Genomic DNA, 144,179 nt, shown 5'->3' on the forward strand with positions numbered 1-144,179 from the left:
AATATTTACATGCTTTTTTAATGTTTAAACCATAATTTTAATTTCTTTTTCATCCACTAGGGGTCACTGGAGTACTCTTGGGATATGGATGGGGTGTTAGTAGGGACAGGCACATTTAAATATTTAAATTAGTGACCCTCCACCCCTTCCATACTCCCAGAGGACCAGTGTGCTTTTTGTGCCTCACAGAGAATGGCACACGTGGAGGATTCTCCACAAGTTTCTTCTATTTTTGAAAGATTTTTTCTTCTTTACACTCAATCCCTTCTCAGCCTATTAAGAAGCTTGTGTCCGCACTTGTTGGTGCTGCCTGCAGCAATTGGCTTGTTGGCGCTGAGGAGAGGAGCACCACCATAGAACAAACTCAGCTAAGTTGATTGCAGCCTGGGGCTGCCAAAGGAGCTGGACAGAGCTTGTGAAGAGAAGCCCAATCATGGGTGGTCATTCCGAGTTGTTCGCTCGTTATTTTTTCTCGCAACGGAGTGATAAGTCGCTAATGCACATGCGCAATGTCCGCACTGCGACTGCGCCAAGTAAATTTGCTAAGAAGTTATGTATTTTACTCACGGCATTACGAGGTATTTTCTTCGTTCTGGTGATCGGAGTGTGATTGACAGGAAGTGGGTGTTTCTGGGGGAAACAGGCCATTTTATGGGTGTGTGCGGAAAAACACTACCGTTTCTGGGAAAAACACGGGAGTGGCTGAAGAAACGGAGGAGTGTCTGGACGAACGCTGGGTGTGTTTGTGATGTCAAACCAGGAACGACAAGCACTAAACTGATCGCAGATACCGAGTGTGGAGCTACTCAGAAACTGCTAAGAAGTGTGTATTCACAATTTTGAGAATCTTTTGTTCGCAATTTTACTATGCTAAGATACACTCCCAGTAGGCGGCGGCTTAGCGTGTGCAAAGCTGCTAAAAGCAGCTTGCGAGCTAACAACTTGGAATGAGGGCCATAGTCTCCACTAATCTCAGGTAATGAGCGGGCAGGCAGCTCACGCTGCTGCCACTCCCTTGCTTTGTCTTACTGAGGGTGAGAGGCGGTCAGCTCACTCTGCTGCCCACCATGTAGGGACTATGGCCCTCATTCCGAGTTGATCGCTCGCAAGGCGAATGTAGCAGAGTTACACACGCTAAGCCTACGCCTACTGGGAGTGTATCTTAGCATCTTAAATGTGCGACCGATGTATACGCAATATTGCGATCACAAACCTCGTAGCAGTTTTTGAGTAGCTTCAGACTTACTCTGCCTGTGCGATCAGTTCAGTGCTTGTCGTTCCTGGTTTGATGTCACAAACACACCCAGCGTTCGCCCAGGCACTCCCACCGTTTCCCCGGCCACTCCTGCGTTTTTTCCGGAAACGGTAGCGTTTTCAGCCACATGCCCATAAAACGCTGTGTTTCCGCCCAGTAACACCCATTTCCTGTCAATCACAATGCGATCGCCGGAGCGATGAAAAAGCCGTGAGTAAAAATACTTTCTTTATAGTAAAGTTACTTGGCGCAGTCGCAGTGCGAACATTGCGCATGCGCACTAAGCGGAATTTCACTGCGATGCGATGAAAAACTCAGAGCGAACAACTCGGAATGAGGGCCTATGTTTTATTTTATGTGTGTCCCCTTGCTGCCCCGCCCAGCCACGGCCTGCCCAGCAGCTGCCACTGGGCACAAAGCCGCTGCTGTTCCCCTGCCTTTGGTTCCCTGCCCACTGCCGCTCCGCCTCCCTCCCACGGTTTGCTTCTGCTAACCGCTACCCTCCAGATCTCCAGAGCCACAAACAGTGGGTGCTGCGGCTCTGTCTTTACACAGGGGAGAGAGGGGAGGCTGACCGTGGATAGCTCTCACTGCTGCTGCGTTCCACCAGTGAAGGGGGAGATCACGGGTGAGAGGGAGGCCCCATAACTAAGCTGCATTTTAATGCAGAAAGCAGCTCTCAGGCTATTAAGCCTGTGTTGATTATGGGGGTGCTTAGTACTATGGGGGTAGTTCCGCAACAGGCTAAGGTTACAGACAATAACCACTAATGGATAATGGTCTGAGTCAGTAAGGTACATGAACGGAAAAAACAGAGGAGAAAGACTCTATGCTGGGGCACTCTTTCGTAAAAAATGACTAGACAGTAACATTTCACTGGTCCAGTGAACAAGCCTACCTATAGGTGAGACGGTCCGTTTGGATAGTGGGATTTGTGGGACTGCGCAGCCCACACCACCAAAGGGAACACCGGTCTAGTAAGCGCCCACTTGGACCACATCTTGGAAATAATTTCCTTAATTTATATGCTTATCTCCATAATCAATTGTTTTTTGTGTGGTATTCCAAAGTATATGATGCTAGAGATATTTAAGCATTAATTGAGATTCTGCAGCATTTTTCAACACTTAGGAATACGTGCTAATCATATTTATGTATATCTAACAATCTTTTATACTCCGTTTTTCCTGTTTTTTCTCTAAACTTTGTTGGTTTACTGTAATGATTTACCACCAAAATATCTATTACTCTGTAACATCATGAGCAGTAAGATACTTGGTTGCCACTGACATATTTATAAGCTATGTATGATATAGGTGCTAATTTTAATTTTCAACTGTGAAATCAGCAGTATCTGGTTTGTCAAACGTTGATATAATTAAGGCACTACCATATATCCTCAGATGTATTCCACATCTTAATTCTATTTTTCCACACTTTAAATGAATACTCTCTTAATCTATTATATGCTCTCTCATCCACTAACCTGGACAGCAGAAGCATTTCTCTCTAATAGGGGTCATACTCTCTCATTCAGCAGATTACGGCCATACTCCACAGGATATACCCAATCTCATCCGAAATTGGAAGCTAATCTTTGGAAGGCCTGGCCAGTAACTGTCTCGGTGACCAGAAGTGAACACCAGGTGCAGTAAACAATCCAGCTGAACAGCAGAAGTAAGATACCCAGTGTTTATCTCAATCTTCTTCATGTGTTTAAACTCAAAATGTTCTTTTTCCTGCATTTGAGGGTTGCTAAAAAATAATATATCCCTTCTATAAAATATCTTTTCCATTAATCAAGCAGTTTCACACCTTCAGGCTCTTGCTAGGTGCAAGAGGCTAAAAACCATTGAATCAAATGCCTTTTGGTGACACCACCGCCTGAATATAGAGCAGAAGGTGCTGAAAACCTACATAGGCTACATTTCTTTTCAGTCTCAGATCATACTACTCTTGGATCATTTATTATCAGTATGGAGAGGACACACTGAGTGATTACCCCCCTGGGATTAAATACAACCTGTTTAAATTATAATATTGTTACACAGGCGTACCCAGATCATATATTATTGAATTAAAAATATCTTTCACCTAGGCAGTTTATTAATACCCATCATAATTACAAGTTACTGGTATCAACAATGGAGCATATGGGACATATACACAAATATTAAGTCACATTATTTTAGGATACTAAATAAAAGTTAAGTTTTACTGTCTAGTCATTTTTTACGAAAGAGTGCCCCAGCATAGAGTCTTTTCCTCTGTTTTTCCCATTGAATTTTGGGGGTGTCAGTTATTTTAATGTCTGCTGGGCAAATACACTATCAGGCTCTTAAGCCTGTGTTGCAGATGGAGGTGTATCTCTCTCTCTCTCTCTCTCTCTCTCTATATATATATATAGATACATAGATAGATAGATATATCAGCTAATACTGTAATAAGTCTCATCTTGCATGCTTTATTATACATGTGTATAGGCAAGCACATGTCAGGACGCCATTGTAACCTCACTTCCTGGTTCTTCTTGCAGGAAATTTGGTGCCAGTACTACAACACTCAGCCACAGGAGGAGCAGGGGAGTCAGTAGGAATTTTCAGAACAGCACATGTTTAACTGATTTAGTGTGTCCTCCGTGCACAGCACTTTTGGTTATACACACTTCAGTTACATTTTTATTGTATACCTATCCGTCTGTGTACATAATGAGTAAAGCTCATGCAAAAGCAAAAAAGCAGCTTGGCTGCAAGGTCTGTCAGAGTGTGTTGCCTGAGGGAACTACCACTTGCACAGTGTGTCTTGCAAATACGGCTACAAATACAAACCCTTACCCTGATCCTCCTTGGGCGATGATGACAGGTGTGATGACTGGCTTACAATCAGAGTTGGCTGCTGCACGTAAGGAGCATGAGATGGCAAGAGCTGAGGCTAGATTGCTACCATCTCAGCTGCTGGAGTGGGCTCAGGAGATGCCAAGAACTTTGCAGGGTTTACAACAGTCCAGGTCTAGTTCAAATCCGACAAATAGTCATCAGTGGTCTCATAACCTACCAGTGTCAGCTGTGTTGCATTCTGATGGTTCCATGTCAGACCTGTTATCTAACGAGGAAGGTGAATTGGGCCAGGAGTCAGATAATGAGGTTACTGATAGTCCGGCCATTAATAATCTCATCAGGATAGTACGTCAGGTTTTAAATTTTACTGAGACTGAAGAACCTCTTTCAAATGAGGTTTTATTTGCAAAGAAACAGAGATCACCTGTGTGTTTTCCTTATTCAGATTCTATTAACAAGAAGTTAACGGAAGCATGGAAGAATCTGGATAAACAGTTCTCTATGTTAAGACGTTTTCTGTCTAACCACCCATTCCCAGAGTCTATGACTACGAAATGGGAAACTCCACCGACAGTGGACTCCTCGGTGTCCAAACTTTCCAAGAAGTTAGCCATACCAGTACAGGCTGCTACAACGCTTCAGGACCCGTCAGAGCGTAAGCTCGAAGTCAATGTATACAGCAGTAGGAGTGTTGCTTAGACCTGCTTTAGTTGGTTTGGGTTAACAAGGCTGTAGTTGCATGGGCAACACAGCTCAAGTTGGGCCTACAACAGGATCTCCCCTTAGACCAGCTTATACTTCTTGCTGATCACATTTGTGAATCTGCTGAGTATTTAGGTACGTCAGCCAAGTTCTCACCTTTCTGAGTCTCTAGTTGCGGCCTGCCGGGCCCTTTGGCTACATTCTTTGCAGGCAGAGTCAAAACGAGGAATAGAAGCATTGCCTTACACTGGCAATATATTGTTTTGTCCTGAAGTAGACAAATGGATATCTCAGGCCACTGGGGAAAGTCTGTTTTCCTGTCATTGCCCACACCAGTTCAAAACGGAAATACGCTGGACCAGCGTTCAAATCCTTTAGAACTCAGTCCTTTCAAGGCCATGCTAGAGGAACAACCATACAGAGTAGAGGTGGTAGAGGATGTAGTTTTCGACAAACCGCTAACTGTCATCAGGACACAAAGGTCGCTGACAAGCCAGTGGCATGATGTGCTTCCAGCCAATCTCTGATCTTCTGTTGTGGGAGCACGCCTTCAGACGTTTCACTTGGTGTAGTTTCAGACATCCACAGATTGGTGATTCGCAATTTAGTGTTCAAAGGTTACAAAAGAGAGTTTGATTGTCTACCACCAATGCAGTTTTTCAAGACAGGCCTGTCTGTGTCAGCAGATAAGAAGGTGGTTCTGCAAACCGCGATTCAGTCTCTCGTAGCTGCAGCAGTTTTGATTCAGGTTCCAGTTCAACAGGGTCAGGGTTATTACTCCAATCTTTATGTAGTACCAAAGCCAGACAGCTTGGTCAGACCGATATTGAACCTGAAGGGGCTCAATCAGTACGTCACTTACTACAGATTCAAGATGGAATATCTGCGGTCAGTGATTGCAGGTCTAGAACCACAGGAATTAATGATTTCGCTGGATATCAAGGATGCGTACTTACACATTCCGATTTGGCCACTGCATCAGGTGTACTTAAGGTTTGCAGTACAACAAAACCATTATCAATTTCAGGCACGACCATTTGGCCTCTCGTCAGCACCTCTGGTGTTCACGAAGGTGATGTCTGTGATGGTAGCTCATCTCAGATCCCTGGGAGTGATAATAGTTCCGTACTTAGATGATCTTCTCATCAAGGCTCCGTCTCAACAAGTACTCCTTCAACATGCCTTACTAACGTACAATGTACTGGTTCGGCACTGTTGGATTGTCAAGAAATCAAGCCTGGTCCCATCTCAAAGACTTCAGTTCCTAGGAATGATTCTGGATATGGTGGATCAACGAATTTACTTGCCAGAACAGAAAGTACAAAGTATTCATCATCTGGTGAAGCTGGTGCTCAAACTACGGACAGTCTCGGTGCATCTGTGCATTCGACTGTTAGGAAACATGGTGACATCTTTCGAAGCACTCCAGTTCGGAAGGTTTCACTCATGTCCTTTTCAACTGCATCTTCTCGTACAGTGGTCAGGCTCACATCTACAAATCCATCAGTTGGTGCGGTTGTCTCAAAGGGCCAGATGTAGCCCTACTCTGGTGGCTCCACATACACAATCTTACTGCACAAATGTTTGGAGTCTGGAATTGGATAATTCTGACAATAGACGCAAGTCTCAGAGCTTGGGGAACAGTGGTCCTCAATTGTCAGCTTCAGGGTCTGTGGTCAAACGAGAAAGATTACTGTCGATAAATTTCCTGGAACTCAGGGAAATGTACAAAGCACTGCACCAGGCAGTGCACATGCCCCAGTCTCACCCTGTCCAGGTTCAGTCACACAACATGACGGCAGTCACATACATCAACAAACATTGAGGAACTCAATTCTACTTGGTATGTTGGACCTTCTTGGGCGGCCCGTCGTGGCACTTACACTGAACAATTGTGCAAGGTGGCTACGTGGTCCTCTGTGAACATGTTCATCAGATTCTATGCCTTTGATACTTCTGCCTCCCAGGATGCTTACTTTGGATGCCGGGTTCTTGTGCCCGCTACAGTACATCCCCTCCCATGAGGAACTGCTTTAGAACATCCTTGATGTTATTCCCTGTGGACTACCAGTGTACCCAGCTGCAGAAAAGGAGATTTATGGTAGACTTACCATAGTTAAATCTCTTTCTGTGAGGTACACTGGGTTCCACAGGGCGTCCACCCTGATGCACTTAGCTTCTTTGGGTTTATAGGACATTAGACACTGGTCCCTTCTCCTGTCATCAGAATGTGGTTCTATGTGACTAACATCTACAATCTCTTACCTGCTACTGGTTAACAAAACTGAGCTCCAGTGCCTGGAGGTGGGGGTATAGAGTAGGTGATGCGGTGCATCCTGGGAACAGTCAAAGCTTTAGCCTGTTGGTGCCTCGGATCAAGATCCAACTCTACACCCCAATGTTATTCCCTGAGGAATACAGTGTACCTTGCAGAAAGAGATTTAAATATGGCACATCTAACATAAATCTCCTTTTTATATTTAATGCGTTAGAATACCGGTAACCAATGGAGGGACTGACAGAGCTGATCTGCAGATGATGGCCATCTAGCGAGGTAGATTAGCCTTGCAGCTGCATTCAAAATGGATTGTAGTGGTGAGAGCCTGTGTTTGGGAAGACTGGTCGGGAGACTATTACAATAATCAATGCGGGAAATAATGAGAGCATGGATTAGAGTTTTTGCTGTGTCTTGTGTAAGATATGGTTGTAGGTAATATTGTGTAATGGGCATTACGGTGTGTGGTATAATGTGTAATGGGCATAAGTGTGTAATAATGTGTAATGGGCATTACGGTGTGTAATAATGTGTAATGGGCATTACGGTGTGTAATAATGTGTAATGGGCATTACGGTGTGTAATAATGTGCAATGTGCATTACGGTGTGTAATAATGTGTAATGGGCATTACAGTGTGTAATAATGTGTAATGGGCATTACGGTGTGTAATAATGTGTAATGGGCATTACGGTGTGTAATAATGTGTAATGGGCATTATGGATGTGTAATAATGTGTAATGGGTATTATGGTGTGTAATAATGTGTAATGGGCATTACAGTGTGTAATAATGTGTATTGGGTATTACGGTGTGTAATAATGTGTAATGGGCATTACGAATGTGTAATAATGTGTAATGGGTATAATGGTGTGTAATAATGTGTAATGACATTACGGTGTGTAATAATGTGTAATGGGCATTACGGTGTGTAATAATGTGTAATGAGCATTACGTATATGTAATAATGTGTAATGGGCATTATGGATATGTAATAATGTGTAATGGGCATTATGGATGTGTAATAATGTGTAATGGGCATTACGGTGTGTAATAATGTGTAATGAGCATTACGTATATGTAATAATGTGTAATGGGCATTATGGATATGTAATAATGTGTAATGGGCATTACGGTGTGTAATAATGTGTAATGAGCATTACGTATATGTAATAATGTGTAATGGGCATTATGGATATGTAATAATGTGTAATGGGCATTATGGATGTGTAATAATGCTGTTCTTGGCTCTACTGTATCTGATCAGCTGGTCTTATGCCCGATTCCTCTTTGTGCTGTTGGCATAGTCCGCGCTATTAACATGCCACAGGCACTTTTTCTCGTGATACAATTCAATGAAGCCAGACCAGAATTTGTGATTTTCCTCTGCTGACATATCTGTGGGAAAATATTATACACAATTTATCTACAAAGTATAAGTGTAATGTACACACCTGTGTCATACAACCTGTATAGTAACGCACAAACAGCAACTTAATTTATGCACCAAGCTGAAAATTAAAACAAATCTGCATTGCCATTACACATTATTACACACCGTTATGCCCATTACAAATTATTACACACTGTAATGCCAATTACACATTGTTCATTACACATTATTATACACCGTTATGCCTATTACACATTATGCTGCATACCGTAATACCCATTACACATTATTACACACATAATACCCATTACACATTATGCTGTACACAGTAATGCCCATTACACATTATTACACATCCATAATACCTATTACACATTTTTACAAACTGTAATGTCTATTATACATTATGCTGCACACCGTAATGCCCATTATACATTATTACACACCGTAATGCCCATTATACATTATTACACACTGTAGTGCCCATTATACATTATTACACACTGTAGTGCCCATTACTCATTATTACACACCGTAATGCCCATTACACATGTTGCACACCGTAATGCCCATTACACATTATTACACACCGTAATGCCCATTACACACTGTCATGTCCATTACACATTATTACAGACTGTAATGTTCATTACACATTATTATTAGATATGAGCGGGTTGGGTTCCCTGAGAACTGAACCCCCCAACCTTCACGCTCTGAGCCCAGATCCGAGTCCGACTCGGGACTTCCAGCCAGACTCGGAAACCAGAACAAGGCAAAACGTCATCATCCCGCGGGATTTGGATTCCATATAAACATCCACATGTCTCTGCCATTTTCACTCCAGACTTGGAGAGTGAGGGAGACAGACCTCTGTCTCTCTCTGTGGGTGGTGGCATTGGGTGGGGTTAGTGTGTGCTCTGTAGGGGTGCTGCTGCAGTCACTGTGGTGTACCTGTGCGGTGTTAGGGGTGCTGTCCTGTCACTGGTGTTTCATGTGCTGCAGCTGTACATGGGTGTTGCTGTCCTGGCTGTCACTGTGTTGTACAGGGTGCAGGGGCACTGTCCTCCTGTATGCTGGACAATATAGGGGTGCTGCTGTTCAAATAACATTACACTGGTCCTGTATGCTATAAAAATTCAGGGGTGCAGTTAAAAATTAAAAGCACACTGCTCCCACATGCTGTAAAATATAGGGGTGCTGCTGGCTATGTATGTTATAAAAATTCAGGGTTGCAGTCATTAAAAATTAAAAGCACACTGCTGTATGCTGTAAAATATTGGGGTGCTGCTGGCCCTGTATGTTGTAAAAATTCAGAGGTGCAGTTGTTAAAAATTAAAAGCACACTACTACTGTATGCTATAAAATATAGGGGTGTTCCTGTTCAAATAACATTACACTGGCCCTGTATGTTGTAAATTCAGGGGTGCAGTTGTTACAAATAAAAGCACACTGCTGTATGCTGTAAAATATAGGGGTGCTACTGTTTAAATAATATTACACTGGCCCTGTATGCTTAAAAATTCCCACCGACCGCTATTTCACAGCTCTTAGAGCCTCCACAAACCACCCCCTCCTGCAGCAGAACCCCCATTGAGCAAGAGGAACCGCATGGAGAAGTTTCTCTGTGCCTCCATGCCCCGCAATAAGAATAAAAAGAATGGGAGAGGGGAATCCAAGATGGTGCCCGCAGAGACACTGGGTGCAGCGGAGACTCCCACTCCCAGGGAAAAAGCTGGAAGTGCCTGTGCCTCCCCTCTGGGCTCAGAGAGGTCGCTGTAGATGTCAGGGAGTATGCTGCACCTTCACTCACTATGCATACCCTGCACATGGACACTACTCTCCCATCACCCACCACGCCAGTGACATATGGAGATATGGTAGCTGCAATACGGGCTGCTATAGCCCCCCTTTTGGCTGCACAGACAGCTGATATAGCCACGTGGATTGATTCTCTTACAAAGCGGATTCATAAGTCTGAATGCCAAGTTGGTGCTTTATTTGGTGATGTTTCTGATTTGCAAGTCTCTTATGCTAATCAAGCTAAAGCACAGCAGCAGATTTGGATGAAGATCGACGATCTTGAGAATCGATCACTTCGTAATAATCAGAGTCTGAGGCTGGTAGGCATACCAAAATCTCTTAAAGGCACAGAGTATATAAATTTCTTAAAAGTTACCTTACCTTCACTTCTGAATATTGCTGAATCCTGTACTGATATGGTGATAAAACGCACGCACAGGATTGGTCCAGAGCGAAAACCTGATTCTAGACCCCGAGTGGTCATATTTAAGACACTTAACTATCCACATAAAGATGCCATTTGGTCAGCCTCTCGACCTCATCGTGGCCTTATGTGGCAAGGCCAAAAGATAATGCTTTTCCAGGAATATTGCTGACTAGGGCTAGAAAGGAATTCTCATCGTTGTGTTCCCAATTAGTGGCAAAAGGACGGAAGTTTGCGTTGCTTTATCCTACGCGTCTACACTTGTATGACGGAAATTCACATGTTGACTTTACCACTGCACAGGATTCAGATGTATACTTTCAGCAAGCTGATAAAGAATTACGTCATGACAACGTACCCTCTGATGCGGGGGAAGACTGAGTTTTAATACATATTTGGGGTTGGGTTTGGCCTGATGTTCTTTCTAATGTTTTGGCATGTGTGGCCGGATGAGAGGCCTTTCGCACTGAGTATTGCTAGCTATGTTGCTGGTGATCCTGGGAATTCTGTATTGCGCTGTTTCAGGGGTTCCATTGGACCTTAATGGGCCCTCTGTTGCCCCTGCCAGGAGACATGCAGGTTCTATGTTTGTTATTTGTTTTTCTTTTCATGTTATTTTTTCTGACCTTTTTCTTTCCTTTTCCTACCCTCTCTCAATGATCCCTGGTGATCCGGTGGTGATTATTTTATGGATACGATATGCGTACATTTATTGTCAAGGTTTTTATATGTACTACTGCCTTATTACACTCTTACTCTGTTGCAATGACAGTTCTTACAATTGGTTCATGGAACATAGGGGGAGCGAATACTCCACAAAAACGTAGAAAAATATTATTATATCTCAACAAACAAAAAATTGATTTAATGTTTCTTCAGGAAACGCACTTACTTGAGCACGATGTTATTCGATTTAATATGCTGGGCTGGACGATACTCGGCTCAGCTTCATACACATCAAAGAAGAGAGGAGTGGCAACATTAATTAAGAGAAAGATCTCATATGAAGTGTTTACAACTAAAGCTGATCCTGAAGGTCCATATTGTGTCTGTGATGCAAAAGTAGCTGGTACTAGATATCTACTATGTGCTGTGTACGTTCCTAATGCATATTCTGTAAACTTCTTCCAATTACTTACAGCAGAACTACAATTGTTTGGCAATCAGCCTGATTTCGTCTGTGGTGATTTCAATCTGATTTCTTCATCCTCATTAGATAGACAGATTATGCCGAGTAGATGCCGACGCCTCCCGAGGTTAGGTATTTCTGCCTTCATGAGACGGATGCAGCTATTGGATGCATGGCGCTCCTTCCATCCGACTGAAAAGGTATTTTCCTGTCTTTCCGCAGCATATCATACCTTCTCCAGGATAGATTATATTGTGGCATCTACTTCTTTATTTCCCAAACTGAAACAGGTGGAGATGGAACCGATATGTCTATCAGATCATGCTTTATTAAGGGCTATATTGCCGTCGGGGATTGACAATGGTCCATATAGACAATGGAGATATCCCACTGGTTTATCATTTATGTCAGAGTTTCAGGATAATGCGGTGGGGGCATGGGAATATTATAAAATGCACAACTCTGACATGCTAGAGGACAACCCAGCAATTTATTGGCAGGCATCAAAAGCAGTTCTTAGGGGGTCTATAATATCTTATGCAGCAGCTAAGAGGAAGGCTCTGTCCCAGGAGTATATTGAGGCGCAGCAGAAATTAACGTCTACTTACCGTACCCATCATACCCATCAGACAGCTGCCACGAAACAAACGTATCTCATGGCAAAGACACATTTTGAAGCAATAGTTACTAAGTTGGAGGGGGTTTATTCTTTCAAAAAAGATGCCAGCCACTTTAAATTTGGTAATAAAACGGATAAGCTATTTTCAGAGGCCAAAATCCCCCCAGGGTGGTTCATCTTTTAAGATTGCCTGATGGTAAAAAGACTACCTCTAGTGCACAGATTGCGGAGGTCATGCAAGACTTTTATGGGAAACTTTATGCATGCACAGACAGCAGACCCTCTGTTGCAACTGTGCAGGAATTTTGGGAGGGATTGGATGTTCCCCAGTTACCAGATTTGGCGGTGATATCCCTAATCTCTCCGATTACGGAAGCGGAGGTCCATCAGGCAATTAGACTCTTAAAATTGGGAAAAGCCCCTTGCCCGGATGGCCTCACGGCTGAATATTACAAACTCCTTGATGAACGTATTACACCAGTACTCATGACATTGTTTAATGTTATATTGAGCTCCGGTCAGATGCCTTTACACTTTAACTCTGCCATAATCAAAGTGTTGCCAAGACCAGGTCAGGACCTCAGTAATCCGGGGTCGTATAGGCCCATTTCCCTACTTAATACCGACTATAAATTACTCACAAAAATTTTAGCCACTCGCCTGAAGCAGATTCTCCCGGGAATTATACACAGTGACCAAACTGGGTTCATAATGGGTAGAACTTCTATAACAAATATTAGACGAGTATTATCGGCAATTTACGACTTCTCCCAACCTGATGTTAAGGATGATAGAGCGATAGTGTTCTTGGATGCTGTGAAGGCTTTCGAAATGGTGCTGTGGGATCATCTCTATGACACCATATTGAAATTTGGATTCCCTGCTGAGTTTATAGGATATATATCCACATTATATACTGACCCTCGTACGCAGATATCATGCAATGGTTATCTATCACAACCGTTCAACTTTAAATGGGGTACTAGACAGGGTTACCCACTGTCCCCACTGCTTTTTGTGCTGGCGTTGGAACCTCTGACCCTTTCTTTGCGTCAATCCCCTATATTTCAAGGTATAGTGATAGGAGATATAGAGCTGCGTGTAGCTTTATCTGCTGACGATATGTTGCTTTTTCCCTTTGACCCCTCTCACTCGCTGCCAATTGTTTTTGACATAATTGATAGGTTTGGAATATTATCTGGCTATTGCAGCGGTCACTTTGTGTTATCCTGTAGCTGTGGTCAGTATATGTTATACCAGTGGTTTCTAAACTTTTTTGTATCACGGCGCCCTAGAATATCAGAATTTTTTTCACGGCACCCCTAGGCCAAAAATTTCTTATTGAGAAATTTAGAAAGAAATATTACATTAGGTAGATGGCGTCTTTATGTCATCCTTAGGGTCAGGTGTGTGGTGATGGACAAGATTTGCTTCTGTTTGGCCACATATTTTATGACTGGCAGCCACAAGCACTGGTTTTACCTATTATATTGACCATAAATAATTTGAATTGGTCCTGGACCACCAACCCAGGGCACCCCTGCAAGTGTCCATGAGGCACCCCAGGGAGCCACGGCACACAGTTTGGGAACCTCTGGGCTATAGGATAAATAAAGATAAGTCTGAGATAATGCCACTATCTGGGAATCTTTCCTTCCTATCCAGTATAAATGATCTTGGACCTATTAAGATAGTGCAGACTCATTTGAAATATTTTGGGATGCATATACCGATGACCTTGTCTTCTTTGTATAAAGTCAATTTCTCCCCGCTTATTGTGGCTGTTTCTAAATTACTTGAGGCCTGGCACTTGTTGCCCCGCTCACTATTTGGCAGGGTTGCAGTGATTAAGTCTGTCATATTTCCTAAGATCTCCTATTCTATGCAGCTGTTGCCGATTATGCTATGTAATGCAGATGTACGGCGGCTTGAATCTATGATTGGTAGATTTTTATGGAGGGCAGGGAAACCTAGAGTGGCGAGAACCAAAATGTGTGACAAACGGAAACAAGGGGGACTGGGTCTCCCAGATTTGAAGTTGTATTCCCAAGCCTTTTTCTTCCGCTATATTGTAGACTGGTTATATGAGCGGAGTCATTTTGTCCTGTATGAATTGGACTGCGCATTATTAGCGCCATACTCTCCAAATGCTTTGCTTCACACCCCTAGAACTCACCTACCTCCTCAATGCTTGATGAATCCGTTATTTTCTGACACAGAGTATGTTAGGTGATCAACAAAAAATTTGGCAGACACTCAGGTTATTCTAAAAATATTGCATTATGGGGAAACCCGATGTTTCTGCCTGGTATGACAGAGACTACACTTCTCAGACTTAGACACAGAGGCATACGCTCTACAGCGGATGTCTTTGATCCGAGGGGTAGGATGTATGACCACCTAGAATTGAAAGAGAAATATGGACTTGCAGCCAACATTTCTTTTGCATATTTCCAAATTAGGCATTATGTTCACTCATTGTCCCCGCCTTCTGTCACCAAATCTGTCCCAGATTCGTTATCGATAATTATTGATCTTCTTAAGTCTGTCCCATACAAAACAAAATACCTATATGAAGATCTCCTTAAAAAATCATCTCCTAAAATATGGAGTAGCTTGGAAAAATCATGGCAACAGGATCTTTCCATTAATGACTTTCATCACAGGTTTTATTCTTCTATGACATGACCATGAAACACTTAAAAAACATTTTTACCACACAAGAGCAGCTGCAATGGGGAGCCCCCAGGGTAGTCATGGTGCAACATCAGCGAGTGCAAAGCCAGGGCATCGAGGTCGGTAACCCACTCCCAGACATGCGCCAGCTGCGCCGCATAATAATAAAAGCGGAAGTTGGGGAGAGCTAAACCCCCCATGTCCCGTGACCTGGTCAAAATATCCAGTCGCAAACGTGCCCGCTTGCTAGCCCACACCAGGGAGGAAAGCAACCCATTTATTTGTTTAAAAATCTTCAGCGGGATATAAACGGGAGATTGTTGGAGAACATACAGAAGTTTGGGCTGGAAGACCATTTTTACCATATTTACCCTCCCTGTGACTGTTAAGGGTAATTTCCCCCATACCTTTACCCGACTACGGAGATACGTTATTTGTGGAGTGATATTTAGGGAGGAGAACTTTTGAGGATCATTAGACACCCAGATGCCCAAGTATTTGAATGAGTCCACCCATCGCAACGGAAGAGCCACCAGTGGGGAAGCAGGAACCTCCCCCCGGAGTGGGATAATAAAGGATTTCTCCCAATTAATCAGGAGCCCAGAGTATCGCCCGAACTCAACAATAATCCCCAAGATCCTAGGCATAGACTCAGCATAGCGATCCACGAATAGCAAAACATCATCGGCATACAGTGCCACCCTGTCCTCGCGGGCACCCACCCTGAAGCCAGCGATCCCCGCGTCCGCCCTCAAGAGGCACGCAAGGGGCTCAGAGCAGGGGACAGTGGGCAGCCCTGCCGCGTACCCCTAGATAAAGGAAAGGAATGAGATACGAAACCATTAACTGTCACTCTCGCCGAGGGAGTGGAATACATCAATTGAACATATTTAATGAAGTTTGGGCCTATACCGAATCTACGCACAACTTCCCACAAATAAGCCCATTCTACGGAATCAAAAGCCTTAGCGGCGTCCAACGAAATGACTATGGAGGAGGTGGGGTCCCTGCAGGGGAGTTGTAGATGAGTAAACAAACGTCGTAGGTTAATGGATGTCGACTTATTGGGCATAAATCCCGTCTGGTCCGGATGTATAATGTGAGATATGACTGTAATTAATCTACCAGCCAGACCCTTAGCTAATATTTTAATATCAGTGGGTAAGAGGGATATAGGGCGATAGGACTCAACTCTCCTAATATCCTTATCTGGCTTAGGGAGAACCACAATCAATGCTTCTGCCATAGATGGAGGGAGAGACTCCTGTGTAAAAATTTGGGCGTACAACTCTAGAAGGCGAGGGACAAAAAAATCCAGATGATGCCCATAGATCTCTGAAGGTATGCCATCCATGCCGGATGCTTTACCACTGTTATGATTCCTGTACTCCAGACCGGAGAAGATCTTATGACAGGGATCTGAGTACAGGAACAATATACTGGTTGTGGGAGCTGGAGAGCCTAGTAACCCCTGGCGCCCTAACTCCGTTGTCTCGCCCGTGTTATCAGAAATCCCCTGCGAGACTATGGTTGCTTGAGCCCATGGCAGCCGCGTTCGAAGGGCGGATTATGTCTGCCCAACCCCGATGCCCCCGCATGTCTTAATGGGAGACAAGGGGAAGTCCGAGACAGGGTGATAACAAGGGGCCCTCTGACTAAACAACCAGGCCAGGGGTTACAAGCTAACTAACAAATTCAAAAGGTATGTGCGGACAAGCCGCCAGGGAAAAGGACAACCAAAGATCCACTGATCCGACACTCCTATCCAGCACCGCCGGACACCAGAGTGGATCTTGTGGAAGCGGAATCCTCCGCAAAAGCTCCAGAACACAATAAAGCAAAATAATAAACAGTAGCGGACAAGCCGCAACACACGGCTGCGCCGCGACTCACGAACGCCACCAGATGTTAAGGTGCTCGGTCAGACTCCAGGAACAGATGGTAACTTCCGAGTACAGGATCACTGAGAACAGGAACAATCGAATAGACCGGGACTGGGAACTCTCTCTGCAGCAGACACAGGCAAACAGGAAGCTATCACCGGCGTCTGTGAGAAGTCCTGGGAGTGCTTATATTTGAGAGCCCTCCAATCCTGATCCAGACAGGGTAATTACATAATAATGCCGTGCAGCTGCATGCTGCACGGCCAGAACACACAAGCACTGATTTAATTAAGACCCAGCAACAGGGAACGCGGTCTGACCGTGGCGTCCCTGTTGCTAGGGTCTGAGCGGCTCCGTGCGCCCGGCGTCTAGGCGTTGCCAGGGAGCCGGCGGCTGAACGCGCCCGGCGTCCCTGGTTGCTAGGCGCCGGGCCGCACGGCCGAGCGGACCCCGGCGCCTAACAACAGTACCCCCCCCTTGAGGAGGGGTCAAGGAACCCCTAAATCAGGGTTTCTGAGGAAATTCTTGGAAAAATGCCCTTTTGGGCCTTGGGGCATGAAGGTCCTCATCTAGGACCCACGACCTTTCCTCAGGACCATAACCTCTCCAATGCACCAAAAAATAAAGCCGACCCCGGGACAACTTGGAATCGAGAACCTTCTCAACCAAGAACTCCTGCTGACCCTGTACATTAACTGGTGATCTCCCCTGAGATTTTTTACGAGGAAATCTGCTAGAAGAAACATATGGTTTGAGCAAAGAGCAATGGAAGGTATTTCCGATCCGTAAAGTTTTTGGTAACTGTAACCGGAAAGCAACTGGATTGACTTTTTTGATAATGAGAAATGGTCCAATAAATCTAGGACCCAATCTGGCTGAGGTTTGTTGAAGTTTGATATTGCGAGTCGACAACCACACCCTGTCTCCTACTTTAAAAGTGCACGGCCGCCGGAGCCTGTCAGAAATTTTTTTTTCCCTGAAAGCTGCTTTTCTGAGAGCCAGGTGCACTTTTTTCCAAATAAGTTTAAGATGAGAGGTCAGGGCCAGAGAGGAGACAGAGGAATGTTGAAAAAATGAATTAGCTCTGGGGTGGAAACCAAAAACTGCAAAAAATGGGGACACATTGGTGGAGGAATGACAGGCATTATTATAAGCAAACTCCGCCAATGGAAGAAACTCAGACCAGTCATTTTGGAGTTTGGCCGAGTACAAACGCAAATATTGTTTTAGGGATTGGTTCACTCGCTCAGTCTGTCCATTGGATTGTGGATGATAACCGGAGGTTAATGATAATTTCATCTTTAACGAAGCACAAAAAGACTTCCAAAATTGTGCAATGAATTGTGGACCCCTGTCAGAAACAATATCAGTGGGTAACCCATGGAGTCTGAAAACATGACGGAGGAACAAGACTGCCAATCCCTGGGCAGATGGCAATCGGGGAAGAGCAATAAAATGGGCCATCTTACTAAAACGGTCCACTACCACCCATATGACTCGGCATCCAGCTGACAGAGGGAGATCCACCACAAAATCCATGGAGATATGCGACCATGGCCTAAGAGGAACATTCAAGGGCATAAGTTGACCAATAGGCAAAGAACGGGGAACTTTATGCTGTGCACAGACCTGACACGAAAAAACAAACTCTTTAATGTCTTTAGAAAGACCAGGCCACCACACTGAGCGGGATACCAATTCCAAAGTTTTAGCGACTCCCAGATGCCCTGCAACTTTGCTATCATGAAATTCCTCCAAAACAGTTGCTCTCAAAAACTCAGGAACAAAAAGACGACCAGCAGGAGTATTTCCCGGAGCTTGATGTTGAAGCAGCTTCAATTGGGAAAAAACATCCTGTGTGAGACCTGCCTGAATGACTGAAGGCGGAAGTATGGGAGTAACAGGACTGTTGTCTTGAACGGGAAGAAAACTGCGTGAGAGGGCATCTGCCTTGGTATTCTTGGAACCAGGTCTGAAGGTGATAATGAATTTGAAACGAGTAAAAAATAAAGCCCAACGAGCCTGTCGGGCATTCAGTCGCTTAGCTGATTCAATGTATTGAAGATTTTTGTGATCAGTCAAAACTGAAATGGTATGGGTCGCTCCTTCAAGCCAATGTCTCCACTCCTCAAAAGCCCATTTAATAGCCAGCAACTCCCGGTTACCAACATCGTAGTTGGATTCTGCAGATGAGAATTTCCTGGACATAAAGGCACAAGGATGTAACTCAAGGGAATCTGGATCCTTCTGAGAAAGGATAGCCCCTACTCCAACCTCCGAGGCATCAACCTCAACAATGAAAGGCAATTCTGGGTTGGGATGTCTAAGGACAGGGGCTGAGACAAAGGCTTGTTTCAAGGCCTGAAAAGATACTTTAGCTTCACATGACCAATTGGTAGGATCTGCTCCCTTCTTAGTAAGTGCCACAATGGGAGCAACTAGGTCAGAGAAAGAGTGAATAAACCTTCTATAGTAGTTTGCAAACCCTAAAAAGCGCTGAATTGCTTTTAAGTTGGTGGGTTGCGCCCAACTAAGGATGGCTTGGAGCTTCTTTGGTTCCATTCGGAATCCCCGAGGGGAAATAATGTACCCTAAAAAGGATACCTCCGTGACATGAAATTCACACTTCTCCAGCTTGGCATATAAGTGATTTTCACGTAATTTCTTTAGCACCTGATGCACCTGGGTAACATGTTGTTCTACAGAGTCAGAATATATCAAAATGTCGTCTAAATAGACCACGACGAATCTTCCCAGAAACTCACGGAGCACATCATTAATGAGATCCTGAAAAACTGCCGGAGCGTTAGATAGGCCGAATGGCATGACCAGATACTCATAGTGGCCTGACTGAGTACTGAATGCCGTTTTCCACTCATCCCCTGACCTGATTCTAATGAGGTTATATGCTCCTCTCAGGTCAATCTTAGAAAAAATAACAGCCGAACGTAGCTGATCAAAGAGGACAGAGATCAGCGGCAGGGGGTAAGTATTCTTTACTGAGATCTTACTCAACGCTCTAAAGTCAATGCAGGGTCTGAGGGAACCATCCTTCTTCTCTACGAAGAAAAAACCTGCACTTAAAGGGGATTTAGATGGTCTGATAAACCCTTTCTCAAGACTTTCTTTCACATACTCATTCATGGCCACAGTTTCAGGACCAGACAATGCATATAACCTTCCTTTAGGCAACGTGGCACCAGGAATTAACTCAATGGTACAATCATAAGGCCTATGGGGAGGCAAAATATCCGCATTGCCCTTGGAAAACACATCCAAAAAATCCTGGTATTCTCCAGGAATATGTGCGGACCCGGCAGCAGCTACTCGGATAGGAAGCGTAATACATTCTTTATCACAGATGGTACCCCATTGTAGGATCTCCCCAGACTGCCAATCTATGATGGGATTATGAAAGGCCAGCCAAGGGTGACCTAGAACCACAGGAACTGCTGGACAATGGGTAAGAAAGAACTCAATCTTTTCAGAATGCAGAGCTCCCACCGAGAGCAAAACAGGAGGTGTACATAGAGAAATAACCCCATTGGATAAGGGACTCCCATCTAAACCATGCATGGTGATACACCTACCTAAGGTTAGCTGAGGAATACCTAAGGCCTTGGCCCATGTTAAGTCCATAAAGTTTCCTGCAGCTCCACTGTCCACAAAAGCAGAGACCGAGGAACAGAGGCTGTCATAAGAAACTTTAGCAGGAACCAACAGTGAATTATTTGAGGAGATGAGCTGTAGACCAAAGTGAACCCCCTCACTATTCACTTGGTCAGGAAGTTTCCCGACTTGTTTGGACAACTACGGGCAAAATGTCCCTTACCTCCGCAGTATAAACACAGACCAGAATTTTGCCTCCTGGTTCTTTCTTCCGGAGACAATTTGGAGAGACCAATCTGCATAGGCTCCTCCATGTCTACAGGAACGGAAAGAACACAGGGAAAAGAAACTACAGATGCCCCTTTTTCAGCCCTCCGCTCTCTGAGCCGACGATCTATTTTAATAGAGAGCTCCATGAGTTTATCAAGGGTCTCAGGAGCGGGATACTGAAGGAGACTGTCTTTTATAGATTCATATAAGCCGAGGCGAAACTGACTGCGCAGGGCAGGGTCATTCCAGCCACAGTCGTTCGACCAACGGCGAAACTCCGTACAATAATTCTCTGCAGGATTCCTACCCTGTCTAAGAGCACGCAACTGACTTTCTGCGGACGCCTCTCTATCAGGGTCGTCATACAATAGCCCTAAAGATTTTAAAAAGGCGTCTACAGACGATAAGGCCGGATCGTCTGTCTTTAAACCAAAAGCCCAGGTCTGAGGATCCCCCTGAAGCAGAGAAATTATAATTCCAACCCGCTGAGCCTCCGTACCTGAGGAGACTGGTCTTAACCGAAAATAAAGTTTACAAGACTCTTTAAAATTGAAAAACTGTTTTCTATCCCCAGAAAAACGGTCAGGCAGATGCATTTTTGGTTCAGGGATGACCCTCGGGGAAGTCCGTAACAGATCTTCCTGTGAGCTCACCCGGAGGGACAGATCCTGAACCATCTGAGTAAGTTCTTGAATCTGACTAACTAGAAACTGGCCAGGATTTGGCCCAACACCGGTGGGATTCATGAGGCCGACAAAATTCTCCCAACTGAATAAGTGAAAAAATTAACTCTTGTTAAAAAAATTTCATTTGTCTGGCCGGTGATAATGTTATGATTCCTGTACTCCAGACCGGAGAAGATCTTATGACAGGGATCTGAGTACAGGAACAATATACTGGTTGTGGGAGCTGGAGAGCCTAGTAACCCCTGGCGCCCTAACTCCGTTGTCTCGCCCGTGTTATCAGAAATCCCCTGCGAGACTATGGTTGCTTGAGCCCATGGCAGCCGCGTTCGAAGGGCGGATTATGTCTGCCCAACCCCGATGCCCCCGCAGGTCTTAATGGGAGACAAGGGGAAGTCCGAGACAGGGTGATAACAAGGGGCCCTCTGACTAAACAACCAGGCCAGGGGTTACAAGCTAACTAACAAATTCAAAAGGTATGTGCGGACAAGCCGCCAGGGAAAAGGACAACCAAAGATCCACTGATCCGACACTCCTATCCAGCACCGCCGGACACCAGAGTGGATCTTGTGGAAGCGGAATCCTCCGCAAAAGCTCCAGAACACTATAAAGCAAAATAATAAACAGTAGCGGACAAGCCGCAACACACGGCTGCGCCGCGACTCACGAACGCCACCAGATGTTAAGGTGCTCGGTCAGACTCCAGGAACAGATGGTAACTTCCGAGTACAGGATCACTGAGAACAGGAACAATCGAATAGACCGGGACTGGGAACTCTCTCTGCAGCAGACACAGGCAAACAGGAAGCTATCACCGGCGTCTGTGAGAAGTCCTGGGAGTGCTTATATTTGAGAGCCCTCCAATCCTGATCCAGACAGGGTAATTACATAATGATGCCGTGCAGCTGCATGCTGCACGGCCAGAACACACAAGCACTGATTTAATTAAGACCCAGCAACAGGGAACGCGGTCTGACCGTGGCGTCCCTGTTGCTAGGGTCTGAGCGGCTCCGTGCGCCCGGCGTCTAGGCGTTGCCAGGGAGCCGGCGGCTGAACGCGCCCGGCGTCCCTGGTTGCTAGGCGCCGGGCCGCACGGCCGAGCGGACCCCGGCGCCTAACAACCACTAGGGGAGGCCTTAATAGCAGCCATAATCTCATCAGATGAAATAGGCGCTTCCAGCAGATCACAGGCCTCGCTGGATAGTGTGGGGAGGGAAACAGCATCCAAATAATCAGTGAGATGCAACTGTGTGCACTCCAGTTTAGATTCATACAAACGACTATAGTAGGACACAAATTCAACCGCCATTTGTGGGGTCTGAGCTAGGGAAATTCCATCAGAATTTAAAATCTCAACCACTACACTATTAGGTCTATCACCCCGGGCCAGGGAGGCCAAATACGCCCCCGGTTTATCACCCGTAGCATAAAATGTATGAGAGGAGAAAAGGAGTCTATGCTGAGTCTTCTCCATTAGATAATCCTTCCATTCTTTCTGAGCCGATAACCAGGCTAACTTAGAACTATTTAAGGAATCCTGCAAGTATTGCAGTTCCGCGGAGATGCTCCGGGCCTCCAATACCAACTCCCGCTGCTTATAAAAGGACTTCAGGTTAGCTACCCGTTTAATCAAGCTCCCTCACAAAAAGGCCTTAAACGTGTCCCATAGAATAGAGATAGCAGTTCCGGCACTATTTAACTCAAAGAATTCCCGCCATGCGGCCACCAAGTCAGAGCCGTCCCCCATATGGACGAGCCAGAATGGGTTAAATTTTCATACAGCCTGGCACTTAGAACAATTAAAATCTAAAGTAAGGATCAAAGGGGAGTGATCTGATATTCCCCTAGTTTCATATCTAATATCGCTCACCCGGGGGACCATGTCGCTCGAGAGGAGGGCCAGGTCAATCCTGGAGAACGAAGAATAGGAGTGAGAGAAACAGGAGTATTGTCTAAGAGACGGGTGTCTCAATCTCCAAGGATCGACCAGGCCCAACCCCGACACCACATTAGCAAAAGAGGTATTCCCAGGGCTTGCAGTCGACGGGGACCTAGACAGCCTGTCCATTGCCGCATCAAGCACATTATTAAAATCCCCGAGGCAAATAACCGATATCCTGGGGGAAGAGGCCATGAACCCGGCAGCCCTCTTAAGAACATCAGGGGAATAGGGAGGGGGCACATAGACTGCCAAAAGGAGGACTGGGACATAAAATAATCTACATTTCAGAAACACATATCTCCCCCACGGATCTGTCTGCACAGATTCCAGCATGAAGGGGACGGTCCGCTTAATAAGGACTGAAACTCCACGAGAGGCAGAAGTATACGTGGAATGGTACGCCCATCCCACCCATGGCCTTTTTAGCGAAAGAATCTTATTCCCCACCAAGTGTGTTTCCATAAGGCAGACCACATCAGCGGCACAGGTTTTAATCTGTCGGAGTACCAGAGACCTCTTAACTTTGTCACTGAGATAGTACAACAATGAACCATATCCACTCGCACCATACATCTCCACACACAGTAAAACCATAACCCAGAACCCTCCCCCGCCCCCACCCTGTATACCACCCCCAACTTGCAGCATACTTGGATCCCAAAACTAAACGCAAGTACCCAAATTCAAATATACAACCTTCGTTGCACCATTAAGTGGTGCAAGTATACCCTGATCGGGGCCAAGAATATAATGACTCTTGGGAGAACAAAGATAGCCTCCAGCCACCAACCACCAACCCCCCCCCCCCCCGAACAGTATAGGAGGGGAAATCATAGACATCCACCCCCTGGGTCCGTGCATACCCGAAACAAAACAAGCATACACCTATAGTAAAAAGCTAAACATATCGAACCGCAACCCCCCCCCCCCCCCATCCCCCAGAGGCATCAGGGGATAACATAAACTCTGGGGCCTACCCGAAGCATCAAAGTAGGCAGACAAGCAGTCATTTGACCTGCTGTACCTGCGAGAGCAGAGTAGGGTAACTAGGATACTGGGATATAAAGGACAATAACCCCATTCCAACACTCCCGCAGCCTATTGCCGCACATTAATTAACACGCATGTACAGCGTACATAGATAATAACAAGAGGAGAGCACAAGGAGAGAAAAAAAGCCATGACTAAAGCAAACAGGGTAGAGTTAGCAACAGGGTTAGGCTGGAGACTCAGGGATCCGCCAGGGCACGCCTCACCGGGAATCGTCTATCCAGCCACGCCGTGGCCTCACGGGGAGTCGTGAAAAACGTTGTTTCTCCATCAGCCACCACTCGCAACTTAGATGGGAAGAGCATGGCATACGGCAGGTCAAGTTCACGGAGCCTCCTCTTAACAGACAGGAATTGAGCCCTATCCTTTTGTACATCCACGGCAAAGTCAGGGAAAACCGATATGGGCGATCCATTCCACTTCAAAGGGCCCTTAGGGCGAGCCAGCCGTAGGACTGTGTCGCGGTCTCGGAAATGGAGGAACTTAGCAATAAAGGTGCGGGGTGGAGCCCCCGGAGGCAGCGGGCGCATCGGAACTCTATGGGCCCGTTCTACGGTAAAGTAAGGTGAGAATTCCTCAGTTCCAAAAGCATCACGAAGCCATTTTACAAGAAATTCTTCAGGAGATGAACCCTCCTCCTTTTCCGGCAGGCCGACAAAACGGACGTTATTACGCCGCAAGCGCCCCTCCATATCCGTCAGTGTTTTGCGCACCTCGGTCATTTGAGATTCCAAAGCATCAGTGCGGCGACCCAGCGGGCCGACAGAGTCTTCAACATTGGATATACGGGTCTCAGCCTCGCCCACTCGTTCTCTCACTCGTTGAAGGTCCTGATGGATAATGGAGAGATCAGACTGCACTTGCCCAATCTTGTCCGCCAGACGCGCCTCGCTGGCAGTCACCGCATCTAATACTCTCTGTAGAGTAGCATCCGGATGGTCTGAGGAAGCGGAACTATACGCAGGAGATGGTGGTGCAGATTCAGATCCAGCATTCTCACCCCCCCCCGCCGCTGATTGGCAGGATTCCGGACAAACTTATCCATTGCGCCCGCCGCCGCATTACTTTGGCGGCTGCACACCATTTTAGACAACACGGTGTCGATCTGCCTAACCGAGCAGATATATCAAAGCAAATATAAGCAAGCAAGAGGGGGGCGCCCGCGCCGACACCCTATAGCAAGGGCAGCGGGCTCAGGGCAGGATATAAATATGTATAGCCAAACAGCAGGGCTAAGGCCTCCGGAAGTAATGTATGTCTGCCTGATGGAGCAGGGAGTCAGGTAATCCCCCCTATTCACAGCCGTGTATTTAAAGCTGAACAGTCCCCCGTACTGACCTCTAGGCAGGGTGAGATCAGGATCGGCCAGCCAGATACGTGCAGCGGAGAGAGAGGGGGGAAGGGCACACTCGACCCAGTAAATTTGCAGCCAGCTCAGATAGGTCCCCGCATATTATAGTGTCCCTGAAGGCTGCAGTGGGCAGAGAGAAGTCGCGGGAGCCGCACTTCCGGTCCCGCGGGCCCGCGGCGGCGGAGGATGACAGCCCGGGTGGCTTTAACTATAAGCTGCGTCCCCCAGCAGGCTCATATGGCGGCAGTCGAGCTCTCCTCACCTCCCTCCACAGGAGTGCGGGCGGCGGTAAAAAGCCGGGGCCGAACTTCCGGTCCCCCGGGCGGCACGGATCCTCGGCGGTGCAGGGTGTTTCAAGCGCCGCAGATCCCCCTCAGGTTTTCAGCAGTCACTCCGGGTGGCAGATGGGTGTCTCTCACTTCTCCCCACAGAGACACGGGCAGCGGCGGAGAGCCGAACTTCCGGTCTGAGGTGAGCGCGAGGCAGCAGCTCCAGCGCCGAGCAGGGCCCGCCGGACAGACAGACAGGGCTGCAGGAGCTACGGGAACACTGACATCCAGCCCAAATTCACTCCACAGGGGCAGGGGGCATTCATGCAGCGCTGTCCTCAATTTCAGACCCAGGGAGGGAGTCCAGGATATTGATTCAGGATATTTAGGCTGGAGAGCTGCACTGTGCAAGTGCTACTCCATGCTCGTCCAGGCCACGCCTAAAAAACATTTTAAGATGGTGCACAGAGCCTATGCCTCTCAAGCTATTTACTATAATTTCCACCCTCTGATGTTCATTGTCTGAAATGTAAGGGATCCACTACTGATTATACACATCAGATTTGGGGATATGGCGTCATAAAGACATTTTGGAATAAAGTCTTAAGTTTTATAAATAGTACTTTTGGACTTCATTTATCTTTATTGCCATTGCATTTACTTTTTGCTAATTATACTGAATGGGTTGCTGAGGGCATGTCAAAGACAATGGGGCCTGTAATGGTCAATATAGTTACTATTGAGAAGAAAATAATTCTGTCATATTGGATCACAAAGGCTTCTCCTTTTGTAGCAGAACTTAAGACGTTGCTCTTGAAAACTAGATATATGGATAGACAAACAGCTTAACCTGACCTAGAAAAAGGGGCTATTTCATTTTACAGAAAATGGGGTCCATATATTGACACCCTAGATGAAGCTACCCAAACACGGATGTTTAAACTATTTGACAAAACAAATTAGTGGACGTATCGGTGTATAGAGGGTCTGATACTTAATGTCTCTGGACACTGAATGGGTCGGATATGTGAGGATTCTTCTTTATATAGTTAACCTGAGTTGTTCTACTTATGGTGCTAAGTATTATTTCACCTCTACTAGGTAGACTATATTGTTTATTCACCACCGGATCAGATGATTATTGTATGCACTTAATCACCTCCCTCTTTTCTTCCTTCTCTTCATATTCTTGTTAATTACTTTTGTATTTGTATGGTTACTGTTCTTGTATGTTTCTATTAGAAAATAACCAGTGATATGAGACAAATATGGATTTTATTAGATAATGTACTTTTGTTACACGGGGATCAATATACCTACTGGGATACACGAATATAATGTATGAGAAGCAGCGCTTTATGGTATGCTACGTTGATGTATTCATAATTCCACTTTTGCCTCTTTCACGAGATGCTGTATTGTTTCCCTATGTACATTTTGTGATAACTGTCTCAGTGTCTTCTCTGGAGAAAAAAATATATATATTTGAAAAAAAAAAACTATCAAAAAAAAAAAAGCTATGAATAATTGTATAGTGGTATGGTATAAATAATGTAAAGTCAGTGTTCTAAAGACACAGGCTCATTGATGAATTCTGTCTTGGTCCACGCTCCTCTGCACAGAATATTGGGAGTGGTTCCCTCTTTGATAATAAATTCTATATGCTGAATATCATCAAAACGGAGAACTCTCAATTATTATTATTATCATTCAGTTTTAACACCAGACTTCTTGTATTGGGACTGTTTCCATCTCCTTTTCCTTTTGTTTTCCCTTGAGACGGAAAGGGCTGAAAAGCTGAAACTTTAGGCTTGAATTTGTATGTGGAAGGAAACTGCACTTTTTTGGAGTCTGCTTCTGACTCCAAGATACTGATTAATTCTTTACCAAAAAGAATATCTCCAGTAAAAGGTAAAGACTCCAAAACCCTTTTGGATTCTGAATCAGGTTTCCCTGTACGTAGCCAAACTGCTCTGTGAGTGGCTACTGCTGAAGCTGATGCCTGAGAGGCAATATTACCCATATTCAAGGCTGCTTCTTCCAAGAACATTGCAGCCTGTTTGATATGTGCTTGTTATGCACACCAGTGCCTGCAGGAAAGTACTGGTGTCAGAACTGTTATGCACTCCAGTGTCTGCAGGAATGTACTGGTGTTTGAACTGTTATGCAAAACAGATGGACTCACAGACAAACTGGGGGATATGACATAACGTACACAGAAGGTGATAGGGTAACAAAATACACACAAAGTGAACAGAGAAGCCCAGAGGCTAAGGAACTGGGTATCTCCCTTGTATTAGAACTGCTCAGATGGAAAAGCAAGATGTTGTGTTTTAATACGTAGAGAACCCGAAATGCTGTTGCTAAGGGCAACAGCAAAACCCTAAAGGGTTACCAACGGGTGTGGCAGTAAACTCCTTGGTCAGAGATGGAATGATAGACACAAGGAGAATCTCCACAATCCTATTTCTCACTTGCAGTGCACAGGTTTTAGCTTACTGCCACTAAACTGACCCCTGACACCTAGCACAGTGAGACAGGATTAGACAGGCAAGTCTTAGAATACAGCCGCAAACTTGCTAAGTTCACAGAGTAGTAACAGAACCCCAGCAAGCTAAACGACTGACTCCAGTCTTACTGCTAGGTCTGGATTGGCAGAGTGTAATACCAAATCCCCAGGCCTATTTGCAGTAAGCAACAAACAAATACAAAGCTACACAGTACTGGCTAACTTTCCTAAACTGACTAACCAACAAAGATTCAGCAGCATCTGCTTACCCTGAAAAGAGGCCTTATAAAGCAGGTGCTGTCCACGCCCCACTCAGACCTCACAGACTGTGAGCACAAAAACCAGCACCGGATCCCCTGCCGTGCACAGAGCCTATAACCACTGCACAGCAAAAGACCCGAACCGGAGTATCAGCTGCGCTCAGGTTACACCACTAGCACTTGTCTCCCGGTTACCATGACGACGTGGCAGCACAGGGCAGGAGACCCTAACAGTGCTACATGAGAGTTTTGCTCTCTAGTTACAATTGAAAGATCCCCTTCCAATGCATCAGCACAGGCAGCCACTGCTTTTGCCAGCCAGGCTGAAGCCATAACTGGTCTTACGATTGCCCCAGACTGGGAAAAAAATGTTTTGTTTTAAAACCATCAACTCTCCTATCCATGACATTTAATGATGTTGAAGGCAGAGGCAATGTCGATATTCCCACTAATCGAATGACATGCATATCTACTTTGGGACCATCTCCCTGTTTAAACTGTCCTCAGCCAGAAGAGGATAATTGGAATTCCATTTCCTTGGAATTCTAAATTTCTTAATGGGAGTAGCCTAAGCCTCTTCCATAATTTCCTTCAGCTGTTCTGACCCAGGAAACTCAGTCCTGACTGTTTTGGGACATTTAAACACAGGTGACTTGTATTTTAACACAGGCACTGCTGATTATTCTAAGGATATAATGGCTTTCATCGCATTAATTAACTCAGATATGTCCACTGAGCTGAGACCTCCTTCCTCATCTTCATATGCAGAACCAGAGTGTAATGAGTCTTCATTCTCCAATGAATCCTCATCTGAAGCATGTGTAGACTGTGAAGATGTTGTTTCATATCTATGTGATTTACTTACCACTGTCCTTTCGGTCTGTTTTTGTTGAGAGGCTGCTGCTTCCTGGGGTTTATGTGATAAACTCCAGGGGGAATGCTGCATGTAAGGGTTAATAGTGTAACCTATCCCTGGTAAAGAAGTTGGAATTATCCAGTCAGCTATACTGGATAATGTCTGTACAAAGGTAGCCCATAGGGGTTCAACTTGCACCTGTGTCCTCCTTGGATTTTTCAAGAGACTTTGGTGAGAGCTAAAACAATTTTTCTGAACCAGATCCTGAGAGGTTAACCCAGCTTTGACAAACATGATGAGTATTGGTGCTGCTGTGAGTGTATTTTCCTCACCCTTGCTGCTCTTAGACATGATAAATAATCAGACACTTGCACAGTGTACTACACAATTTGAGACGGTAATCACTTTAAATTTTGTTAAAGTGACATAAAATCCGAACCTACCCTGCTTTGTACCAGCATTGAAGATCGGAATAGACAGAAAAAACTGACAGAATTATAGTAAATTCAGCAGTCACAGGTTATACATTAGTACAGTAAGCAATATGAGCACATAATCAACTACAGATACATTTCAAGTATGTAGGAGAACCCTATTACTGAGATAAAGCATCGAGTGACTGGAACCGGAAGTGACATTGGGTGCGCACACACGAGGGCGCACACAAGGACGGAGCAGCAAGGTGCTAGAGCCACAAGCCGGGGGAGCCAGAAGCCGGCAACAAGGGGGAAGCCAGCAGCCAGGAAGAGCCAGCAGCCAGGAGGAAGCAGTGGCCGGAGGGAGCCAGCAGCCGGTGGGGAAGGGAGCCTGCAGCCGGGGAGAACAACTTCTGTGCAGATCAGTGGAGCAGATAAGTATTAACTTTCCCTATTAACTTTTCCCACTGTGTTGTATAACCGATTGTCTTCCTTTGTCCATTACTGCATTTTATTGTTGAGTGCCCATCTTTGTACTAAATTTATCCTTATCCTATACATTTATTTATATTTTTATTTATTGTCCCTTATTCCTTTATTTTAGTTATTGTTCCTAATATATTCCTTATATATTGATTGTCCTCCTCTTTTTGATTTTCTGAAGGTAACAGGGAGTTAGCACTAATTAAAAAATGGGGGTGGCCAAGATTAGTAATCTCACTCAATGCATGTCGTGCATGACGTATGAGCACCTGACACAACAGTCCGAGTGCGGGTACATCTGTGCGAGATGTGAGCGTACGGCCGCCCTGGAAGCCCAGGTAACTGATCTAGACCTTTCCACAACTAAGGAGCATTCACAATCTTGAGCAAAGTTTAGGTAGAACCGTGGGGGAGTTGCAGGGGGGATCACTGGTAGATGAGGAAGATCAGGTAGACAGCTGGGTCACAGTTAGAAGGAAGAAGAAGAGGGGGAGGGGAAGACAGGACATCTCCAATCTGCCAAACCCCAATAAATTCGCCTGATTGGACAGAGATTCTGAGGATAGCAGTGAGGATATGACGGAACCGGAGGAGACCGTTCCCTCTAGCAACCAGAGGAGCATTCCCACCGATGCAGATGGTGAGGTACCTAGTCAGATTGTGGTTATAGGGGATTCTATTATCAGGAAGACAGGGCAATCTACTACCGGGACCGTGATCGCCGTACAGTCTGTTGTCTTCCAGGTGCTCAGGTACGGCACATCGCGGAGAGGGTGTCAGGAATCGACTCACCGCTGTTATGTCGGTCCGCCGGAGCGGACTCCGTCTGGGGTCACTGCACGTTGCTGTCACCTGTCGCCCTGCTCGTGGATGCACCCTCAGGCCTGGAAGCGCCCCTGGAGTCAACGGGCGTGTGAGCGCGCCGCGTTCCTGCCGGGCCGCGGCATGGGCGCCGCCATGACAGTATTCCCCAGTGTAAGTGCGGCGGCCAATCCGGAGCTTGGCCGCACCCCCTTGTCTCACTCCAGCCAATGCCTGCCGGTCAGGGGGTATATCAGGAGCTGCTGGGTGAGTCAGAGGTGGTCCTGAACTTTGTGTCACTCCTACGACTCGTGTGTTTGGACCTGTTATCCTGTTCCTCCGTGTTCCTGGATATTCTCCTGATCCTCCGTCTTCCTGGACATTCTCCTGTTCCTCCGTGTTCCGGGATATTCTCCTGTACCTGTTACCCCATGGAACTACAAGCACCAGCATCACAGCAATACCTTCTGGCTTCACACCTTCCACACCTGCAGTGTGCTCCAGCCATCAGCAGTGGAGACTCCCTATCCAGGTGCATTCTAACACTCTCACCTGTGATTCAGCCTGCAAGCTGATTGTGCTTTCCAACAGCACAGTGAACATTACCATCCAGTCTCCTGCATTTCTACCAGGTTTGCTACCATCATTCCACCTCTGCTGGCTAACGTTTTAATTACTCTGGTTCCATTCCTGCATTACAAACTCTGCCATAGACTTTCAGTTTCAAACCATACTATTCCATTGCCATTACCATTGCCGTTACCATTGTCATTTCCATTGTATTCGTTTGTTTACTTTCTGCTGCATTATTATCTGGACTTTTCTGTTATTAATAAATCTACATTGTGCTCATGCGCAGAAACCCAGTACTGCCTCCTCACTTCATTCCACCTACCTCCACTGACCCACTAGCGCCCCCTCCGGGGACACAAACAAAACCGTCTCTGACAGTAAGTTCAGGACCGATGGACTCGGACGGTGGTCAGAGTGTGGGGTCAGGGGCCTTAAAAAATCTGGTCTCCCGTTTGGATGGACAAGAGGTTGTGCAGCAGCAGATATTCCAGTTTCTGCAAGGGATGTCCTCCCGGATTGATACGTTACAACAATCTCTGCTAAGTGCGCCTGCACCTCCAGTTCCTGTTACCCCTGCACATGCCAGTGTTGGGGGTTCTTCTTCTTCTCCGGCTGCATCTGCTCCTGTATCTCGTTTGCACTTGCCTGTGCCTAGCAGGTATGATGGCAGTCCGAAGTTATGCCGTGGGTTCCTCAACCAGTGTGAAGTCCAGTTTGAACTTTTACCTCACAATTTTCCCACGCAAAGATCCAAGGTTGCTTATATCATTTCACTGCTCTCTGGATCAGCCCTGAGCTGGGTGTCTCCTCTGTGGGAACGTGCCGACCCGTTGATGAACAACTATGCCGAGTTTGTTTCCATCTTCAGACGCATCTTCGATGAACCGGGTCGTGCAACATCAGCCTCTGCAGATCTTCTCCAGCTCCGTCAAGGGACTCGCAGTATGGGCCAATACGTCATCCAGTTCCAGACGCTAGCCGCAGAGATCCAGTGGAATAACCAAGCCTTGGTAGCAGCCTTCTGGCATGGACTCTCGGATCGGATAAAAGATGAATTGGCGACCCGTGATATTCCTGAGCAATTACCCGAGCTAATATCCCTATGTATCAAGTTGGACTCTCGCATCCGCGAACGCAACAATGAGCGTGCTCGTGCTGAGTGTCGCAAACCAAGAATGGTACCTCCTGTACAGTTGCAGCCTCCACCTTCTGATGAGCCTATGCAAATTAATAGGTCCCGCTTAACTGCTGAGGAGCGGTCAAGGAGACTCCGTGAGAGACTGTGTCTTTACTGTGCGGCAGCAGGTCACCAAATAAGTTCTTGTCCAGTGCGTTCGGGAAACGCCAGATCCTGACTTGTAAGGGAGGAGTCAAGTTGGGATCTTTCAAGCAAGCTCCTTCAACCCAAGATCTCATTCTTCCTGTGACCTTAGAGACGGCGGCTGGACTCCAATCTGCAACTGCGTTGGTAGACTGTGGTGCAGCGGGGAATTTCATCACTCAAGCTGCGGTAGACAAGTTTCATCTGCCGGTCTGTGAACTTTTATGTCCCGTCTACATTACAGCAGTAGATGGTAGCCGTATCTCTAAGGGGTATATCACTCAACAAACCAGGCCAGTGATACTGGGGGTTGGGTTCCTACATTCTGAGTTAATAAAGTTTTTAGTTATTCCACAGGCAACTCAGGAGATTGTGTTAGGTATGCCCTGGCTCCAGCTACATAACCCACAGATTGACTGGTCTACATTACAGCTAACTGCTTAGGGGTCACATTGCCGTCAGTCTTGTTTAGCCCAAGTTGTTCCTGTCAAGACTTCTGAAATCAAGACCCCGTCTACTCTTCCTACGGCCTACCAAGACTTCGCTGACGTCTTCAGCGAAAAGGCTGCTGATGTCCTACCGCCCCATAGAGAGTGGGATTGCCCCATCGACCTCATTCCTGGCAAAAAAACACCTAGTTTGCACCACGCTTCATCGGTCCTTTCTCCATCGAAAGAGTTCTAAATCCTGTGGCTTACAAGCTCAAGTTACCCTCTTCATTGCGTATTCCTAATGCTTTCCATGTCTCTCTCCTCAGACCATTAGTCCTGAATCGCTTCCAAAGAGCTCTTCCAGCTGGCCCCAGCATTCCAACTCAGCGGGGCATAGAGTTCGAGATAGAGAAGATCCTGGACTCCCGTCACCGGTATGGTCGTCTGCAATATCTCATCGACTGGGCCGGTTATGGTCCTGAGGAGAGGAGTTGGGTGAACTCTGCTGATGTCCACGCTCCCAGGTTGGTCTGTGTTTTCCACAGGTCTCATCCTTCCAAGCCACGTGGGTGTTCGGTGCCCACCCATAAAGGAGGGGGTACTGTCAGGAATCGACTCACTGCTGTTATGTCGGTCCGCCGGAGCGGACTCCGTCTGGGGTCACTGCACGTTGCTGTCACCTGTCGCCCTGCTCGTGGATGCACCCTCAGGCCTGGAAGCGCCCCTGGAGTCAACGGGCGTGTGAGCGCGCCGCGTTCCTGCCGGGCCGCGGCATGGGCGCCGCCATGACAGTATTCCCCAGTGTAAGTGCGGCGGCCAATCCGGAGCTTGGCCGCACCCCCTTGTCTCACTCCAGCCAATGCCTGCCGGTCAGGGGGTATATCAGGAGCTGCTGGGTGAGTCAGAGGTGGTTCTGAACTTTGTGTCACTCCTACGACTCGTGTGTTTGGACCTGTTATCCTGTTCCTCCGTGTTCCTGGATATTCTCCTGATCCTCCGTGTTCCTGGACATTCTCCTGTTCCTCCGTGTTCCGGGATATTCTCCTGTACCTGTTACCCCATGGAACTACAAGCACCAGCATCACAGCAATACCTTCTGGCTTCACACCTTCCACACCTGCAGTGTGCTCCAGCCATCAGCAGTGGAGACTCCCTATCCAGGTGCATTCTAACACTCTCACCTGTGATTCAGCCTGCAAGCTGATTGTGCTTTCCAACAGCACAGTGAACATTACCATCCAGTCTCCTGCATTTCTACCAGGTTTGCTACCATCATTCCACCTCTGCTGGCTAACGTTTTAATTACTCTGGTTCCATTCCTGCATTACAAACTCTGCCATAGACTTTCAGTTTCAAACCATACTATTCCATTGCCATTACCATTGCCGTTACCATTGTCATTTCCATTGTATTCGTTTGTTTACTTTCTGCTGCATTATTATCTGGACTTTTCTGTTATTAATAAATCTACATTGTGCTCATGCGCAGAAACCCAGTACTGCCTCCTCACTTCATTCCACCTACCTCCACTGACCCACTAGCGCCCCCTCCGGGGACACAAACAAAACCGTCTCTGACAGTAAGTTCAGGACCGATGGACTCGGACGGTGGTCAGAGTGTGGGGTCAGGGGCCTTAAAAAATCTGGTCTCCCGTTTGGATGGACAAGAGGTTGTGCAGCAGCAGATATTCCAGTTTCTGCAAGGGATGTCCTCCCGGATTGATACGTTACAGCAATCTCTGCTAAGTGCGCCTGCACCTCCAGTTCCTGTTACCCCTGCACATGCCAGTGTTGGGGGTTCTTCTTCTTCTCCGGCTGCCTCTGCTCCTGTATCTCGTTTGCACTTGCCTGTGCCTAGCAGGTATGATGGCAGTCCGAAGTTATGCCGTGGGTTCCTCAACCAGTGTGAAGTCCAGTTTGAACTTTTACCTCACAATTTTCCCACGCCAAGATCCAAGGTTGCTTATATCATTTCACTGCTCTCTGGATCAGCCCTGAGCTGGGTGTCTCCTCTGTGGGAACGTGCCGACCCGTTGATGAACAACTATGCCGAGTTTGTTTCCATCTTCAGACGCATCTTCGATGAACCGGGTCGTGCAACATCAGCCTCTGCAGATCTTCTCCAGCTCCGTCAAGGGACTCGCAGTATGGGCCAATACGTCATCCAGTTCCAGACGCTAGCCGCAGAGATCCAGTGGAATAACCAAGCCTTGGTAGCAGCCTTCTGGCATGGACTCTCGGATCGGATAAAAGATGAATTGGCGACCCGTGATATTCCTGAGCAATTACCCAAGCTAATATCCCTATGTATCAAGTTGGACTCTCGCATCCGCGAACGCAACAATGAGCGTGCTCGTGCTGAGTGTCGCAAACCAAGAATGGTACCTCCTGTACAGTTGCAGCCTCCACCTTCTGATGAGCCTATGCAAATTAATAGGTCCCGCTTAACTGCTGAGGAGCGGTCAAGGAGACTCCGTGAGAGACTGTGTCTTTACTGTGCGGCAGCAGGTCACCAAATAAGTTCTTGTCCAGTGCGTTCGGGAAACGCCAGATCCTGACTTGTAAGGGAGGAGTCAAGTTGGGATCTTTCAAGCAAGCTCCTTCAACCCAAGATCTCATTCTTCCTGTGACCTTAGAGACGGCGGCTGGACTCCAATCTGCAACTGCGTTGGTAGACTGTGGTGCAGCGGGGAATTTCATCACTCAAGCTGCGGTAGACAAGTTTCATCTGCCGGTCTGTGAACTTTTATGTCCCGTCTACATTACAGCAGTAGATGGTAGCCGTATCTCTAAGGGGTATATCACTCAACAAACCAGGCCAGTGATACTGGGGGTTGGGTTCCTACATTCTGAGTTAATAAAGTTTTTAGTTATTCCACAGGCAACTCAGGAGATTGTGTTAGGTATGCCCTGGCTCCAGCTACATAACCCACAGATTGACTGGTCTACATTACAGCTAACTGCTTGGGGGTCACATTGCCGTCAGTCTTGTTTAGCCCAAGTTGTTCCTGTCAAGACTTCTGAAATCAAGACCCCGTCTACTCTTCCTACGGCCTACCAAGACTTCGCTGACGTCTTCAGCGAAAAGGCCGCTGATGTCCTACCGCCCCATAGAGAGTGGGATTGCCCCATCGACCTCATTCCTGGCAAAAAAACACCTAGGGGGCGCACCTACCCGTTATCTGTTCCTGAGACTGAAGCGATGAGTAATTACATCAAAGAAAACCTTCAGAAAGGATTCATCCGTCCTTCATCATCACCTGCTGGGGCAGGCTTCTTTTTTGTTAAAAAGAAAGATGGAGGACTACGTCCATGTATTGACTACCGGGGACTTAATGACATTACCATTAAGAACAGCTATCCATTGCCTCTTATTACCGAGTTATTTGATAGGGTCAAAGGAGCCCACATCTTTACCAAGTTAGATCTCCGCGGTGCATATAATCTCATCAGAATCCGCAGCGGTGATGAATGGAAGACGGCTTTCAATACTCGGGATGGCCATTACGAGTACCTGGTAATGCCATTCGGGTTGAGCAATGCTCCAGCAGTGTTCCAGCACTTTGTTAATGAAATCTTCCGTGACGTTCTGTACAAATATCTCGTAGTTTACCTGGACGATATCCTCATCTTCTCTCAAGACCTCTCTTCTCATCGTCTCCAAGTCCGTGAAGTTCTCTGACGTCTTCGTGAGAACCGTCTCTACGGCAAGTTGTCCAAGTGCACCTTCGAAGTTGCCTCTATACCCTTCCTGGGGTATATAATTTCTGGATCGGATCTCCAGATGGACCCGGCAAAACTGGAAGCCATTGCCAATTGGTCCATTCCGAACACTCTCAAGTCCATTCAACGATTCCTGGGCTTTGCCAATTATTATAGGAAATTCATCCGAGGCTTTTCAACTCTCATTGCTCCTATTACTAGCTTGATGTTGATAAGCCATTCGAGTTGGAGGTGGATGCTTCCACAGTTGGAGTGGGAGCTGTTCTCTCTCAGATAGGAGCTGACGGGAAGATCCATCCCTGTGGATTCTTTTCCCGCAAATTTCTTCCTGCAGAAGTTAACTATTCCATCGGAGATCAAGAGCTTCTGGCGATTAAACTGGCCCTTGAGGAATGGAGGTATCTCCTGGAAGGGGCGAAGTTTCCATTTAACATCTATACTGATCATAAAAACCTGCTCTATCTGAAGGCAGCTCAGTGCCTTAATCCTCGCCAGTCCCGATGGGCTATGTTCTTCTCCCGTTTTAATTTTAAGCTCCATTTCCGCCCAGGTTCTCAGAATACCAAAGCAGATGCCCTATCTTGATCCATGGAATCCGAGGACGAGATGTCCGATTCAGCACCACGCTCCATCCTGGATCCTGTGGCATTTGCCTCATCACAAGTTTCTCCAGCTCCGCCTCCTGGTAAGATTTTTTTTGCTCCTGAACTCCGTTCTAAGTTGCTGTCCTGGGCCCATCAGTCTAAGTTTACTGGGCATCCTGGTGTCCTAAAGACTTTTAAATTTCTCTCCGGGACATACTGGTGGCCAAAAATGAAAGTTGACATCAAAGACTTTGTAGCGTCTTGTCCTAAATGTGTGCAGCACAAGACTCCTCGTCAGTCTCCAGCAGGTCAACTACAGCCATTATCCATCCCCAGCCGTCCTTGGTCACATCTGTCGATGGATTTCGTCTCTGACCTTCCCTCCTCCCAAGGATACAACACCATCTGGGTAGTGGTCGACAGATTCACCAAAATGGCTCATTTTGTTCCACTCCAAGGACTTCCTTCAGCTCCAAAACTGGCTCAAATCTTCCTGCGGGAGATTTTCCGTTTACATGGACTACCCACTGAAATAATATCTGACCGTGGAGTCCAGTTTGTGGCAAGGTTTTGGAGAGCTCTCTGTTCTGCCATGCAGGTCCATCTCAAGTTCTCGTCAGCATATCCTCAGACGAATGGGCAGACAGAGAGGGTAAACCAGGAGTTGGAAACTTTCCTGAGACTGTACGTATCATCTTCCCAAGATGACTGGGTGGATTTGCTCCCGTGGGCCGAATTCGCTCACAATTTCCGCTACCACACAGCTACTGAAACCACTCCGTTCTTCGCTGTTTATGGGCAACATCCACGAGTTCCTGATTTTCAAGACCTTCCTAGCATCGATGTTCCTGCTGCCACTACTGTCCTCAGTCAGTTCTCAACCATCTGGAGGAAGATTCATACTTCACTCAAAAAGGCTTCTGCTCGGTACAAATTCTTTGCCGACCGCAAGAGACGTGCAGTTCCCAGCTTGAAACCTGGGCATAAAGTCTGGCTGTCAACCCGGAATCTTCGTCTCAAAGTGCCTTCGATGAAGTTTGCACCACGCTTCATCGGTCCTTTCTCCATCGAAAGAGTTCTAAATCCTGTGGCTTACAAGCTCAAGTTACCCTCTTCATTGCGTATTCCTAATGCTTTCCATGTCTCTCTCCTCAGACCATTAGTCCTGAATCGCTTCCAAAGAGCTCTTCCAGCTGGCCCCAGCATTCCAACTCAGCGGGGCATAGAGTTCGAGATAGAGAAGATCCTGGACTCCCGTCACCGGTATGGTCGTCTGCAATATCTCATCGACTGGGCCGGTTATGGTCCTGAGGAGAGGAGTTGGGTGAACTCTGCTGATGTCCACGCTCCCAGGTTGGTCCGTGTTTTCCACAGGTCTCATCCTTCCAAGCCACGTGGGTGTTCGGTGCCCACCCATAAAGGAGGGGGTACTGTCAGGAATCGACTCACCGCTGTTATGTCGGTCCGCCGGAGCGGACTCCGTCTGGGGTCACTGCACGTTGCTGTCACCTGTCGCCCTGCTCGTGGATGCACCCTCAGGCCTGGAAGCGCCCCTGGAGTCAACGGGCGTGTGAGCGCGCCGCGTTCCTGCCGGGCCGCGGCATGGGCGCCGCCATGACAGTATTCCCCAGTGTAAGTGCGGCGGCCAATCCGGAGCTTGGCCGCACCCCCTTGTCTCACTCCAGCCAATGCCTGCCGGTCAGGGGGTATATCAGGAGCTGCTGGGTGAGTCAGAGGTGGTCCTGAACTTTGTGTCACTCCTACGACTCGTGTGTTTGGACCTGTTATCCTGTTCCTCCGTGTTCCTGGATATTCTCCTGATCCTCCGTGTTCCTGGACATTCTCCTGTTCCTCCGTGTTCCGGGATATTCTCCTGTACCTGTTACCCCATGGAACTACAAGCACCAGCATCACAGCAATACCTTCTGGCTTCACACCTTCCACACCTGCAGTGTGCTCCAGCCATCAGCAGTTGAGACTCCCTATCCAGGTGCATTCTAACACTCTCACCTGTGATTCAGCCTGCAAGCTGATTGTGCTTTCCAACAGCACAGTGAACATTACCATCCAGTCTCCTGCATTTCTACCAGGTTTGCTACCATCATTCCACCTCTGCTGGCTAACGTTTTAATTACTCTGGTTCCATTCCTGCATTACAAACTCTGCCATAGACTTTCAGTTTCAAACCATACTATTCCATTGCCATTACCATTGCCGTTACCATTGTCATTTCCATTGTATTCGTTTGTTTACTTTCTGCTGCATTATTATCTGGACTTTTCTGTTATTAATAAATCTACATTGTGCTCATGCGCAGAAACCCAGTACTGCCTCCTCACTTCATTCCACCTACCTCCACTGACCCACTAGCGCCCCCTCCGGGGACACAAACAAAACCGTCTCTGACAGAGGGTAGATTGTTGGGAGGGGTTGGTAAAGACCTGGCGGTCTTGGTGCAAGTTGGCACCAATGACAAAGTTAGTGGTAGGTGGGATGTCCTTAAGAAAGACCATGGGGACTTAGGCAAGACACTTAAGGCAAGGACATCTAGGGTAATATTCTCCTAAATATTACCAGTGCCATGCGCTAGTCCAGGGAGGCAGAGGGAGATTAGGGAGATAATTGTGTGGCTTAGAGACTGGTGTAGGAAGGAAGGGTTTGTGTTCCTGGAACACTAGGCGGACTTGTCAGACAGGCGTCATCTTTGTCGCGATGGATTGCAACTGAATGAGGAGGGGTCTGCGGTGCTGGATGGTTAGAAGGTTGGAGGAGCTTTTAAACTAGGAGCCTGGGGGGAGGGTTTAGTTAGAAGCGGTGGGTTAATCAGGGAGAGCAGTAAGGATGGGGGTAGTGAACAATTTGGGGGTGGAGAAGAGGGGAGCGTAAGATCAGATGGCAAGGGTATTTGCATTGGTATTGACATCGGAAATACTGACACAGGTATTGCCAAGATATTCCCAATTTATTACCTAATAATGAATATGGCTCAGCAATACGGTATATAGAAAATAATGTGCATATCATAAGGGAGGATACTAACATCAGGGGGGGGTTTGAAAGTCTTAATAGGTCAGATAGAGATAGTAGTGAGGAAGGCTGTATTAAGCACGATGGGGGTGGAAAGGGAGGAAGTAGAATAACAGTCAGTAAGGGTAAGTCTAGAAAGGCTCTTGTAAATATAGATAAGATACCACTAAAACAAACGGGTAATGGAGAGGCTAAGCTAAGATGTATGCTTGTGAACGCAAGAAGCCTATCGGGTAAAATGGGGGAATTGGAATGGCTTGTATCAAAGTCTCAGTATGATATTATAGATATTACGGAAACATGGTGGGATGACTCTCACGACTGGGTTGTGAATTTGGAGGGATATATTCTCTTTTCAGGAGGGACAGGGCTACCAAAAGGGGAGGAGGGGTATGTCTCTTTGTTACACCATCTCTAAAACCAAACTTAATAGAGGGTATTTTCAGGGAGGCTGGAGATAACGTGGAGTCGCTATGGGGTGAGATCACAAGTGGGGGCACAGAGGCAAAGAAACTAGTCATTGGCACGTGCTACAAGTAACCAGATATTAGTGTACATGACGAGGAACAACTCTTACACCAAATTGAAAAAGCTGCGAGAATGGGGGACATCCTAGTGTTAGGGGATTTTATCCTGATATAAATTGTAGTAACGATTCATGTGTAAAAACTAGGAGCAGCAGGTTCTTAAATACATTAAAGGATCAATACTTGACTCAATTAGTCAAGGACCCAACTAGAGGTAAAACTATTCTGGACCTAGTTATTACCAATAATGTGGACATTATATCAAACACTAAAGTTGGGGAGACCTTGGGGAACAGTGACCACTATATGATCACATTCGACATCAGTTTCAAGAAACAGCTATTAGGGAACAACTAAAACATATAACCTTAGAAAAGCTAATTTCAATATGCTGAGACAGGCACTAAACGAGATTGATTGGGAAGTTTTTTTTCATGGTAAAGACACAACGGAAATGTGGGATGCTTTAAAAGGGTTGCTTGACAGCATATTCACAAATTCATTCCCATGAGCATATTCACAAATTCATTCCCATGAGCATATTCACAAATTCATTCCCATGAGCAGTAAACGCAGGAGTACTAAATACAAACCAATGTGGCTTAATAAGGATGTCAAAGAAGCAATGGTTAAAAGAGGCGTGCTTTAAAAACATTTAAATCTAATGGAGGGGAGGAGTCATTCCAGCATTACAAGGAATGCAACAAAAAATGCAAAAAATAATCGCAGCAAAAATTGTAAATGAAAAGCAAATCGCTATAGAGTAAAAGCAATCCCAAAAAAGTATTATAAAAACATAAACACTAAAATGTTAAAGGAGAACGTAGGCCCTTTAAAAGATGAATTGGGAGCTTTGATAAACGATGATAAAATAAAGTGGAAATACTGAACAATTTTTTTCCTCGGTATTCACCAGGGAGGATCAGTCGGAGAAAGTAGTGCATAAAGATAGTGAAGATAATGACTCTTGGCTGAATACTTGTTGTCCTGGAAAGACTAAGCAAAATAAAGATTAATAAATCACCAGGCCCAGATGGTTTTCATCCAAGGGTTATTACAGAGCTTAGGTCATAGCTAGCAAAACCCCTATACTTGATTTTCCCCAGTTCAATTAGATCAGGCAAGGTACCTAAGGATTGGCGCATAGTGGAGGTTAATAAGATTAATAGCAAAAGTCAGCAAATGTTTGCAAGGGACAGATCATGTCAAACTAACTTAATTAGCTTCTACGAGGAAGTGAGCGGGAATCTTGATCAGGGAAAAGCAGTAGATGTGGTGTATTTAGATTTTGCCTCACAGGAGACTGATCATCAAATTAAGGGAACTTGGTCTAGGATATACTATTTGTACATGGATAGGTAATTGGCTGGATAACAGAGTACAACGAGTAATGGTGAAAGGGATGTTCTCCAGCTGGGCACCAGTAGTAAGTGGAATACCACAAGGGTCCGTACTTGGCCCGCTACTATTCAATATATTTATCAACGATCTAGGAATATGCTTGGAAAGCACAGTGTCAATCTTTGTGGATGATACTAAGATGTGTAAGGTAATTCAGATAGCGATGTGGAGTCTCTACAAAATGACTTATTTATACTTGAAGCCTGGGTGTCTAAATGGGGAATGAGGTTCAATATAAAAAAATGCAAAGTTATGCATTTTGGGACAAAAACACACAAACATCGTACACTCTAAATGGGGAAATAATAGGGGTAACTGGTGGAAAAAGATTTGGGGGTGCTCATGGATAATAGGCTTACAGTACACAATGTCAAAATACTGCTAAAAAGGCAAGGTATTAGCGTGCATAACACAGGGCATTGAGATAAGGGACGAGGATGTAATCCTGCCACTGTACAAATCATTGGTGTGTCCGCACCTGGAATATTGTGTTCAGTTCTGGGCACCGTATTATAAAACAGATATAGGAGAACTAGAAAGGGTTCAAAGGCGGGCTACTAAACTGATTAACGGGTTAGAGACACTGGAGTACGAGGAAAGGCTTGCTAAGTTATATATGTATACACTAGAAAAGCGGCGACTAAGAGGAGACATTATTAATATCATCAAATATGTAAAGGGTCAGCACAAGGAGCTAGCAGCGGATTTGTGTATTAAAAGAACTCTGCATAGGACACGTGGCCTCTCACTGAGGCTAGAGGAGAGAAAATTCCATATACAACGTAGGAAAGGGTTATTCACGGTAAGGGCAATAAAGATTTGGAACCCCTGCCGGAGAAGATAGTAATGGCAGACTCTGTAAATGCATTTAAAAACCAATTAAACAAATTTCTAACTGGAAAGGGTATCCAGGGTTATAGCATTTATCACAGTGACATTAAACTGGGAGTGGTCAGAATCATTGTTGTCAATTGGTACTAAGCCATTACATCAGTAGGTACATTATAATATGATCAGCTGATCACAGAATACAGGTTGAACCCGATGGACATTTTGCCTCTTTTCAACCTCACTAATTATGTTATATATAGGAGTTTAACCGTATTCAGACGCATAGCAAAAGAAACAACAGTAATAATTATTAGACTCACATGCATCCGGCACTTATCCAACTATTCATACTCAAAAGGTAGATAGAGACTTAGTGCTGAATTAACCGGCTCAGTAGAGTGGGATACAGGGAGACTCACCTCGCTTCCAGGACCAAACAATACATTAGCAAACGCTAAGTGGATCCAGACACTAATAGTGTACACACTCACCCTGTGAACCTACAATAAACTCAGACGCCCAAGTGAGCACCGACGCACCAGTCACACAGCCGCCTATGCTGCGACTGGGTCCTTTTAGATACACAGCGTCTCAGACGGAAGTGGGAAAACGGTTCATGGCGGGAGACTCGGAGGAAACTGGTCATGAACCGGGGGGGAGGGGTGACCAGGGGAGCATCTGACTCCCCACTGCTGACATCAATCCCAGGGATTGTGGCCTCATACTACATCTAAACCCTATGATCCAAAAGGCCTAGCGCTGGTGCACCCTAGGTGGAAGTCGCATCAGTGACTGGTAGTCTCCTCCAAAACAGTGCAGCTGTGTCCGTGTTCCCACTCTAAGAAGAACCGATACCTTACCTTCTTCCCATGCTCCAGCCACAGCCGGGTAACTTCTGCTGGACCTGCTAGTATAAGAAGTTTGTTGATTCCGCACAAGTCTCATAAATTTTTATATAGACATAATAATGTAACCAAAATAAACATCCACAGGGTAAATCCCTTTGTGATTTCGTAATTTGGTGGTGCGCCCGGACCCAGTAAGTATTCTGTGAGCACAGGAGAAGGAAGAAAGAAGCTCTTGTTTGGGCGCACTCTTAAGCAAAATAAATGATTTATAGTCGTAAACAAATAAAATTCAAATTTATTATTTAATGTTAAAAAAAAATTATTTTTAAGTGTGTCACCCACCGAAGGAATAATTAACAGAATGTTCTGGTCTTTTGCACCATGCAAATTAGGATTGGATACAGATGTGATCACTCACAGTGCCACATCCGATCCCCTTAGACCAGTATAGTAAATCTGTATTAATCAGACCTGTTAGTTTGGTCAGAGAAAGTAATGACTAATAAGTGAGACTAAAATAAATCAATTTGACACTTAGGATACCGGAGCACAATTTATGTGGGGGAATCCCGTGTGCGGGTACCTGACAATGTAAACCTTTCTGTTGATAATATATCCGTTAATGGTAATATACCCTGTTACAGTAGTCTGAGATCATTATTTTTGTACTAAGAAATGAAGGAAAAAAAGATGGTGATGCTGCTGTCAGCGTTGCAACAGGTTAATGCCTTCGGGTTCATACACAAAAGTCTACATCACTGAGTCTTCCCATGAGGTTGCCCTTCACAGTACTGACTCAGCCCACTACAGCACTGAGTCTTCCTATGAGGTTGCCCTTCACAGTACTGACTCAGCCCACTACAGCACTGAGTCTTCCTATGAGGTTACCTTTTACAGTACTGACTCAGCCCACTACAGCACTGAGTCTTCCTATGAGGTTGCCCTTCACAGTACTGAATCAGCCCACTACAGCATTGAATCTTCCTATGAGGTTGCCATTCACAGTACTGACTCAGCCCACTACAGCACTGAGTCTTCCTATGAGGTTATCCTTCACAGTACTGAATCAGCCCACTACAGCACTGAGTCTTCCTATGAGGTTGCCATTCACAGTACTGACTCAGCCCACTACAGCACTGAGTCTTCCTATGAGGTTGCCATTCACAGTACTGACTCAGCCCACTACAGCACTGAGTGTTCCTATGAGGTTGCCCTTCACAGTACTGACTCAGCCCACTACAGCACTGAGTCTTTCTATTAGGTTGCCATTCACAGTACTGACTCAGCCCACTACAGCACTGAGTCTTCCTATGAGGTTACCCTTTACAGTACTGACTCAGCCCACTACAGCACTGAGTCTTCCTATGAGGTTGCCATTCACAGTACTGACTCAGCCCACTACAGCACTGAGTCTTCCTATGAGGCTGCCCTTCACATTACTGACTCAGCCCACTACAGCACTGAGTGTTCCTATGAGGTTGCCCTTCACAGTACTGACTCAACCCACTACAGCACTGAGTCTTCCTATGAGGCTGCCTTTCACAGTACGGACTCAGCCCACTACAGCACTGAGTCTTCATTTGAGGTTGCCCTTCACAGTACTGACTCAGCCCACTACAGCACTGAGTCTTCCTATGAGGTTGCCATTCACAGTACTGACTCAGCCCACTACAGCACTGAGTCTTCCTATGAGGTTGCCATTCACAGTACTGACTCAGCCCACTACAGCACTGAGTCTTGCTATGAGGTTGCCCTTCACAGTACTGACTCAGCCCACTACAGCACTGAGTCTTCCTATGAGGTTGCCAGTCACAGTACTGACTCATTCCACTACAGCACTGAGTCTTCCTATGAGGTTACCCTTTACAGTACTGACTCAGCCCACTACAGCACTGAGTCTTCCTATGAGGTTGCCATTCACAGTACTGACTCAGCCCACTACAGCACTGAGTCTTCCTATGAGGTTGCCATTCACAGTACTGACTCAGCCCACTACAGCACTGAGTCTTCCTATGAGGCTGCCCTTCACATTACTGACTCAGCCCACTACAGCACTGAGTGTTCCTATGAGGTTGCCCTTCACAGTACTGACTCAACCCACTACAGCACTGAGTCTTCCTATGAGGCTGCCTTTCACAGTACGGACTCAGCCCACTACAGCACTGAGTCTTCATTTGAGGTTGCCCTTCACAGTACTGACTCAGCCCATTACAGCACTGAGTCTTCCTATGAGGTTGCCATTCACAGTACTGACTCAGCCCACTACAGCACTGAGTCTTCCTATGAGGTTGCCATTCACAGTACTGACTCAGCCCACTACAGCACTGAGTCTTCCTATGAGGTTGCCATCCACAGTACTGACTCAGCCCACTACAGCACTGAGTCTTGCTATGAGGCTGCCCTTCACATTACTGACTCAGCCCACTACAGCACTTAGTCTTCCTATGAGGTTATCCTTCACAGTACTGACTCAGCCCACTACAGCACTGAGTCTTCCTATGAGGTTGCCATTCACAGTACTGACTCAGCCCACTACAGCACTGAGTCTTCCTATGAGGTTGCCCTTCACAGTACTGACTCAGCCCACTACAGCACTGAGTGTTCCTATGAGGTTGCCCTTCACAGTACTGACTCAGCCCACTACAGCACTGAGTCTTCCTATGAGGCTGCCCTTGACAGTACTGACTCAGCCCACTACAGCACTGAGTGTTCCTATGAGGCTGCCCTTTACATTACTGACTCAGCCCACTACAGCACTGAGTGTTCCTATGAGGTTGCCCTTCACAGTACAGACTCAGCCCACTACAGCACTGAGTCTTCCTATGAGGTTACCCTTCACAGTACTGACTCAGCCCACTACAGCACTGAGTCATCCTATAAGGTTACCCTTCTCAGTACTGACTCAGCCCACTACAGCACTGAGTCTTCCTATGAGGTTACCCTTCACAGTACTGACTCAATTCTCACTTTCCTGTGTCACTTAACAAATTATAGTTTATTTTTGATTCAAGCACTCTTATTATTATTCCATCACTTTTATTTATCCTAGCTTCATGTAATCACAGATCCCTTCATCACCTTATTTGATCTTTAATTAATAAATAAGCACTTATTCTTTGTGACAGCTTTATTGCTCATAACTGCATTTTTTATTTTAAGCATCGCATTGCAATATAAGTTTCTATTCTAATCACCTGTAAATTGATGCTATTTCCCTTGTCAACATCGTTGCCGGGTAATGTCTTGGGGATTTTACATGTATCCACCCCTATATGACTATACAGTCTTTGAATAGTTCGGTGGGCGTGCACTCGGGATCATCCCTGCGAGATTATTGGTCAGTATGCACGCTGTGATAGACGGATGTGAAGTGGCCGAGTGATTTCCGCCCTTACTGGATGTCTGTTTAATGACCACTTCCGCCCATACACTTAACAATTGGACACAGGGATGTTTCATCATTGACGTCCCCAAGTCTCCACCTGTGATACCTCCACTTTGATTAAGTACCTTTATTATCTAATACTTATGCTGGTATTGGCCCCATGAAGCGGCCCTTTCCACTTCTGCCCTCACTAGCTGCCATAATAATGATTACTTCCACCTCCACAGTGAACGGACGGACACTGTGATATATGATTTCTTCCACCCATAAGTTCCCACTTCCGGGAACCCCCTCCGACCCCTCAGTAACACTGAGTCGTTCATGCTCATCACACAGGGTATTTTAACCCTGCAGAGGGAAATTAGTTAGGACACCTTCAGGAAGTGAACAAGCCTGAGTACGGGTGAAACGCATTTTCTAAACAAGGATCCAGACACCTGTGGATTTATTGCTGTGGCAGGTACCTCTGTATCAACACTGAGTGGTTCATGCTCATCACACCGGGTATTTTAACCCTGCAGAGGGAAACTAGTTAGGACACCTTCAGGAAGTGAACAAGCCTGAGTACGGGTGAAACGCATTTTCTAAACAAGGATCCAGACACCTGTGGATTTATTGCTGTGGCAGGTACCTCTGTATCAACACTGAGTGGTTCATGCTCATCACACCGGGTATTTTAACCCTGCAGAGGGAAACTAGTTAGGACACCTTCAGGAAGTGAACAAACCTGAGTACGGGTGAAACGCATTTTCTAAACAAGGATCCAGACACCTGTGGATTTAAAGGTGTGGCAGGTACCTCTGTATCTACCCCCTTACATTATGTTACAGTGCGGTTTTTTGCTGCCCATATATGGTATACTGATTTGTAATGCTACATAGTCAACATTGTGTAACGTAAGAATCTTCATTAGCTTCTCAATGCTATTTGTGTGACACAATATTTAATTAGGTCATTTGTGCCTAATATTATATCAGCAGGATTATTTGAGGATTGCTTTCTTACACATTTTCACAGAAACACCTATTTTGTGACAAGGTTGCCGTCTTGTTTATTTTACTCTCACTTATTAGTCATTACTTTCTCTGACCAAACTAACAGGTCTGATTAATACAGATTTACTATACTGGTCTAATGAGATCGGATGTGGCACTGTGAGTGGTCACATCTATATCCAATCCCACTTTGCATGGTGCAAATGACCAGAACATTCTTTTAATTATTCCATCGGTGGATGACACACATAAAAATATATATTTTTAACATTTAATGATAAAAAATTTGAGTTTTATCTGTTTACGACTATAAATCATTTATTTTGCTTGAGTGCGCCAAAACAAGAGCCTTCTTTCTTTCTTCTCCTGGACTTGCCAGTATATCCAACACAGACGCCCACCGAAACAGCACTGTAAACGACTCGGCGGGGAATTGTTGGAGCGACTCTTTCTAAGGTGCGTTTAAGACACTTTTTAGAAAGATCACTCGAGAAAAATAGAAAATAAAATAAGAAAGCTTATGGCTGCTAAAAACCAGAAGCCCTCTTGACCACGGCCTGACTCCTGCCACACCAGACAAAAAACTGATTTGCCTGAGCCAGGAGGTGGGGATATATGGACGGGCCCACTGCATGCTATGAGGCCAAAAGCTTAGACCGTTTGGTGCAAATCTGCTGTCGCGTCATCATATCCCAATGTTATCCTGTGGATAACCTGTGGACCCTGCAGGAGAAAAAACTGTAGCAGCAGCTGGGAGAGTTACATGAAATGAGGAGCTGGTGCAGCTGGTTAATGAGCTGGAGGAAATCACAGGAACTATACAGCAGCTGCAGCAAATAAAGAGTCAAAAGTTATCATAATGCTGATTCCACGGACCTGTGTGTGGCTGGCCGGGATGCTGATGCAAAGGAGATCCAAGCTGGTGGTGAAGGAAACCTGCAGAGTTCCAGCTTAGATGTGGAAAGCTGTGGAGTTGGCTCTCTAGGAGAAGGTAGATCTGATGGTGGGTGACAAAGTGCCAGATGTGGCAGCTTCTAGGTACACAATGTGGATCTGGTGGTGGCTGTGCTCTCAGGGTCTGGTCTAGGATTGGCTATCAACCATTGATGATCTGGAATCATTGATGGTTTATACCTGATGATAACTAGTTTTACCATCAAAGGAAGAGAGCCAGGTAGTTACCCGCCATCGATAGTAGCTGTGAAGATACTGGGTTCCAAATCACTCAGGCACAGTGGTAGATGAAAAACCAACAGTGGTTATTGAACAGAATGGGTTATAAACAGCTCAGCACACCTCTGTAATCCAATTCCACATGACAATTCCCACCACAAACTGCTGACAGAGCATCACTTCTTAGTCAAGGAGCATAGAATCTCTTTCAGCTCTCTGGTTAACTCTATTTATATTCCTCAGAAGCTTCATATTACATGGGGTGTGTGTGACTTCTTTGTCTAAGGATCTTACAGCATTGGAATACAATACATATTCTAATCAAGGTGATTACATCAGCCAGAGAGCAACCATGTCTGGTCAGCTCACTGTTGGACAATAGGGAGTAAATAAGAAGGGACAATGGTACCTTATATGACTCATCCTTTGAGTGTCCACTGTGGTGGTAGTAAACGATAGAAAACTAGGTCTAACATGAATACATTATCTAAAGGGTAACAGATAACGTAACACAATTGCATATATTAACAATATTACGGTTGATTTAAACACAATATTGGGTGAGCAGTAATGGACATGTTATGGAGAATGAGGAAACAGATAAATTTAATGTATAGGGATATGGGGATAAAAAAAGTACATATCTGACATAAGAAATGAGGCATAGCTATATTGTCACAGGCCTCTCATTTCCTCACAGTAGCCATGGGCCAGATGTTATTTCCAATAATTTACAGACTTCTGCGGCTGCACCGAGATGCTAGGCTGTCAGCCAGTAGCCCTGCACCGCTCTGGCTCTTACATATAGTGTGCTGTTCCTGCTGGGAATGGGATGCCCCATCCACCTCACTGACGTGACAGGCTCAGATGTCAGTCATGCAGCCCCACTGCGCCCACTCTCTCCATACTCATACATACATGCCTTTCTGGGAGTGTCTCGTCCTGGTTGTCAATGAGACAGTGTCTCTGGCACAGCTGTGTAATCATGATGTGAGTGTGTGCTGAGTAGTGAGTACTGCTAGCAGCAAGTCTCACAGCTTAACTGCAGTGTATCAGTGTGGTGGGGGTGGGAGAAGGGGGTTGCTACACCAATGAGTCAAGGAATGGAGTAGTTGCATGGGACTCACACAGCAGGTGGTGAAAAGCTTAAAAAGGAGGAGTGGTTGGAAGGGAAAGGAACTATTTATTTATTTTTTATTTATTAGCAGTTTCTTATATAGCGCAGCATATTCCGTTGCGCTTTACAATTAGAACAATTATAGAACAAAACTGGGCAAAGACAGACAGAGGTAGGAAGGCCCTGCTCACAAGCTAACAATCTATAGGGAAATAGGCATTGATACACAAGGATAGATGCTACCTGTCACATAATGGTTCCCCAGGTTGCTAGGTTAATGGGTTGTATATATGATCCCCCCGCAATGTTGGAAGACAAAATGTGAGGTTATGTGGACTGTACAGAGGGGATGTAACTGGATAGGGAAGCATTGAAGGTTATGTGTGTGGGTCAGGAATTTGGTAGGCTTGTCTGAAGAGATGAGTTTTCAGAGAACGTTTAAAGGTTTGGAGACTAGAGGAGAGTCTTATTGTGCGTGGGAGTGCATTCCACAGAGTGGGTGATGCCCGGGTAAAGTCCTGTAATTTTGAGTGGGAACAGGTAATACATTTGGATGAGAGACGCAGATCTTGTGCAGAGCGGAGAGGTCTGGTAGGGAGATATTTTGAGATTAGTGAGGAGATGTATGATGGTGCAGTTTGGTAAATAGCCTTGTATGTAAGTAAAAGTATTTTATATTTGACACGGTAGAATACCGGTAACAAATGGAGGGACTGACAGAGCGGATAAGCAGATGAAGAACGTCTGGCGAGGAAGATTAGCCTTGCAGCTGCATTTAAAATGGATTGAAGTGGTGATAGCCTATGTTTGGGAAGACCAGTAAGGAGACTATTACAATAATCAATGCGGGAGATGATGAGTGCATGGATTAGAGATTTTGCAGTGTCTTGTATAAGATAAGGGCGTATTTTGGATATGTTTTTAAGGTGCATGTAACATGATTTAGAGACAGATTGAATGTGTGGAACAAAGGACAGTTCAGAGTCGAGGGTGACACCTAGGCTTGAGCTTGTGGGGTGGATAGTTGCATTGTCAACAGTTATAGAGATATCAGGTTGGTAACTACTCTTAGCCGGTGGGAAAATAATTAATTTGGTTTTGGAAATGTTGAGTTTGAGGTGGCGAGATGACATCCAAGATGAAATGGCAGACAGGCATCCAGTGACACGAGCCAATACTGGTGGTGACAAATCTGGGGAGGATAGGTAGATTTGAGTATCATCAGCATAAAAATGATACTGAAATCCAAAGGAGCTGATTAGTTTACCAAGAGAAGAGGTATAGATTGAGAAAAGCAGAGGACCTAAGACTGAGCCTTGAGGTACTCCAACTGATAGAGGTAGAGAAGAGGAGGTAGAATCAGAGAAGTGAACACTGAAAGAGCCATTAGATAGGTAGAATGAGAACCAGGAGAGGGCTGTGTCCTAAAGACCTAGAGATTGTAGTATTTGTATGAGAAGAGAGTGGTCAACAGTGTCATAAGCAGCAGAGAGATCTAGAAGAATGAGTAGTGTGTAATGGCCTTTTGATCTAGCAGTGACTAGATCATTCACTACTTTGGTCAGCGCCGTCTCTGTGGAGTGTTGGGCATGAAAGCCTGACTGAAGTGGGTCCAATAAGTTGTGGGAGTTAAGAATGTGTGTGAGGCGAGTGTAGGCAATTCTCTCAAGTAGCTTGAAGGGACCTGGTAGCTGAGAAATGGGACGGTAGTTAGAGAGTGTGTTTGGGTCAGAGGTGTGTTTTTTTAGAATGGGAGTAATGACTGCATGTTTAAACAAAGAGGGAAAGATACCAGTAGAGAGAGAGATTACAGATTTTAGTTAAGGTTGGGATAAACACAGGAGACAAGGTTTTACTGACCTGTGAGGGTATAGGATCAAGAGGAGAGGTAGTGGAGTAGGAGGATGGAAAGACTGATGATACTTCATCTTCACTTGTGGGATCAAATGAAGAGAAAGTGCCAGACGGTTCAGGTAGGGAATTGAGCAGGTCACTGGCTGAGGAAGAGCATACCATTTCATCTCAGATTTTATCAATCTTATCCTTGAAGTAGGAAGCAAGTTCTTGTGCACTGATAGTAGCTAGTGGGGGAGGTGAGGGAGGGTAAAGAAGTGATTTAAACGTATTAAAAAGTGGCTTGGGGTTATTGGCATGATAAGAGATGAGAGATTGGAAATATGTTTGTTTGGCAGTGTCCAGGGCCTGATGATAGGAGTGGTAGGTAGTCTTATATGTGAGAAAGTCACTTGGATTCTGAGATTTACGCCACTGATGTTCTACTTTACGTGACAGTTTTTGTAGGTGTCTTGTTGATTTAGAGTGCCATGGTAGGCATCTAAGCCTACGTGGAGTGTGATGGGTAGCTGGAGCCACTTCATCAAGGGCACTCTCTAGGGTCTGCTGCAGGTGTGATATAGCAGTGTCAGGTGTAGTAAATGTAGAGATTGGTGAGAGCAGTTGTTGCAGGGAAGTGGAAAGCTGTTGAAAATGTATATTGGCCCTCATTCCGAGTTGATCGGTCGCAAGGCGAATTTAGCAGAGTTGCTCACGCTAAGCCGCCGCCTACTGGGAGTGTATCTTAGCATCTTAAAATTGCGACCGAAGTATTCGCAATATTGCGATTACAAACTACTTAGCAGTTTCAGAGTAGCTTCTGACTTACTCAGCATCTGCGATCAGTTCAGTGCTTGTCGTTCCTGGTTTGACGTCATAAACACTCCCAGCGTTCGCCCAGACACTCCCCCGTTTCTCCGGCCACTCCTGCGTTTTTTCCGGAAACGGTAGCGTTTTCAACCACACGCCCATAAAACGCCGTGTTTCCGCCCAGTAACACCCATTTCCTGTCAATCACACTACGATCGCCGGTGCGAAGAAAAAGCTGTGAGTAAAAATACTATCTTCTTAGCAAAATAACTTGGCGCAGTCGCAGTGCGAACATTGCGCATGCGTACTAAGCGGATTTTCATTGCGATGCGATGAAAAATACCGAGCGTACGACTCGGAATGAGGGCCATTGTTAGTATTTCTGTGGGTTAGTAGGTTCAGAAGGGATTAGTGAGGGTAAGGACTCTCAAGGGAAATTGGAGTGGGATCCCACATGTACCAAAGTGGGTAAAGAGCAGCTTTTAGGAAGGAAATAGGTGAGCCAGACCCTGTGGTTGACCCTTCTATACCTCATGTGGGGTGGAACTTTGGACTCTCCAGTTCCTCAGGAGGCTGTGGATTCTTTCTGCCCACTACCTGGTGGTTCTGTGGTCATCTCAGGCCATGAACCTCCCAGATGCCTGGCCTCCAGATAAATATGAAATGGTCATGGAGGTGGTCCTGGGCTCTGTACAGGAGGAGGTGGAACAAGCAAAGGAAAGTTTTGACCCTTCTGAAGGGGCAATGGTGGACATTGCGAATGGTGAAGGGAAGGTTTTTGTGGGTGAAGAGTGAGTTATGCCATATATAGCAGAAGCATGGGTCTTCAGCCTATATGATGTGCCACCATTAATGTGGCTTCTGTCTTGTCCGGCCAGCTTGATTTATGGGCTTTGTCATTTTTATAAGCAGGATAAAGGCTGAGTTTTTTATTTCTGCAGTAGACTAGAATAAGCCCAGACAGTCCACTTCCATTATACCACCGGAATGTGACGGTCAGTGACCACCGTGCCATCACTTACCTGTATGCTTATATGAAACAGAATGATGGAAAACTTACACGGTTTCTTTACATCTTTTGGGGTCCACTCCGAGATTAGATATTATGGCGTAATTACTCAGACGGGAATATAAAACAGATAAAAAAATAAAAGCTATAATGCAATAATTAGATGCAAACAAAAGCTTTTATTATGAAATCATACAGGGGAGTATCCGCACCATATAGATGTAACATACAACAAACCACCGCAGATGGAACCCGGGTGACTCTAATGCACATGATAATGTACAGGGTATATATGGATAGGATCTTGTATCAGAAAACACTCCATGTCAAGATGAGTGTCTGCAACAAGTTAGGTAAACTACAAGAAGTGAAAACACGTTCCAATGGCCGCCATATTGTCGTGCAGCAATACAGATTGTGGAAACTGGCATTACACATTCACATTTACACAAAGCACAAGATACAAAATAAACAGCAGAATAAAGACCTAAGCATTTGGGATGCATTATTTAGGAAGTAAATAGAGGTACATTAATGAAAAGTGTGAGTAGCAGTCATCAGTCTGCTTGTGAAGGTCTCTAGAGTGGAGGCCTCTTGGACTGTGCAAGGCAGTGAGTTCCATGGTCAAAGCTAAACGTTCAACCCATAAATGAATTACAGGAGATTCTTGGTACTGCTGGTAACAGTCCTTCATCTGTAGAAGCCAGCAGGGCAGTAAGGAGGCAGAAGCTGCTTCTAGTACCTTGGACCATGTAATGCTGGGCTGGGAAGGTCATTTAGCTAATTATGAAATAGATTTGTCATCTTACAGGCAGCCGGTGAAGGGAGTAGAGAATGGGTGTTATGAGGCTGGAACGGGCTGGTCAGGTAACAGCTTGGCTGCTGCATTCTGTACTAGCTGCAAGATATAGTGCCCTGAGGAAGCCTATGAGCGAAATGTGCATTGGCGTTAGGCTGATGTGTCTAATGTGCAATATATAAATGTTAGAAAAAGTGTCCGATCAAATGTGTGTACGTACATAGGAGAATGTGCCTCTGTTAACCTGCAGATAGCGTTACGACGAGCGGTGCAACTGCCCGCCCAGTCATAATACTATATGTGACTGGTAGAAATCTGAAATTAATTACTGCACTGATGAACATATAGTAGAAGTATTGATAATTAAGATCACAGGAGAAGGTGTTATTATTAGCCTGTATACAGTGTATCTAACGAGCGGTGCAACCGCTCGTCTCATTGTGAAACATATGTGATTGTTGGAAATTGGAAACTAATTACGGCACAGCCAAACTTGTAGCAGTATCTACACAGGAGAATGTGCTATTATTAGCCTGTATACAGTGTACCTGACGAGCGGTACAACCGCCCGTGCTACTGTAAAACATACGTGACTGTTAGAAATTAGAAACGAATTACAGTACTACCAAACTTACAGCAGTATCCTCAGGAATCAATAATCTCCATTGTGACATTTCACTGACGTGCTGCACCATAACAATCACTGCACTGCCAAACTTATAGGTGGAGTTTATAGCAATTAAAAACATAGGTGAATGTGTTATCATCAACCTGCATACAGCATACCAGATGAGCGGTGTAATTGCCTGTCTAATTGCAATAATATATACGACTGTTAGACACTTGAAAGCAATCACTGCACCGCTAAACATCTAGCAGGAGTACGCTTATTACCAAGTGTATAAGCATATGGATTGAGTTGGATCGAGATCTCTATTAATGAGAATGAGAACTGCGCAATATTAGCAGCAGAAAGCAAGAATCCAACTATAGAGGCACTAACTGCAACTACAGATTGCACGGTGATATATTTAAATCGTGCACATCATATCAGATGGGGCGCTGGATGACCACATAGGAGTTATTGCTGGCCCAAATTACTGTGTCAACTGACTATCTTTGGATCTTTTCTGAGTCACAGATCACATGGGAAATTAAAGGTGGTGATTCAGCAGGACATTGTAGTGACAATAATATTTTATAGCAAATTCACAGTCCAGCTTGCCAATATTATTCAGGCAACTGTGCCTATATAGCACTTGATGTGGGTAATGTGACAACTTTGGGTGCTTTATTGAGTGACTTATCTCTTACCTCACATGTATCTTTTGCACTACAATAAAAGACACAATAAATCACCTTGAGTAAACGAACTCTGCAGGCATAATATGCAACACCCCAGGGATGGGATCGTGTGGAACCTGCAATAACTATTACAATATAGGATCTGTGTCTCTGTCTGAAATCATCTGTTAACCGACACACATTTACTATCATAATTATTAATACCATATTGCATCTGTGGAACACATCCCAGTAATGAGTATTATTGCAGTTAAATATTCACGTATTTCCCAGTAAGAACCTTTTATGTCAATATAACTCAGTGGGAACCAGTACGGTTTACGCACATTAGGACCATCTTATTACATAAATACAAAAGGCACTCGACACACCAGCTTTGTTTTTAATCTTTATTCACTTAATTTTCATTCTTTTTCACTTTCCTTACTATCTTTTATTACTTCGCTTGATTACAAATTTAAGGACAATACTAGTCTGATTAATATCCTTAATTATACATAAAATTAATAAATATTAAGTGTGGCAATTTTGCCTATAAATACGAATAACATAGGGATTTTTTAACAATTTATCAATAAAGAAAAATATTTTAATATATTGGATATTGGGTTGTGTGCACCGCACAAAAAAACTGATTTCTTTTTTCTTTCCCCTCCCTTTGGGGATTTGACTTTATTCCTTGACCTAAATCAGTTGGTAGCACCTATAATTACCTTGAGAATGTCCCACGATTTATTCACTTAATTGTGATAGTGGTATTATTTAATATAAAGGTACCCCAAGTACATAAACTATCAGGACAGTTATATCCTGGTGCGGGTTACTCTCCAATTGGGAGGAGAATTTACTTTCTCCACCTTTTGGAAAACCTGAAAGCTCTGTAATTCTTTTGCTGGGTGACCCAGGTAGATGGCATTGCAGTAGTCTATGAACTTCTGAGGGAATCAAGAGCTTGATTCTGGTTATGGTCCACAGATGGAAGAATGAGGATTTGTATGTGGCGGATACCTGATGTCTGTGTCATCCACATACCAGGACAACACAAAGATTCAGCACACGTTCAGTATTTTGCGATTCTGAACACCAAAGCATAAATCCAGATGGTTGGTAAAGCTGTAGTCTTGTCCTTTGTTTGGGAGCTTCTATTATGTTTCACAAAGACTGAGTCACAGCCAACTGGCATCATCCACCCCTGGCGCTCAGCTAGACAACCATTTATTGGTATTAGGTTCTCAGTACATGGAGCAAAAAGCAGGTCATCTGCATAGCAGTGGTAGATCAGGCCATGACGTCTGATTATATCACCCAGAGGTAGCATGTATATTTTATAAAGCATAGGAGATCGGATTCACCCTTGAGGAACATTGGACGACAGTGATAATTATACTCCAGAAGATGTAAATGGTTTCGGACTTGGGTAATGTTTAATATGTTCAACAAGAGCAGATTTATTTCTCTCACAGCATGAAAATGGCCTCTCACCTGTGTGACTCCTCTGATGTGTAACAAGATTTGATTTCTGTGCAAAACATTTCCCACACTCAGAATAGGAATATGGCTTCTCACCTGTGTGACTCCTCTGATGTCTAACAAGATGTGATGTCGATGAAAAACATTTCCCACAGTCAGAACAGGAAAATGGCTTCTCACCTGTGTGACTTCTCTGATGTGTAACTAAATGTGATTTGTGTGCAAAACATTTCCCACACTCAGAACAGGAATACGTCTTCTCACCTGTGTGACTTCTCTGATGAATAACAAGATGTGATTTCCATGCAACACATTTCCCACACTCAGAACAGGAGTACGGCTTCTCACCTGTGTGACTTCTCTGATGACTAACAAGATGTGATGTCGATAAAAAACATTTCCCACACTCAGAACAGGAATATGGCTTCTCACCTGTGTGACTTCTCTGATGTATAACAAGAGCTGGTTTCTGTGCAAAACATTTCCTACACTCAGAACAGGAGTACGGCTTCTCACCTGTGTGACTTCTCTGATGACTAACAAGATGTGATGTCGATAAAAAACATTTCCCACACTCAGAACAGGAATATGGCTTCTCACCTGTGTGACTTCTCTGATGTCTAACAAGATGTGATGTCGATAAAAAACATTTCCCACACTCAGAACAGGAAAATGGCTTCTCACCTGTGTGACTTCTCTGATGTGTAACAAGAACTGATTTACATGCAAAACATTTCCCACACTCAGAACAGGAAAATGGCCTCTCACCTGTGTGACTTCTCTCATGTCTAACAAGATATGATTTATATGTAAAACATTTCCCACACTCAGAACAGGAAAATGGCCTCTCACCTGTGTGAGCATGCTGATGAATAACAAAATGTGATTTGTATGCAAAACATTTCCCACACTCAGAACAGGAATATGGCTTCTCACCTGTGTGACTTCTCTGATGTGTAGCAAGAAATGATTTATATGCGAAACATTTCCCACACTCAGAACAGGAATACGGCTTCTCACCTGTGTGACTTCTCTCATGTCTAACAAGATATGATTTATATGTAAAACATTTCCCACACTCAGAACATGGAAATGGCCCGTCCCCTGCCTTAGCTGGCTGATGGGTAATAGGCTTTGTGTTCTGTGTAAAACATTTGGCATCTATAGAACAAGGAAACACTGTATCTACTGTCAGAGCTGTAACAGATGCACCAATATCAGAGTGATCAGGAGAACATTTCCCAGTATCAGAGGGATCAGCTGATAGAGCTGGATGAATAATTGGGGTAATGGGGTTAGCTCCTGGAGAATCCGGTCTACTGTCATTATCTGTTATTTCAGAATCTAGGGATAACATTAGATGTCCTTCTGAGATATTCCTGCTTGTGTGTCCATCTGCTGGAAATAAAATACATTAATATATATAATGAGTAGACAAGACCCAGGGTGTTACAGGATACAATATATAATTCTATAACTGACATTTTTACCTGTAATCATTGCTTTTATGTTTATTAAAAAACAAAAAAAGCTAGGATGCTTAGAATGGAGCTTGATCAACACTGAACGCTCATGTGGGATTACTAGAGGGGACGTGGATGCTCATGTGGGATTACTAGAGGTGACGTGGACGCTCACGTGGAATTACTAGAGGTGACACGGACACTCACGTGGGATTACTAGAGGTGACACGGACGCTCACGTGGGATTACTAGAGGTGACACGGACGCTCACGTGGGATTACTAGAGGAGACAGGGACGCTCACGTGGGATTACTAGAGGTGACAGGGACGCTCACGTGGGATTACTAGAGGTGACAGGGACGCTCACGTGGGATTACTAGAGGTGACAAGGACGCTCACGTGGGATTACTAGAGGTGACGCGGACGCTCACGTGGGATTACTAGAGGTGACACGGATGCTCACGTAGGATTACTAGAGGTGACATGGACGCTCATGTGGGGTTACTAGAGGTGACATGGACGCTCATGTGGGATCACTAGAGGTGACACGGATGCTCATGTGGGATCACTAGAGGTGACATGGACGCTCATGTGGGATTACTAGAGGTGACATGGACGTTCATGTGGGGTTACTAGAGGTGACATGGACGCTCACGTGGGGTTACTAGAGGTGACATGGACGCTCGCGTGGGATTACTAGAGGTGACATGGACGCTCATGTGGAATCACTAGAGGTGACACGGACGCTCATGTGGGATCACTAGAGGTGACATGGACGCTCATGTGGGGTTAATAGAGGTGACATGGACGCTCATGTGGGGTTACTAGAGGTGACATGGGCGCTCGTGGGGTTACTAGAGGTGACATGGACGCTCATGTGGGGTTACTAGAGGTGACATGGACATTCACGTGGGGTTACTAGAGGTGACATGGACGCTCACGTGGGGTTACTAGAGGTGACATGGATGTTCATGTGGGGTTACTAGAGGTGACATGGATGCTCACGTGGGGTTACTAGAGGTGACATGGGCGCTCATGTGGGATTACTAGAGGTTATATGGACGCTCATGTGGGATTACTAGAGGTGACATGGACGTTCATGTGGGATTACTAGAGGTGACATGGCCACTCATGTGGGATTACCAGAGGTGACAAGGACGCTCATGTGGGATTACTAGAGGTGACATGGACGCTCATGTGGGATTACTAGAGGTGACATGGACACTCATGTGGGATTACTAGAGGTGACACGGACGCTCATGTGGGATTACTAGAGGTGACATGGACGCTCATGTGGGATTACTAGAGGTGACACGGACGCTCATGTGTGATTACTAGAGGTGACATGGACGCTCATGTGGGATTACTAGAGGTGACATGGGCTTTGCAATAATAAAACAGCAAAGAAGAGACAGTGCTGTCCTGTTTGTGCACTAATAAATAATATATAACCTTTATTAAGTACAGTAAAGTATGTAAGATAAATCAGTGATATATTAAACACAAAGGTAAATGTATAAAGGTGAATAAAGTAATAAAGAAACAAGTGTATTTGTTGTTAAACATCGGCATGTATATTATATTGGGTGATAATTGATTCAGTGCTGGTAATCCTGGTCAGTAAGAATATATTTATATATTACACCCATACGAGGATGGGATAAATTACACATTTAATAATATTGTGGCAGAGTTTCCTCCAGCGGTAATCTCAATGGAACATCATACTGTATGTATAAACACTGTGTGGGGGGGATTCAGTTCATCGCAAAAACTCCCTAACCAATTAGCCGCAAAAAGTTATTGGTGATATTTCTCCATAGATTTTTTATTTTGCTCACAAATGTCTGCGCACTGAGCAGTTGTGCGGTGTTAGAAGGAACTCATTTATAATAAGATTTTAAACCTATCGGTAAATCTATTTTTCCTAGTCCGTAGAGGATGCTGGGGACTCCGTAAGGACCATGGGGTATAGACGGGCTCCGCAGGAGACATGGGCACCTAAATAGAACTTTTCCTATGGGTGTGCACTGGCTCTTCCCTCTATGCCCCTCCTCCAGACCTCAGTTAGAGAACTGTGCCCAGAGGAGACGGACAATACAAGGCAGGATTTAAAAATCCAAGGGCAAGATTCATACCAGCCCACACCAATCAAACCATGTAACCTGGAACATACATAACCAGTTAACCGTATGAACAACAACAGTGACGGTCCAAAACCGACTCCAACTGTAACATAACCCTTATGTAAGCAACAACTATATGCAAGTCTTGCAGAGTTTCCGCACTGGGACGGGCGCCCAGCATCCTCTACGGACTAGGAGAAATAGATTTACCGGTAGGTTTAAAATATTATTTTCTCTTAAGTCCTAGAGGATGCTGGGGACTCCGTAAGGACCATGGGGTTTATACCAAAGCTCCCAATCGGGCGGGAGAGTGCGAATGACTCTGCAGCACCGACTGAGCAAAAGCTAGGTCCTCGTCAGCCAGGGTATCAAACTCCGACCAAGTCGCCGCACGGCAAAGCTGTAATGCCGAGACGCCTCGGGCAGCCGCCGAAGAAGAGCCCACCATTCCTAGTGGAATGGGCCTTAACCGAATTTGGAACCGGCAATCCAGCCGCAGAATGAGCCTGCTGAATCGTATTACAGATCCAGTGAGCAATAGTCTGCTTCGAAGCAGGTGCGCCAATCTTATTAGCAGCATACAGGACAAACAGTGCCTCTGTTTTCCTAATTCTAGCCGTTCTGGCTACATAAATCTTCAAAGCCCTGACTACGTCCAGGGACCTGGAATCCTCCAAGTCACTCGTAGCCACAGGCACCAGATGGAATGAAGAAACCACTTTAGGCAAATATTGAGGGTGTGTCCTCAATTCCGCTCTATCCACATGAAAAATCAAGTAGGGGCTCTTGTGTGACAAAGCCGCCAATTCTGACACTCTCCTTGCCGATGCCAAGGCCAACTACATGACCACCTTCCAGGTAAGAAATTTAAACTCAACCCTGTTAAGTGGTTCAAACCAGTGTGATTTTAGGAACTGCAACAACACGTTCAGGTCCCACGGTGCCACTGGAGGCACATAAGGAGGCTGGATGTGCAGCACTCTCTTTACAAACGTCTGGACTTCTGGAAGAGAAGCCAATTCCCTCTGAAAGAAAATCGAAGGGCTGAAATCTGTACCTTAACAGAACCTAATTTCAGGCCCATATCCACTCCTGTCTGCAGGAAGTGGAGAAAACGCCCCAAATGAAAATCTTCCATAGGCGCGTTCTTGTTTTCACACCAAGACACATACTTTCGCCAGATACGGTGATAATGTTTCACCGTCACCTCCTTCCTAGCCTTTATTAAAGTAGGGATGACCTCCTCCGGAATCCCCTTCTCCGCTAGGATTCGGCGTTCAACCGCCATGCCGTCAAACGTAACCGCGGTAAGTCTTGGAATATACAGGGCCCCTGTTGCAACAGGTCCTCCCTCAGAGGGAGAGGCCAGGGATCTCCTGTGAGCATCTCTTGAAGATCTGAGTACCAGGCCCTTCGAGGCCAGTCTGGAACAACGAGTATCGTCTGTACTCTTCTTCGCCTTATGATCCTCAACACTTTTTTGATGAGAGGAAGAGGAGGAAACATGGAGACTGAGTGGAACACCCACGGTGTTACCAGGTAGTCTACTGCTACTGCCTGAGGGTCCAGAGACCTGGCACAATACCTCCGAAGCTTTTTGTTGAGGCGTGACGCCATCAAGTCTATTTGAGGAATTCCCCAAAGACGTGTTATATCTGCAAAGACTTCTTGATGAAGTCCCCACTCTCCTGGATGGAGATCGTGTCTGCTGAGGAAGTCTGCTTTCCAGTTGTCCACTCCCGGAATGAAAACAGCCGACAGAGCGCTTACGTGATTTTCCGCCAAGCGAAGAATCCTTGCGGCTTCCGCCATCGCGACTCTGCTTCTTGTCCCGCCTTGGTGGTTCACATGAGCCACTGCTGTGACATTGTCTGATTGAATCAGAACTGGTAGGTTTCGAAGAAAACTCTACGCTTGTCGAAGGCCGTTGTATATGGCCCTGAGTTCCAACACGTTAATGTGTAGACAGGATTCCTGGTCTGACCACAGTCCCTGAAAATGTTTTCCTTGGGTGACTGCTCCCCATCCTCGGAGGCTCGCGTCCGTGGTTACCAGGATCCAGTCCTGAATTCCGAACCTGCGACCCTCCAGCAGGTCAGCACTTTGTAGCCACCATAGGAGAGACACCCTGGCCCTTGATGTAAGTGCAGATGCGACCCGGACCATTTGTCCAGAAAGTCCCATTGAAACGTCCTCGCATGGAACCTGCCGAAGGGGATGGCCTCGTAGTCCGCCACCATTTTTCCCAGAACTCGAGTGCATTGTTGAACCCTTTTCGGTTTTAGCAGGTCTCTGACCATGTTCTGGATGTCCTGGGCCTTCCCCAACGGAAGAAAAAATAGGATTTTGGTACTTACCAGGTAAATCCTTTTCTTTGAATCCATAGGGGGCACTGGAGTACTCTTGGGATATGGACGGCTTCCACCGGAAGAAGGCACTGAATAAATTAATTTTGAGACTACTCCTCCCCTCCATATCCTGCAGCACTTCAGTGTTTTTTACTGAGCCGAACAGGATCGATAGAGAGATTGACAAAAGGAGAATTACATATAGTCTCACAGACAACAATAAAGTTGACACAACGTAACAGACAACTAAACAGTTGACACCATAACTGATTAACCCTTGTTAAATTTAAACCAGTCGTGAAAGTGTGTTACCATAAGAACCACTGAACTCCTAAAACAGGTAAACTGCTCTGGGTGGGCGTCCAGTGCCCCCTATGGATTCAAAGAAAAGGATTTACCTGGTAAGTACCAAAATCCTATTTTCTTTTTCATCCACTAGGGGTCACTGGAGTACTCTTGGGATGTACCAAAGTCTCCTCCGTGGCGGGAGAGCTGTTTGGCACTTGTAACACTAAACGGCCAAAGCTAGATGCTGATGCCGCGAACGTATCAAACTTGTAAAAGCGCACAAACGTGTGCACTGACGACCAAGTAGCCGCACGGCAAAGCTGTGTCGTAGAAGCCCCACGACTCGCTGCCCATGACGTCCCCACAGAACGTGTGGAATGAGCTGTTACTGAAGTAGGTGGTTGTAACCTAGCATAAAGGTAAGCCTGACGTATAGTCAGTTTGATCCATCTGGATAAGGTCTGCTTAGAGGCTGGCCAACCCCTCTTAGCTGCGTCATAGAGAACAAACAACGTATCTGTCTTACGCACAGTAGACGTTCGGGAAACATAGATGCGCAATGCGCGAACCACATCCAACGTTCCAGAATCTCCTGTTAACACAGGAACTACTATTGGTTGATTGATGTGAAAAGACGACACTACCTTTGGTAGAAAAACGGGATTCGTCCGAAGTTCCGCTCTGTCATCATGAAAAATTAAATACGGTGACTTGCATGACAAGGCACCCAAATCTGAAACACGCTTAGCCGAAGCTAAGGCTAAAAGAAAAATCGTTTTCCAAGTGAGAAATTTAATATCCACTTGTTGTAAGGGTTCAAAGTAATCGGACTGTAAGAAATCTAAAACCAGATTCAAGTCCCATGGTGCTGTAGGTGGAATAAAAGGAGGCTGTATCCTCTTTACACCCTGTAGAAACGTATGTATTGACTGCAACGAGGCCAATTTCCTTTGAAAATAAATTGACAACGCAGATACCTGCACCTTTAGTGTGGAAAGACGTAGTCCTCCATCTAACCCCATTTGTAAAAATAACAAAAGACGGGATAATTTAAAAGACGATGTCGGAAATTTCCGAGCTTCACACCAACCTATATAAGTACGCCAAATTCTATAATAATGAGCTGCCGTAACCGGCTTCCTAGCTCGTACCATGGTTGGTATAACAGACTCAGGAATGCCTTCTTTCCTTAAGATGGCCTTTTCAACAGCCACCCCGTCAAACGCAGCCGCGCTAAATCGGGGTAAAGGAACGGACCCTGTTGTAACAGGTCCGGACGTAGTGGGAGTGGCCACGGATCGTCTGCGAGTAACCCGAGGAGATCCGAGAACCAAGCCCTCCGAGGCCAATGAGGCGCTATTAGAATGACTGTGACGAACCCTCTCTTGATCCGTTTTAGCACCAGCGGGAGCAGTGGAAACGGTGGAAATAGATACACAAGGCTGTATGGCCACGTGGCTGTGAGAGCATCCACCGCCACTGCCCTTGGATCTCTTGTTCTGGACACATATCTTGACACCTGATGATTGTGGCGGGATGCCATTAGATCCACCTGAGGGTAACCCCACTTCTGGATCAACATCTGAAATACTTCTGGATTTAACGCCCACTCTCCTGGATGAAAATCCCGACGACTGAGAAAATCTGCCTCCCAGTTGTCCACTCCAGGAATGAACACTGCCGATAATATCACCTGGTGATATTCGGCCCATCTGAGGATCCGAGCTACTTCCCGCATAGCCATGCGGCTTCTCGTTCCTCCTTGTTTGTTTATGTATGCGACTGCCGTCGCATTGTCTGACTGCACCTGAACAGTCTGAAAACGAAACATGTACACCGCTTGTCTTAGAGCATTGTAAATCGCCCTGAGTTCCAGAACATTTATGGATAGCGATCTTTCGTGATCTGCCCAGAGGCCCTGGAGCCGATAACTCTGAACTACAGCTCCCCAACCTCTGAGACTTGCGTCTGTTGTCAGAATTATCCAATTCGCGACGCCGAATCGTCTCCCTGCAGATAGATTGTGTATTTTTAACCACCAGAGAAGAGACACCCTGACTTGTGGTGACAACCTCACCCTGTGGTGCAACTGCAGATGTGATCCCGACCACTGTGCTAACACCTCCAGTTGAAACGGACGTGAGTGAAATCTTCCGAACTGAAGTGCTTCGAAAGCCGCCACCATTGTGCCTAAAAGGCGAATGCACAAATGTACTGAGACTGTGCGTGGCTTGAGCACTAATTGCACCAGATGACGAATGCCCTGTACTTTCTGTTGTGGCAGGTAAACCCTTTGTTTTACTGTATCGAGAATCATCCCTAGGAATTGAAGTCGTTGACACGGAATTAGATGTGATTTCTTTAAACTGACTATCCAACCGTGCTGAACTAGTACATTGTACGTTAGCAAGGCATGTTGGAGAAGCAATTGTTGAGACGGAGCCTTTATGAGTAGATCGTCTAAATACGGAACAATTATTACTCCTAGGGACCTGAGATGAGCTGTCATCACGGACATTACCTTGGTGAATACCCGAGGCGCTGATGAGAGGCCAAACGGTAGAGCCTGAAATTGGTAATGGTCTCGCCTTATCGCAAACCTTAAGAAACTCTGGTGAGGTGGCCAAATCGGAATGTGCAAATACGCATCCTTGAGATCTAGTGCAATCATGAATTCCTGTGGCTCTAACCCTGCAATTACTGACCTGAGAGATTCCATCTTGAATCTGTGGTAAGTGACGTAATGATTGAGACCTTTTAGGTTCAATATTGGCCTGACTGAGCCATCTGGTTTTGGTACCAGAAACAGACTGGAATAATAACCCTGCCCCTGTTCCTGCACAGGGACCGGAATTATCACTGCAGCATTCAGCAGAGACTGAACGGCAACCTGCAGAACTGCTTTCTTGTCGTCCGACACAGGCAGTCCTGTCGTGAAAAATCTTCCTGTCGGAAGATAATCGAACTCTATTTTGTAACCCTCTAATACTAATTTGCGGATCCACCCATCTGTGGACGTCTGCAGCCACGCCCCCTGAAAGCTCTGAAGGCGTGCTCCCACAATTGGAGATCCGAGATGGGCTGGGAGCCCGTCATGCCACTGGTTTGTTAGTGGTCTTGGTGTCTTGACGACCTGCATTGGATTGTCGGGCACTACGTCCCCGACCTCTTCTACCCGGCGTGACTGCTCCTGTGCCCTGCCCACGAAAGGGCTGAGTTCTAAAGGATTTGAACGCCGGACCAGAATATTTCCGTTTAGGTATAGTTGTAGGCGATGGAAGAAAAACAGACTTCCCTCCAGTAGCCTCAGAAATCCATTTGTCCAATTCCGGACCAAAAAGTTTCTCGCCATCATAAGGCAATGCCTCTATACCTTTTTTAACCTCCGTCTCCGCCTGCCACGAACGCAGCCAAAGTGCTCGTCGTACTATGACTAGCGATGAGGACAGGCGAGAAGTAAGCTGACAGACGTCAGTAGAAGCTGTACATAGATATTCAGCAGCTTCCCAGATTTGATCCGCGAGAAGTATAAGATGATCATCTTGCAGAGCCGATTTGAGCTCTTTTATCCATACCATTAAAGCTTTAGTAACCCAAATGCCAACCAACCCAGGTCTTAACAGCACTCCAGCTGCTGTATACATGGACCTTAGCATAGCCTCTATTTTACGATCTGCAGGGTCTTTAAGCGTAGTAGCAGTTGGTACTGGTATGGTTAACTTCCTTGTAAGTTTAGATACGGATGAATCCACCAATGGTGGGTTCTCCCATGTAGCTGTCATGGACTCTGGAAACGGGTAACTCGATTTAAATCTACGAGGAATAGAAAACCGTTTATCCGGATTTTTCCGTGATTCCAGTAACATTTTATTAAGAGACTCCGAGATAGGGAAACACATCGGAGATCTCTGTCGTTTAGTAAAGACTACCTCATCATTCGTCAGTGGCTCCTCAGTTTCCGTAAACTCCAGCGACTGACGAACTGCTCTGATGAGATTGTCAATACCTGGGCTGTCAAAGTCGTCACTTTCTGACTGTTGTTCTATTTCGCCCTCCTCATACTCCTGTTCAGTGAGATCTAGTATCCCAGAGACAGGAAAATTAGTAGGAAAAGGAAACTTATCTTTTCCACTCAAGGTGGACTTATGACCAGTTTGAGACTCCCCAGGTAACTCAAATGGTCTCATCTTAAACTCAGATCTTGCCGCCTCTCTTTCTTCACGAGAGGCGGCCAGCTCTGATTGTAAACCAACTAATACATCTGCAAGTAAAGCCCATGGAGGGTCCAGAGATGCTGGCTTTACTTCTGGAATGGAAATCGTATTTATGGCTGTATTAACAACACATGCTGTACATGTGGTGGATCCATCAGGCAACACACTCTTACAGACATGACATGACAAATGTTTCTTAGATTTTGCTGGTGTCTTACTCATTATGAAGACAGACAATACAAACTACACACAGACAGACTGCACGACTCAGTAATAACACCAAAGTTCCTGGTATATATCTAGGCAAGTGCAGTGCCTGCCAGCAATACGAAAACTGACCCCAAAATTCCCCTAGTACCACTCTTAACCGAGATGTAATATAGGAAACCTGGAACAGACAGGAGAACATTAAACATACTAAGCACCAAGCCTTTCCTTAAAGCTTGACACTGCCAAATACTGTTAAAGTCTCCCCCCCACTCCCACGACCTCCGTGTACCGCACCGGGTCTGGGCCTGTGGAAGTTTTGCAAAGGGCCGTGTGAGCGGCCTGTTCTGTAGGCCCTGGACAACGGGAACTCCTCGGCTGCTGCGGGCGGATAGCGGAAGCAGAGAGCGTACTGCATAGAGCCGTGGAGCGGCCTATGCACACGTGCTCCCGCCCGTCACACACAGCATAGCGGCGTGTCTGTGTAGCCAAGCAGCGCTGCTGCTGCTGCGGCGCAGGGAGCAGCGGTCTCTTAGGATGCTGGGAGCCGGAGAGTGAGAGCGCGCCGCATGGACCGTGAAGCGGCCCATGCACACGCGCTCCGGGCAGCGGTGAGTACCCAACCAATCCCCAACAGTGGAGCGGCAGCAAGCGCTGACCGCCCCAACCCAACATACCTGGACCGTGACAAGTCTATGACGGGGCTTTCATCCAAGCTCCGTCCAGCTTTCCTGCAGGCAGCCTGCAAGTGGAGTGAGGGGGCTCTTTACAGAGAGGTCCGACACTCACGGCTACTCAGCCGCTTCCACTGTCCCTGACCCACGCCTGTTAGAAGGGGGGAAAGGACGTGGAAATTGAAAAAAAAAAAAAAAACTTAGAAAAAATTCCAATACTTTGTGGACGAGCTCCACTATGCCTTCTAACTGTGTCGAGCACAGAAAAAACACTGGAGTGCTGCAGGATATGGAGGGGAGGAGTAGTCTCAAAATTAATTTATTCAGTGCCTTCTTCCGGTGGAAGCCGTCCATATCCCAAGAGTACTCCAGTGACCCCTAGTGGATGAAAAAGAAACCTTCATTTGTTCCGTATCCAGTATCATACCTAGGAACATTAGTCGAGTTGTCGGAATCAACTGTGACTTCGGTAGATTCAGAATCCAACCGTGTTGCTGGAGCACTCTCAGAGAGAGCGTTACACTGTTCAGCAATTTTCTCTCTTGATCTCGCCTTTATCAGGAGATCGTCCAAGTATGGGATAATTGTGACTCCATGCTTGCGCAGGAGCACCATGATTTCTGACAAAATCCTCAGGGCCGTGGAAAGCCCAAACGGCAACGTCTGAAATTGGTAATGACAATCCTGTACAATGAATCTTAGGTATTCCTGATGGGAGGGATATATGGGGACATGAAGGTACGCATCCTTTATGTGCAGTGACACCATACTGGCTATAATCGTCCTGAGGGATTCCATCTTGAATTTGAATCTTTTCATGTACAGGTTTAGGGATTTTAGATGCAAAATAGGTCTTACCGAACCGTCCGGTTTCGGGACCACAAAGAGGGTTGAGTAGTAGCCTCTTCCCTGCTGGTTCAAGGGAACCCTGATAATTAGTTGCTGTAGACACAGCGTTTGAATTGCAGCTAACACTACATTCCGTTCTGGTGTAGAAGCTGGTAATGCCGACTTGAAATATCAGCGCGGAGGCACCTCTTCGAATTCCAGTTTGTAACCCAGGGAAACTATTTCCAACACCCAAGGATTCAGGTCTGAGCTGACCCAGGCCTGGCTGAAAAGTCGAAGACGTGCCCCCACCGGTGCAGACTCCCTCAGGGGAGCCCCAGCGTCATGCTGAGCGTTTTGAAGTAGCCGGGGAGGACATTTGTTCCTGGGCACTGGCCGAAGCGGGTTCTCTATCCCTCCAGCCTTACCTCTGGCAAGGAAGGAGGACCCCCGACCTCTTCTGGACTTTTGCGACCGAAAGGACTGCATCTGATACGGTGATATTTTCTTTTGCTGTTGGGGAATAAATGGTAAAAAATAAGATTTTACTCACCGGTAAATCTATTTCTCGTAGTCCGTAGTGGATGCTGGGGACTCCGTAAGGACCATGGGGAATAAACGGGCTCCGCAGGAGACTGGGCACTCTAAAGAAAGATTTAGTACTACCTGGTGTGCACTGGCTCCTCCCTCTATGCCCCTCCTCTAGACCTCAGTTAAGGAAACTGTGCCCGGAAGAGCTGACAGTACAAGGAAAGGATTTTTGGAATCCAGGGTAAGACTCATACCAGCCACACCAATCACACCGTACAACTTGTGATAACATACCCAGTTAACAGCATGAATAACAAACGAGCATCACTCAACGGATGCCACATAACATAACCCTTTAGTAAGCAATAACTATATACACGTATTGCAGAAAGTCCGCACTTGGGACGGGCGCCCAGCATCCACTACGGACTACGAGAAATAGATTTACCGGTGAGTAAAATCTTATTTTCTCTAACGTCCTAGTGGATGCTGGGGACTCCGTAAGGACCATGGGGATTATACCAAAGCTCCCAAATGGGCGGGAGAGTGCGGATGACTCTGCAGCACCGACTGGGCAAACACAAGGTCCTCCTCAGCCAGGGTATCAAACTTGTAGAATTTTGCAAATGTGTTTGAACCTGACCAAGTAGCAGCTCGGCAAAGCTGTACTGCCGAGACCCCTCGGGCAGCCGCCCAAGAAGAGCCCACCTTCCTTGTGGAATGGGCTTTCACTGATTTTGGATGCGGCAATCCAGCCGCAGAATGAGCCTGCTGAATCGTGTTACAGATCCAGCGAGCAATAGTTTGCTTTGAAGCAGGAGCACCCAGCTTGTTGGATGCATACAGGATAAACAGCAAGTCAGTCTTCCTGACTCCAGCCGTTCTGGTAACATAAATCTTCAAAGCCCGGACTACGTCAAGCAACTTGGAATCCTCCAAGTCATGAGTAGCCGCAGGCACCACAATAGGTTGGTTCAAATGAAAAGATGACAACACCTTTGGCTGAAATTGCGGACGTGTCCGCAATTCTGCCCTGTCCATATGGAAAACCAGATAGGGTCTTTTACATGATAAAGCCACCAATTCTGACACACGCCTAGCCGAAGCTAAGGCCAACAGCATGACCACTTTCCACGTGAGATACTTTAGCTCCACGGTTTTAAGTGGCTCAAACCAGTGGGATTTCAGGAAACCCAACACCACGTTAAGATCCCATGGTGCCACTGGTGGCACAAAAGGGGGCTGAATATGCAGCACTCCCTTAACAAACGTCTGAACCTCAGGCAGTGAAGCCAGTTCCTTTTGAAAGAAAATGGATAGGGCCGAAATCTGGACCTTTATGGACCCTCATTTTAGGCCCATAGACACTCCTGACTGTAGGAAGTGCAGGAACCGGCCCACCTGGAATTCCTCTGCAGGGGCCTTCCTGGCCTCACACCAAGCAACATATTTTCGCCATATACGGTGATAATGCTTTGCTGTCACGTCCTTCCTAGCCTTTATCAGCGTAGGAACAACTTCTTCGGAATGCCTTTTTCCGCTAGGATCCAGTGTTCAACCGCCATGCCGTCAAACGCAGCCGCGGTAAGTCTTGGAACAGACAGGGCCCTTGTTGCAACAGGTCCTGTCTGAGAGGCAGAGGCCATGGGTCCTCTGTGAGCATTTCTTGCAGTTCCGGGTACCAAGTCCTTCTTGGCCAAACCGGAACAATGAGTATTGTTCTCACTCCTCTTTTTCTTACAATTCTCAGCACCTCTGGTATGAGAGGAAGAGGAGGAAACACATAGACTGACTGGTACACCCATGGTGTTACTAGTGCGTCCATAGCTATTGCCTGAGGGTCCCTTGACCTGGCGCAATACCTTTTTAGCTTTTTGTTGAGGCGGGACGCCATCATGTCCACCTGTGGCAGTTCCCAACGATTTGCAATCTGTGTGAAGACTTCTTGATAAAGTCCCCACTCTCCCGGGTGGAGGTCGTGCCTGCTGAGGAAGTCTGCTTCCCAGTTGTCCACTCCCGGAATGAACACCGCTGACAGTGCTTGCAGGTGATTCTCCGCCCAACGAAGAATCCTGGTGGCTTCCGCCATTGCCACCCTGCTTCTTGTGCTGCCCTGGCGGTTTACATGGGCCACTGCGGTGATATTGTCTGATTGAATCAGCACTGGTTGGTTTCGAAGCAAAGGCTCCACTTGACTCAGGGCGTTGTATATGGCCCTTAGTTCCAGGATACTGATGTGCAGACAAGTCTCCTGACTTGACCACAGCCTCGGAGGCTTGCATCCGTGGTCACCAGGACCCAGTCCTGTATGCCGAACCTGCGGCCTTCGAAGAGGTGAGCACTTTGAAGCCACCACAGAAGAGACACCCTGGCCTGGGGGACAGGGTGATCAGCCGATGCATCTGAAGATGCGATCCGGACCACTTGTCCAACAGATCCCACTGAAAGATCCTCGCATGGAACCTGCCGAAGGGAATGGCTTCATATGACGCCACCATCTTTCCCAGGACTCGCGTGCAGTGATGCACCGACACCTGTTTCGGTTTTAGGAGGTCTCTGACCAGAGTCACAAGCTCCTGAGCCTTCTCCGCCGGGAGAAACACCTTCTTCTGGTCTGTGTCCAGAATCATGCCCAGGAAGGGCAGACGCGTCGTAGGGATCAGGTGCGACTTTGGAATATTCAAGATCCACCCGTGTTGTTGCAACACTTCCTGAGAGTGTGCTAGGCCAATCAGCAACTGCTCCCTGGACCTCGCCTTTATGAGGAGATCGTCCAAGTATGGGATAATTGTAACTCCTTGCTTTCGAAGGAGTACCATCATCTCCGCCATTACCTTGGTAAATATTCTCGGTGCCGTGGACAGGCCAAACGGCAACGTCTGGAATTGGTAATGAGAGTCCTGTTCCACAAACCTGAGGTACTCCTGATGAGGAGGATAAATGGGGACATGCAAGTAAGCATCCTTGATGTCCAGCGACACCATAAAATCCCCCTCTTCCAGGCTTGCAATGACCGCTCTGAGCGATTCCATTTTGAACTTGAATTTCTTCAGATAAATGTTCAGGGATTTTAAATTCAAAACGGGTCTGACCGAACCGTCCGGTTTCGGCACCACAAACATTGTGGAATAGTAGCCCCTTCCATGTTGAAGAAGGGGAACCTTCACCACCACCTGCTGGAGATATAACTTGTGAATTGCCGCCAACACTACCTCACTTTCCATGGGAGAAGCCGGCAGGGCCGATTTTAGGTAACGGTGAGGGGGCGTCACTTCTAATTCCAGCTTGTATCCCTGAGACACAATTTGTATAGCCCAAGGATCCACCCGTGAGCGAACCCACTGGTGGCTGAAATTTCGGAGACGCGCCCCCACCGCTCCTGGCTCTGCCTGTGGAGCCCCAGCATCATGCGCTGGATTTAGTGGAGGCCGGGGAGGACTTTTGTTCCTGGGAACTAGCTGCATGATGCAGCTTCTTTCCTCTACCCCTGCCTCTGGCAAGAAAAGATGCACTTCTGACTTTCTTGCTTTTTTGTGAACGAAAGAAGTGCATTTGGTAATACGGTGCATTCTTTGGCTGTGAGGGAACATATGGCAAAAAATTCGACTTCCCAGCCATTGCTGTGGAAACCAGGTCCGAGAGACCGTCCCCAAACAATTCCTCACCCTTGTAAGGTAAAACCTCCATGTGTTTTTTAGAGTCGGCATCACCAGTCCACTGCCGAGTCCACAGGAACCTTCTGGCAGAAGTCGACATTGCGTTTACTCTAGAGCCCAGTAGGCAAATATCCCTCTGGGCATCCCTCATATATAAGACAGTGTCTTTGATATGTCCCAGGGTCAGTAAAATAGTCTCCCTGTCCAGGGTATCTATCCCCTCAGACAGAGTATCTGTCCATGCTGCCACAGCACTACACATCCAGGCCGAAGCAGTTGCTGGCCTCAGTAGAGTACCAGAATGTGTATAAACAGACTTCAGGATACCTTCCTACTTCCTATCCGCAGGATCCTTTAGGGCGGCCGTATCCTGTGACGGCAGGGCCACCTTCTTAGATAAGCGTGTCAACGCCTTATCTATCTACAGTTTCCTACTGTATTGTCTTACTGACCTGTAGTTTCCTATTGTATTGTCTTTACTGACCTATAGTTTCTTCTGTATTGTCTTACTGACCTATAGTTTCCTACTGTATTGTCATACTGACATATAGTGGCTTCTGTATTGTTTTACTGACCTAGTTTCCTTCTGTAATGTCTTACTGACCTATAGTTTCTTCTGTATTGTTTTACTGACCTATAGTTTCCTTCTGTATTCTTACTGACCTATAGTTTCTTCTGTAATGTCTTACTGACCTAGTTGCCTTCTGTATTGTCTTACTGACCTATAGTTTCCTTCTATATTGTCTTACTGACCTATAGTTTCCTACTGTATCACTGTCTTACTGACTTATAGTTTCCTGTCTTACTGACCTATAGTTTCCTACTGTATTGTCTTACTGACCTAAAGTTTCTTCTGTATTGTCTTAGGGCCCTACACACTAAAAGATTATCTGTCCAATCTGGCTGATTGGAAAGAAAATCTGGCAATGTCTGGGAGCAAATGGCAATTTACTATTTGCTCTCAAAGATTGGAAAACAGACAAAAATGGACTTTCAGACAGATTGGTTACATTTGTTTCATTAAACCAATTTATCTGAACTGTGTTTGTCCATTTTCTTGATTTTAGGAGCAAATGGTTGATTGTCATTTGCTCCCAGACATTGCCGGATTTTCTTTCCAATCAGCCAGATTGGACAGATAATCTTTAAGTGTGTAGGGCCCTTTACTGAACTATAGTTTCTGACTGTATTGTCTTACTGACCTATAGTTTCCTACTGTATTGTCTTACTGACCTATAGTTTCTGACTGTATTGTCTTACTGACCTATAGTTTCCTACTGTATTGTCTTACTGACCTATAGTTTCTTCTGTATTGTTTTACTGACCTATAGTTTCTTCTGTAATGTCTTACTGACCTATAGTTTCTTCTGTAATGTCTTACTGACCTATAGTTTCTTCTGTATTGTCTTACTGACCTATAGTTTCCTTCTGTATTGTCTTACAGACGTATAGTTTCCTATATACATAGTTTTCCTGTCTATGTATAGTAGGTATGGAAGAGATAACTACCATACATAGACAGTATATATAAGCCTCAGCGTCTCCCTTCTGAAAATGATAATGAATAAGGTGTGTGTGTGGATACCATGCACATGTAACTGATTCTATTTACAGGAAACAATAGGGAGAGCCCACGGCTGTCTGAAAGTGTTCTAGATGGTAAAGTATTACACATATGAATATATTTCTTCTAAATAAAATATTTTTCACCCCGGTTGATATAATACTGACAATTCAGTCAATAGTAATCTTTCTTTTAATTAAGTAGGATCAATTTATATGAATTTTTTGTGAATAGTTATTAAAGGTTATATTTTAATTGCAATTAGGTTAACAAGAGTGCTCCCAAAAAGGAAGTTTACTTCTTTCTTTCCGGACCGCTCTTCTATGCAGAAGGGAAATATCTGCTGTTTATTGAGAGATGCTCCCTGTAAGGAAATTACCACTTGTAGCTGAAATTGCAAAAGACCCCTCCCCTTGCATCAGGTAAATTAATGTCTCCTATGATTATGACTTCTCCCTTTAAAGCCATTTTACTGATGTCCAACAATAGATTCCTGTTCAAATCCTGCCCCTGGCCACGTCGTCTATAGATCACCCCAATGCGAATAATGTCCTTTCCCCCGGTTTCTGTGGTGACCAAAAGGGCTTCAGATTTGTCTTAAATATTTTGTATTAATTGAAGTAGCATTCATGCTTTTTTTCCCACATACATTGCTACCCTCCCTCCTACACTGACCATTCTATCCTTTCTAAATAAATTCTATCCTGGTATAGATATGTCCCAGTCATGATTCTCATTGCACTATGACTCTGTAATTGCCACAATATCCAGGTTATCCCTGTTCATTATCACAATTAGCTCTGGAATTTTGTCTCCTAAGCTCCTAGCATTTGCACACATAGCTTTAAGAATTATGTCTGTGCATCTGTTATTAGTAGCCATGTCCAGACAGTACAAAATAAATGACAAGTTTAAAGTTGAAATTACCTGCTTGGTGATGTTGTTCAGTATTTGGTATTTGTTTTTTTAACTAATCAGGAATCACACTCTGTCCTTTACACCATGACTGTTAGGCGCCGAGGGTCCGCTCGTCAGTGCGGCCGGCGCCTAGCAACGGGGACGCCACTGTCGGATCGTGTTCCCCGTTGCTGGGTCTAAGTTTATATCATCACTGGTTTCCTGGCTGTGTAGCATGCAGCTGCACGGCATGTTGTAATTATCACTCATCTGTTTCCCTGGCCATGCAGCTTGTCAGCTGCATGGCATTTAATCCAATCAGCCTCCAAACAGCTGATTGGAAGACTCTCTGTTAAAAGCACTCCCAGGACTCCTCACAGACGCCGGTGATAGCTTCCTGTTTGCCTGATTCTGCTGCAGAGAGAGTTCCCAGTCCCGGTCTGTTCGTTTGTTCCTGTTCTCAGTGATCCTGTACTCGGAAGTTACCATCTGTTCCTGGAGTCTGATCAAGCACCTTTAACATCTGGTGGCGTTCGTGAGTCGCGGCGCAGCCGTGTGTTGCGGCTTGTCCGCTACTATTTATTATTGTGTTTATTTTGAGTTCTGGAGCTTTGCGGAGGATTCCGCTTCCACAAGATCCACTCTGGTGTCCAGCGGTGCCGGATAGGAGTGTCGGATCCGTGGATCTTTGGTTGTCCTTTTCCCTGGCGGCTAGTCCGCACATACCTTTTGATTTAGTTTAGTTAGCTTGTAACCCCTGGCTTGGTTGCTTAGTCAGAGGGCCCCTTGTTATCACCCTGTCTCGGACTTCCCCTTGTCTCCCATTAAGACCTGCGGGGGCATCGGGGTTGGGCAGACATAATCCGCCCTTCGAACGCGGCTGCCATGGGCTCAAGCAACCATAGTCTCGCAGGGGATTTCTGATAACACGGGCGAGACAACGGAGTTAGGGCGCCAGGGGTTACTAGGCTCTCCAGCTCCCACAACCTGTATTTCATTCCTGTACTCAGATCTCTGCCATAAGATCTTCTCCAGTCTGGAGTACAGGAATCGTAACATTATCACCGGCCTGACAAAAGAAAAAATTTTCAACAGGAGTTAATTTTTTCACTTATCCAGTTGGGAGAATTTTGTCGGCCTCATGAATCCCACCGGTGTTGGGCCAAATCCTGGCCAGTTTTTGGTTAGTCAGATTCAGGAACTTACCCAGATGGTTCAGGATTTGTCCCTCCGGGTAAGCTCACAGGAAGATCTGTTACGGACTTCCCTGAGGGTCATCCCTGAACCAAAAATGCATCTGCCTGACCGTTTTTCTGGGGATAGAAAACAGTTTTTTAATTTTAAAGAGTCTTGTAAACTGTATTTTCGTTTAAGACCAGTTTCCTCAGGTACGGAGGCTCAGCGGGTTGGAATTATAATTTCTCTGCTTCAGGGGGATCCTCAGACCTGGGCTTTTGGTTTAAAGACAGACGATCCGGCCTTATCGTCTGTAGACGCCTTTTTGAAATCTTTAGGGCTATTGTATGACGACCCTGATAGAGAGGCATCCGCAGAAAGTCAGTTGCGTGCTCTAAGACAGGGTAGGAATCCTGCAGAGAATTATTGTACAGAGTTTCGCCGTTGGTCGAACGACTGTGGCTGGAATGATCCTGCCCTGCGCGGTCAGTTTCGCCTCGGCTTATCTGAATCTATAAAAGACAGCCTCCTTCAGTATCCCGCTCCTGAGAACCTTGATAAACTCATGGAGCTCTCTATTAAAATAGATCGTAGGCTCAGAGAGCGGAGGACTGAGAAAGGGGCATCTGTAGTTTCTTTTCCCTGTGTTTCTTCCGTTCCGGTAGACATGGAGGAGCCTATGCAGATTGGTCTCTCCAAATTGTCTCCGGAAGAAAGAACCAGGAGGCAAAATTCTGGTCTGTGTTTGTACTGCGGAGGTAAGGGACATTTTGCCCGTAGTTGCCCAAACAAGTCGGGAAACTTTCTGACCAAGTGAATAGTGAGGGGGTTCACTTTGGTCTACAGCTCATCTCCTCAAATAATTCACTATTGGTTCCTGCTAAAGTTTCTTATGACAGCCTCTGTTCCTCGGTCTCTGCTTTTGTGGACAGTGGAGCTGCAGGAAACTTTATGGACTTAACATGGGCCAAGGCCTTAGGTATTCCTCAGTTAACCTTCAGTAGGTGTATCACCATGCATGGTTTAGATGGGAGTCCCTTATCCAATGGGGTTATTTCTCTATGTACACCTCCTGTTTTGCTCTCGGTGGGAGCTCTACATTCTGAAAAGATTGAGTTTTTTCTTACCCATTGTCCAGCAGTTCCTGTGGTTCTGTGTCACCCTTGGCTGGCCTTTCATAATCCCATCATAGATTGGCAGTCTGGGGAGATCCTACAATGGAGTACCATCTGTGATAAAGAATGTATTACACTTCCTATCCGAGTAGCTGCTGCCAGGTCCGCACATATTCCTGGAGAATACCAAGATTTTTTGGATGTGTTTTCCAAGGGCAATGCGGATATTTTGCCTCCCCATAGGCCTTATGATTGTACCATTGAGTTAATTCCTGGTGCCACGTTGCCTAAAGGAAGGTTATATGCATTGTCTGGTCCTGAAACTGTGGCCATGAATGAGTATGTGAAAGAAAGTCTTGAGAAAGGGTTTATCAGGCCATCTAAATCCCCTTTAAGTGCAGGTTTTTTCTTCGTAGAGAAGAAGGATGGTTCCCTCAGACCCTGCATTGACTTTCGAGCCCTGAATAAAATCTCAGTAAAGAATACTTACCCTCTGCCTCTGATCTCTGTCCTCTTTGATCAGCTACGTTCGGCTGTTATTTTTTCTAAGATTGACCTGAGAGGAGCATATAATCTCATTAGAATCAGATCAGGGGATGAGTGGAAAACGGCATTCAGTACTCAATCAGGTCACTATGAGTATCTGGTCATGCCATTCGGCCTATCTAACGCTCCGGCAGTCTTTCAGGATCTCATTAATGATGTGCTCCGTGAGTTTCTGGGAAGATTCGTTGTGGTCTATTTAGACGACATTTTGATTTATTCTGACTCTATAGAACAACATGTTACCCAGGTGCGTCAGGTACTTAAGAAATTACGTGAAAATCACTTGTATGCCAAACCGGAGAAGTGTGAATTTCACGTCACGGAGGTATCCTTTTTAGGGTACATTATTTCCCCTCGGGGATTCCGAATGGAACCTAAGAAGCTCCAAGCCATCCTGAGTTGGGCGCAACCCACCAACTTAAAAGCAATTCAGCGCTTTTTAGGGTTTGCAACTACTATAGAAGGTTTATTCACTCTTTCTCTGACATAGTTGCTCCCATTGTGGCACTCACTAAGAAGGGAGCAGATCCTACCAATTGGTCATGTGAAGCTAAAGTATCTTTTCAGGCCTTGAAACAAGCCTTTGTCTCAGCCCCTGTCCTTAGACATCCCAACCCAGAATTGCCTTTCATCGTTGAGGTAGATGCCTCGGAGGTTGGTGTAGGGGCTATCCTTTCTCAGAAGGATCCAGATTCCCTTGAGTTACATCCTTGTGCCTTTATGTCCAGGAAATTCTCATCTGCTGAATCCAACTACGATGTTGGTAATCGGGAGTTGCTGGCTATTAAATGGGCTTTTGAGGAGTGGAGACATTGGCTTGAAGGAGCGACCCATACCATTTCTGTTTTGACGGATCACAAAAATCTTCAATACATTGAATCAGCTAAGCGACTGAATGCCCGACAGGCTCGTTGGGCTTTATTTTTCACTCGTTTCAAATTCATTATCACCTTCAGACCTGGTTCCAAGAATACCAAGGCAGATGCCCTCTCACGCAGTTTTCTTCCCGTTCAAGACAACAGTCCGGTTACTCTCATACTTCCGCCTTCAGTCATTCAGGCAGGTCTCACACAGGATGTTTTTTCTCAATTGAAGCTGCTTCAACATCAAGCTCCGGGAAATACTCCTGCTGGCCGTCTTTTTGTTCCTGAGTTTTTGAGAGCAACTGTTTTGGAGGAATTTCATGATAGCAAAGTTGCAGGGCATCTGGGAGTCGCTAAAACTTTTGAATTGGTATCCCGCTCAGTGTGGTGGCCTGGTCTTTCTAAAGACATTAAAGAGTTTGTTGTTTCGTGTCAGGTCTGTGCACAGCATAAAGTTCCCCGTTCTTTGCCTATTGGTCAACTTATGCCATTGAATGTTCCCCTTAGACCATGGTCGCATATCTCCATGGATTTTGTGGTGGATCTCCCTCTGTCAGCTGGATGCACAGTCATATGGGTGGTAGTGGACTGTTTTAGTAAGATGGCTCATTTTATTGGTCTTCCCCGATTGCCATCTGCCCAGGGATTGGCAGTCTTGTTCCTCCGTCATGTTTTCAGACTCCATGGGTTACCCACTGATATTGTTTCTGACAGGGGTCCACAATTCATTGCACAGTTTTGGAAGTCTTTTTGTGCTTCGTTAAAAATGAAATTATCATTAACCTCCGGTTATCATCCACAATCAAATGGACAGACTGAGCGAGTGAACCAATCCTTAAAACAATATTTGCGTTTGTACTCGGCCAAACTCCAAAATGACTGGTCTGAGTTTCTTCCATTGGCAGAGTTTGCTTATAATAATGCCTGTCATTCCTCCACCAATGTGTCTCCATTTTTTGCAGTTTTTGGTTTTCACCCCAGAGCTAATTCATTTTTCCAACATTCCTCTGTCTCCTCTCTGGCCCTGACCTCTCATCTTAAACTTATTTGGAAAAAAGTGCACATAGCTCTCAGAAAAGCAGCTTTCAGGGAAAAAGATTTTTCGGACAGGTTCCGGCGGCCGTGCACTTTTAGAGTAGGAGACAGGGTGTGGCTGTCGACTCGCAATATCAAACTTCGACAAACCTCAGCCAGATTGGGTCCTAGATTTATTGGACCATTTCTCATTATCAAAAAAGTCAATCCAGTTGCTTTCCGGTTACAGCTACCAAAAACGTTACGGATCGGAAATACCTTCCATTGCTCTTTGCTCAAACCATATGTTTCATCTAGCAGATTTCCTCGTAAAAAACCTCAGGGGAGATCACCAGTTAATGTACAGGGTCAGCAGGAGTTCGTGGTTGAGAAGGTTCTCGATTCCAAGTTGTCCCGGGGTCGGCTTTATTTTTTGGTGCATTGGAGAGGTTATGGTCCTGAGGAAAGGTCGTGGGTCCTAGATGAGGACCTTCATGCCCCAAGGCTCAAAAGGGCATTTTTTCAAGAATTTCCTCAGAAACCCGGATTTAGGGGTTCCTTGACCCCTCCTCAAGGGGGGGGTACTGTTAGGCGCCGAGGGTCCGCTCGTCAGTGCGGCCGGCGCCTAGCAACGGGGACGCCACTGTCGGATCGTGTTCCCCGTTGCTGGGTCTAAGTTTATATCATCACTGGTTTCCTGGCTGTGTAGCATGCAGCTGCACGGCATGTTGTAATTATCACTCATCTGTTTCCCTGGCCATGCAGCTTGTCAGCTGCATGGCATTTAATCCAATCAGCCTCCAAACAGCTGATTGGAAGACTCTCTGTTAAAAGCACTCCCAGGACTCCTCACAGACGCCGGTGATAGCTTCCTGTTTGCCTGATTCTGCTGCAGAGAGAGTTCCCAGTCCCGGTCTGTTCGTTTGTTCCTGTTCTCAGTGATCCTGTACTCGGAAGTTACCATCTGTTCCTGGAGTCTGATCAAGCACCTTTAACATCTGGTGGCGTTCGTGAGTCGCGGCGCAGCCGTGTGTTGCGGCTTGTCCGCTACTATTTATTATTGTGTTTATTTTGAGTTCTGGAGCTTTGCGGAGGATTCCGCTTCCACAAGATCCACTCTGGTGTCCAGCGGTGCCGGATAGGAGTGTCGGATCCGTGGATCTTTGGTTGTCCTTTTCCCTGGCGGCTAGTCCGCACATACCTTTTGATTTAGTTTAGTTAGCTTGTAACCCCTGGCTTGGTTGCTTAGTCAGAGGGCCCCTTGTTATCACCCTGTCTCGGACTTCCCCTTGTCTCCCATTAAGACCTGCGGGGGCATCGGGGTTGGGCAGACATAATCCGCCCTTCGAACGCGGCTGCCATGGGCTCAAGCAACCATAGTCTCGCAGGGGATTTCTGATAACACGGGCGAGACAACGGAGTTAGGGCGCCAGGGGTTACTAGGCTCTCCAGCTCCCACAACCTGTATTTCATTCCTGTACTCAGATCTCTGCCATAAGATCTTCTCCAGTCTGGAGTACAGGAATCGTAACAATGACTACACCTCGCTAAATGTAAAGATATAAACCTGACCACAAATGGCCAAATAGGTCTACTATATACAAGGAGTTATTTAATACCTGCATCATCTAACAAAATGAAGGTTATTTAATAAAAGGTTGCTAAACTGAGAAATTTAGATCCCATACAAATTAGGCGCGCCACAAAAAACACACTACTACTTATATATGATCCATAAAAACTTCTGCTTGTTACTTTTAATAACACTATAGTGATGTGTGTAATAACTCTCTACATGTGATGTTTGTCATGGATAGCCTTGTGTTATAAACACCCAACTGAGAACAGGGCTGATGGCGGAGGAGGGTGTAGGATAAGAGATTGCTGTAGTGACTGAGCAATGAGAATATGTTACTTCTGTAATAAGTGTTTTTTACTCACCTGTGCTGATATCTGTAGGGATCTCCTCCTCCTTACACTGCTGATCACCCCTCACATACGTCTCTTCTTCTCCATCTATATCTTCTGCCTTTATATCAGTCACATACGTCTCTTCTTCTCCCTCTGTATCTTCTGCCTTGATATCAGTCACATACGTCTCTTCTTCTCCCGCTATATCTTCTGCCTTTATATCAGTCACATACATCTCTTCTTCTCCTTCTGTATCTTCTGTCATCATATCAGTCGCATATGTCTTTTCTTATCCCTCTGTATCTTCTGCCTTTATATCAGTCACATACGTCTCTTCTTCTCCCTCTGTATCTTCTGTCTTTATATCAGTCACATACGTCTCTTCTTCTTCCTCTATATCTTCCGCCTTTATATCAGTCACATACGTCTCTTCTTCTCCCTCTGTATCTTCTGCCTTTATATCAGTCACATACGTCTCTTCTTCTCTCGCTATATCTTCTGCCTTTATATCAGTCACATACGTCTCTTCTTCTCCCTCTATATCTTCTGCCTTTATATCAGTCACATACGTCTCTTCTTCTCCCTCTGTATCTTCTGCCTTTATATCAGTCACATACGTCACTTCTTCTCCCTCTATATCTTCTGCCTTTATATCAGTCACATACGTCTCTTCTTCTCCCTCTGTATCTTCTGTCATCATATCAGTCACATACGTCTCTTCTTCTCCCTCTATATCTTCTGTCTTTATATCAGTCACATACGTCTCTTCTTCTTCCTCTGTATCTTTTCCCGTTATATCATTCACATATGTCTCTTCTTCTCCCTCTATATATTCTGCCTTTATATCAGTCACATATGTCTCTTCTTCTCTCCTTATATCTTCTGCCTTTATACGAGAAAGACGTTCTACCTAAATAACCCAAAAAAAGATGATTTTGGTACTTACCGATAAATCCATTTCTCTAAATCCTCTAGGGGACACTGGAGTCTTATACAGTAGGGGTGTGAAGCTTGCAACCGGAGGTGTGGCACAATCTAAAATTAGCATTGTCTGCACAGCCGGCACCTCCCCCTTCACATCCCTCCTCCCTCAGTTTGAAAAATTTGACTGAGAGAATAGGACATAATATTATAGCACTGTCAGAGTCGGTTTAGTTTGTGTCCCCGGAGGGGGCGCTAGTGGGTCAGTGGAGGTAGGAGGAATGAAGTGAGGAGGCAGGATTGGATTTCTGCGCATGTGCACAATGTAGTTTTATTAACAACGAAAAGTCCAGATAATAATGCAGCAGAAAATAAACAAACGAAATGCAATGGTATTGGCAATGGTAATGGCAATGATAGGAATACAGCTTGGGAGCTGAAAGTCTATGGCAGTGTATGATATGCAGACATGAACCAGAATAGTTAAAACATGGAGCCAGCAGAGGTGAAAATAATGGTAGCAAACCTGGTAGCAGAGCAGGAGACTTGATGTTAAATGTCCACTGTGCTGTTGGAAATGCACAGGCAGCCTGCAGGCTGAATCACAGGTGAGATGACGGAATGCACCTGGAGAGAGAGTCTCTACTGATGAAGGCTGGAGCACACTGCAGATGGTGGAGGTGAAGCCAGAGAGGTATTGCTGTAGTGCTGGTGCTTGTAGTTCCACGGAGGTAACAGAGGTACAGGAGAATATCCAGGAACACGGAGGATCAGGAGAATATCCAGGAACACGGAGAAACAGGAGAACAGGTCCAGACACACGGGTCGCAGGAGTGACACAAAGTTCAGGACAACCTCTGACTCACCCTGCAGCTCATGATATACCCCCTGACCGGCAGGTATTGGCTGGAGTGAGACAAGGGGGTGCGGCCAAGCTCCGGATTGGCTGCCGCACTTACACTGGGGAATACTGTCATGGCGGCGCCCATGCCGCGGCCCGGCAGGAACGCGGCGCGCTCTCACGCCCGTTGACTCCAGGGGCGCTTCCAGGCCTGAGATGGCATCCAAGAGCAGGGTGACAGATGACAGCAACATGCAGTGACCCCGGACGGAGTCCGCTCCGGCGGACAGACATAACAGCGGTGAGTCGATTCCTGACAGTACCCCCTCCCTTAAGGGTGGGCACCGAACACCCACGTGGCTTGGAAGGATGAAACCTGTGGAAAACACGGACCAACCTGGGAGCGTGGACATCAGCAGAATTCACCCAACTCCTCTCCTCAGGACCGTAGCAGGCCCAGTCGATGAGATATTGCAGACGACCATACCGGTGACGGGAGTCCAGAATCTTCTCTATCTCGAACTCTATGCCCCGCTGAGTTGGAATTCTTGGCCAGCTGGAAGAGCTCTTTGGAAGCGATTCAGGACTAATGGTCTGAGGAGAGAGACATGGAAAGCATTAGGAATTCGCAAGGAAGGGGGTAATTTGAGCTTGTAAGCCACAGGACTAAGAACTCTTTCGATGGAGAAAGGACCGATGAAGCGTGGTGCAAACTTCATCGAAGGCACTTTAAGACGAAGATGCCGGGTGGAAAGCCAAACTTTATCACCAGGTTTCAGGCTGGGAACTGCACGTCTTTTGCGGTCGGCAAAGAACTTGTACCGGGCAGAAGCCTTTTTGAGTGAAGTATGAATCTTCTTCCAAATTGACGAGAACTGACTGAGGACAGTAGTGGCAGCAGGAACATCGATGCTAGGAAGGTCTTGAAATCAGGAACACGTGGATGTTGCCCATAAACAGCGAAGAACGGAGTAGTTTCAGTAGCTGTGTGGTAGCGGAAATTGTGAGCGAATTCAGCCCACGGGAGCAAATCCACCCAGTCATCTTGGGAAGATGATATGTACAGTCTCAGGAAAGTCTCCAACTCCTGGTTTACCCTCTCTGTCTGCCCATTCGTCTGAGGATGATAAGCTGATGAGAACTTGAGATGGACCTGCATGGCAGAACAGAGAGCTCTCCAAAACCTTGCCACAAACTGAACTCCACGGTCAGATATTATTTCAGTGGGTAGTCCATATAAACGGAAAATCTCCCGTAGGAAGATTTGGGCCAGTTTTGGAGCTGAAGGAAGTCCTTGGAGTGGAACAAAATGAGCCATTTTGGTAAATCTGTCGACCACTACCCAGATGGTATTGAATCCTTGGGAGGAGGGAAGGTCAGAGATAAAATCCATAGACAGATGTGACCAAGGACGGCTGGGAATGGATAATGGCTGTAACTGACCTGCTGGAGACTGACGAGGAGTCTTGTGCTGCACACATTTAGGACAAGACGCCACAAAGTCTTTGATGTCGACTTTCATCTTCGGCCACCAGTATGTCTCGGAGAGAAATTTAAAAGTCTTTAGGACACCAGGATGCCCAGTAAATTTAGACTGATGAGCCCAAGACAGCAACTTAGAACGGAGTTCAGGAGCAACAAAAGTCTTACCAGGAGGCGGAGCTGGAGAAACTTGTGATGAGGCAAATGCAACAGGATCCAGGATGGAGCGTGGTACTGGATCGGACATCTCGTCCTCGGATTCCATGGATCGAGACAAGGCATCTGCTTTGGTATTCTGAGAACCTGGGCGGAAATGGAGCTTAAAATTAAAACGGGAGAAGAACATAGCCCATCGGGACTGGCGAGGATTAAGGCACTGAGCTGCCTTCAAATAGAGCAGGTTTTTATGATCCGTATAGATGTTAAATGGAAACTTCGCCCCTTCCAGGAGATACCTCCATTCCTCAAGGGCCAGTTTAATCGCCAGAAGCTCTTGATCTCCGATGGAATAATTAACTTCTGCAGGAAGAAATTTGCGGGAAAAGAATCCACAGGGATGAATCTTCCCATCAGCTCCCATCTGAGAGAGAACAGCTCCCACTCCTACTGTGGAAGCATCCACCTCCAACTCGAATGGCTTATTAACATCGGGCTGTAACAAAACTGGGGCGGTCATAAAAGCCATCTTGATTTTTTGAAACGCAGCCAGGGCATCTTCTGACCAGTTGGAATGATCTGCCTCTTTTCGAGTTAAGCTAGTAATAGGAGCAATGAGAGTTGAAAAGCCTCGGATGAATTTCCTATAATTGGCGAAGCCCAGGAATCGTTGAATGGAATTGAGAGTATTCGGAATGGACCAACTGGCAATAGCTTCCAATTTTGCCGGGTCCATCTGGAGATCCGATCCAGAAATTATATACCCCAGGAAGGGTATGGAGGCAACTTCAAAGGTACACTTGGATAATTTGCCGTAGAGACGGTTCTCACGAAGACGTCGACTACGAGATATTTGTACAGAACGTCACAGAAGATTTCATTAACAAAGTGCTGGAACACTGCTGGGGCATTGCTCAACCCGAATGGCATTACCAGGTACTCGTAATGGCCATCCCGAGTATTGAAAGCCGTCTTCCATTCATCACCGCTGCGTATTCTGATGAGATTGTTGTAACGTATCAATCCGAGAGGACATCCCTTGCAGAAATTGGAATATCTGCTGCTGCACAGCCTCTTGTCCATCCAAACGGGAGACCAGATTTTGTAAGGCCCCTGACCCCACACTCTGACCACCGTCCGAGTCCATCGGTCCTGAACTTACTGTCAGAGTCGGTTTAGTTTGTGTCCCCGGAGGGGGCGCTAGTGGGTCAGTGGAGGTAGGAGGAATGAAGTGAGGAGGCAGGATTGGATTTCTGCGCATGTGCACAATGTAGTTTTATTAACAACGAAAAGTCCAGATAATAATGCAGCAGAAAAATAAGAATTTACTTACCGATAATTCTATTTCTCGTAGTCCGTAGTGGATGCTGGGAACTCCGTAAGGACCATGGGGAATAGCGGCTCCGCAGGAGTCTGGGCACATCTAAAGAAAGCTTTAGGATCACCTGGTGTGCACTGGCTCCTCCCCCTATGACCCTCCTCCAAGCCTCAGTTAGGATACTGTGCCCGGACGAGCGTACACAATAAGGAAGGATTTTGAATCCCGGGTAAGACTCATACCAGCCACACCAATCACACTGTACAACTTGTGATCTGAACCCAGTTAACAGCATGATAATAGAGGAGCCTCTAGAAAAGATGGCTCACTACAGCAATAACCTGAATTTTTTGGTAACAATAATTATGTACCAGTATTGCAGACAATCCGCACTTGGGATGGGCACCCAGCATCCACTACGGACTACGAGAAATAGAATTATCGGTAAGTAAAATTCTTATTTTCTCTGACGTCCTAGTGGATGCTGGGAACTCCGTAAGGACCATGGGGATTATACCAAAGCTCCCAAACGGGCGGGAGAGTGCGGATGACTCTGCAGCACCGAATGAGAGAACTCCAGGTCCTCCTCAGCCAGGGTATCAAATTTGTAGAATTTTACAAACGTATTTGCTCCTGACCAAGTAGCTGCTCGGCAAAATTGTAAAGCCGAGACCCCTCGGGCAGCCGCCCAAGATGAGCCCACCTTCCTTGTGGAGTGGGCATTTACAGATTTTTGGCTGTGGCAGGCCTGCCACAGAATGTGCAAGCTGAATTGTACTACAAATCCAACGAGCAAAAGTCTGCTTAGAAGCAGGAGCACCCAGCTTGTTGGGTGCATACAGGATAAACAGCGAGTCAGATTTCCTGACTCCAGCCGTCCTGGAAACATATATTTTCCGGGCCCTGACAACGTCTAGCAACTTGGAGTCCTCCAAGTCCCTAGTAACCGCAGGCACCACAATAGGTTGGTTCAGGTGAACGCTGAAACCACCTTAGGGAGAAACTGAGGACGAGTCCTCAATTCCGCCGTGTCCGAATGGAAAATCAGATAAGGGCTTTTACAGGATAAAGCCGCCAATTCTGACACGCACCTGGCCCAGGCCAGAGCCAACAGCATGACCACTTTTCCTGTGAGATATTTTAACTCCACAGATTTAAGTGGGTCAAACCAATGTGACTTTTGGAATCCAAAAACTACATTGAGATCCCAAAGTGCCACTGGAGGCACAAAAGGAGGCTGTATATGCAGTACCCCTTTTTACAAACGTCTGAACTTCAGGGACTGAAGCTAGTTCTTTTTGGAAGAAAATTGACAGAGCCGAAATTTGAACCTTAATGGACCCCAATTTCAGGCCCATAGACACTCCTGTCCTGTTTACAGGAAATGTAGGAATCGACCCAGTTGACTTTCCTCCGTCGGGCATTACTGGCCTCGCACCACGCAACATATTTTCGCCAAATGCGGTGATAATGTTTTGCGGTTACATCTTTCCTGGCTTTGATCAGGATAGGGATGACTTCATCCGGAATGCCTTTTTCCTTCAGGATCCGGCGTTCAACCGCCATGCCGTCAAAATGCAGCCGCGGTAAGTCTTGGAACAGACAGGGTCCTTGCTGGAGCAGGTCCCTTCTTAGAGGTAGAGGCCACGGATCCTCCGTGAGCATCTCTTGAAGTTCCGGTTACCAAGTCCTTCTTGGCCAATCCGGAGCCACGAATATAGTGCTTACTCCTCTCCATCTTATCAATCTCAGTACCTTGGGTATGAGAGGCAGAGGAGGGAACCCATACACTGACTGGTACACCCACGGTGTTACCAGAGCGTCTACAGCTATTGCCTGAGGGTCCCTTGACCTGGCGCAATACCTGACGAGTTTTTCCCAACGGTTTATACTCATGTGGAAGACTTCTGGGTGAAGTCCCCACTCTCCCGGGTGGAAGTCGTACTGAGGAAATCTGCTTCCCAGTTGTCCACTCCCGGAATGAATACTGCTGACAGTGCTATCACATGGTTTTTCGCCCAGCGAAGAATCCTTGCAGCTTCTGCCATTGCCCTCCTGCTTCTTGTGCCACCCTGTCTGTTTACGTGGGTGACTGCCGTGATGTTGTCCGACTGGATCAACACCGGCTGACCTTGAAGCAGAGGTCTTGCTAAGCTTAGAGCATTGTAAATGGCCCTTAGCTTCAGGATATTTATGTGAAGTGATGTCTCCAGGCTTGACCATAAGCCCTGGATATTCCTTCCCTGTGGGACTGCTCCCCAGCCTCGCAGGCTGGCATCCGTGGTCACCAGGACCCAGTCCTGAATGCCGAATCTGCGGCCCTCTAGAAGATGAGCACTCTGCAACCACCACAGGAGGGATACCCTTGTCCTTGGTGACAGGGTTATCCGCTGATGCATCTGAAGATGCGACCCGGACCATTTGTCCAGTAGGTCCCACTGGAAAGTTCTTGCGTGGAATCTGCCGAATGGGATTGCTTCGTAGGAAGCCACCATTTTTACCCAGAACCCCTGTGCATTGATGCACTGAGACTTGGCTCGGTTTTAGGAGGTTCCTGACTAGCTCGGATAACTCCCTGGCTTTCTCTTCCGGGAGAAACACCTTTTTTTTTTTTTTTTTCTGGACTGTGTCCAGGATCATCCCTAGGAACAGAAGACAAGTCGTCGGAACCAGCTGCGATCTTGGAATATTGAGAATCCAATTGTGCTGCCGCAACACTACCTGAGATAGTGCTACACCGACCTCCAACTGTTCCCTGGATCTTACCCTTATCAGGGAGTCGTCCAAGTAAAGGATAACTAAAATTCCCTTCCTTCGAAGGAATATCATTATTTCGGTCATTACTTTAGTAAAGACCCGGGGTGCCGTGGACCATCTCTACGGCAGCGTCTGAACTGATAGTGACAGTTCTGTACCATAACCTGAGGTACCCTTGGTGAGAAGGGTAAATTTTGACATGAAGGTAAGCATCCTTGATGTCCCAAGACATCATGTAGTCCCTTCTTCCAGGTTCGCAATCACTGCTCTGAGTGACTCAATCTTGAATTTGAACCTCTGTATGTAAGTGTTCAAAGATTTAGAATCGGTCTCACCGAGCCGTCTGGCTTTGGTACCACAATAGTGTGGAATAATACCCCGTTCCCTGTTGCAGGAGGGGTACCTTGATTTTCACCTGCTGGGAATACAGCTTGTGAATGGCTTCCAAAACTGCCTCCCTGTCAGAGGGAGACGTCGGTAAAACCGACCTTTTGGAAACGGCGAGGGGAAGACGTCTCGAATTCCAATTTGTACCCCTGAAATATTACCTGAAGGATCCAGGGGTCTACTTGCGAGTGAGCCCACTGCGCACTGAAATTCATTGAGAACGGGCCCCCACCGTGCCTGAGCTTGTAAAGCCCTAGCGTCATACTGAGGGCTTGGCAGAGGCGGGAAAGGGTTTCTGTTCCTGGGAACTGGCTGATCTCTGCAGCCTTTTTCCTCTCCCTCTGTCACGAGCAGAAAAGAGGAACCTTTTGTCCGCTTGCCAACAAAGGACTGCGCCTGATAATACGGCGTCTTATTTGGAGAGGCGACCTGGGGTACAAACGTGGATATCCCAGCTGTTGCCGTGGCCACCAGGTCTGAAAGACCGACCCCAACTGTCCCCTTTTTTTAAGCAATACTTCCAAATGCCGTTTGGAATCCGCATCACCTGACCACTTTACTGGTAGAATTTGGACAACGCACTTATACTTGATGCCAGTCGGCAAATATTCCTCTGTGCATCATGCATATATAGAAATGCATCTTTTAAATGCTCTATAGGCAATAATATACTGTCCTTATCTAGGATATCAATATTTCCAGTCAGGGAATCCGACCACGCCAACCCAGCACTGCACATACAGGCTGAGGCAGTATAACACCAGTATGTGTGTAAATACATTTTAGGATACCCTCCTGCTTTCTATCAGCAGGATCCTTAAGGGCGGCCATCTCAGGAGAGGGTAGAGCCCTTATTCTTACAAGCGTGTGAGCGCCTTATCCCCCCTAGGGGGTGTTTCCCAACGCACCCTAACCTCTGGCGGGAAAAGGTATACTGCCAATAACTTTTTAGAAATTATCAATTGTTATCGGGGGGAAACCCACGCATCATCACACACCTCATTTTATTTCTCAGATTCAGGAAAACTACAGGTAGTTTTTCCTCACCAAACATAATACCCCTTTTTGGTGGTACTCATATTATCATGTAATTTTGAAAAACACGGTTGTCTCTTCACCGTCGACACAGGAGTCAGTATCCGTGTCGGCGTCTGTATCTGCCATCTGAGGTAACGGGCGCTTTAGAGCCCCTGACGGCCTATGAGACGTCTGGACAGGCACAAGCTGAGTAGCCGGCTGTCTCATGTCAACCACTGGCTTTATACAGAGCTGACACTGTCACGTAATTTTCAACAGTACATCCACTCAGGTGTCGACCCCCTAGGGGGTGACAGCACTATTACAGACAATTTTCTCCGTCTCCACCTCATTTTTCTCCTCATACATGTCGACACAAACGTACCGACACACAGCACACACACAGGGAATGCTCTGATAGAGGACAGGACCCCACTAGCCCTTTGGGGAGACAGAGGGAGAGTTTGCCAGCACACACCAGAGCGCTATATATATACAGGGATAACCTTATATAAGTGTTTTCCCCTTATAGCTGCTTTTAATACTGCGCCTAATCAGTGCCCCCCTCTCTTTTTTTTAACCCTTTCTGTAGTGTAGTGACTGCAGGGGAGAGCCAGGGAGCTTCCCTCCAACTGAGCTGTGAGGGAAAATGGCGCTTGTGTGCTGAGGAGATAGGCTCCGCCCCTTCACAACGTCCTTATCTCCCGCTTTTTTCTTGAAAACTGGCAGGGGTTAAATGCATCCATATAGCCCAGGAGCTATATGTGATGCATTTTTTTAGCCATATAAGGTTTTTTCAGTGTTTTATTGCGTCTCAGGGCGCTCCCCCCCAAGCGCCCTGCACCCTCAGTGACCGGAGTGTGAAGTGTGCTGAGAGCAATGGCGCACAGCTGCAGTGCTGTGCGCTACCTTATTTGAAGACAGGAACGTCTTCTGCCGCCGCTTTTTCCGGACCTCTTCGCTCTTCTGGCTCTGTAAGGGGGCCGGCGGCGCGGCTCCGGGACCCATCCAGGCTGTACCTGTGATCGTCCCTCTGGAGGTTAATGTCCAGTAGCCAAGAAGCCCAATCCACTCTGGAAGCAGGTGAGTTCGCTTCTTCTCCCCTTAGTCCCTCGATGCAGTGAGCCTGTTGCCAGCAGGTCTCACTGAAACTAACAAATCTAATCTAAAACTTTCACTAAGAAGCTCAGGAGAGCCCCTAGTGTGCACCCTTCTCGTTCGGGCACAGAGATCTAACAGAGGCTTGGAGGAGGGTCATAGGGGGAGAAGCCAGTGCACACCAGGTGATCCTAAAGCTTTCTTTAGATGTGCCCAGACTCCTGCGGAGCCGCTATTCCCCATGGTCCTTACGGAGTTCCCAGCATCCACTAGGACGTCAGAGAAATAAACAAACGAAATGCAATGGTATTGGCAATGGTAATGGCAATGATAGGAATACAGCTTGGGAGCTGAAAGTCTATGGCAGAGTATGATATGCAGACATGAACCAGAATAGTTAAAACGTGGAGCCAGCAGAGGTGGAAATAATGGTAGCAAACCTGGTAGCAGAGCAGGAGACTTGATGTTAAATGTCCACTGTGCTGTTGGAAGTGCACAGGCAGCATGCAGGCTGAATCACAGGTGAGATGACGGAATGCACCTGGAGAGAGAGTCTCTACTGATGAAGGCTGGAGCACACTGCAGATGGTGGAGGTGAAGCCAGAGAGGTATTGCTGTAGTGCTGGTGCTTGTAGTTCCACGGAGGTAACAGAGGTACAGGAGAATATCCAGGAACACGGAGGATCAGGAGAATATCCAGGAACACGGAGGATCAGGAGAATATCCAGGAACACGGAGGATCAGGAGAATATCCAGGAACACGGAGGATCAGGAGAATATCCAGGAACACGGAGGATCAGGAGAATATCCAGGAACACGGAGGATCAGGAGAATATCCAGGAACACGGAGGATCAGGAGAATATCCAGGAACACGGAGAAACAGGAGAACAGGTCCAGACACACGGGTCGCAGGAGTGACACAAAGTTCAGGACAACCTCTGACTCACCCTGCAGCTCATGATATACCCCCTGACCGGCAGGTATTGGCTGGAGTGAGACAAGGGGGTGCGGCCAAGCTCCGGATTGGCTGCCGCACTTACACTGGGGAATACTGTCATGGCGGCGCCCATGCCGCGGCCCGGCAGGAACGCGGCGCGCTCTCACGCCCGTTGACTCCAGGGGCGCTTCCAGGCCTGAGATGGCATCCAAGAGCAGGGTGACAGATGACAGCAACATGCAGTGACCCCGGACGGAGTCCGCTCCGGCGGACAGACATAACAGCGGTGAGTCGATTCCCGACAAGCACTTGGCGAGGAACCAAACCGTACAACAAAGCAAACAGCATCCAAGAAACTCTTAACAGAAAAACCAACGCTGTTTGCACGAACTGTTTGAACAAGAACTTTGAACACAGCAGGTTGACAGCACTGAGGCGGGCGTCCAGTGTCCCCTAGAGGATTCAGAGAAATGGATTTATCGTTAAGTACGAAAATCCTCTTATCTCTTTCACCCACTAGGGGACACTGGAGTCCTATACAGTAGGGGACGTCCCAAAGTTATCCCCACTTAGAATCTCCGGACGCCAAGGTATCAAACCTGTAAAAGTTTGCGAATGTGTGGGCTGAAGACCACGTTGTCGCTCTGCAAAATTGAGTAGTGGAAGCTCCTCAAATAGCCGCCCATGAGGCACCCACTGATCTGGTATTATGAGCACCAGTCTGAACCGGAAACTGCTTACCACAGGAAATATTAGCTTGCCGATTGGCAAAGCTATTCCATCTAAACAAAGACTGCCTAGATGCTGGCCAACCATTCTTTGGACCAAACCAATGGTCCGACCTTCTAAAGGACGACGTAACTTGTACATATATTCGTAAGCTCGGACAACATCCAAAGACACGTCCCCATCTGCGAATCCCTGAAAGCATGGGACTGTCAAAGTCAGAAAAATATCACGCCACACATTGCCATATATGCACCTCATGCGAGTGCCTGCTGCACGTGCATGAACCCTCCCGTGCGTGCGTATACTCGGTCGCGTGCACCCGCAGGCGCACGATATGCGCATTTACGGTAGAGTTTGTGTGCGTCTAGCGGGCAACTCAATCGTTACATATTTTAGTCATATAATGTATTTTGTAGATTATGGTCCCTTTGATAGAATCTGAAAGTTTAGTTAATGTAGCATGTTCGGGGACAAAGAGATCCCTCTTTGTTTGATACGAAGGGTCAGACAGGGGTTACACAGTAGTGTTTAGTATCCATCGGAAGAGAATATAATTAGCAACATTCCGGTGTTGGTTTGAAACGGATTACTCGCTCGTGCGTATAGTTATGACTATAAGAAGTTTATGGACATTTACTATATTTGCAGTTTATTACCCATGCGGCGGGAAACCTGAGTTTCCCTCCCACCTGAGCAGTGTGAAATAGTCACAGATCACCTGTATGAACCAACCTATGACCTTTTGTTATAATGCGGAGACGAATTCCTGTGTCCAATGAACAATAAGAATGTAGGGACCATTGTACTGTATTGTGTGTAGTGTATATAAAGACAAGCCGACCTGGGCCAGCTCCACTCTACTCTTCTCAACGGTTCTCATCACTGATAATCGGGAGCTGGATATCCAGGAAGGCGCATGCGATTGTTTTCCCTTGTGCGTAAGTTCTCTGCAGCCATATTTGTCTCTTATTAATGTTGTAAGCCATTCTCTCTCTCCTTCCCCTTAAATGTAATTGTGTCTTTGTCGTATTTTAACGTGTAGTAATTCGGTTAGGTATTTTATGTTAGTTTGGTAGTGTATAAGTTGTACTGTGTATTCTTTTGCAATTGAACGTTCATTCTCTCCCTTAAAGGTGTTAGATCCTTAGACCGGTATTTGAGTGTTTATTATATTGCTAAAGTGTTCTCTGAGCGTCACATACGCTCATACAGCTTTAAAGTAACAAGGTTACACTGCGTTGCATTTACACCATATCACTGCACAAAGGTTTACAGTATAAGTACATTACTTATGGTATAGTTATAAAGGTTTAACTCTGTGAGCGTCAGCGCCGCTTGTGATCTCCTCGTGGTCTCGAGCGTCCGCTACGCTGGTAGCGTATCATTACGTTAGTCGGCAGCCTATAGCGTGCTTGCCTCTACGCTTTAAGCCGTGAGCGAACGTGCCGCTCGTGCGTCTCGTCCACGGCTAAGAGTTTGCTACGATAAGTGCTTACCCTTACGGTACATCATACGCCAATTGCGTACTGTGTTCATTGACCTTTTAGAGTGTTTTAAATAGGATAAATTTATAGGCTTTATCAATTGGGGGACTCATCCGCTCTTCACATATCTGCACTAGGTAACTTTAGTAGACATTATCGGTCAGCAAAGGGCGGGAGGTGTTATCCCTCGTAGTGCTGACCAGATAAGCGTCTGCTTCGCTTAGTAAGGAGTGCTGAGGGAATCCGGTACCGGAAGGTAGGAACAGTACGTTATTGTCTTTTAAAACCTGTTTTGTTTCTGTTTTGCGTATGTATGCATAAGCACACACACCTGTATTTCTTGTTTACTATTATTTGTCCGTGCCTCATTCTCCTGATTGCCACATACTAGTGATAACGTGCTGAGACATTTGTTGTTATTAATAGTTAAAAGATAAAAAGGAATATTTAAGGGAATAATTGTAATAGGCACGCACACAGTCTCGCCTAGAATACAAGGGAGATTTGGGTGGTGTTCAGTGAATGATTGCTGTTAAAGATCATTCACATTGATAAACGTGTAGTGTGTTACTGTGGACGTACTTGGTCTGTGTACACGTGTCCTTACAAGGGCAGGGCGTACGCAACAAGGGTCGACGCACGGAGCGTATATTACGCAACGGAGCGTACGGATACACCCAAATACAAGCCGCACGATAGTATTGTTTAGTAGGCGATAAGGAAGTAACGCGATAATAACACAAATCTATCTCAAATCCAAAAGTTTAAAGTTAAAAGAAAAAACCTTCTCTGTTGCAATTCTTCTGGGTTAGGCTAATACCAAATGAAAGGAATTCTGTACAGAAATAAGTGTTCGAATGTAAGAGTGTGTATATATAAGATTTCTCTTTTATTACGGACGTGGGAACCATAGGCCAGTAGAAAGAGGTACACCAGCGAGAGTGATAGCGTGGGGTGGCTTGGGAGGCGTCCCTTGTTAATCTCGACATTAATGAGCAGTAGAGTCTGCTGTACATAACAGACCAGGAGGTTCAGGTACAGCAGACTAGAAGTAGAGAAGCACAACCGAAGAGGGTTGGTGCGAGACCCATATAGGCCAAAGAAGCTCATTGCTGAAGGAATTTGCAGCAGAAATTTTCAATTCCACTGATCGTTCCGCACATAAGATTAGTTGCTTGTGTGCAGATATGATTGTACCGCATGTGATTGTGTGCATTAGCGTGTCTTGAATTCAGAAGAACGCTACTTGCACATTGTTAACGTGATTTGTGTCATTTTTTTATTTTAAGGGAGGTAGCCTGATCACTCAGGGACATTCCAACGACTGATACTTGCTGGGGAGGGTAAGACACTCCCACACGCCCGAGCAAGTAGATGTTCTTAGGTGCCCTAGGTTGGGTACGGAACCTCTGGGAACTTTGGTCGCCGTATTGGCCAGCATGGGCGGGAGTTAAGTGGGCGGACCTAGTTGCAAAACCCCCACCGCAGCCTTACACTGGACATCTTGGTTTTTGTAAGGGTTGCCGAAGACCCTGATTTGAAGTCAGAGGTAGTGAAAGCAGCACCTGCAAAGATGGGGGCCAGTTGTTCAGGTAAGGGGCGATCAACCGAGGTTCAGGTTGATTTGGTAAACCGACCAATCGGGTCGGCAAGGTATATCATGTGTGAGAAATATGGTCATCACACAGAGACATTGTGCAATGAATGGGAAAGGATGACTGTGCATGACGGGGACAAGTTTCCCCGGGTAGGTACTTTTAACCCAGAAGTGTTACAAAATTTAAAGAGAAGAGTTTGCCTGATTAAATCTTCAAAAAGGCGTATTAGACATTATGATTATTTAACATTGTGGCAACAGGAAGGTGAAATACAAAGGGGGTTGACGCAAGCCGCTGGATCTAACCCTATCAGGAAACTGATAGCTACTGCACCTCCACCACCATACATACCTGGAGAGAAATTGGTTGCAGAGAATGGCACTCAGGGTTATGTTAAATGTATAGAAGTTAAAGATAATGTAACCAAAGTAATTAATGCTAACACTAATCCGTGCAAGTTGTACCCTGTTTTGAACTTTCCCCAGGATTGTGACCAAGAGGATGAGCCCACAACAATATCAGCACTCTCCCTAGCAGCCACCATATCAGAAACAGCAGTAGGCACGAGCCAACCCGTAAGATTAGTATCAAAGGCCCCTAGCGGAGGGACAGGTGAGGTTGTATCGACTGGTAAGTACGGCACCACACACTATGCTGAAACCATTCCACCACATGTTGTAGAATCTACACAGAATGTTGTTATTGGACTTAATCCCATTAGGGTAATAGCAGTGCCAAATGGGAAAACTGACACTTCAGGAGCAACTCCTATCAGGAACATCGCCATGCACTGTCCCTTTTCCCGAACGGAACTAAGGTCAATGATGTCTGAATTCCCTGATCCTAGAAAAGACTTAGCTGCATGTCAAAAGTATATTAGAGAGCTAGGAAATTCTGCAGAGCCAAATAACAAAGATTGGAGGACAGTTTTGAGGGCATGTTTACCCCCCAATGTTGATTCGTTAAAGTTTATCGCTGATTGCAAGTTAGATGAGGAAGTACCACTAACAGACGAGTATAATCAGGATAATGTAAAGAGAATCAACTTACAGTTAGGAGTATATTTTCCTGCAGTAGTAAAGTGGAATAAAATCTTTACAATAAAACAAAAAGAAGGTGAATCCACACCAGAGTATTTTTACCGGGCTCTGCAGGATATGGCTAGGTACACTGGTATAGATGACATTAAACTAATGTACACCCCAGGGAAGTAGCTGTTTCAGTATTAATGGACGGTCTAAAAGAGGTTTTAAGGAATAGAATACAAACCACTAGGCCTGATTGGAGAGGTATGTCAGTGGATGCATTGGGAGAGGCTGCTGCTGGGCATGATCGGAATATCATCAGACACAGGGAGTCACAGAGTGATAAATTAATGGCTGTGAGTATACAGGCCCTTACTACCAGGCCACCTCAGCCCAGAACTGTGACCCCTGTGGGTAAGTCAAGAGGTATAAAATGTTATAATTGCCACAGTGAGGGACACATGGCACGTGATTGTAAGACAAAACAAATACAAAATTCATATCAACCCCCTAGACAACGACCTGATACGAGACATTGGGATCAAGGACCGCAGGGGCGGAGCTATGAGCCACATGCAGGGGAAACAAAAAGGTATCCCCCAAGAAGAGACTGGCAAATCCCTGATAGTTCCCAACTACCCCCACCACAAGTAATTGCTGCCAGTGCGATTCAGGGAGGCCACCATACCCAATAGGGGTGTGGTCACACCTGTAGTCTGCAGCCAGTGAAATTAATTGCGAGTCTTGGAAGTGAACCCGAGGTCACAATTGATGTAGCTGGTAAATCATTAAATTTCCTTGTAGATACGGGGGCGCCAAGTCAGTGATAAATTCGACAGTGGGCATGAGAACCACTGGTAAAACAATTCCAGCCATGGGAGTAACGGGAGTAGTACAGCACTACCCTGTTAGCAAACCAGCAGAGATTACAATAGGGCCTTTGCATACCAAGCATTCCTTTTTGCTGGCTGCATCGGCACCGACTAATCTCCTGGGAAGAGATTTATTGTGTAAAATGAGGTGCCTCATATATTGTACTCCTGAAGGTGTATTCTTAGACATACCTGAGAATCACGCTCAGGAAGTACGAGACATGCTAGACTCCCCATCAAAATTAATGTCACATACCGTTATGATAAATAGGAGTCCATCCCAAGTAGAAGAAATGACATCCCAAATACCAGAGTCACTTTGGACTAAAGATGGACAAGACACTGGATTAATGGCAAACGTAGCTCCAGTAGTTGTGCAAGTAAAAGATGGTAGGATAGCTCCAAAAATCCCACAATACCCTCTGAAGCCAGAGGTGGAGTTAGGAGTATACCCCGTAATAGAGCGCTTGCTACAACAGGGCATTCTGGTAAGAACATCCAGCACTGCCAATAGTCCCATCTTCCCTGTGAAAAAGAGTGGGGGGAGGGGTTACAGGCTAGTGCAGGATCTAAGGGGGATTAACAAAATAGTTGAGAGTCAGTTCCCCGTAGTACCAAATCCAGCTGTCATCCTTATGCAAATCCCTCCCACTGCGAAATTTTTCACTGTAATTGACCTCTGCTCCGCCTTCTTCTCGGTACCTCTGCACCCTGACAGCCAATATTTGTTTGCATTCACATACAGAGGAGTCCAATACACATGGATTCGATCACCACAAGGTTTCATAGACAGTCCAAGTATATTTTCCCAGGCTTTGCATGATTGTTTACAGTCTTTCCAACCAGAGAGTGAATCAATATTGATACAGTATGTGGATGATTTACTACTGTGTTCAGATTCACTGGAAGCGTCCCTGAAGGATACGAAACAGCTCCTGTTTCATCTTTCAGACACAGGACATAAGGTTTCCAAAGACAAGTTACAATTATGCCAAACTAAGGTAAAATATTTGGGACACTGTCTAACACAAGGACTGAGACACCTGACCGCTGATAGAATTCAAGCAATTAGAGACATGACTCTGCCACAAACCCAGCAACAGATCAGAACATTTTTAGGAATGTGTGGTTATTGCCGTAACTGGATCCCAGGTTTTTCCATTTTAGCATTACCTTTGCAGGAGATGGTCTCATCAAACAAACCTGATCGGATTTCGCATACAAACGAATCTGAGATGGCATTTGAGAGACTTAAACAGTGCCTAACGCAGGCACCAGCATTAGGTATGCCAGACTATGGGAAACCCTTTGAGCTGTACGGAACAGAAAGTGCTGGTTGCGCGGCAGGCGTCCTAACCCAAAAGCACGGTGATGCCAGCAGGCCGGTAGCATACTACAGCGCTCAGCTAGATACGGTAGAGCGATCCCTCCCCACATGCTTGCGAAGTGTTGCTGCGATAGCATTGCTAGTAATGAAAAGCGAAGATGTAGTGCTAGGACACAACCTCACAATCCATACACCGCATGCAGTGTCAGCCTTGCTAAATTTGGCTCAAACTAGACACGTCTCATCAGCGCGGTTTACTAGATGGGAATTGGCATTAATGGCCCCCGTAAACATCACCATAAAGAGATGCAGCGCATTAAATCCTGCAACATATCTCCCAGGTGTGCCTGGACAGGCACAAAGGGTGGAAGATGAGAGTAATAGTGAAGGAGGATTTAATACAGGGGATGACACGCATGATTGTATGGAATATTTGACCCAAAATTTCACGGCAAGGCCTGACATCAGTGACAACCCACTGGAAGATGTTGATTTTACTTTCTACACTGACGGTAGTTGTCACAGACAGACGGACCCGGGAGACTTGTGTACTGGATACGCAGTCGTAGATGACCAAGGCACCATAGAAGCAGAACCGCTAGGCCAACCTCACTCAGCCCAGGTTGCTGAACTGGTTGCCCTAACCAGAGCATGTGAATTGGCTAAGGGCAAGTCAGCCAATATCTACACCGATTCTAGATACGCCTTCGGGGCAGTCCATGATTTCGGAGCCCTATGGCGCCTCAGAAATTTCATGACGGCAGCTGGTACACCGGTAGCGCATGCAGCCCACATCAAAAGGCTTCTAACAGCGATACAGGAACCCGACAGAGTGGCTGTTATCAAGTGTAAAGCACATACATATAGCCAGGACCCAGTATCACTTGGTAACAGCCGAGCAGACGAAGCTGCTAAGTTAGCAGCTGGTACCCCCAGACAGACAGATACCACACAACTGATGGTATTTAATACTGTCAACACACAGAAATTGTGTGAAATGCAAAATTTGTGTTCCACACAGGAAAAGGCAGTTTGGAGGGCAAAAGGATATGGCCAAGAGTCCTCAGGACTCTGGATGGATGCACATGGTAAACCAGTGGCACCCAGAGCATACCTTCCAAGTCTAGCGGAAGCAGCACATGGGCTGACTCATCTAGGCAAGGAATGGATGTGCAAGTTGGTAAGAGCATATTGGTGCGCCCCAGGATTTTCATCCCATGCGGGAAAGAGAGCAATGTCATGCCTCACCTGCTTGAGGAAGAATATCGGAAAGGCAATACCAACAGAACTATCTCATATCCCCCCTACAGGCGGCCCTTTTCAGGTAATACAAATTGATTTCATACAATTACCCCCTTGTCGAAATTTAAAGTATGTACTAGTTTGTATAGATGTGTTTTCAAATTGGGTCGAAGCATTTCCTGCGGCCACAAATACCGCTATGTTTACTGCTAAGAAAATTGTGCAGGAATTTGTGTGTAGATACGGTATCCCTAGAATAATTGAAAGTGATAGGGGTACCCATTTTACAGGTGATGTCTTTCAAGGAATGTGTAAGTTGATGGGAATTGATAGTAAGCTGCACACTCCGTACCACCCCCAGGCGAGTGCGAAGGTAGAAAGAGTGAACAGCACTATTAAAAATAAACTGAGCAAAGTTATGGCAGAAACAGGATTGACATGGCCAGAAGCTTTACCCATTGTACTATACAGCATCAGAACCACTCCCAGGTCCCCTCTTAATCTGTCCCCCTTTTAAATTCTGTTTGGTCGACAACCGCATGTTATGATTAACCCTCAGGATGATTTGAAGTGTAACAATGAAGTGACTGTAAAATACCTGGTTAACATGAGTAAACAGCTAAGGAATCAAAATGATAATTTGAAGTTAGTGATTCCTGATTTACCAGATAGTAATTGTCATGACATTGAACCTGGGGATTATGTAATGATATGGAATTTTCTACGCTCAGGTAGCCTTATTGACAGATGGGAAGGACCATATCAGGTCTTATTGACTAGCACTACAGCATTGAAGGTTGCTGAGAGAGAGACTTGGGTTCATTCGTCCCACTGTAAGAAGGTCGCTGATCCAGAGAAGTCCCGTGATAAGGAACAGACGGTAGAAGTTGTATCACTGGAGTGTCTGTTCCAGGAGGACTGAGGCGGCACCTGAGCATTGAAGATCACAAGATCAAAAGCAGTTGTCGATCCCCTGTTCCCTTTTATTGTTTTTCTTCAACTTCCCATCCCATCTCCCTCAATTATTTCTTTCCCCCTTCTCATTCTTCTCCGTTTACCTCCTATAAGATGGACTTGCCCCAAGAGACTGTGATCCGGATTTTCCTGTTGACCATGATGTTGACCAGAGCAGCCTGTTCCGGCGAGAGTACCATTGAGGTCGAGAGAGGTTCTGGAATGGGTTCTGATGATAAAGATGGAGGCGTAGTTTTCCAAGAACAACTTAACCAACAAGTAAAGGCGAGTATCAGAAAACGATCCGATAGCATTGACAATAGAAGGAATTGTGAAGGATTGTTAGCTGAAGAAAACTGTATCTGTAGGCTCTGTGACAACGTAGTTGAGGATGGGTGCATTAAGAAATGCCAATCCAGTTTTAATATCCATATGGACCGGCATCCATTGAGTGACTATCACTCCTTAGTGGGTAGTGTGTTAAATAAAACAGATTGTTGGGTATGCTCTCAAGTACCTCAAGGTCATAGCAAATCAGGGCTAGTACCATTTCCTTTAACGGTAGGGGAGGTACTTGAGCTAAAGGGTGGGAGACCGGTGGCCAGAGGTTTAATATCTCCAGCCCTCCTAGTTTGAAGCTCCACCAATATCATGTGGATAAGTCCCTAATATGTTTTAACATTACCAACCCCCGAAAACCAGGAAATTGGGAAGTGTCATGGAGTAACCAAACCATGACCTTTTCATATAGAGCAGATAGAATGCCTACAGATACAGAGCTTATACGCCACATAGCCAGTAGAGGAAAATCTTTCCGGTATAGGTATACCCTAGGAAGTAGGATTACGAGAGTTGGAGAGGTATCACCAGGAAACTGCGCACATATCGTACAAACTGATACGTGTACTAAACAGATGGGAGAATTAGGGTTAGGAGATTTCACATGGAAGATGTGTAATATGGTTATGTCCTACTCCGTCCCATATGTTCTCCCCGATGATGCATATTTCATATGCGGAAGGAAGGCGTATAAGTGGCTTGCCCCAAACTCTGAAGGATTGTGTTATATTGGAAAAGTACTGCCTGAAGTAATGACTGTATCACATGACAAAATGAAAGATATACACCGTGGTGCCCAAGCTCCTTATACTCATACTCATTACGAGCACGTAGTTAAAAGGCAACTGACAGAAAGGACAGAGCATTTGGCCTCTGACATGATCCATGAATCCACCGGGATTCAGGTTCTACTCGCGTTAGACTTCACTCGCACCACTCGAGGAGTGATGAACTATAGATACATATCTGCGCTTGCAAATTTGTTAGACAATATCACGGAAATGTATGATGATACGTTTAGGTATACTGGAAGAGAACTTCAAGCTTATAAAACAGAACTAGTCCAGCATAGAATGGTTCTCAATTACCTCACAGAAGTGACAGGCGGATATTGTGTCACACTGGCAACGCAGTACGGCGTGAAATGTTGCACATATATTACAAATAGTACCGAGGACCCGGTCGAGGTCATAGACCAAAAGATGGACGATATTCTCCAATTGAAGTGGGAATTTCGCAGAAGACACAATCTCACTCTTGCTGCTGTAGGTAATGAGCTGACTGGTTGGGTGTCATGGTTGAACCCGCGAAATTGGTTCTCTGGTTTAGGAGAATGGGCTCAAGGAGTCATAATGGATGTTGGGAAGTTTCTTCTATGTATCTTAGGTGTTGTCATATCAATTGGCTTGATATTTAGATGCGGTCAGGCTTTAATGAAGTGCAAACGTCGTACCAGGGTAATGAGTCTGAGGAGAGGGGAAACTGTAATTCCAATGGATTTGATTTATGACCCAACTGTAGAAACAATGATGTGATGAAAATGCGATTATACGGTCCGTTTCTTTCACCTGTTTTTCCGTTTTCCTCCAAGATAAAAAGACCCACTCGGACGAGGAATTTGATGATCCTGTATACAGACAACTGATGGATTAAAGAAGAAGTTTTGACAACCTTATACACAGATATTTGATGAACTGTGCCATAGACCCCCAGTTTCCCTAGAAATTTTAAAATTACGCTAGCCCAACACTTTTTGTAAGTCTATGGACATTGACAAAGCTTTTTTGCTCGCACCTTATGGGCAAAAGCACAAAGAAGACTGCAATCAACTGACACCGAACAAGACTTCAACCGACAAATGTACATTAACCTGACATAGAATACCACTGCATTTACCATAAGTGTTCTTTATCTTCATCTCTACAACCCTCAGGTAATGACACACATAGTCGATAGGGAATACAGGCACAGATATCAGCAATCACATATTCCCCCATTCATGTATCATCAACTAAAATGTGCTCCCCCATTTTGTTGCAACCACAGCCGAAAAGAGCTCGGTAAAGTTTGACAGCCCATCCACAGACCCTTAATACGGGATAAGAAGGAATTCAAATGTATACTTCGCAATACCTCGAAGCTTGATGTACAACACGTACGGCACGATGATACATGACCCCCCAAACATGGATTCATACACACATGCTTCTGCTATCTCACTAGGTCATACCCTTTTCTCACCTTCCTCTCTCCTCCCTTACCCAACCATGGAAATGTATTAACCCCTGACATATATTTTTCTCTTTTTGAAATGTTTTAGAAGGTGGCAGTTATTGTTGACTGCCAAAGGGTGGACTGTCAAAGTCAGAAAAATATCACTATGCACACTGCCATATTTGCACCTCATACATGTCCGCGTTGCGCATGCGTGCGCTCTCCCGTGCGTGCGCATACCCGCTGTTACGTGCACCCGCAGGTGCACGGTATGCGTATTTACGGTAGAGTTTATGTGTTCGCAGCGTGCGACTCAATCGTTACATATTTTCACTATATAATGTATTTTGTAGATCATGGTCCCTTTGATAGATTCTGAAAGTTTAGTTAATGTAGCATGTTCCTGGACAAAGAGATCCCTCTTTGTTTGATACGAAGGGTCCAACACGGGTCATACAGTGGTGTTTAGTATCCATCGGAAGAGTATTTAATTAGCAATATTCCGGTGTTGGTTTGAAGCGGATAAATCGCTTGTGCGAATAGTTATGGACATAAGAAGTTTATATCCATTTACTATTTATTTGCACTTACTTATCCATGCAGCGGAAAACCTAGTTTCCCACCCACCTGAGCAGTTGGAAGTAGACACAGCCCACCTGTATGAATCAACCTATGACCTTTTGTTATAATGCGAAGACGAATTCCTGTGTCCAATGAACAATGAGATTGTAGGGACCATTGAATTGTATTGTGTGTGGGGCATAAATAGACAAGCCGATGGTATCCAGCTCACTCTCTTCAACGGTTCTCATTGCTGATAATCGGGAGCTGGATATCCAGGAGGCGCATGCGATCGTTTCCCTTTGTGCGTAAGTTTTCTCCGCAATCATATTGTCTTTATTGTTATTGTGAGCCATATCTCTCTCTCTTCTCCTCTTTCTCCTTCATTTTCCCTTAAACGTAATTGTATTGTATTTCCTGTGTAGTTATCTGGTTAGTTAGTCTATGTTATATTGTAGTGTGTGACTTGTACTGTATTACTCTTTTTGCAAGTATAACATTCATATAAGGCGTTAGACCCTAAAGCACGGTATCTGTGTATTTCTTATAGTGTTAAGTATTCTCAGAGCGTCGGTGACGCTCGAACAGCTTTTGAGTTAATAAGGTTATACTGTGTTGCATTTACACCCTTTCACTACACTAAGGTTTTACTGCATAATACATTGTTGATGGTTTAGATATAAAGGTTTAACATTGTGAGCGTCTGCGCCGCTGGTGATCTCCTCGTGGTCCCGAGCGTCCGCTACGATATAGCGAACCAGTACGTTAGTCGGCAGCCAATAGCGTGCCTGCCTGTGATCTCTTGGCCGTGAGCGAACGTGACGCTTGAGCGTCTCGACTACGGATAAGCGATTGTTACGCAACGTGCGTACCCTTACGGTACTTCATAAGTAAATAGCGTACCGTGTTCTTAGACCTCATAAAGGGTTTTATATAAGATAAATATTTAGCTTTATCAATATATATATATACACCATACATATAAGCGGATTGTCCGCAACCATCGGGTCCCTAGTGACATTAATGTGTTCTGAATGTGTATGTCCATGTACTGAATGCCCCAGTTGTGGATCTAACCAGGAAACCTTATGGTCGACATAAAACATAGTAATCGTCGACAGCAGGGAGTAGTACCAGGCAAAATAACATTCTTGCGACCCCAAGGGGTCCAAGGGAAATATACATATATAATTTTAATATCACACCCCCACAATACTACCATGTCTGTGCTCGAGCTACAGGCCCATGAAACCGTACCATACATATACATATAAATATATATACAGGTATAAGGCAGTTACAGCATGTTAATTTACACCCAGTATTGACAGTTGGTGCCAACAGGGTCACCCACATACTACTGTGTCTCCCATAGCGTGTTTACTCTTTGAAAGAATACCACTACCGACCTGCTGACACTTCATTTACTCAATCAAGTACCACAGGAGTCGGCAATGCCGACAGAGATATTCCCATAACTGTTTGCGACAGAGCCCTCACACATGTCGACACATGTGTACTAAAAGCTATAGTGGGTATCTGACAGGGAAAACACAGACACTTATACACAACACACTGACTACACGGCCATGATCTAACATAGTGCTATACTTGTATATTGCACTAATCACTGTGCCCCACTTCCTTTACACTGCTATGTACACAGAGCTTTTGGCAGGGACTGTTGGAGAGAATGGCGATGTATCGTGCTGTGAGGGCTAAGCCACGCCCCCGTCTCGGCGCGCTTCAGCCCCGCTGTTATTTTAACGGTTCATGCTGGCGGGGGTTTGTATACAGTGTCCGTGCACTGCATACATGTCATGCCAGGCATAAAGGGAGGAGCCAGTTCACACCCATTCAAAGTCTTATAGTGTGCCCATGTCTCCTGCGGATCCCGTCTATACCCCATGGTCCTTACGGAGTCCCCAGCATCCTCTAGGACGTATGAGAAATCCTGGGAAAACCCAGAGAAAAAATTCCAGATCCCTAAAAGAATTCTCATTGCTTTCCCTTTCCCTGAAGAGAATAGGAAGAAGTGGGAAAATCCACCTATAGTAGATGCTTCTGTATCTAGGCTGTCTAAAAAGGTTTTTTTACCTGTCCCTGGTTCAACCGCCATAAAGGAGCCGGCTGACCGCAAGATTAAGACTACGCTCAAATCACTATACACTGCTACAGGCGTGGCTTTAAGGCCCACTATTGCTTGTGCATGGATTTCTAAAGCCATAGTAAAGTGGTCAGGCACCTTACTAGAGGACTTAGATACTATGGATAGGAGTGACATTGACTTGTTTTTACGTCACATACAGTATTCTGCATGTTTCATGGTGGAGGCCATGAAGGACATTGGCCTGCTTCTTCCATGGCTGTCTCGGCACGCAGAGGACTCTGGCTACGCCAATGGACTGCGGATGCAGTATCAAAGAAAAGTGTGGAGAACTTGCCATTCACAGGTCAGGCACTATTTGGGGATGCATTGGATTCGTGGATTTCCATGGCGACTGCGGGTAAGACATTTCTTCCCACCGCAGCAGCCCAAGCTAGGAAATCTTATCCTACACCTACACTGCAGTCCTTTTGGACCGCAACATTTAAAAAATCCAAACCCCCTCCCACCTTCTTTACAGGAGGTCGGGGAAGATCAAAAAAACCTGCACCAACAGGTTCCCAGAGACAGAATCCAGGTTCTGCTTCCTCCAAATATTCAGCATGATGGTGGACCTTTCAGCCTGGAGATCAGGCAGGTGGGAGCGAGACTAAAAGATTTCAGTCACGTCTGGGTGTCATCATGCTTGCATAGAGGGACAACAGCAGCACTGTGCCCGCTGCCTTAATGCCGCCATCTGAACCGGTTTAGCACTCACCACTCAATTAGGGGTGGCGGCATGCTGTGGGGAAGAGTGCACACCGCTGTGGGTGAGCGAAGCAACCACCTTGAGGAGCTATGTCCTGTCAGCGGGGATCTGGACCATTAACCCTTCAAGAGGTTGGTACCGGTCCCCCCCCTAAGTCTCACGACGCAGGCAGACTGGTGCCAACCCGTCCTTCCTGAAAACAAAAACTAAAATACATTCTGAAAAAAACTCTCTGGCGCTCCAGAGAATGCACCCGGCTCCTTGGGCACGTTTTTCTAAATGTAGTCTGGTAGGAGGGGCATAGAGGGGAGGAGCCAGCACACACTAATGATTTCTTAAAGTGCTAGGCTCCAATAGACCCAATCTATACCCCATAGTACTAAGACCATCCCAGTATCCCCAGCCTAGAATTATAGGGGCTGATGGCTCCCAATGTATGAGATACACCAGAGAGTGTGGGAAGGAGACTGGTCAGATCTCTGGGCTGGTAACACACAGTGACATGATGTGAGGGGAGAGCAGGAGTACAATAGGGGCTGTTGCCTCCTGATGTATGAGATACACCAGAGAGTGTGGGGAGGAGACTGGTCAGTTCTCTTGGTTGGTAACACACAGTGACATGTTGTGAGGGGAGAGCAGGAGTATATTAGGGGCTGATGGCTCCTGATGTATGAGATACACCAGATAGTGTGGGGAAGAGACTGGTCAGATCTCTGGGCTGGTGACACAAAGTGACATGATGTGAGGGGAGAGCAGGAGTATAATAGGGGCTGATGGCTCCTGATGTATGAGATACACCAGAGAGTGTGGGGAGGAGACTGGTCAGATCTCTGGGTTGGTAACACACAGTGACATGTTGTGAGAGGAGAGCAGGAGTATATTAGGGGCTGATGGCTCCTGATGTATGAGATACACCAGAGAGTGTGGGGAGGAGACTGGTCAGATCTCTGGGCTGCTAACAGAAAGTGACATGATGTGAGGGGAGAGCAGGAGTATAATAGGGGCTGATGGCTCCTGATGTATGAGATACACCAGAGAGTGTGGGGAGGAGACTGGTCAGATCTCTGGGTTGGTAACACACAGTGACATGTTGTGAGGGGAGAGCAGGAGTATATTAGGGGCTGATGGCTCCTGATGTATGAGATACACCAGATAGTGTGGGGAAGAGACTGGTCAGATCTCTGGGCTGGTGACACAAAGTGACATGATGTGAGGGGAGAGCAGGAGTATAATAGGGGCTGATGGCTCCTGATGTATGAGATACACCAGAGAGTGTGGGGAGGAGACTGGTCAGATCTCTGGGTTGGTAACACACAGTGACATGTTGTGAGAGGAGAGCAGGAGTATATTAGGGGCTGATGGCTCCTGATGTATGAGATACACCAGAGAGTGTGGGGAAGAGACTGGTCAGATCTCTGGGCTGGTGACACAAAGTGACATGATGTGAGGGGAGAGCAGGAGTATAATAGGGGCTGATGGCTCCTGATGTATGAGATACACCAGAGAGTGTGGGGAGGAGACTGGTCAGATCTCTGGGTTGGTAACACACAGTGACATGTTGTGAGAGGAGAGCAGGAGTATATTAGGGGCTGATGGCTCCTGATGTATGAGATACACCAGAGAGTGTGGGGAGGAGACTGGTCAGATCTCTGGGCTGCTAACAGAAAGTGACATGATGTGAGGGGAGAGCAGGAGTATAATAGGGGCTGATGGCTCCTGATGTACGAGATACACCAGAGAGTGTGGGGAGGAGACTGGTCAGATCTCTGGGCTGGTAACACACAGTGACATGATGTGAGGGGGAGAGCAGGAGTATAATAGAGGTGATGGCTCAAGACTTCCCCTCTGGGAAAATAAATATTCCTCATTGGTTTGTACTGACAAAGGAGGGTGTAGGATAAGAGATTGCTGTAGTGACCGAGCAAGGAGAATATGTGACTCTTTTCTGTAATAAATGTTTATTACTCACCTGTGCTGATATCTGTAGGGATCTCCTCCTCCTTACACTGCTGATCTCCCCTCACATACGTCTCTTCTTCTCCCTCTATATCTTCTGCCTTCATATCAGTCACATACGTCTCTTCTTCTCCCTCTATATCTTCTACCTTTATATCAGTTACATACGTCTCTTCTTCTCCCTCTATATCTTCTGCCTTTATATCAGTCACATACGTCTCTTCTTCTCCCTCTATATCTTCTGCCTTTATATCAGTCACATACATCTCTTCTTCTCCCTCTATATCTTCTGCCTTTATATCAGTCACATACGTCTCCTCTTCTCCCTCTATATCATCTGTTTTAATATCAGACAGACGTTCTACCTAAAAAAATTACAAAAAAACCACAATACTATAATGACATTTGGAGAAAACAGTATAATATCAGTGTATAAGACACACAGCTCCTCTACAGATCATATAGTGACAGTCACTTTGGTATATTGGTGAGACCCTAAATCCCACCTACCTGATCCTCCTGTGGGGTCCTGTGATACTCCTCTGTACAATCCTGGGAATACAGAGGACGGGGACATCTCTCTGGGGTATCTCTGTTACTGAACCCATCTGTAGGAGACACACAGTGACTGAGTACAGAGTATATAATAAGATTTTACTCACCGGTAAATCTATTTCTCATAGTCCGTAGTGGATGCTGGGACTCCGTAAGGACCATGGGGAATAGCGGCTCCGCAGGAGACTGGGCACAACTAAAGAAAGCTTTAGGACTACCTGGTGTGCACTGGCTCCTCCCTCTATGACACTCCTCCAGACCTCAGTTAGGATACTGTGCCCGGAAGAGCTGACACAATAAGGAAAGGATTTTGAATCCCGGGTAAGACTCATACCAGCCACACCAATCACACCGTACAACTCGTGATACTATACCCAGTTAACAGTATGAAATACAACGGAGCCTCTCAACAGATGGCTCTCAACAATAACCCTTTAGTTAAACAATAACTATATACAAGTATTGCAGACAATCCGCACTTGGGATGGGCGCCCAGCATCCACTACGGACTACGAGAAATATCTTATTTTCTCTAACGTCCTAAGTGGATGCTGGGACTCCGTAAGGACCATGGGGATTATACCAAAGCTCCCAAACGGGCAGGAGAGTGCGGATGACTCTGCAGCACCGAATGAGCGAACTCTAGGTCCTCCTCAGCCAGGGTGTCAAACTTGTAGAATCCTGCAAATGTGTTTGACCCCGACCAAGTAGCTGCTCGGCAAAGTTGCAAAGCCGAGACCCCTCGGGCAGCCGCCCAAGAAGAGCCCACCTTCCTTGTGGAATGGGCTTTCACTGATCTAGGATGCGGCAGTCCAGCCGCAGAATGCGCAAGCTGAATTGTGCTACAGATCCAGCGAGCAATAGTCTGCTTTGAAGCAGGAGCACCCAGCTTGTTGGGTGCGTACAGGATAAATAGTGAGTCAGTTTTCCTGACTCTAGCCGTCCTGGAAACATAAATTTTCAGGGCCCTGACTACATCCAGCAACTTGGAATCCTCTAAGTCCCGAGTAGCTGCAGGCACCACAATAGGTTGGTTCAAATGAAACGCTGAAACCACCTTAGGAAGAAATTGGCCCTATCCATATGGAAAATCAGATAAGGGCTTTTACATGACAAAGCCGCCAATTCTGACACACGCCTGGCCGAAGCCAGGGCCAACAGCATGACCACTTTCCACGTGAGATATTTTAGCTCCACGGTTTTAAGTGGCTCAAACCAATGCGACTTAAGGAAATCCAACACCACGTTGAGATCCCAAGGTGCCACTGGAGGCACAAAAGGGGGCTGAATATGCAGCACTCCTTTAACAAAAGTCTGAACTTCAGGCAGTGAAGCCAGTTTTTTCTGGAAGAAAATCGACAGAACCGAAATCTGGACCTTAATGGACCCCAATTTGAGGGCCATAGTCACCCCTGACTGTGGGAAGTGCAGGAATCGACCCAGTTGAAATTCCTCCGTTGGGGCCTTCCTGGCCTCACACCAAGCAACATATTTTCGCCATATGCGGTGATAACGTTTTGCAGTCACATCCTTCCTGGCTTTGATCAGCGTAGGAATGACTTCCTCCGGAATGCTCTTTTCCTTCAGGATCCGGTGTTCAACCGCCATGCCGTCAAACGCAGCCGCGGTAAGTCTTGGAACAGACAGGGCCCCTGCTGCAGCAGGTCTTGTCTGAGCGGTAGAGGCCATGGGTCCTCTGAGATCATTTCTTGAAGTTCTGGGTACCAAGCTCTTCTTGGCCAATCCGAAACAATGAGTATAGTTCTTACTCTTCTCCTTCTTATTATCCTCAGCACCTTTGGTATGAGAGGAAGAGGAGGGAACACATAAACAAACCGGTACACCCACGGTGTCACTAGAGCGTCCACCGCTATCGCCTGAGGGTCCCTTGACCTGGCACAATATTTTTCTAGCTTTTTGTTGAGGCGGGACGCCATCATGTCCACCTGTGGCCTTTCCCAACGGTTTGTAATCAGCCGGAAGACTTCTGGATGAAGTCCCCACTCTCCCGGGTGGAGGTCGTGCCTGCTGAGGAAGTCTGCTTCCCAGTTGTCCACTCCCGGAATTAACACTGCTGACAGTGCTAACACGTGATTTTCCGCCCATCGGAGAATCCTTGTGGCTTCTGCCATTGCCATCCTGCTTCTCGTGCAGCCCTGTCGGTTTACATGGGCGACCGCCGTGATGTTGTCTGACTGAATCAGTACCGGCTGACTTTGAAGCAGGGGTCTTGCCTGACTTAGGGCATTGTAAATGGCTTAGTTCCAGAATAGTTATGTGTAGGGACATCTCCTGGCTTGACCATAGTCCTTGGAAATGTCTTCCCTGTATGACTGCTCCCCAGCCTCGAAGGCTGGCGTCCGTGGTTACCAGGACCCAGTCCTGTATGCCGAATCTGCGGCCCTCCAGAAGATGAGCACTCTGCAACCACCACAGTAGAGACACCCTGGTCCTTGCAGACAGGGTTATCATCCGATGCATCTGAAGATGCGATCCGGACCACTTGTCCAACAGATCCCACTGAAAGATCCGTGCATGGAACCTTCCGAACGAAATTGCTTCGTAAGAAGCTACCATCTTTCCCAGGACTCGCGTGCAGTGGTGCACCGACACCTGTTTTGGTTTGAGGAGGTCTCTGACTAGCGATGACAACTCCTTGGCCTTCTCCTCCGGGAGAAACACCCTTTTCTGTTCTGTTCCCAAGCTAGTGCTACTCCGATCAGCAACTGTTAGGGTCTCCTGCCCTGTGCTGCCACGTCGTCAAGGCAACCGGGAGACAAGTGTTAGCAGAGTAACCTGAGCGCAGCTGATACTCCGGTTCGGGTCTTTTGCTGTGCAGTGGTTACAGGCTCTGTGCACGGCAGGGGATCCGATGCTGGTTTTTGTGCTCACAGTCTGTGAGGTCTGAGTGGGGCGTGGACAGCACCTGCTATATAAGGCCTCTTCTCAGGTTAAGCAGATGCTGCTGAATCTTTGTTGGTTAGTCAGTTCCTAAAAGTTAGCCAGTACTGTGTAGCTTTGTATTTGTTGTTGCTTACTGCAAATAGGCTTGGGGATTTGGTACTACACTCTGCCAATCCAGACCTAGCAGTAAGACTGGAGTCAGTCGTTTAACTTGCTGGGGTTCTTTTGCTACTCTGTGAACTTAGCAAGTTTGCGGCTGTATTCTCAGATTTGCCTGCCGAAATCCTGTCTCACTGTGCAAGGTGTTCAGGTGTCAGTTTAGTGGCAGTAAGCTGAACCTGTGCACTGCAAGTGAGGATTAGGATTGGGGAGACTCTCCTTGTGTCTATCATTCCATATCTGACCAAGGAGTTTACTGCCACACCCGTTGGTAACCCTTTAGGGTTTTGCTGTTGCCCTAGCAACAGCATTTCGGGTTCTCTACGTATTAAAACACAACATCTTGCTTTTTCCATCTGAGCATTACGAATACTAGGGAGACACCCAGTTTCTTAGCCTCTGGGCTTCTCTGTTCACTTTGTGTTTATTTTGTTACCCTATCACCTTCTGTGTACGTAATGTCATATTCCCCAGTCTGTCTGTGAGTTCATTTGTTTTGCATCCCTATCCGTTCAGACACCAGTACATTCCTGCAGGCACTGGTGTGCATAACAGTTCAAACACCAGTACATTCCTGCAGGCACTGGTGTGCATAACAGTTCAGACACCAGTACATTCCTGCAGGCACTGGTGTGCATAACATATTCAGCAGCCTAATACTCCTGTTGAAATTTTGTGCGAATATGGAGCATACCCCTCAAAATACGTTGCAACAGGTGGTCGATCAGGTGCAGGTCCTGACTCGACAATTTAATGATTTGTCCATTAAAATGCACACCTCCCAGGCCGCTGGCGGAGCTCCCGCAGCAGCAGCACCTTCAGGGGTTAAGGAGCCAAAAGTAAATCTCCTGGATCATTTTTCTGGAGATCGCTCGCAGTTCTTTTGTTTCAAGGAGAGCTGCAAGCTATACTTCCGGCTTAGGCCTCAGTCTTCTGGGTCGGAGATTCAGCGGGTGGGCATAGTGATTTCCTTGCTACAAGGAGACCCACAGGTCTGGGCATATGGGTTGCAGCCTGACTGTCCGTCGCTTAAAAGTGTTGATGCTTTTTTTACGGCCCTGGGCATGTTGTATGATGACCCTGACAAGACGGCCTCAGCCGAGGCTAAGATTTCGATCCTTAAGCAAGGGCGAAGGCCAGTTGAGGTTTACTGTACGGAGTTTTGGAGGTTGGCCCATGATACCCAGTGGAATGACCCAGCCCTGAGACACCAGTACCGAAGAGGTCTTTCTAACCAGATAAAAGACCAACTGGTACAATATCCCTTGCCTGATAGCTTGGATCAGCTCATGCAGTTATCCATCCGGGTGGATAGACGGCTGAGAGAGCGTAGGCTTGAAAGGGAGACCGAGGTTTCCTTCTTTCCCAAGGGAACCTCAGACTCTAAGGAATTTTCCGAGGAGCCTATGCAGATTGGGGCTACCCGCCTCTCCTCGTGTGAGAAGACGCGGAGGAGACAGCAGGGGTTGTGTTTGTACTGTGGGAATAAAGGTCATGTGGTAGTATCATGCCCAGAAAAGCCGGAAAACTTCAGGGCCTGAGGGTGATGGGAAATATCCTGTCAGGCCAGAAGTCAGAATTTCCCAAGAATACTTTTATCATTCCGGTGACCTTGAAGATCCTCGGTCAAACTGTCAAGACTGAGGCCTTTGTGGACAGTGGGGCCGACGGGGTTTTTATGGACCGCCAATTCGCCCTGAAACACTCTGTTCCCTTAGTACCCTTGGCATCGGAAATTGAGATGTGGGTTAAACGGGGAACCATTATCCCAAGGTAAAATTACCTCTTGCACTAGCCAGATTTCTTTGTTTATTGGAGCCACACACTCTGAAAAATTGTCCTTTTATGTGACTGTCTGTACTTTTGCCCCATTGGTGTTGGGGTTACCCTGGTTAAGGGCCCACAATCCTCAATTTGACTGGGTCTCTGGGGAGATTCTTAGTTGGGGTACTGATTGTTTCAGGAGTTGCTTGAGCCTTCCAGTCAGGCTCTCGCAGCTAAGTTTGCCAGGATTGCCAGGGTGTTATGCAGATTTTGCGGACGTGTTCTCCAAACAAGTTGCAGAGGTACTACCTCCCCATCGCCCCTATGACTGTGCCATTGATTTGTTGCCAAATGCTAAGCTTCCCAAGAGCAGGTTGTACTCCCTGTCACGTCCTGAGACTCAGGCTATGGCAGAGTACATTCAGGAGAACTTGGCTAAGGGATTTATCAGACCTTCACAGTCTCCAGTTGGGTCGGGGTTCTTCTTCGTGGGTAAAAAGGACGGTTCGTTGCGACCCTGCATCGACTTCAGGGAATTGAACCGTATCACGATTAAAAACTCATACCCACTGCCTCTCATTTCGGTCTTGTTTGACCAGCTTCGTACTGCCACCATTTTTTCTAAGATTGACCTACGCGGTGCGTACAATCTAATCCGAATAAGAGAGGGGGAAGAATGGAAGACTGCCTTTAATACCCACTCAGGGCATTATGAATAATATTTGGGCTCTGTAATGCCTCAGCAGTCTTCCAGGATTTCATGAATGATGTACTCAGGGAATATTTGGATAGATTCTTAGTTGTATACTTAGATGACATCCTAATCTTCTCCCATTCCCTGGAGGAACATCGGAAGCATGTACGCTTAGTCCTCCAGAAACTCAGAGACCACCGGCTTGGGGCGAAGCTGGAGAAGTGCGAATTTGAAGTTCAGCAAATCGCATTTCTAGGATATATTATCTCCCCAGAAGGTTTCCAAATGGAGGGTTCCAAGGTACAGGCAGTCCTGGATTGGGTGCAGCCCACTAGTTTGAAGGCGCTTCAGCGTTTCCTGGGCTTTGCGAATTTTTATAGACGATTTATCGCTGGATTTTCGTCTATAGTGGCGCCCTTGGTGGCACTCACTAAGAAAGGAGCGGATGTTGCTCACTGGTCTTGTGAGGCTAAAGCGGCTTTTGCCCGTCTCAAAAGGGCATTTGTATCGGCCAAGGTGCTGCGACACCCAGATCCAGAGCGTCCTTTTGTGGTGGAGGTGGATGCCTCTGATATGGGTATTGGGGCAGTGCTCTCTCAGATGGGAGTGTCTGATAATCGCCTTCATCCCTGTGCTTACTTTTCCTGTAAATTTTCGCCTGCCGAGATGAATTATGACGTGGGTAACCGGGAATTGTTGGCTATTAAGGATGCACTCGAGGAGTGGAGACACTGGCTTGAAGGGGCTAAGTTTGTGGTCTCAATTCTCACCGACCATAAGAATCTGGCATATTTAGAGTCAGCGAAGCGTCTCAATGCCAGGCAGGCACAATGGGCTTTGTTTTTTGCTCGCTTTAATTTTTTGATAACATATCGCCCTGGGTCAAAAAACATCAAGGCTGATGCGCTCTCGCAGAGTTTTGCTCCAATCCAGGAGACCACCGAGGAGCCGTTGCCCATTGTGTCCCCATCATGTATTAAAGTGGGCATTACCCAGGACCTCTTATCATTAGTCTTTAGAGCACAGGAGCAGGCTCCTCCAGACCTTCCGGTAGGTCTTTTGTTTGTGCCTCCTAGGTTAAGACAGCGAGTGTTCCTGGAATTCCATGCCAAGAAGTCGGCAGGTCACACGGGTATTGCCAGAACTCGCGAGTTGCTATCTAGGGCGGTGTGGTGGCCCTCGGTGGCTAAGGATGTGGATCAGTGGGTTCGGGCATGTGACATCTGTGCCCGAAATAAGACTCCTAGAGGGGTTCCTGTTGGCCCATTACATCCACTCTCTATCCCATCTAAGCCATGGACCCACATTTCAATGGATTTTGTGGTGGACTTGCCCAAATCCTCGGGGATGACAGCCATCTGGGTTGTCGTTGACAGGTTTTCGAGGATGGCGCACTTCGTTCCACTGGTTGGGCTGCCATCGGCCAGACGCCTGTCTGAATTATTTATGCTGCATGTTGTGCGTCTCCACGGGTTGCCACTTGATGTGGTCTCTGACCACGGATCCCAGTTTGTGGCCAAATTCTGGAGGGCATTTTGTTCCGATCTCCAGAGTTCTGTCAGCTTGTCGTCAGGCTACCATCCGCAGTCTAATGGGCAGACTGAAAGGGTGAACCAGTCCTTGGAGCAGTTCCTCAGGTGTTATGTCTCCAAGTGTCAGACTGACTGGGTTGCTCATCTGTCCATGGCGGAGTTTGCCTATAACAACGCGGCTCACTCTGCTACAGGGATCTCTCCCTTCCTTTGTGTGTATGGGCATCATCCTAAGGCCAATTCTTTTGACCCCCTGGACTCCACGCCTGGTGGTTCCTCTGTGGTTTCGGTCCTTAGAGGTATTTGGAGGAAAGTGAAGAAAGCCCTTGTGTCTGTGTCATTAGTGACCAAAAGGGTTTTTGACAAGCGGAAAAGACCCTGCAGCTTCAAATTAGGAGACTTCGTCTGGTTGTCTACCAAGAATTTGAAGTTGAGACAGCCATCTCATAAGTTAGGCCCCCGGTTCATCGGCCCTTATAAGATCACCAGGGTTATCAATCCGGTGGCATTTCAGTTAGATCTGCCCCGTTCTTTGGGTATCAATAAAACATTTCATTGTTCCCTTTTAAAACGGGCGATTAGTAATCCTTCTTCCAGTGGAAGACCTTCCCCTCTTCTGATACGTGGCCAGAGGGAGTTTGTTGTTGAAAGGATTCTTGACTCCAAGATGGTTCGGGGTCGGCTGTCATTTTTGGTGCACTGGAAGGGGTATGGCCCGGAGGAGCGGTCGTGGGTGCGCAGTTGTGATCTTCATGCCCCCAGACTGATACGCTCTTTCTTCTCGCAGTTCCCCGATAAACCCGGTGTTAGGGGTTCTTTGACACCTCGTCAGAGGGGGGGTACTGTTAGGGTCTCCTGCCCTGTGCTGCCACGTCGTCAAGGCAACCGGGAGACAAGTGTTAGCAGAGTAACCTGAGCGCAGCTGATACTCCGGTTCGGGTCTTTTGCTGTGCAGTGGTTACAGGCTCTGTGCACGGCAGGGGATCCGGTGCTGGTTTTTGTGCTCACAGTCTGTGAGGTCTGAGTGGGGCGTGGACAGCACCTGCTATATAAGGCCTCTTCTCAGGTTAAGCAGATGCTGCTGAATCTTTGTTGGTTAGTCAGTTCCTGAAAGTTAGCCAGTACTGTGTAGCTTTGTATTTGTTGTTGCTTACTGCAAATAGGCCTGGGGATTTGGTACTACACTCTGCCAATCCAGACCTAGCAGTAAGACTGGAGTCAGTCGTTTAACTTGCTGGGGTTCTTTTGCTATTCTGTGAACTTAGCAAGTTTGCGGCTGTATTCTCAGATTTGCTTGCCTAAATCCTGTCTCACTGTGCAAGGTGTTCAGGTGTCAGTTTAGTGGCAGTAAGCTGAACCTGTACACTGCAAGTGAGGATTAGGATTGGGGAGGCTCTCCTTGTGTCTATCATTCCATATCTGACCAAGGAGTTAACTGCCACACCCGTTGGTAACCCTTTAGGGTTTTGCTGTTGCCCTTAGCAACAGCATTTCGGGTTCTCTACGTATTAAAACACAACATCTTGCTTTTTCCATCTGAGCATTACTAATACTAGGGAGACACCCAGTTTCTTAGCCTCTGGGCTTCTCTGTTCACTTTGTGTTTATTTTGTTACCCTATCACCTTCTGTGTACGTAATGTCATATTCCCCAGTCTGTCTGTGAGTTCATTTGTTTTGCATCCCTATCCGTTCAGACACCAGTACATTCCTGCAGGCACTGGTGTGCATAACAGTTCAAACACCAGTACATTCCTGCAGGCACTGGTGTGCATAACAGTTCAGACACCAGTACATTCCTGCAGGCACTGGTGTGCATAACAGCAACTGTTCCCTGGACCTCGCCTTTATAAGGAGATCGTCCAAGTACGGGATAATTATAACTCCTTTTTTTTTTTTAAGGAGTATCATCATTTCGGCCATTACCTTGGTAAATACCCTCGGTGCCGTGGACAGACCAAACGGCAACGTCTGGAATTGGTAATGAATGACAGTCCTGTACCACAAATCTGAGGTACTCCTGGTGAGGAGGGTAAATGGGGACATGCAGGTAAGCATCCTTGATGTCCAGTGATACCATGTAATCCCCTTCCTTCAGGCTTGAAATAACCGCCCTGAGCGATTCCATCTTGAACTTGCATCTTTTTATATACGTGTTCAAGGATTTCAAATAGGTTTGACCGAACCGTCCGGTTTCGGTACCACAAACATTGTGGAATAGTAATCCCTTCCTTGTTGAAGGAGGGGTACCTTGACTATCACCTGTTGCGAATACAGCTTGTGAATTGCCTCTAGCACTGCCTCCCTGTCCAAGGGAGTCGTTGGCAAGGCAGATTTTAGGAAACGGCGAGGGGGAGACTCCTCGAATTCCAGCTTGTATCCCTGAGACACCACTTGTAGAATCCAGGGATCCCCCCCGTGAGCAAGCCCACTGATCGCTGAAGTACTTGAGACAGGCCCCCACCGCACCTGGCTCCGCCAGTGGAGCCCCAGCGTCATGCTGTGGACTTAGAGGAAGCGGGGGAGGACTTTTGTTCCTTGGAACTGGCTGTATTTTGCAGCTTTTTCCCTCTACCTCTGCCTCTGGCCAGAAAGGACGCGCCTTTAACCCGCTTGCCTTTCTGGGGCCAAAAGGACTGTACCTGATAATACGGTGCTTTCTTTTGCTGTGAGGGAACATGGGGTAAAAATGCTGATTTCCCAGCTTTCGCTGTGGAAACTAGGTCCGAGAGACCATCCCCAAACAACTCCTCACCCTTGTAAGGCAAAACTTCCATGTGCCTTTTAGAATCTGCATCCCCTGTCCACTGCCGAGTCCATAAGCCTCTCCTAGCAGAATTGGACAATGCACTTATTTTAGATGCCAGCCGGCAGATCTCCCTCTGTGCATCTCTCATGTATAAGACTGAGTCTTTTATATGCTCTATGGTTAGCAGAATAGTGTCCCTGTCTAGGGTGTCAATATTTTCTGACAGGGAATCTGACCACGCAGCTGCAGCACTGCACATCCATGCCGAAGCAATAGCTGGTCTCAGTATAATGCCTGAGTGTGTATAAACAGACTGCAGTATAGCCTCCTGCTTTCTATCAGCAGGTTCCTTGAGGGCGGCCGTGTGCGGAGACGGCAGTGCCACCTTCTTTGATAGACGTGTGAGCGCTTTATCCACCCTAGGGGATGTCTCCCAACATAACCTGTCCTCTGGCGGGAAAGGGTACGCCATTAGTAACTTTTTAGAAATTACCAGTTTCTTATCGGGGGAAGCCCACGCTTCTTCACATACTTCATTTAATTCATCAGATGGGGGAAAAACCACTGGTAGTTTTTTCTCCCCAAACATTATACCCTTTTTTGTGGTACCTGGGGTAACATCAGCAATGTGCAAGACATTTTTCATTGCCGCAATCATATAACGGGTGGCTCTATTGGAATGTACAGTAGTCTCCTTGTCGTCGACACTGGAGTCGGTATACGTGTCGACATCTGTGTCTGCCATCTGATGTAGCGGGCGTTTTAGAGCCCCTGATGGCTCCGGCTGTCCCACATCTGTTATGTCGTCAAACCTTTTATGTAAAGAGTCGACACTATCACGTAATTCCTTCCACATTCAGGTGTCGGCCCCGCAGCGGGTGACATCACATTTATCGCCTCCACATAAGCCTCCTCATCAAACATGCCGACACAGCCGTACCGACACACCGCACACACACAGGGAATGCTCTGACTGAGGACAGGACCCCACAAAAGCCCTTTGGGGAGACAGAGAGAGAGTATGCCAGCACACACCAAAAGCACTATATAACACAGGGATTATCACTATAACTGAGTGATTTTTCCCAATAGCTGCATATATATATATATATAATAAGAATTTACTTACCGATAATTCTATTTCTCGGAGTCCGTAGTGGATGCTGGGGTTCCTGAAAGGACCATGGGGAATAGCGGCTCCGCAGGAGACAGGGCACAAAAGTAAAGCTTTTACAGGTCAGGTGGTGTGTACTGGCTCCTCCCCCTATGACCCTCCTCCAGACTCCAGTTAGGTACTGTGCCCGGACGAGCGTACACAATAAGGGAGGATTTTGAATCCCGGGTAAGACTCATACCAGCCACACCAATCACACCGTACAACTTGTGATCTAAACCCAGTTAACAGTATGATAACAGAGGAGCCTCTGAAAGATGGCTTCCTAAACAATAACCCGAATTAGTTAACAATAACTATGTACAAGTATTGCAGATAATCCGCACTTGGGATGGGCGCCCAGCATCCACTACGGACTCCGAGAAATAGAATTATCGGTAAGTAAATTCTTATTTTCTCTATCGTCCTAAGTGGATGCTGGGGTTCCTGAAAGGACCATGGGGATTATACCAAAGCTCCCAAACGGGCGGGAGAGTGCGGATGACTCTGCAGCACCGAATGAGAGAACTCCAGGTCCTCCTTTGCCAGGGTATCAAATTTGTAAAATTTTACAAACGTGTTCTCCCCTGACCACGTAGCTGCTCGGCAGAGTTGTAATGCCGAGACCCCTCGGGCAGCCGCCCAAGATGAGCCCACCTTCCTTGTGGAATGGGCCTTAACAGATTTAGGCTGTGGCAGGCCTGCCACAGAATGTACAAGTTGAATTTTGTTCCAAATCCAACGAGCAATCGACTGCTTAGAAGCAGGTGCACCCAACTTGTTGGGTGCATACAGTTATAAACAGCGAGTCAGATTTTCTGACTCCAGCCGTCCTTTAAATGTATATTTTTAAGGCTCTGACAACGTTCAACAACTTGGAGTCCTCCAAGTCGTCTGTAGCCGCAGGCACTACAATAGGCTGGTTCAGGTGAAACGCTGATACCACCTTAGGGAGAAGATGCGGACGCGTCCGCAGCTCTGCCCTATGTCGAATGGAAAATTAAATAAGGGCTTTTATAAGATAAAGCCGCCATTCAGATACTCTCCCTGCCGAAGCCAGGGCCAGTAGCATAGTCACTTTCCATGTGAGATATTTCAAATCCACATTCTTTAGTGGTTCAAACCAATTGGATTTGAGGAAGTCTAAAACTACATTTAGATCCCACGGTGCCACCTTAGGCACCACAGGAGGCTGTATATGCAGTACTCCTTTGATAAAAATCTGGACCTCAGGGACTGAGGCCAATTCTTTTTGGAAGAATATTGATAGGGCCGAAATTTGAACCTTAATAGATCCCAATTTGAGACCCATAGACAATCCTGATTGCAGGAAATGTAGGAAACGACCCAGTTGAAATTCCTCCATCGGAGCACTCCGCTGGTCGCACCACTCAACATATTTTCGCCAAATACGGTGATAATGCTTCGCGGTGACTTCCTTCCTTGCCTTTATCAAGGTAGGAATGACTTCTTCTGGAATGCCTTTTCCTTTTAGGATCTGGCATTCAAACGCCATGCCGTCAAACGCAGCCGCGGTAAGTCTTGAAAAAGACAGGGACCCTGCTGCAACAGGTCCCTTCTCAGAGGTAGAGGCCACGGATCGTCCGTGACCATCTCTTGAAGTTCCGGGTACCAAGTCCTTCTTGGCCAATCCGGAGCCACTAGTCTTACTCCTCTTTGCCGTATAATCCTCACTACCTTTGGTATGAGAGGCAGAGGAGGAAACACATATACCGACTGGTACACCCAAGGTGTTACCAGCGCGTCCACAGCTATTGCCTGCGGATCTTTTGTTGAGGCGAAACGCCATCATGTCCACCATTGGTTTTACCCAACGGTTTAATAGCATGTGGAAAACTTCTGGATGAAGTCCCCACTCTCCCGGGTGAAGGTCGTGTCTGCTGAGGAAGTCTGCTTCCCAGTTGTCCACGCCCGGGATGAATACTGCTGACAGTGCTATCACGTGATTCTCCGCCCAGCGAAGGATCCTGGCAGCTTCTGCCATTTCCCTCCTGCTTCTTGTGCCGCCCTGTCTGTTTACATGGGCGACTGTCGTGATGTTGTCCGACTGGATCAACACCGGTCTTCCTTGAAGCAGAGGTTCCGCCTGGCTTAGAGCATTGTAGACTGCTCTTAGTTCCAGAATGCTTATGTGAAGAGACTTTTTCAGGCTCGACCACACTCCCTGGAAATTTCTTCCCTGTGTGACTGCTCCCCAGCCTCTCAGGCTGGCATCCGTGGTCACCAGGATCCAATCCTGTATGCCGAATCTGCGGCCCTCCAATAGATGAGCCTCCTGCAACCACTACAGAAAAGATACCCTTGTCCTCGGCGACAGGGTTATCCGCAGGTGCATCTGAAGATGCGACCCTGACCATTTGTCCAACAGATCCCTTTGCATGGAATCTGCCGAAAAGGATTGCTTCGTAAGAAGCTACCATTTTTTCCCAGGACTCTTGTGCATTGATGTACAGACACCTTTCCTGGTTTTAGGAGGTTCCTGACCAGGTCAGATAACTCCTTGGCTTTTTCCTCGGGAAGAAAAACCTTTTTCTGAACTGTGTCCAGAATCATCCCCAGGAACAGCAGACGAGTTGTCGGCATTAATTGGGATTTTGGAATATTCAGAATCCATCCGTGCTGCTTTAGCACCTCTTGAGATAGTGCTAAACCCATCTCTAGCTGTTCTCTGGACCTTGCCCTTATTAGGAGATCGTCCAAGTATGGGATAATTAATACGCCTTTTCTTCGAAGAAGAAATATTATCTCGGCCATTACCTTTGTAAAGACCCGAGGTGCCGTGGACAAACCAAACGGCAGCGTCTGAAACTGATAGTGACAGTTTTGTACAACGAACCTGAGGTACCCCTGGTGTGAGGGGTAAATTGGAACGTGGAGATACGCATCCTTGATGTCCAAGGATACCATAAAGTCCCCTTCTTCCAGGTTCGCTATCACTGCTCTGAGTGACTCCATCTTGAACTTGAACTTCTTTATGTACAGGTTCAAGGACTTCAGATTTAGAATAGGCCTTACCGAACCATCCGGCTTCGGTACCACAAATAGAGTGGAATAATACCCCTTCCCTTGTTGTAGAAGAGGTACCTTGACTATCACCTGCTGCGAATACAGCTTGTGAATGGCTTCCAAAACCGTCTCCCTTTCGGAGGGGGACGTTGGTAAAGCAGACTTCAGGAAACGGCGAGGTGGCTCTGTCTCTAATTCCAACCCGTACCCCTGAGATATTATCTGCAGGATCCAGGGATTTACCTGCGAGTGAGCCCACTGCGCGCTGTAATTCTTGAGACGACCGCCTACCGCCCCCGAGTCCGCTTGCGAAGCCCCAGCGCCATGCTGAGGCTTTTGTAGAAGCCGGGGAGGGCTTCTGTTCCTGGGAAGGAGCTGCCTGTTGCTGTCTCTTCCCTCGTCCTCTGCCTCGTGGCAGATATGAATAGCCCTTTGCTCTCTTATTTTTAAAGGAACGAAAGGGCTGCGGTTGAAAAGTCGGTGCCTTTTTCTGTTGGGGAGTGACTTGAGGTAGAAAGGTGGATTTCCCGGCCGTAGCCGTGGCCACCAAATCCGATAGACCGACCCCAAATAACCCCTCTACGCATCGCCTGTCCACTGTCGTGTCCATAAAGCTCTTCTGGCCGAAATGGACATAGCACTTACCCGTGATGCCAGTGTGCAGATCTCTCTCTGTGCATCACGCATATAAAGAAATGCATCCTTTATTTGTTCTAACGACAGTAAAATATTGTCCCTGTCCAGGGTATCAATATTTTCGATCAGGGACTCTGACCAAACTACCCCAGCACTGCACATCCAGGCAGTCGCAATAGCTGGTCGTAGTATAACACCTGCATGTGTGTATATACCTTTTTGGATATTTTCCATCCTCCTATCTGATGGATCTTTAAGTGCGGCCGTCTCAGGAGAGGGTAACGCCACTTGTTTTGATAAGCGTGTTAGCGCTTTGTCCACCCTAGGAGGTGTTTCCCAGTGCTCCCTAACCTCTGGCGGGAAAGGGTATAAAGCCAATAACTTCTTGGAAATTAGCAGTTTTTTATCGGGGGCACCCCACGCTTCATCACACACGTCATTTAATTCTTCTGATTCGGGAAAAACTACTGGTAGTTTTTTCACACCCCACATAATACCCTGTTTAGTGGTACCTGTAGTATCAGCTAATGTAACATCTCCTTTATTGCCAAAATCATATAACGTGTGGCCCTTCTGGAAAATACGGTTGATTCGTCACCTTCACCACCGGAATCAGTGCCTGTGTCTGGGTCTGTGTCGACCGACTGAGGCAAAGGGCGTTTTACAGCCCCTGACGGTGTTTGAGGCGCCTGGACAGGCACTAATTGAGTGTCCGGCCGCCTCATGTCGGCAAACGACTGCTTAAGCGGGTTGACGCTATCCCGTAATTCCACAAATAAGGTATCCATTCTGGTGTCGACCCCCTAGGAGGTGACATCCTCATATTTGGCAATTGCTCCGCCTCCACACCAATAACGTCCTCATACATGTCGACACACACGTACCGACACACAGCAGACACACAGGGAATGCTCTATACGAAGACAGGACCCACTAGCCCTTTGGGGAGACAGAGGGAGAGTCTGCCAGCACACACCAAAAAGCGCTATATATGACAGGGATAGCCTTATGATTAAGTGCTCCCTTATAGCTGCTTTTATATTAATATATTGCCATTTATTATGCCCCCCCTCTCTGTTATACCCTGTTTCTGTAGTGCAGTGCAGGGGAGAGACCTGGGAGCCTTTCTGACCAGCGGAGCTGTGACAGAAAATGGCGCCGTGTGCTGAGGAGATAGGCCCCGCCCCTTTTTCGGCGGGCTCGTCTCCCGCTATTTAGTACATTTAGGCAGGGGTTAAATATCTCCATATAGCCTCCGGAGGCTATATGTGAGGTATTTTTAGCCAAAATAGGTATTCATTTGCCTCCCAGGGCGCCCCCCTCCCAGCGCCCTGCACCCTCAGTGACTGCCGTGTGAAGTGTGCTGAGAGGAAAATGGCGCACAGCTGCAGTGCTGTGCGCTACCTTTAGAAGACTGCAGGAGTCTTCAGCCGCCGATTCTGGACCTCTTCTTGCTTCAGCATCTGTGAGGGGGCCGGCGGCGCGGCTCCGGTGACCATCCAGGCTGTACCTGTGATCGTCCCTCTGGAGCTTCATGTCCAGTAGCCAAGAAGCCAATCCATCCTGCACGCAGGTGAGTTCACTTCTTCTCCCCTCTGTCCCTCGTTGCAGTGATCCTGTTGCCAGCAGGAATCACTGTAAAATAAAAAACCTAAGCTAAACTCTCTAAGCAGCTCTTTATGAGAGCCACCTAGAATTGCACCCTTCTCGGCCGGGCACAAAAATCTAACTGGAGTCTGGAGGAGGGTCATAGGGGGAGGAGCCAGTACACACCACCTGACCTGTAAAAGCTTTACTTTTGTGCCCTGTCTCCTGCGGAGCCGCTATTCCCCATGGTCCTTTCAGGAACCCCAGCATCCACTTAGGACGATAGAGAAATATATATATATATATATATTGCGCCTAAATTTAGTGCCCCCCCCCCCTCTCTTTTTTAACCCTATGTAGTCTTGAAACTGCAGGGGAGAGCCTGGGAGCGATCCTTCCAGCGGAGCTGTGAGGGAAAATAGCGCCAGTGTGCTGAGGGAGATAGCCCCGCCCCTTTTTCCGCTGACTTCTCCCGCTTTTCTATATGTATATCTGGCAGGGGTATTTTACACATATATAGTCTCTATGACTATATTATGTGTTATTTGCCAGCAAGGTACTCTATATTGCAGCCCAGGGCGCCCCCCCCCCCCGCGCCCTGCACCCATCAGTGACCGGAGTGTGAGGTGTGCATGGGGAGCAATGGCGCACAGCTGCAGTGCTGTGCGCTGCCTTGATGAAGACCGAAGTCTTCTGCCGCCGATTTCCAGGAACGTCTTCTTGCTTCTGGCTCTGCAAGGGGGACGGCGGCGCGGCTCCGGGACCGGACGACCGAGGCTGGGCCTGTGTTCGATCCCTCTGGAGCTAATGGTGTCCAGTAGCCTAGAAGCCCAAGCTAGCTGCAAGCAGGTAGGTTCGCTTCTCTCCCCTTAGTCCCTCGTAGCAGTGAGTCTGTTGCCAGCAGATCTCACTGAAAATAAAAAACCTAAAATATACTTTCTTTTCTAGGAGCTCAGGAGAGCCCCTAGTGTGCATCCAGCTCAGCCGGGCACAAAATTCTAACTGAGGTCTGGAGGAGGGTCATAGAGGGAGGAGCCAGTGCACACCAGGTAGTCCTAAAGCTTTCTTTAGTTGTGCCCAGTCTCCTGCGGAGCCGCTATTCCCCACGGTCCTTACGGAGTCCCAGCATCCACTTAGGACATTAGAGAAATGTGATCAGATGATGTGTGTATATAGGGGCCCCCATACCTGCTCTCCCCTGTACAATACATGACAGTCTCCTCTTACCCAGTGATGTGAGGGGCCGGTGATTCTCCATCATCACGTCCTTGTACAGACCCCTGTGTTCCTCTATATACTCCCCTTCCTGCATGGAGACATAGACAGTGACTTCCTGACGCCTTATAGGAACCGGACACACACAGTGATACATTCATCACCCAGACACATCCCCTGGTGTTACTGTACAGTGTCCCATTCCCAGCAGTCACCTCTCCAGTCATCACCCAGACACGTCCCCTGGTGTTACTGTATAATGTCTCATTCCCAGCATTCACCTCTCCAGTCATCACCCAGACACGTCCCCTGGTGTTACTGTATAATGTCCCATTCCCAGCAGTCACCTCTCCAGTCAGCAGCTGAATGATCTTGTTGGTGAGTTCCAGGATCTTCTGGTCACTGTGCCTCTCATGTATCAGTGAGTGAGGTGGAGGCACCGTGATGGGGCTCTTAGTTCTGCTCAGTCCACGTGACACACGGCTATGGCTGCTGGGTGTCTCACACTCACCAGATGTCTTCTTTACTACTGTGCAACTCTGCAAAATGGGGGATACATCAATATCACTGTAAATACTGACAGATTCCCTCACCTCCCCAGTCATGTCCCTGTATTATTACTATAGATATGTGACGTCACTGTGACACTCCCAGATCCCCTCACCTCCCCAGTCATGTCCCTGTATTATTACTATAGCTATAAGTGATGTCACTGTGACGCTCCCAGATCCCCTCAAGTCCCCAGTCATGTCCCTGTATTATTACTGCAGATGGGGCTAACAGACCAGGGTGACATAGAAGCGGAAGACTGAGTGCGGATAAGAGGGTTAGGAGGACAATTGGCTGGGGTTTGTGAAGAAGTGGGCCTTGAGAGCCCATTTGAAGTTTTGTAGAGAGGTGGAGAGTGAGATGGAGAGAGCACGTGCAAAATAGGTAGGACTGGGAGGAGGTAATCAGTTGACAGGATAAGGCCCCCAATTCTGAGACACACCTAGCAGAAGCCAGGGCCAGTAACATCACCGTCTTCCACGTGAGGTACTTGTCTTCTACCATCACCAGAGGTTCAAACCAGGAGGACTGTAGAAAACGTAACTTAACATCTAGATCCCAAGGTGCCATAGGGGGCACAAAGGGAGGTTGTATATGAAGCAGCCCTTGCAAGAAGGTCTGAATTTTTGGCAAGAGAGACAACTTTTTCTTGATGGAGATGGAAAGAACTGAAATCTGGACTTTAATGGATCCCAGACATAAGCCCTTATCCACTCCAGCCTGCAGGAAACACAGGAACCTTCCTAAGTGGAATTCCGAAGAGGGATATGTGCGTTCTTCGCACCAAGAGACATATCTCCGCAAGATATGATAGTGTTTTGACATCACAGGTTTTCTGGCTTGTACCATAGTGGCAATTACCTTTTTGGAAAGCCCTTTGTGAGCTAGGATGTTCCGCTCAACTTCCATGCCATCAAACTAAGCTGCCGTAAGTCCGGGTAGACGAACGGTCCTTGTTGAAGAAGATCCCTTCTTAGTGGTAGAGGCCAAGGGTCCTGTACAGACATGTCCAGAAGAGCCGTGTTCCATGCTCTTCAGGGCCAATCCAGGGCAATCAAGATTGCTTCCACTTTTTGTTGTCTGATCCGCTTGAGGAAACAGGTAGACCAGCTGGTAAGGCCAAAGCGAAGTCAGCGCATACACTGCATTCGCCTGAGGGTCCCTGGTCTGTGAGCAATAGCAGCGAAGCTTCTTGTTGAGATGAGAGGCCATCAAGTCGATCTGTGGGCAACCCCACCTGTGGATGTTCAGTTGGAACACCTGAGGGTGTAGTCCCCACTCCCTCAGGTGGAGGTCGTGGCGGCTTAGGAGGTCCGCCTCCCAGTTCTCCACTCCCGGAATGAAGATTGCGGACAGTGCTCTTGCATGTTTTTCTGCCCAGAGGAGTATTCTTGACACTTCTCGCATGCAGGTCCTGCTTTTTGTCCCTCCTTGTCGATTGATGTACGCCACTGCCAAAGCGTTGTCCGACTGCACCTGGATTGCCTGTGGCCTTAGTAGAGGAGACGCCTGAAGCAGAGACGTTCTGGATAGCCTGAAGTTCCAGAATGTTGATTGGAAGCAGGGCCTCCTGGGCAGACCACCTGCCCTGGAACTGTGCCCCTTGGGTGACAGCTCCCCATCCTCATAGACTTGCATCTGTTGTGAGGAGGATCCAGTCCTGAATCCCAAAGTTCCAGCCTTCCAAGAGGTTGGAAGACTGTGTCCACCACAGGAGTGAAATCCTGGCCAGGGGTGACAGCCGAATCATCCGGTGCACCTGAAGATGAGAACCGGACCATTTATTCAGGATGTCCAATTGGAAGGGTCTTGCATGGAACCTTCCGTACTGTATCGCCTCGTAGGAGGCCACCATCTTTCCCAACAATTTTATGCAAAGATCAACGGACACTCGAGCAGGTCTGAAGACCATGCATACCATTTCTTGGAGTGCTCTCGCCTTGTCAACTGGGAGGAATACTTTCTATGCTACAGTATCCAGTAGCATGCCCAGAAACAGGAGCCGCGGAGACGGTTCCAGGTGGGACTTCTGTAGATTAAGGATCCACCCGTGATGAGACAGGCGTTGGATAGTGCGATCTATGTGGAGTAATAGAAGCTCCCTTGATCTTGCTTTTATCAGGAGATCGTCCAGGTATGGGATCACATTGACCCCATGGACCCTGAGCTGAAACATCATTTCCACCATCACCTTCGTGAACACCCTTGGAGCTGTAGACAGGCCGAAGGGTAATGCCTGAAATTGGTAATGATCGTTCAGCAGGGCAAACCTCAGAAAGGCCTGATGACATGGCCAAATTGGGACATGTAGATAAGCATCCTTGATATCCAGGGATACTAGGAACTCCTGTGGTTCCAGGCCTGCGATCACTGCCCTCAGAGATTCAGTCTTGAATCTGAAAACCTTCAGGTAAGGATTCAAGGACTTCAGATTCAGAAGGGATCTCACAGACCCATCTGTTTTCGGTACTACAGACTGTAGTAACCCTGTCCTTGTTGCAACAGTGGTACTGGGACAATGACCTGGGACTGTACCAACTTCTCTATGGCCAGTAGTAGAGTACCACGCATACTTTCCAAAACTGGTAAGCCTGATTTGAAAAATCGTTGGGGAGGAGAAACGTCAAACTCCAGCTTGTAGGCCTGAGAGATAAGGTCCCTTACCCAAGCATCTTGGCAAGAACCGTCACAGATGTGGCTTAAGTGACGTAACCGAGCTCCCACCACGAGATCCCCCGGGGTGGGTGTGCACCGTCATGCTGAAGTGTTTGCAGGAGCAGAACTGGTTTTCTGGTTCTGAGACCCAGCAACTGCTGGTTTTATAGGTATTGCCCTGGAGCCTCTCGCTGCATTGGAGGCTCCTCTGGCTCTGGATCGAAATCTGGAGGACCGAAAGGACTGAGTAGATGGTCCCGTTTAGGAACGTCTAGCAGGAGGGGCACCCGAAGGGAGAAATGTGGATTTTCCGGCCGTAGCCTTCGAAATCCAGGTGTCCAGGTCACCTCCAAAGAGCCATTCACCTGTGAAGGGAAGAGAGTCCACATTACGGTTTGAGTCAGCATCAGCGATCCACTAACGTAACCATATGGCTCTGCGCGCAGACACAGCCATAGCCGTGGTTTTAGCACTAACAATGCCAATCTCTTATAAGGAGTCACAGAGGACTCTTGCCGTCTCCTGAATGAGAGTCAGTAAGGCAACAGTGTCGACTAAGGTCATATTACCATGAGAGACCTTCCTTTATTTGACTAGCCCAGGAATGGATTGCATGTGTCATCCAGCAACCTGCAATGACCGGCCTTTGTGCTACGCCTGCAGCAACGTAAATAGGATTTTAATACCTACCGGTAAATCCTTTTCTCTTCGTCCATAGAGGATGCTGGGGATGCTTCAAGAACCATGGGGTATAGACGGGATCCGCAGGAGACATGGACACACTATAAGACTTTGAATGGGTGTGAACTACCTTCTCCCTCTATGCCTCTCCTCCAGACTCCAGTTATAGGAACAGTGCCCAGGGAGACGGACATTTCGAGGAAAAGGATTTATTTAACATTTTAAACTAAGGTGAGATACATACCAGCTCACACCACCAACACGCCGTACAACATGGCATTCAACAACAACGCATGCAACGGCATGATTAACAACAGTCACAGACTGACTGAACTCGGCACAACATATGCGTAACTACAACCAATAGCTGCAGATACCGTCTGCACTAGGACGGGCGCCCAGCATCCTCTATAGACTAAGAGAAAAGGATTTACCGGTAGGTATTAAAATCCTATTTTCTCATACGTCCTAGAGGATGCTGGGGATGCTTCAAGAACCATGGGGTTTTGTTAGGGTCTCCTGCTCTGTGCTGCCACGTCGTCATGGCAACCGGGAGACAAGTGCTAGCGGAGTAACCTGAGCGCAGCTGATACTCCGGGTCGGGTCTTTTGCTGTGCAGTGGTTACAGGCTCTGTGCACGGCAGGGGATCCGGTGCTGGTTTTTGTGCTCACAGTCTGTGAGGTCTGAGTGGGGCGTGGACAGCACCTGCTTTATAAACCCTCTTCTCAGGTTAAGCAGATGCTGCTGAATCTTTGTTGGTTAGTCAGTTCCTGAAAGTTAGCCAGTACTGTGTAGCTTTGTATTTGTTGTTGCTTACTGCAGATAGGCCTGGGGATTTGGTACTACACTCTGCCAATCAGGACCTAGCAGTAAGACTGGAGTCAGTCGTTTAACTTGCTGGGGTTCTTTTGCTACTCTGTGAACTTAGCAAGTTTGCGGCTGTAATCTCATATTTCCCTGCCTAAATCCATTCTCACTGTGCAAGGAGTTCAGGTGTCAGTTTAGTGGCAGTAAGCTGAACCTGTGCACTGCAAGTGAGGATTAGGATTGTGGAGACTCTCCTTGTGTCTATAATTCCATCTCTGACCAAGGAGTTTACTGCCACACCCGTTGGTAACCCTTTAGGGTTTTGCTTTTGCCCTTAGCAACAGCATTTCGGGTTCTCTACGTATTAAAACACAACATCTTGCTTTTCCCATCTGAGCATTCCTAATACTAGGGAGACACCCAGTTTCTTAGCCTCTGGGCTTCTCTGTTCACTTTGTGTTTATTTTGTTACCCTATCACCTTCTGTGTACGTAATGTCATATACCCAGTCTGTCTGTGAGTTCATTTGTTTTGCATCCCTATCCGTTCAGACACCAGTACATTCCTGCAGGCACTGGTGTGCATAACAGGTTTATACCAAAGCTCTAGAACGGGCGGGAGAGTGCGGATGACTCTGCAGCACAGATTGACCAAACAAGAGGTCCTCCCCAGCCAGGGTATCAAACTTGTAGAACTTCGCAAAGGTGTTTGATCCTGACCAAGTAGCAGCTCAGCTGTAATGCCGAGACCCCTCGGGCAGCCGCCCAGGATGAGCCCACCTTCCTGGTAGAATAGGCCTTCACCGACTTCGGTAACGCCAATCCTGCCGTAGAATGAGACTGCTGAATCATATTACAGATCCAGCGTGCAATAGTCTGCTTGGAAACAGGAGCCCCAATCTTGTTGGGAGCATACAGGACAAACAGAGCCTCTGTTTTCCTAACATGAGCCGTTCTGGCGACATAGATTTGCAAAGCTCTGACCAAGGCATCAGTAGCCACTGGAACTACAACAGGCTGGTTCACGTGAAACGAAGAAACCACCTTTGGCAAAAATTGCTGACGAGTTCTCAACTCCGCCCTATCAGCATGGAAGATTAAATAGGGACTTTTGTGCGACAAAGCAGCCAATTCAGATACCCGCCTTGCAGATGCCAAGGGCAACAGCATGGCTACTTTCCAAGTAAGGAATTTTAACTCAACCTTACGCAAAGGTTCAAACCAATGAGATTGCAGGAATTGCAACACCATGTTAAGATCCCATGGTGCCACTGGGAGGTTGTATGTGCAGTACGCCTTTCACAAAGGTCTGAACTTCTGGAAGGGAGGCCAACTCCTTCTGAAAGAAAATAGATAAGGCCAAAATTTGTACTTTAATGGAGCCTAACTTTAGGCCCTCATCCACACCTGCTTGCAAAAAATGGAGCAACCGCCCCAGCTGAAATGCCTCCGTAGGAGCCTTCTTGGATTCACACCAAAACACATCTTTTCTTCAAATATTCTGGTAATGCTTTGCCGTTACTTCTTTTCTAGCCTGAAGAAGTGTGGGAATGACTTCACTGGGAATACCCTTTCGGGCTAGGATTTGGCGTTCAACCACCACGCCGTCAAACGCAGCTGTGGTAAGTCTTGATACACGCACGTCCCCTGTTGCAACAGGTCCTCATGAACAGGAAGAGGCCAGGGATCTTCTATGAGCAACTTCTGAAGCTCTGGATACCAGGCCCTTCTTGGCCAATCCGGAACAATAAGTATCGCCTGAACCCTTGTTCTTCTTATAATCTTTATCACCTTTGGAATGAGAGGAAGTGGAGGGAACACATATACTGACGGAAACACCCACTGTGTCACTAGGGCGTCCACCGCTATAGCTTGAGGGTCCCTTGACCTGGAACAATATCTCTGAAGTTTCTTGTTGAGGCGTGACGCCATCATGTCTACTTGAGGAACTCCCCAACGACTTGTCACTTCTGCAAAGACCTTTCGATGAAGACCACACTCTCCTGGCTGGAGATCGTGTCTGCTGAGGAAGTCTGCTTCCCAGTTGTCCACACCCGGAATGAAGACTGCTGACAGAGCGGTGGCATGTCTTTCCGCCCAGGGAAGAATCTTCGTGGCCTCGGCCATCGCCACTCTGCTCCTTGTACTGCCTTAGCAGTTTATGTACACCACTGCTGTCATGTTGTCTGACTGAATAAAGACAGGCAGACCTCGAAGAAGATGTTCTGCTTGCAGTATGCCGTTGTAAATGGCTCTTAATTCCAGAATGTTTATGTGTAGACAAAACTTCTTGGCTCGACCACTTTCCCTGAAAGTTTCTTCCCTGTGTGACTGCTCCCCAGCCTCGGTGGCTTGCATCTGTGGTCACTAGGATCCAATGCTGAATCCTGAACCTGCGCCCCTCCAGAAGGTGAGAACTGTGCAGCCACCACAGAAGGGAGATTCTGGTCCTGGGAGATAGAATTATCTTCCGATGCATGTCCAGGTGAGACCTGGACCATTGGTCCAACAGGTTCAGTATGGTATGCCGGCAACCAGCATACCGGCGCCGGGAGCCCGACCGCCGGCTTACCGACAGTGTGGCAAGCGCAAATGAGCCCCTTGCGGGCTCGCCGCGCTACGCGTGCCACGCTTTTTTATTCTCCATCCAGGGGGGTCGTGGACCCCCACGAGGGAGAATAAATGTCGGTATGCAGGCTGTCGGGATTCTGGCGCCGGGATCCCGTCAGTCGGCATACTGAAGACCACCCGGTCCAACAGGTTCCACTGAAACACCCTTGCATGGAACCTGCCATATATGGAATGGCCTCGTAGGCCGCCACCATCTTCCCCAGCAACCGAGTGCATTGAAGAACTAACACTTTTGTTAGTTTCAGAAATTGTTTTACCATGTTCTGTAATTCAAGAGCTTTTTCCATTGGAAGAAAAACTCTCTGCAATTCTGTGTCCAGAATCATACCCAGAAACGAAAGCCGTGTCGTTGGATCCAACTGTTATTTTGGAAAATTTAGGAGCCACCCGTGTTGTTGCAGAATCGTCAGTGAAAGAGCCACATTCTTCAACAATTGCTCCTTGGACCTCGCCTTTATGAGGAGATCGTCCAAGTACAGGATAATTGTGATTCCCTGCTTGCGCAGGAGAACCATCATTTTCGTCATTACTTTGGTGAAAATCCTCGGAGCCGTGGACAGACCAAACGGCAACGTCTGAAATTGGTAATGACAATCCTGTACCGCAAATCTTAGGTAAGTCTGATGCGGAGGAAATATGGGGACATGCAAGTATGCATCCTTTAAGTCGACCGATACCATAAAATCCTCCTCTTCCAGCGTGGAGATCACTGCACGTAGAGATTCCATCTTGAATTTGAATTTCTTTAGAAAGAAATTGAGGGATTTTAGGTTCAGAATCGGTCTGACTGAACCATCCGGCTTCGGGACCACGAACAGGCTCGAATAAAACCCTCCCCCCCCCCGCGCTGTGATGGGGGCACCGTGACAATCACTTGACTGTGACACAACTTTAGACAAAAAACAACAGGTGGATGTACTAGACACCCAATTCCCAGGCGCAGATACTAAATTAAATTAATTCACTTATATTGGGTGAACACCAGCTGCACAGACTAGGCTTTGCAAGAGCCTGAAATTACACTGAAATACAATAAAGATGTGTCTGTGCGCTTAGTGACTCCCAATACAGTGCTTTAGCACTATGTTTTAATAATGTTAAACTTTGAATTTATAGAGTGTCTTGAAATAAAGCAAGAGAACACATCATTTCATATAGATTCAAAGTGAAACTGATTGTGAGTATCATTCAATTAAGATTCTAATTAAATAAACACAGGTGATTTGGAGCTTCTCATTAAGAGGTAGATAAAAAGCCATTATCCCACTGAGAAGCCAGTCTTGAGGAAGTCCCGAGAATTGACGGGACAAAACGCGTTGACGTCATCACCCGTTTTTTCAACCGCTGATTGTGTCTTTGGCCGCTTCCGCCGCGTCTGCCCCTCTCAGCTGTGCCGGTTTCTGCAGCTCACTTCTTGCCGCATCCTCTGTGTCTGGCTCCCGCTCACAGTGTGCATATCTTCTGAGGACATCTACATCTACGGCTCACTGCGATTGTAGCCTTCTGAACGCTGCTCAGTGCAGCGCCGACAACTTGTGAAAGTCTCCACTATTACTACCACTGACTGTGTGCTTGTGAACGCTGCCCACCAACCGGGAACTCCAAAAGGTATATACCTTAAAACTAATCCTTGCACTTGTGCTATAGTGCTAAAGCGGAGGACATTCCCAGGAAAGGGTAATTATAACCCCGTGTGAACGGGCAAAAACACACCAGGAAAGACTAATCCTGCACTGGGACGCCAGTGACAGGTTATAGTGGAGACCTTTATAGTATCATCTATATATTACTAACTGGCATATAGTACAGGTTGAGTATCCCTTATCCAAAATGCTTGGGACCAGAGGAATTTTGGATATGGGATTTTTCCGTATTTTGGAATAATTGCATACCATAATGAGATATTATGGTGATGGGACCTAAATCTAAGCACAGAATGCATTTATGTCACATATACACCTTATACACACAGCCTGAAGGTAATTTTAGCCAATATATTTTATAACTTTGTGCATTAAACAAAGTGTGTCTACATTCACACAATTCATTTATGTTTCATATACACCTTATACACACAGCCTGAAGGTCATTTAATACAATATTTTTAATAACTGAGTATTAAACAAAGTTTGTGTACATTGAGCCATCAAAAAACAAAGGTTTCACTATCTCAGTCTCACTGAAAAAAGTCTGTATTTCGGAATATTCCGTATTTCGGAATATCTGGATATGAGATACTCAACCTGTAATGAGAAAAATGTGCCAATAACGGCAAATTAAACAGATGATTTATGGTTCTTACTAATTGGTTACCCTTGTATAAAATACGGGTTCAATCAATTAAGTTAAAGCGGCTTTATAATATTATATTAATTTATTAAATAAGGAATGCATTCCGGTTGAAATATATTAATAATTGAGCAGATACATTTGAATATATGTTTTAACAAATGTATTTATTTAAGTGTAATGTGAATTGATTCTAGTAAAAGAATATAATATAACAAGTCTCTTGGTTTTTTAGTAAAGGCAAATACTCACTTGTCATCGCTGTGACACAACTTTAGTATTGCAGCGCTTACTATTTCCCTTTCTAGAAGAGATGCTGGCAAGGCCGACTTGAAAAATCGGTGAGGGGGCACGTCTTGAAACTCCAATTTGTACCCTTGGGTTACTATTTCGACTATACAAGGGTCCAGGTCTGAGTGCACCCAGACCTGACTGAAAAGTTTGAGACGTGCCCCCACCAGTGCGGACTCCCTCAGAGGAGCCCCAGCGTCATGCGGTGGATTTGGCAGAAGCCGGGGAGGACTTCTGCTCTTGGGAACTTGCCACAGCTTGTGACCCTTTTCACCTTCCTCTCGTAGCAAGGAAAGAAGATCCTCGTCCTTTTTTGTATTTATTGGGCCGAAAGGACTGCATTTGATAGTGGGGCGTTTTCTTTTGCTGTGCAGGAACATAAGGCAGGAACGATGACTTACCCGCTGTAGCCGTAGATAGCAGGTCAGTGAGGCCGTCACCAAACAAGACCTTACCGTTAAATGGTAGAGACTCTATCACCTTCTTAGAGTCAGCGTCAGCATTCCATTGATGAATCCACAACGCTCTCCTTGCTGAGACTGCCATGGCATTGGCCCTTGATCCCAAAAGGCCAATATCCCTCACAGCTTCCTTTAAATACGCTGCAGCATCCCTGATGTGACCCAAAGTCAAAAGCACGCTATCCCTATCTAGGGAATCTACCTCAGATGACAAGTTATCTGCCCACCTTTCAATAGCGCTACTCACCCATGCCGCAGCAACGGCAGGCCTGAGCAGTGACCCTGTACTGACATAAATGGATTTCAGGGTATTTTCCTGCTTAAGATCCGCAGGATCCTTTAGGGCTGCCGTGTCAGGGGACAGAAGCGCCACCTTTTTGGATACACTCGATAAAGCTTTGTCTACCGTGGGGATTGACTCCCACCTTTCCCTGTCCCCAGAGAGGAACGGATATGTCACTGGAATTCTTTTGGGAACCTGTATCTTTTTGTCAGGATTTTCCCAAGCCTTTTCAAAAAGAGCGTTCAGTTCATGAGAGGGAGGAAACGTCACCTCAGGTTTCTTTCCTTTATACATACAGACCCTAGTATCAGGGACAGCAGGGTCCTCAGTGATATGTAACACGTCTTTTATCGCCACGATCATGTACTGAATGCTCTTAGCCAGTTTTGGATGTAATCTGGCATCACTATAGTCGTCACTGGAATCAGAGTCCGTGTCGGTATCTGTCTCTGCTATCTGGGTAACTGCACGTTTCTGTGACCCCGAAGGGCTCTGGGCCTGTGACAAAGCATCTTCCATGGATTTCCTCCATGTCTGCTTCTTAGACTCAGATTTATCAAATCTCTTAGTCAACTTAGTCACGTTTGCGTTTAAAACACTCTCCATATATTCATCCAATCATCCGTCAGCGGTGCCGACACGGTCACTCTCACAGTATTTTCTGTCCCCACTCCAGCCTCCTCCTGGGAAAAGCATTCAGCCTCAGACATGTCGACACCCACGTACCGACACCCACAACTACACTGGGGCTATAGGAGACAGACCCACAATAAAGCCTGTAAGAGAGACACAGAGAGCGTTCTGCCAGCTCATACCCAGCGCCTATCCCGGTACTGAGGCCAGTGAAATGACTGCCCAGACCTGTTAGCGCTTTATATATATACAAATCAGCACCAAATTATTTGTGCCCCCCCCCCCGTTTTGCACCCTGTTAATTGTACAGCCGTGTGGAGGACAGGGCCAGCGTCTCTGCAGCTTCTGAGAAAAGAAAATGGCGCTGGTCAGAGGTATGTGGGCTAAGCCCCGCCCACTACATATCGCGCTTCAGTCCCGCTTAAAAATGTTTATACTGGCGGGGGACCCTTATCTAGTGCCTGGGGCACTGTTATAACTCAAGGCAGTCTGATTTGAGGTGTTCATGCTGCCCAGGGCGCCCCTCACTGCGCCCTGCAGTGCTGTGTTATGTGTGGGAGCATGGCGCGCAGCGCGGCACCTCTTCAGCCGTCACTGAAGTCTTCTGATCTTCTCATACTCACCCGGCTTCTATCTTCTGGCTTTGTGAGGGGGTGACGGCGCGGCTCCGGGAACGAGCAGCTAGGTGTACCGTAGTGATCGAACCCTCTGGAGCTAATGGTGTCCAGTAGCCTAAGAAGCAGAGCCCTTGAACTCTTAAGAAGTAGGTCTGCTTCTCTCCCCTCACTCCCACGATGCAGGGAGCCTGTAGCCAACAAATCTCCCTGAAAATAATAAACCTAACAAAAAGTATTTTCAGAGAAACTCAGGAGAGCTCCTCAGTGTGCATCCAGTCTCACTGGGCACAGAATCTAACTGGAGTGTGGAGCAGGGGCATAGAGGGAGGAGCCAGTTCACACCCATTCAAAGTCTTATAATGTGCCCATGTCTCCTGCGGATCCCGTCTATACCCCATGGTTCTTGAAGCATCCCCAGCATCCTCTAGGACGTAGGAGAAAATAGATTTTAGAGTGGTCTCCATTTTCCTATCCGCCGGGTCCTTCACCGTAAGGGAGCCCGGAGCAGGAAGCACCGCCTTTTTAGAAAGGCGAGAGACTGAGACATCTACGGCTGGGGATTCTTCCCAGAATTTTCTGCCTTCAGGGGCAAAGGGGAAGGTATTCAGAAACCTTTTCGTCACCTGATATTGTTTATCTGGATTCTTCCAGGCTAGTTTAAATAAGTCATCCAATTCCGTGTAATCAGGGAATGTGACCTTTGGTTCCTCTTGAGGGAGGAAAAATGACTGCTGAGTACTTGCATCCCCCAGGAGGAGCTTTAACACCTCCCTAATAGCCAATACGAGGGGTTCAATACCCTGGATTGGGGTGGGATCCCCATCATCCTGTACATCATCATCAGTATCATATGATAGGAGTGCAGGTAGAGCAGGTTTCTGTGAATCAGGGAGGGACGCTTAGCAGTAAGGCTAGCCACTGCTTGTTACAGTTCTTGTGTCTTGTTTGCAGTTGCAGTGAGCTGAGATGACATATCAGACATCATAGTTTTTATAGCCCCCAACCAGGGGGGCTCCGCATTCTCCCCCACATTAGTATCAGCATGAGATGACTGACTACACTGCTCACATGATACTGAGCTGGATGTACTAGGAGAGAACCTGGCATTACACACACTGCAAGACTTCTGTTTTACCATAGTGTAGTAGAAAACAGTACAATACACACACACAATACAGCCTGATATGATATATGACAAGCCTGCCCTATTGCATGTGAGAGGAGACAGAGAAGAGAGCGCACACAATGGTGACCGGCCCCAGTGAGGCTGTCAGCGGTTGTTACATCTGTGTAACCACAGTGAGATTCTTTATAAAACCCCACAGGGGATTATTGTGCACAATGATAGCGGCTCCCCCCACCCCTATACCCGGTACCAGTGTATACAGGGGCAGTTCTGGAGGAGCTGTGGAGGCTGCTGCAGCTCATGCAGAGGAAGACGCCAATATGCCGCTGAGCCCGCTCTAATGTAGCTCCGCCCCCCGCCATGGTGCCGGAGCTACTGCTGTATATTTATACTGGCCATGTCTCCATATGTATGTACAGCCTCACATAAATGCTTGGTTCACCTGTGTTTAGCCAGTCTCACGCAGGGGCTATAGCGGGTCCCCCCCCAGGAGGTTCAGCCGCACATTTGTCCGGGGGACCCCCCCTAGCGGGTCCCCCCGGTTGGTACTCACCACTGAAGATCACCTTCAGGCAGTGTCAGGGGTGTGCGCAATGCTGCGGCTGCGACAGACAAGGCGCCATGCCCCGCTGAACAAACAGTCCCTCAGGACGGTGGTCATGCAACGGGAAGCGGCTCTCACCTCAGGAGGCCGGTGACCTTCCCCCCCAAAAAAAAAAATCTCCCATAGTGCAGGTATACTGTTGCCCAAACAGCATACCGAAATCATTAAAAGTTAGAAATAAAAATGAAGGAAAACTCTGGAGATGCAGAGTGAGCATCCTCTCCTGAGGGCTCTTTATCTAAACTGAGCTGTAGGAGGGGCATAGAGGGGAGGAGCCAGCACACCCAGTGGTAGAATGTTTAAAGTGCACGTGCTCCTTTGGACCCGTCTATACCCCATGGTTCTAATTCTGTCTACAATATCCCTTATGGATGCTAGAGAAAAGTAGTTAAAGAAGAGGGTGGTCCACAGTGTCCAATGCAGCAGAGAGGT

The 144,179-nt window shown here is 46.6% G+C and overlaps 1 protein-coding gene across 1 annotated transcript; it reads right to left on the bottom strand.

Moving 5' to 3' along the window:
• Window positions 1–55,239: 55,239 nt before the first annotated feature.
• On the bottom strand, window positions 55,240–112,779 carry LOC134994782 (zinc finger protein 883-like). The gene is made up of 3 exons (XM_063951004.1): window positions 112,653–112,779; window positions 112,160–112,507; window positions 55,240–60,049 (listed from the first exon to the last, which is right to left on the bottom strand). The coding sequence occupies exons 2-3, from the start codon at window positions 112,410–112,412 to the stop codon at window positions 58,566–58,568; spliced, it is 1,737 nt and encodes a 578-aa protein (XP_063807074.1). The 5' UTR covers window positions 112,413–112,507; window positions 112,653–112,779; the 3' UTR covers window positions 55,240–58,565.
• Window positions 112,780–144,179: the final 31,400 nt, after the last annotated feature.

Source organism: Pseudophryne corroboree, unplaced genomic scaffold (assembly GCF_028390025.1).
Source record: "Pseudophryne corroboree isolate aPseCor3 unplaced genomic scaffold, aPseCor3.hap2 scaffold_1322, whole genome shotgun sequence".
NCBI classification, from domain to species: domain Eukaryota; kingdom Metazoa; phylum Chordata; class Amphibia; order Anura; family Myobatrachidae; genus Pseudophryne; species Pseudophryne corroboree.

Coding starts and splice junctions, on each gene's coding strand:
- LOC134994782 (XM_063951004.1), bottom strand. CDS start 112,412: ATGTATGTGACTGATATAAAGGCAGAAGATATAGAGGGAGAAGAAGAG. Junction 60,050..112,159: donor CCCTACAGATATCAGCACAG/GTGAGTAATAAA, acceptor TATTTCCAGCAG/ATGGACACACAAGCAGGAAT.